Source organism: Clupea harengus, chromosome 22, assembly GCF_900700415.2.
Source record: "Clupea harengus chromosome 22, Ch_v2.0.2, whole genome shotgun sequence".
Taxonomy (NCBI): Eukaryota; Metazoa; Chordata; class Actinopteri; order Clupeiformes; family Clupeidae; genus Clupea; species Clupea harengus.
The window spans coordinates 5,167,717-5,308,555 of NC_045173.1; the positions used below are offsets into that span (position 1 = coordinate 5,167,717).

Below are 140,839 nucleotides of genomic sequence, written 5' to 3' on the forward strand. Positions count from 1 at the left end.
TAAAATACAAAAATATCTACACCATAATCTTTAATACAAACCAGAAAATAATTGTAGGCTACTAATTGATACCACATCGGAACACTTCTCTAGAACCAACAGAAACCTAACAAATACCCAAAGTACATTCATGAAGTTATTCTTCACTCTTCTTCATAAACAGCCTCCAAATTTCTACGCTCCATCTAATTAGCCCTAGATGAAAAGACGAAGACCAAACATGTAAATGAAAATGTACAGTCATGTAAAAATGACAGTCAGTAGTTTCCTCTATAATATTTTATTTTAACATCATATCAATCACTACAAAAAGCTTAAGAACACATGCCAATCATAGAAATAAACCTTTTCAGCAATTGATTAGTTGTAAAAAAACACTGATGAAGCTATCTTGACTTTTAAACTAATACTATACGAACAATGTTTTAAACCTGTTTGGATGAAACGCAATTCGTCTAGACCTAAAACTATTTTGCCTTGCATGGTCTGTTCTGTAAAATAGGTTTAGCAATAGCTTAATAAGCATTACCACACTCAGAAAGGTACAATCAGCATTTTTCTGTGTGATTTTTACTTTAAAAATCGTAGCTGAAAAGCCATTTGCAATCCATACTGGAAAAATGTATGGTAACGCTCCACACATATACAGCACAGCAACAGAGGGTTCCTATGAACCCAGAAAGAAATGTGCAAAAATCTAAAACATCAGGGGAAATATGATTCATACTGGTTGAAAGTTTCATTAGAACTATGAGCATATAGGCGAAAACAGGCTGAACATGATATCTTTAAAAGAACATAAACATAAAGGTTAAAAGAACATTTATCTGTACTCAGAATTTGACGGGGACACCACTAGGGTTTATTGGTAGAGATCCTATCTATGCAAGATAGCTTTCCAGCCCTGCGCAGATAAAGAAGGGGGTGAATCAATGCAGTGATCACATGAAGAAGAAACCAGAGGGACCACAGGAATGAAACAAATGTACGAGGGTATATATGTACGACAACAAGCATTCCTAGCCCAGGGGAATAGGTTATCATGAGATATAACACATTTATCAGAATGATATACAGTGCCTTCTTCTTCGCTATGTTCTCTCCTCCCTCTCGCTGTCCTTCCACTATCCTATGTTTTTTGAGAGTCATGAATACTTTCAAGCAACAAAATGACATGACAAATAACAAGAATAATAACTGGAAAGAACACACTTCGTACAGTGCTTCCCCAATCACTATATTCACTGTACAAGATATGAGTGTCAGCAACCACATCACAGATGCCACTGTTAGCCTGTATCTAAGTGGTCTGAACCTCAGAAAGAGGACTGGGTGAACCACAGCCAAGTAACGCTCCACACATATACAGAACAGAAACAGAGGACGCCCAGTTCCTATGAACCCAAGAAGAAATGTGAAAAAATCAAAAACACCAGGGGAAATATGATTCATACTGGTTGGAGGTTTCATTAGAACTAAGAACATAGGCGAAAACAGGCTGTAGATGATATCATTTAAAGAAACACTGAGATAAAAGATGTCTACGGCAACTCCACTTCCTGCTCCATTTAAAATTAGCCACACAACATAACAATTGACTGGTAAGCTCAAAAGGAAGTTGATGGCATGGGCAGTATTAACAATATAAAGTGTTGCCATCATGTCAGTTTCATTTGTTGCAAATGATGTGTTCATCTCCCCTCTCAACTGTTCTGGTGTCAGTTGGCAGAGTATCTCTATAAGTAAATCAGAATTGACATAACAAATTAGACATTGTGTGAAAATAACAATCTGTACACATCTTCCATGCGATACCACCTTATATTTTTCTGTCAAAAAGATAAATATTGCTCTAATAATTTTTTTCTTTTATCTTAATAGTTTGACTAAAAAAAAACTATTCCTTGATCCGGATTCACACCAGAATTGAACAGGATCTTCATCATGCTTATTTTCATGCTCCACCCCTCTACCAAGTTTCATGAAAACTGGCCTGTTGGTTAATTTGATGATGATATATTGATTTATTAGTCCTTTCGGAAATTCATTGTATGCCAAACTGCAATCATCAGACTTTTGCATAATCTTGCTGACAGATAGAAAAACAAATCAACAAACCAACAATCAGCAATGAAAACATAACCTCCTTAGCAGAGGTAATAATCAGAGACGTTAAAAAGGTTCCCCTGTGCTCAGCAGTGCTGCTGTAAGTCACCTGTCCTGGAAGAAATGTACTTTAGACAGTGAGATGGTTCACAGCCCTGTAACAGCAACAGGTAGCCTACCTCTACAGGTAACAGGTACCACCTGCGCGAAACATTTAGACTATTTTTTAACCTTTCCAAACTGTTATTTGGAGAGGGAGAAATATGACAAGCTACATTAGGTTATCTTAGGTTAAGTGAAGATATCTTAGGTTATCTTGTTTTCTAAACACGACATGATTCTAAGTCAATAATAATGTTAGATATTCTTCTATCTAAGACCTTACAGAAGACACTTAGCATTTTAACATTTGTATTGACATTTTAGTAAAGTATCAGCAGCAGCAACAATAACAAAATCAATTTCTCTCAGACACATTGCACACTTTCAATTTCAAGGATGAATACCAAGCATGCAGTGACAGGTTATTACTGCATACGCAAACGAACAGCATGGTATCACTCACTGAGTTATACAACAGATGGAATACATTTCCAAATTTGCACAGTATATTTGTCCATTGTTGGTTAAAAATAAATTTAGATCTACAAAATCTTTCCAAAATTAGTTTGGAAACAAGTCCCTCTCTGTCTCTCTTATATTCTCCATTTTTCATCTATGAACACCTGCATTCAAGTAACCGGTGTCTTCATCTCAAATGTCAGTGCTTGGCATGTATGCAAAAGGGAGACGATGATTTTCCCTCCATGACTGATGTGTTTTCCATCACCAGTGCTGACAGCTGTTTAGCTGTGGGATACTACACCTACAACAACACAAACACAAGAGATTTGCATTGGATTTTGCATTGGATTTTAAACACTTTTAAAGCAAAAAGGAAATGAATGAAAACCGTCAAATGGGATCTGGTTGATAGATGATGCTGAGAAGACCTCTGGTTATCCAAGTGACATATTCAAACACAGACCCTTTAATTTAGCAAAGAGACAGAGCACTCACACAGTACTTAGCAATAATGAACATTTATGACATGAACAAAAAAACTGTTTGGGTGAATGCATGATGCCATAGTCAATTTCCTGTGTATTGGTTTGTTGTAAATCCCATCGTTATGCTGCCATAGACGTAGGCTGCCACGGACCTCTCATGTGCCATGGCTTACAACTTATCCTTCCTCCTTTCTCTGCCATCACTCTAAAGTGTGGCTACTGTTCTCCACCATTATAACATATATTTACATTTTATTTACGAATATTAGACAATCTATTAGATACCTAATTATGATGGCCACTGCAGCACAGTGCGATCATATAGTGTTTATCAAAAAGAAAACATATTTTTTCACAGATTTTTGGTCAACGATATCATATACTTAGACTTTATCAATCCACATGAAACTTGGCATGCTTGTAGCTCCTCATGCTGATTCGGAGGTTTGTGTCCCTAGGTGGGTGTGTCCCTTTGTGCTAGCGCCCCCTGAAGTGGGCTAGGCTCAAAGCACTTTTTGGGCGACAGCCTATCAACCGTTTCACCAACAATTATGAAATGTTTATTGCAATTTTACGGCAAGTAAAGAGCACGACCCTAGCTCATTACGACTAATTTGTGCAGTAGAACCACCAAGTGAATAAGGTTCAATGCAACATCTAGTGCTTCATTAGCCACTATCTTGTGACATAAAGGTTCAAACTACACAACATTTGACACACTGCATCACTACCCTATTCCTTGGACACACACCATTTAATTTAATTTTGTCCAAGGGAGCGCTGCAACTGACGAATTTCAGTTTCACCAAATATTACAAACTTTTTATGGCAAGTGGGCCTCTTGGAGGCGCATTAACCTAGTTCATTAGAATTCATTTGTGGAGTGTTGCCACCTAGTTTTTTGAAACTTTTGAAATCTTTGAAATTTTGAAATTTGGTATGCTCATACCAACATGGCTACGTTTGCTCACATCTCTTTAAGTTCCATTTGGCTCACTCTACAAAATGGTCACCAACAGCCAATAAAAAATCAGCAGTCAATACATGCCTTAGATGTAAAGATTTAAACTTAATGAAAACTACCTGGACCCCGATGATCGCTGCTTGTGGCTGTATTTAAACGTATTATTATGAGAGTGTATACCCCGGTCCTGTTATAAATGTCGATACTCTACTCTATGTTAATGACACTTTATAAATAAAATTGAATTGAATTAAATAACATTGTGAATACTTTACTTGTACACTTGAGGGCACTAGCTGGAAATCACTGGGATCACAGGTAGGGTGTCACACAGGGTGTAGAAGGAGATTTCAATATGCTTGATTTGTATTGTTCATCATATTTAATTGATAGTGCCTTTTACCCTTTGTGTGCATGTTCATTTATTTACTTATTATCTGTTTTTAATATGTGATGGGAAATTAATCACTGTAGTATTAAGCACGTGCAATAGAGGATTTCACTCTGGTAAACAACTGATATTTGATTTAAACAAAAACTTTTTTATTGTATTGGTTTGGTTTCCACAACACACTTGTAGAAGTGCAATTAATGCAATATCATGACATGCATTGTTCTGAAGTCCATACACATTCTACTGGAAACATTATTGAATAGTTTGTGTTATTCTTCCTGTTGGTTTGCATGTAGAAGAGAGCCTCAAGGTCTGTTGGAACATTTTGTGTTCAAAATGATTTGATTGTTGACCTGGTGTACTTATCACAGACAAAAGATTAGAATCTGTTAGGGACTTCTCCATACAGACACAAGCAAGCAAACTGAACAGAACGTCACCAGAAAGTATAGATACAAAAAATATACAAATGATTGACACAAATGCAAAATAATCAATTAAAGTAATTACAAACATTTATCCATATATTATTAAAGAGAATGAATGATGGTCAAAATAGGGAACGATCAGTAACAAAGTTAAAAAAAATAGCTAGGTAGTAGTTAATCCACTGGGCGTAACACACTGGGCAGTGAACAAATAGAAAAATTCTGATCTGTTCACTTGCAGAGGACATAGTTTCACATAATCCACATCTAATTGGAGTTGGAATAGTTTGTGACCAGGGTGTGAAAAATCACTGCAGACCCCTCACACCCTGGTCACAAACTATTCCAACTCCTCCCCTCTGGTAGGCGCTACAGATCTCTGTTTGCCAAAACCTCCAGACACAAAAACAGTTTCTTCCCCCTCGCCGTCTCACTACTGAGCAGCTAACCCACTGTGGCACCGTGAAATAACCCTGGAACACTATAATAACCACTGTACAATTACTCCCGCAAACATATTTATTTATTTATCTCACCCTTCATACTCATACCGTCAAATATTTGTCCCTGCACTTCTTGGACTCTCCACTTCTTTGCACTATTGTTGTGATAAAATTCAGAGCTCCTGTAGGCATTCCTCCTTGTATATACTTTTTTAGACTTCTTAGACCGTTGCACTGTTTGTATTGTATTGTTTTGTGTTGTGATTTATATTCTGTGTAAGCACACTGAGAGCCACTTTACCAAGTCAAATTCCTTGTTTGTGCAAACTTACTTGGCCAATAAAATCTGATTCTGATTCTGATCTAATGCTGTAAAAGTTCACTTTGTGGACAGGATAGTATTGAGGCTGACAAAAGTGCCTAATGGTTTTACTTGAGATTGAGTTAAATTAAATTACTTTTCCAGATTTACAATAAATGTCTTTGCTCTTCCATTTTAGCTCAATTCACGAGACTCAATGTGATCATTTCTTCCTTTTGCACATGGCAGTTTCCTCATTTTGTGTAAGTACAAGAGAGGCTGTATAAATCCACACAGAGCAAATATAAATGTGTTAATGATATCCACTACGCAAATCCAGTCGTCTTGAGAAAAACTGCCACAGAGACCCATAACAGTTACAAAGATGTGGTCACAAAAAGTGATAGCCAGAATGACAGTGATGGTTTTGAAAGCACTTTTCTTCATGCCGTTCATTCTGTCCCTCTGTCCTTCTCCAGGGCTGGGACGCTTCAGAGCCCATAGAACAGACAGACTACAGAATACATCAAAGGACATCAAAATGACAAAAAGAATAGCAAACTGAAATATGAGGGAGCCAGGTGTAGAAATCCCTGCTGCCAAAGTAAATCCCACTGTAACCATCCCAACCATGGCAGTGCAGGCTTTCTTGTTTCTCGGGGTCTTGTACTTCAGGTAGACTAAAGGATGCACCACTGCCAAATAACGCTCCATGCAGATGAGACTTTGGAAGAGTGGACGGGCAGAAAAAATGAAGGCGTAGGAGGGCAGCACCACATAAAGAAGGCAATGGTTACTCGTAACCAGATAAGCACTATTCCCAACAACGATAGTTAAAGAAAAGGACAGCTCACATAGGGCCAGGTTTAAAGCGTAGAACTTGGAAATGATTGCATGTTGTGTCACGATCAGCCAGATGAAATACATTTGAAGGGGAGAGCCCAGTAAGAAATACATGCTCTCGCCTACAAGGTAGAATCTCAGATGATCTACTTTCGCACAGCGGTACAACTTTTCAATATCTGATTCTGGGGAGCTCATGTTGAGGAAGCACATCTTCTCTGCAGTACCAGGGCAGCACCTGTGAAAAGAAGGCAAAGTATAAAAGATGAAGCCATCTGCCTTAACATGCAAGGCCCCATCATACATGAATAAAACATCCGAATGTTGTTTAGGGTATGCATACAACATGCATGCTCTCTACGTTTAAAGATAACTGTCTAAGAGCCTGTAGTAGTATCTCTTGATCCATGAACACATTAAGTAGACCTACAGCAGAGCTTTGTGTACAAAAGTATTTATAAAATACCACCACACAGTATGCCGTCAGATCACTCATGTTAAATTGTTTTTGACAAATTTAATTTAGCTTTTATTAGATGCCCTTCATAGAAGCTTTCATTGTGTACTTTTTTGAGATTTAACAACTGAAAGTGTTTTGCCATGTTTACTGCTTTCTGTTCTGTGTGAAACACATAATATTTGTTATGAATAATCAAATTAAATTAATCAGCAATAACACCTTTCATGGTGTACAAACATTCCTCTATTATAGCATCAAACTAAAACCTGATCTACTGTAAATATGTTTAGACAACAATATGTTGTGCATAATAAATCATGCCGTACGTACCCTCTTCAGATTCACTTTGTGATCGCCTTGTGAAAGGTTTCATGTGGAGTGATGCACTTGGTCATAGTCTCGGCTTTATAACTCACTGCACTGTGAGTGTATGCGACTACGAAGTAGGTCATCAGTTTGACTGTCCTAATATAAATTTGAAATTCAAATCAAGGACAGAAAATGTATTTTGCAAGCATTGAGGGAGGCTGGGTTGACCATATCCTTCTGACCTAAACACCTGTCTTTGCTGAGTGCTGCTCAGTGGTTATCTTAGTGGTTTATTTAGAGGACAAATGTTGTATGTGTCATTTTTAGAAACAATGTGAGACTATTATGTCACATAATATACTGCTGCTACACAAATAATTAGCACAGTGAAAGAGTTACAAATCAGGATTAAAGATCAAAATTAATAATGACTGACAATAATCATCTTCATGTGTATTTGTTGCTTCTTACTTAGGTTAGAATGTAAGGGTCTCTGGTTAAGTGTCCTAGAGAGGTGTGAGGCCACAGGTGTCTTTTCACCACCCTGCAGTGTGGCAGCATGCAAATTATCAGGTCCTACAGGGCATTCCCGGCACACAGTGCTACTTAAGGCCTTTATATGCTACTCCGACTCCTTTACGGACGGACGGATTCGATGGACTCTTTTTCATTCATGGTTCTGCGAAGGCTGTGGGTGCTGAAAACAATTCACCACCAGAACAGTAGGTGGAGCAATGTTTTTTTGTCAAAGGCGACCTTAGATAGGCCTACCCCATGACGTCTTTATGTGTGGAAGTCGTTGATTGTTTATTTACCTCCTCCCGTAACTGTAAGGGGTGCAGCAGGTTCGGTTGCACCTGGGCCCATGGGTCTTAGAGGCACGTAGCATTACATTACAGAGATTGTCTAATGCTATATGTGCACTTGAAAAGGCAAACTTATCTCCATCATGGTAGGTATTATTTGTGGGAAAAATAGTAGCAATCAATAACAAAATGATATGCTTATCTTACATACACTATAGAAACTATTAAAAAACGATTCAATGAAATGAATAAGTTCTTATTTTCTTTGGTATTTTTGTCATATTCAGATTTACAATGATGATTGCTGGGTAATATGTATGATGTTGTCTAATGTCAAGTCTATATTTGATCATGTGACGATACGATACGATATAGCTAGTTTAGGCGCAACATCTGAACGTCAAGACCGACAAGCTGACTGAACACAGCCAGAGGCACAGAACACCTGCAAGCCGAAACGATGCCTTTCAAACATAAAAGTGGTGATGCATGATTTGCTTTTTCAATGGACAGGATAGCCAGACCATTCAGCCTCTCCTGCTCCTCAGGTAGGTCCTAATGAGTTTCAATTTGGAAAAGGGTCGCTCGGCTGTTGCCACTGTCAGAAACAATAGCAGGGCAGTGCACACGGAGTGATAATCCATAATCAGCATCTTGGCAAATTGAGAGACTGCGGACTGCTGAGCAATCTCTGCTCTAAAGCAGGCCCTGAATGATAGGAGTTGTGCACCAAACGTTATTCCTATGTCCCTGTTGTAGTGGTCAGACAGACGTTTAGTTCATCATTCATTGCCTGCGGGTCGGGTTCGGCCAAACATTTAGAAATTATACTCGGGCTCAGGTCGGGCTGGAACACATCAGCGCGATAATGCATTGAACATTCCATATTTAAAATATCTTAATAAGTAGTGAAGTCAACGTGTCTGCTTAACATGATGCAGAAGTTCGTTTTTTAGAATAAAATAAATCACATTTAGGATAACAGCCTTCTTCCTGTGACGGGAATTTGTTTGTGTCCTAGCTGTGACAACGCGATTACAGGCGGCAAACTGGCATCATGAAGGAAGTTAAAAAGAAACTGTCATCTGGAGAGTTTAAAACGATACTTAACGAGGGGAAATTTACTGTATGGAGATATTTCTGTCGGATGGCATCATAGTCGATGCGTATTCTAATAAGGCTGTTGGATATGTCCAATGAAAGAAGTGTAAAGTTTTAATGAAATATGATTGATGCCATCCTCTTTCTCCACAACAACATGGATTAACCCTCGATGGTTGGACTATGTAGATAGTTTTATAACGAACGTTGCCGTGCACTTAAAGTTTTCAAGAAAAAAGACTTGTTTGTTGTGCCTCTTCTGGTGTAGCATATAACGTGAGTTTTATTTAGGCGTAGCAGATGCGTGGCGTGTGTAGTGTGGATTTCATTCCGTTCTTGCAATGTGAATAATTTAATTTCAATATGCTTATCTCCCTCTTGTGCGCACTTGTTTGTGTGCAGGAGTGCATTTATCTGTTGATGCTCAAGTTTAATAAATGCAAGCTAAAAAAAGTACGTAAATGTGTCAGTAGTATGAACAGTTGAAACACTGGCTCCGTGGGGCTCGGGTCGGGTTCTGACAAAATATTTGAATGGCTGTCGGGCTCGTGCCGGGGTCGGGCACTTCTCTGTCGGACAGAAAAATCCGGGCTCGGTCAGAAAAATTCGGCCCGATCCACACTCTATAACAGAATAGGAACAGATAGGGAATAAAACAGGAAATGTGAGATTCCGGAAATAATCACAACCAAGGGGGATCCGAAGGCTATCCGACATTCCGACGGATAGTCAGAAAAATCAGGAGGTGCACGTCGAGCTCTCCGAGGTGCTCGGAGAGGGCATTCTACGTCGGAGAGGGCGTTCCCTGTGTCCGTCTCCGTGAAAACGGAGTAGCATATAAAAGCCTTTAGATGACATCATTGTGACAGGCCATGATGAAAGCTCTCATCATGCTAATCTGGAAGCAGTCCTAACTAGACTAGCTGAATGTGGACTCAGAGCCAAAAAGGATAAATGTGAGTTTTTTAAAGACTCCATTGAGTACTGTGGACACAGAATAGATAGAGAGGGCCTCCACAAATCACAGGACAAAATTGACGCTGTTCTGAAAGCACCTAAGCCCTGTAACGTCACCAAGCTTTGTTCCTTTTGGGGTTTTATAAATTATAATCATAAATTCCTGCCAAATCTAGCGACAGTACTCCATCCATTGAATAACCCTTTTGCAAACGAAGGCAACCTGGAAATGGACTAAACACTGTGACCTGGCATTCAAGACAGCAAAAGAACTGATAACGTCAGAAAAGGTCTTGACTCACTACAACCCAGACTTACCTCTTCGCTTGATGTGTGATGCATCGCCATATGGCATCGGTGCTGTCCTCTTCCACAAAATGCCAGACGGCTCAGAACGTCCTATAGCCTTCGGCTCTACGTCTTTAAGTGCTGCCGAAAAGAATTATGCACAAATTGATAGAGAGGGATTGTGCCTTTTATGTGGTGTGAAGAAATTCAACCAATATTTGTATGGGAAATGCTTCAACTTGATTACAGATCACCAACCCCTAGTGGCCATTTTTAACCCAAGGAAATCCATTCCGGCTATGACTGCAGCACGCTAACAAAGATGGGCATTGTTCTTAGGTGGACATGACTATGTGATAGAGTACAAGGGAATGACACAGCATGGAAATGCTAATGGTCTCTCACGCTTGCCATGTGAACCAGAGGACAATACATCTTCAGATCCAGCCGAGATGTTTCACTTGACCCATATGGAGAACTTACCTGTTACCAGCGCACAGATCAAACACGAGACAAGCAGAGATCCAATTATAACAAAGGTCCTTGAGCACAGTGGGCTTACCTGAATACTTCAGTTGACGTGAGCAGCTATCAGTGTGTCAAGGGTGCATCATGTGGGGCACCAGATTCAAAGTGCCAGCCAAGCTGCTCTCGAGAGTCCTTGAAGCACTTCATGAAGAACACATGGGTGTTGTAAAGAGGAAGAGCCTTGCCAGGAGCTACATACGGTGGCCAGGCATTGATCACCAAATTGAAGATTTAGCCAAGACATGCTCTGGATGTCAGCTGGCACAAAAGCAGCCTCCACTTGCCCCTGTCCACAGCTGGGAGTGGCCAACCGCTCCATGGCAAAGGATCCATGTAGACTATGCAGGGCCTTTCCTGGACCGCATGTTTCTTGTTGTCGTTGATGCGTATTCAAAGTGGTCAGAAGTCTTCATGGTGAAAAATGCCACATCCACAAAACTAACTATCCTGATACTAATCGGCAGGTCATTGAAAACAATGGGCAATACTCAGATGTCACTGCCAGAGAAGACGGCAAAGTTCCTACATGCGTACAGAAACATTGACCATGCTACAACAGGTCAAGCTCCAGCTGTATTGTTTATGGGAAGGTGGCTGAAGTCACGTCTAGATCGGCTGAAACCTGACCTACGCAGAGATGTGAAGCAGAAACAGTCCATCAAAGCTGGACCACGTCATGTCAGAAACTTTGTAATTGGACAACAAGTGTTGGCAAGGGATTACCGACAGTCCAAGCAGAAATGGCAGCGTGGTGAGATCCTGTCCAAGACAGGGCCTATGACATACACTGTTAAGATCGGACATGGGGTCATCTGGTGACGCCGTGCTGATCAATTGCTGGATGCAACCACTCACCATGCGACCAATTAAAAAAAACAGAGGATGACACTCCTGTTCCTGAGGATTCGGATGAATTCATGTTCCCGGATTCAGAGACTCCTCCTGATGATGGTAACAACACACCTGACACACCTGTCAATGCGAATGGCCCAGAGCTTCCTGTTCAGGACCCTGAGCCTCAAGAGAGACGCTATCCTGAAAGAGCTCACTGTCCTCCTCAAAGGCTGGAATTGTATACAAATTTAAAAAATGTAAAGAGCCATGCATTGTCATTGTCTCATGTTAAATGTTTAATGTGTGTGTGTGTGTGTGTGTGTTAGTTTAGTGTTTTAAGTGTTCGACACTAATGTTAAGATTGTGTAACACTCATGTATTAACTAAGGTTTTATTGTAAGTAATGGATATGAGCTGGACATCAATGCTGCAAAGGAGGAAATGTTATGTTAACATAAATATTTATTATGGGAACTACTTTTAGTTAAAGTTATACAATCTACTTTTCTGTTATGTGTATGATACAATTTATGTAGTACTGAGCGGTGCATTGATACACTGAACTAGAGCAGAAAGTTCATGTTTGTAACGTGTCTAAAGAAAATCCAGTAAAGGCATCGTTAACTTTACTCCGGTGTTTATTTAATGTATGTTGTGAAAGTGCAAATACACAACAAAAAGCTTTCCAAAATTAGTTTGGAAACAAATCCCTGTCTGTCTCTTATATTCTCCATTTTTCATCTATGAACACCTGCATTCAAGTAACCGAGGTCTTCATCTCAAATGTCAGTGCTTGGCATGTATGCACAAGGGAGACAGATGAGTTTCCCTCCATGACTGATGTGTTTTCCATCACCAGTGCTGACAGCTGTTTAGCTGTGGGAAATTACACCTACCACAAGACAAACACAAGAGATTCGCATTCGCATAAGGCTTGCATTGGATTTTAAACACTTTTACAGCAGTAATGAAATTAATGAAAACCATCAAATTGGATCTGGTTGAAAGATGATGCTGAGAAGACCTCTGTGGTTATTAAAGTGACATATTCAAACACAGACCCTTTAATTTAGCAAAGAGACAGAGCACTCACACAGTACTTAGCAATAATGAACATTTATTACATAATTTGCTGCAAACCAGTTTGGGTGAATGCATGGTGTCATAGTCAATTTCCTGTGTATTGGTTTGTTGTAAATCCCATCGTTATGCTGCCATAGGCGTAGGCTGCCACGGACCTCTCATGTGCCATGGCTTACAACTTATCCTTCCTCCTTTCTCTGCCATCACTCAAAAGTGTGGCTACTGTTCTCCACCATTATAACTTACATTTACATTTTATTTACGAATATTAGACAATCTATTAGATACCTGATTATGATGGCCACTGCAGCACAGTGCGATCATATAGTGTTTATCAAAAAGAAAACATATTTGTTTTCACAGTTTTTGGTCGACGATATCGTATACTTAGACTTCACTGATCCATATGAAACTTGGCGTGATTGTAGCCCCTCATGGCTGATGAGGAATATAAGGTTTCTGTTCCTAGGTGGGCGTGTCACTTTGGGGTTTGTGCTTTTCAGTAGGCCTACCTTAAAAACTGTGGACTCAAAAATTACGAACTTTTTATGGCAAGTTGGCCTCTTGGAAGCGCATTAACCTCGTTCATTAGAACCACTTCGTGAATAATGTTCGAAACAAAAACCTAGCACTTCACTAGCTAACATCTTGTGATGTAATGGTTCAAACGAAATTTGGTATGCTCCTACCAACATGGCTACGTCTCTTGAAGTTCCATTTGGCTTACTCTACAACCTGGTCACCAACAGCCAATGAAAATTCAGCAGTCAATACATGACTCAGATGTAAAGGTTCAAACTTAATGAAAACTGCTTGGACACCAATGATCGCTGCTTGCGTCTGTATTTTAAGTTATTATTATGAGCGTGTATATCCCGGTTCTGTTATAAATGTCGATACTCTACTGCAGTGTTTTTCAACCACTGTGCCGCGGCCGCGAGAGGCTGTCAGGTGTGCCGTGAAAAAACATAATTTTTTACATACTGTCACTTCATTGGTGAAAAAAAGCCAACTTGTGTGTTTGTGTCGTCGCGCTGTTGGTGGTATGAAGGCTCAATACTCCCCTCTGCCTGTGGGTGGCGGTACGCAGCGTAATTAATAGGCTGATTTGCTGAGGCGACAATTAAAAAAAGTGAGATTAGACCACATTTACACATAGCCGGGTATTTACAGAAACGAATATTTCTGCCCCTCCGTTTTCAAAAATAACGTCGTACACACACACACACGTTTTCAAAAAAGTTTCTGTTTACATGAGCCCGCATAAATACGCCCTTCTATGGAGGGATGCAGTAACTCCGAAAGAGACAGTAGTGATGAGCGCGACATTCGGAAGTTCTCATGCCATTCGTCCGGGAGGACGACTTCTTTCTCGAAGTTTTCCCACCAGACAGCAGTTCGCCCTGGTCGGATCCAAAACCGTCAGTGGCGACGTTGGCAGGCAATGTAGCCTACGTCTTGGGAGTGAAAGCAGTAGAAAGACTGCTGACCTCCGTGCAGTTCTTCTCCTCTGCTCCTCCATATAGAAAAGCAGTTGTGTTTGTAAATACAAACAGGCGTTTGCATTAACGTATAAATGAGCACTACCTTAACAGCATCCATGATCAGTAAGCAAACTAACTGTAAACAATAGGACGCTCACATGATGTGATGCATTTTTAGTCGCATACTGTGACGTTTGAGAACCTAAAACTCCGTTTGACCTAGTTCACACGCAAACACAAAAACGGAGTTTTCAGAAATCTCCACTTTGGCCGGAGTTTTTAGAAATGATCGTTTTCCGTGATAAAACCTCCGTTTTCGTGTAAATGAAAGGCCAAAACGCATGAAAATATATGCGTTTTCCCATCGTGTAAACGGGGTAGATAGGTACACGCATAAAAGTCTAATGGAGAATTTTTTGAAAAGAAAACTAGGTCCTGATCAAGATCCCCCCCACACCTGATCCAGAAGAGCCCAGTACAAGTGGGTGTCAAAAGAAGGCTAAAACGGTGAGCTCAAGACAGTACAGTGATGAGTATCTGTCATTTGGATTTTCCTTCACTGGGATTCCCGCCGCACCGAGTACGTTGTGCGTTGTGTGTGGGGAAAAGCTAGCTAACAGTGCCATGGTCCCTGTCGGTAGGAAAACTGTATGATCAGGGAAAGTGTATTAAAACCGGATGTCGTCACTTTAAGCCGGTCTCTGGTTGGATAAAGCTTTTCAGCAGAAATGGACAAGGACCTTTGATTTATTCTGTAGGAACCATGCCGATGCCTGACTTTTAATATTGTGTGACGTTGTTGAAGTTCAAGTTCAACATTAATAGCGATTGAATTACCCTTGTGTCGTGTAATCGCTAGCGGTAAATAAACGTTAATAACTTGAATGACTGATTAAGGATATATGTTACACATCACAAACACATGTAATCGATGGGTTTTGGGGGAAATGAGGTAATTGGTTAGCTTAAATTGCAGTATCTTAGGCGAGCTAATTGACCTGGCTAGCTATAGCGGAATTAACATTGCTAGCTTTGTGTTTGGTCATATAGCTTCGTAAAAGTTCGGTTAACAAGTCACTTGTGTGTTTAGTTGTATGACTTCGTAAAAGTTCGGTTAACAAGTCAATTGAGCATTAAGCCACCTGACTATAATCGGTCTATTCATATTAGCATGCTAACGTTAGACTTATTAGCAGCGAGGCTAGCTAGCTACTATGTGTTCCAATGGATTGTTGGTCTAAGCGTTAGCTTCAGTTAAGACCTACGTGTACCACATGAACAACTAAACGAGTCAATGTAGACATATAAAAAGTTGTGTAGATAGCTTTATTCACATAAGCCGTATAACTTCACAAAAATAATAATAATTTAAAGAAAACCGATCGTTTGCATGCCAGGCGATCAACACAACTTCTCAACTAAAAAGTAAAGGTCCTTGTCCATTTCTGCTGAAAAGCTTTATCCAACCAGAGACCGGCTTAAAGTGACGACATCCGGTTTTAATACACTTTCCCTGATCATACAGTTTTCCTACCGACAGTCCCTAGCAAGCTTAAACGCCACTTGCAAACTAAACACCCTGCGCTCCAAGACAAGGATCCAAACTATTTTGTTCGTTTGCGTGACAACACTGTGAAACAGGCTACTATGATGACAAAGGTCACAAAGGTGTCCGAGAGAGCCCTGGAAGCTAGCTATTTAGTAGCGGAACTTGTAGCTAAGTCAAAAAAGCCACACACTGTGGGGGAATCATTGATATTACCTGCCTGCAAAGCCATTGTCAATGTCATGCTAGGCCCAGATGCAGTGAAGGAGATTGCTAAAGTTCCCCTCTCAGATAACAGCATAGCGAGACGTATTGATGACATGTCTGCTGACATCGAGAGCATTGTTTTGGAGAAGGTACGCTGCAGCGGGAAATTTGCTTTGCAACTCGATGAGTCGACAGATATAAGTGGCCATGCCCAACTCCTGGCTAACGTGCGCTTTGTGGATGGAGCTAGCACTTAACGATGTTCATATACCATGACAGTTGTTGTTCTAATTGCATGTCTTTTGTTCTACAGGTGTGTGGCGGTAATGCAGCCTGTCCAAAATGATCTGTACCTGGGCATAAAGCCTGTGCCATCTTGGCATTAGGATGATGTTAAGTTTAATAAAATATAACAAATAGAACACGCGTTTCCCTGATTTCTTAGAGTATATTATGCTCATGCTGAAACTATGTTTGGGTTTGATTTTCATATCATTTCCGGTTGTTGGTGTGCCGCGAGATTTTTTCTGTGTCTTAAGTGTGCCTCGACGCAAAAAAGGTTGAAAAACACTGCTCTACTGTATGTTACTGGCGCTATATAAATAAAATTGAATTGAATTTAATAACATTGTGATTACTTTACTTGTACACTTGAGGGCACTAGCTAGAAATCACAGAGATCACATACAGGGTGTAGAGAGAGATTTCAGTATGCTTTAGTTCTATTGTTTGTCTGTAATTTATCAAATTTAATTGTTAGTGCTTTTTGCCTTTTGTGTGCATGTTCATTTATTTACTTATTATCTTTATATATATATATATATATATGATGAGAAATGAATCACTGTAGTATTAATCACCTTCAATGGAGGATTTCACTGTCTGGTGAACAACTGATCAAAACTTTTTTATTGTATTGGTTTGGTTACCACAACAGAAAAAGCATGACATGCATTGTTCTAAAGTCCATACACATTCTACTGGAAACATTATTGAATAGTTTGTGTTATTCTTCCTGTTGGTTTGCATGTAGAAGAGAGCCTCAAGGTCTGTTGGAACATTTTGTGGTCAAAATGATTTGATTGTTGACCTGGTTTACTTATCACAGACAAAAGATTAGTCAAACAAGAAGCAGAATCTGTTAGAGACTTCTCCATACAGACACAAGCAAGCGAACTTGGATATAGTTTCACATCTTTCACATCTCATGCTGTGAAAGTTCACTTTGTGGACAGGATATTATTGAGGCTGACAAAAGTGCCTAATGGTTTTACTTGAGATTGAGTTCAATTAAATTACTTTTCCAGATTTACAATAAATGTCTTTGCTCTTCCATTTTAGCTCAATTCATGAGACTCAATGCGATCATTTCTTCCTTTTGCACATGGCAGTTTCCTCATTTTGTGTAAGTACAAGAGAGGCTGTATAAATCCACACAGAGCAAATATAAATGTGTTAATGATGTCCACTACGCAAATCCAGTCGTCTTTAGAAAAACTGCCACAGAGACCCATGACAGTCACAAATATGTGGTCACAAAAAGTGATAGCCAGAATGACAGTGATGGTTTTGAAAGCACTTTTCTTCATGCCGTTCATTCTGTCCCTCTGTCCTTCACCTTCTCCAGGGCTGGGACGCTTCAGAGCCCATAGAACAGACAGACTACAGAATACATCAAAGGACAGCAAAATGACAAAAAGAATAGCAAACTCAAATATAAGGAAACCAGGTGTAGAAATCCCTGCTGCCAAAGTAAATCCCACTGTAACCATCCCAACCATGGCAGTGCAGGCTTTCTTGTTTCTCAGGGTCTTGTACTTCAGGTAGACTAAAGGATGCACCACTGCCAGATAACGCTCCATGCAGATGAGACTTTGGAAGAGTGGACGGGCAGAAAAAATGAAGGCGTAGGAAGGCAGCACCACATAAAGAAGGCAATGGTTACTCGTAACCAGATAAGCACTATTCCCAACAACGACAGTTAAAGAAAAGGACAGCTCACACAGGGCCAGGTTTAAAGCGTAGAACCTGGAAATGATTGCATGTTGTGTCACGATCAGCCAGATGAAATACATTTGAAGGGGAGAGCCCAGTAAGAAATACATGCTCTCGCCTACAAGGTAGAATCTCACATGATCTACTTTCGCACAGCGGTACAACTTTTCAATATCTGATTCTGGGGAGCTCGTGTTGAGGAAGCACATCTTCTCTGCAGTACCAGGGCAGCACCTGTGAAAAGAAGGCAAAGGATAAAAGATGGAGCCTTAACATGCCAAGCCCCATCATACATGAATACAAAATCCTAACGTTTTCTAGGCTGTAAATGGAAAAGTAACCTTTTACAACATCACATTTGCTGACTTGACCAAACAGGAATATTTCATAGATGTGACCCATGCCAAACAATACAGACATAGCAAATGTGCAATATATTTGACAAATGTAATTTAGCTTTTATTAGATGCCCTTCATAGAAGCTTTCATTGTGTATTTTCTTCAGATCTAATAACTGAGTGTTTTGCCATATTTACTGCTTTCTGTTCTGTGTTTAGTGAAACACCTCATGGTCATATTTGTTATGAATAATCAAATTAAATAGCAATAACACCTTTCATGGTGTACAAACATTCCTCTATTAGAGCATCAAACTAAAACCTGATTTACTGTAAATATGTTTTGACAATATGTTGTGCATAATAAATCATGCCGTACGTACCCTCTTCAGATTCACTTTGTGATCGCCTTGTGAAAGGTTTCATGTGGAGTGATGCACTTGGTCATAGTCTCGGCTGTATAACTCACTGCACTGAGTGTATGCGACTGTTTGTTTGACTGTCCCAATATATTTGAAATTCAAATCAAGGACAGAAAGTAATGTAGTCGCGTCAAACACGTGCGTCAGGTTGTCATGCACACGTTGTCCGATGCGACAGAAAGACAATTGCAGAAAACATTGTTATTATTGGGTGCACTGAAGGAAATTGGGTTGACCACATCCCTCTGACCTAAGCACCTGTCTCTGCTGAGTGCTGCTCCTTACTGCTGATCACAGTGGTTATTTTAGTGGTTTATTTAGGGGACAAATGATGCACATCCTGTGATGTGCATCATTGCAAGAATAAAGCTTGTTTCCTGATTGATCATTCTCTGACTAAGTCTCCACCAATCTTTGGTACCAGAAAAATGACCAACAACAGTGAGGATGAAATAACAGCTGCAAACCAAATGGGCTGTGCATTGACTCACACAGACAAGACATTTGTAAAACTTCCAAAAACCAATTTTTTATTTTTTTATTTGTTCTTTGTCTTTACAGTTCCTCTGTTGCATGGAACAAAAATACTATATGTACATCACAGCAAGAGTTTGGCGTCAGTGAAATAAAAGACCACGGGTGGAGGAATGAGCAGAACCCCGTTTCTGAAAGTTTCACAATGCTGTCCCATTAGGCCCATTGATGTGCTTCGTTTTCCAGTGCTGCAGTGAGAGCTACATACAGGACAGAAAGTGAAAAGGAGGGATAAGGAGCAAGAACATCAACTTTGTGTTTTTACTCACAATGTCTGTGTGTTGACTATTTTTACTGTCAATTAAAAAATAAAGTTTCCCAGCTGGTAGAGGGAATGCCATGTCTTTTCCATAAGTTTGTAAATCTGTTATGTTTGTAAATCTGTTAGAGCTCTGGAGGCGGTGCATTCCACTTCATTTGTGTGTATGTGTAGTTGGTCATGGCATGGAGGCTAACAATGGTGCCTGTAGCTGGCAGTACCTCTAGATTCTCATAGTGTTTCAGGCTGCTGCAGTGACTCTTCTTGGCTTCCTCGTCTCCACAGGAGAACTTGGCACACACCGGACAGAAGAACCCCGTCCTTGGCTCCAGGAACTCCATACCTGTCATCAAATACACCCTTAAGCAATTCAACAGCCGAGTGCACATATAAATTTGCACCTCACTGGCATCATGTCATTTGTCCGGTGGCTGTCATCTGGAAGATACATTTCACAAAAGTCACAGCACATTTTGTTTGTGCGGGTAAACAGTCATTGGTTTTAGAACCTAATCGTCAATGCCAGTGCTTATTCGGCATACTGGTTTGCCGCCTTTACTTGACAGTGTCATAATGCAGGTAATATCAGGCTGAAATATTTTTTTTGTGGGAAATACAGCATCAAGCAATATATTCAAATTCATTTAATTAATTAACAATACACCTTGTTTAAGAGCACAAAATATGTCATACTCCACACTGCAAGCAAATTGGGGGCATTGTATCACTAGATTTGTCCACCCCTACCTCTTCTCTGAGTAACCACAAAGCTGGGCCCAGATGTCAGAGGCTAAAGCCTACGTGTAGCAGTGGCATCTCCACCACAGACTCACCTACAGGATGAGTGGGGTCAAAAGGGGGCAAGCTGTAGTCTTTAGCAAAGGTTGGCTCTTTACAGATCCTCTTTGTCACCACCTCATCCTCATCCTCATCCTGATCTCTCCTGCGCTTGGGCCCCTCTGAAGTAAGATCATCAGATGGAATGCCATCAGGTTTATAATAAAAAAATACTATTACTATGATGGATCACAGAAATGAATAGAACCTGAAATCTCACCAGTAACGTGTGATGTGGGTGTAGTGGTTATAGCCTCGTCCTGGTTCTTGGAATCTGCCTCCCCCTCCTTTTCCTCCGTTATGCCCACCACATCCGCTGGGACAAAAGTGGCTGTCTGAAGGTCCTTGTCTCCACCAACCTCCTCCAAGGAATCGCTACAATCTACCAAGAGGAGCCAACTTCAACTTGTGGACATTGCCAAGCATTGCCAACAAAAAGAAAATATTTATTAATGAGCTATTTATTTATTTACATTCATTTATAAGATCTGGTTATGTTGACATAGATTTTCCACGCAACCTTGTCTGAAAAAAAAAAAACCCTCAATGAAAACACCACACTCACTGATGGGACCGAGGGTGATGACCTCCTCACCACACTCACTGATGGGACCGAGGGTGATGACCTCCTCCTTTTCCTTCCCGCCTCCCTGGCCAGGCATGTCAACACTACCAGTGCAGCTCTCACACTCCATGTTCTACAATTAATATAGAGGTGAAAGATGCGCCGTAAAGATGAGGTGAAAGAAAATAGGCTTCAAAATAGGCAACAAAGCCGACTATTTGCTTTACCAAAACCAAAAGGAAAAACCTGCTGTGTATCCTCGTCTCCATTTTCGTCCGTGACGTTCCCGTCAACTCCCGCTCCACGTGTTCTGCTCTCCATCTTCTTCTCCACTCTGGTCACCCTGGTGTCCTCTGAGCCTGCTTCTGTGTTGTCTGGGAGGAGGCTTGAGGTGGTGGAGTGGCCATCTGAAGTCACAGCAGTCTCCTCGGGTGGCTGGACGGGCTCCTCTGCAAAGTTCCCCACCTCATCTACCGTCACAAAGTCTTCCATCTCACAGACAGGGTCATTCTCCATGTTGTCTCCCTAATTCAAAAGACAAAGAGAGAGGAGAGGAGTGTGAATAGAAGAGGGTTTCCTTCAATCATAGTGTGACGCAGTGCTATCAATACGGTTGAGTATGTGCTCTGTCTGCTGGACCAACAATGGCTCTTTGGCATTGTGGTCAGGGTTAGGGTGAAGGTTTGGCATGTGGTCAGGGTTAGGGTGAAGGTTTGGCATTGTGGTCAGAGTTAGGGTGAAGGTTTGGCAATGTGGTCAGGGTTAGGGTGAAGGTTTGGCAATGTGGTCAGGGTTAGGGTGAAGGTTTGGCATTGCGGTCAGAGTTAGGGTGAAGGTTTGGCATTGTGGTCAGGGTTAGGGTGAAGGTTTGGCAATGTGGTCAGGGTTAGGGTGAAGGTTTGGCATTGTGGTCAGGGTTAGGGTGAAGGTTTGTTACCCTGTAGACCTGGGTACCTTGAATAGAATGGTGTCAACCCTCCTGTTTTCACATACCATATCTTGATCCTTGTTCTGCGTAATGCCTCCTTCTCGAAGTGTAGGTTTCTCAGATGAACCAGGTGGACGTTTGTCAGGGGGCACTTCCTTATCACCTCCCTTTGGCTCTGTGGCAGCCTTCATAGCCGACCGTGACTTGCACTCTTGCAGCAGGGCTTGCAGGAGCGTGGGGGTGAATTTCGGCAGGTCAAGGGTCGTTCCAGGTGCCATCGCATTCCCCCCACTTCCTTTGGCCTCTGTCTCACCATCGCCGTTCACAACTAGAGCCTGAGATGTTGGGGCATCCTTCCCTGCTGGATGCAAAGCTGGCGATTTCTCTGCTACTGGTCCCATGGTGGAGTTGTCTGTCTGTTCAGTCACTGTGGCCTCACCGGAGGAGGCTCCCTGTTCAGTCACTGTGGCTTCACCGGCGGAAGCTTCCTGGCTCTCAGTGGCAGCCGGGGAGGTATTTGGCAAAGCTGCCATGTCTGGTATATTGGTATCAGATGAGGCGGAAGTGGAAGTTAATAGATCACTGCAAAAAAAAAGTAAATACATAAATCTATATGACAGTGATAGCTGATGATATCTGCCATTAGTGCAATGCACTGGATCTTATTCATGAAAAAAATGTAACATTTGTCAACTAAAACGTGTATGCGTCAGTGATATTCGGGTAAAGTACCTTTTAGCCTCCTGATTTTTCTTGACCTGAAAAGGGTAAAATACACTACTTACCCCTATTCTTAGTACTGTGAAAGTATTTACTATGGATTATCCTAAATAAGGCAGTACTGACTTAACTGAAAGGCACACCTACCCCGGTGGCATCTGGCTTCATGTAGAAGGATAAGGGATTGTTTTGCACAATGCACGAATACTTCTGGAAACGCTTGTAGACGGTCTGGGCAATGGCAGCCGTTTCCATCTCAAAGATTATCTGCCGGGGTTTAAGATAGGTAATGATCATTTTTATGAGGTTTTGATAATCTTGGACTATAGTGTAAACACCAGGACCAACCAAAACTCAATATTCAATAATATGCAATACATTAGAAAATTGCCTGCTGCACAGACGCACAGACGCACACGCACACGCACACACACTGTCCCACCTTGTTGTGGTTGAGCACCAAGCTTCGATTGATGTTGCCAAACCGTTGGATGAGCTGCTGTACCTCTCTGGCTCCATTTGGTGTGACTGGAACATTGTTTACAACCAGCAGCCTGTTCCAAGCCGTTAACGCTCCCTAACCAAGAGGCAGTCACAAGGCTGACAGTCACTTTCAGTTCACCAAGATTCAACCCTATTTAAGAATATTTTACAAGTCCAACACGCCTTTGATACAACAATGATGTGCAACAGGAGAAAGCTATACGTGGACTCACACAAGGTTTGTCAGGTCCCATCATCGCATGGAATAGTGTTACCTGCACAAGAAACATTTTTAATCACAATGACAATGATGAAATTGATCACTGTGTGGAAGGCTTGAGCAAGTGTAGCAGGGCATTCAGCACATATAAGCATTGTTTATCACAGTCTCGCCATCAGTAGGTAGCTCACCGGCCTGCTAAGGTCCACCGACACTGACAGCTGCACCATACTCAGCTGACAATCACTGATGGAGGCAGGCACGTTCACCAGCTCCTGAGCCGAGCTCCCGTCAGGTAGAACCACCACAGCCTAGAGACACACATTCATCTGTGAGAAGGAGGGCTCTGTGCTACAAGTGTAGCTTTCAGGGACTATGACCATTTGTACCTTGCCCTCTGCAGTAGCGATGATGACCTCTGTTGGAACTCCACATGGGGTGGCCAGTTTCACAATGTCATTCTCAGTGTATCCACTTTCAGGAAGCCCAGAAATCAGGACAATGCCCCTCTGCAGCACAAGACAGGCTTTAGAAAAAGGTACTGTTGGGTATCTGTTCTGAATGCTCTACTGGCCCAAACATTGTGGTGTCCTTTACGTTCTACAATATAGATTCTCACCTCATCTGTCGTCCACTTCATTTTCTCTGTAGTTTCTATAAAATGACGCAAATACGGAAAGTGAGGAGTCCTCAAAAGGCAATGGCATTTCCGCATAGAGCTGCACAATGGTTGGTCAAAGCTGTTTTTCTGTTATTCAAGTTCTGTCAATTGTATTCTTACAAGCTGGGCCTTACCTTTGTCCTTGGTGTCTGTCTGTTTGCCCTGCACTGATGCCACGACTGGTTTGGGATCTGCTGCCTCAGCCTTTGGGTCAGACTTAGATGAATGACACATTGGCGAAGGTGAGGGGGGCTGGTCTGTTTTGGTGGAGGTGGAAGCAGGCGACCTGCCGTGGGACGTCCTTCCCTGCGAGGAAGAGGAGGACCCTCGCCTCTCAGACACTTTGGCTTTGTCGCGTCTAGGAGAGGAGGACGGGTGCCTCTTGCTGTTTCTAGAGGATGAAGAGGACAAGGAAGAGCAGGGGGAGGAGGACAGAGGGTGTCCTGCAGCACGCTTGTGGGTCACATCATAGGGGAGCCTGGGGCGGTCATGGGAGACATGCCTTGAGGACACTCCGTCTGTGGAATTTCGTGACACAGTATAGCATCACTTTCATGCAGCTCAATCAACCCAGTTATTGAATCTACATAGTAATCTTATCATTTTATAGAACCTCTGTTGGCAAGCACCAATTGGAAACACTAGGTTATTTCACAAACAGAAAGGCTATCCCCTTTTCTAAACACAGCACCTTGTATCCATGTTAAGTGTCTACCTGTGGGAATGTGGCCGGAACTGTGGTGTGGGTGGCTCTGTCTGCCAGATGAATAGGGTGACCCATGCCGGCCATGGTGAGGGGGTGGATGTTGTGGCTGGTGAGAAGGCAGGGAATGGTAGAGGGAGTGTCTGTATGGTGAGAGACGCTGAGGTGATCTCCAGCGGTGGCTCCTGGACATGGGGCCTCTGCTGTGGCCATGGTGGCTCGGGGAGCGGCCTGGCGAGGAGCAGGAGGACCGGGAGGCGGAGTGACCACTGTGACAGTCAGACCGACAGTCCTGAGAGGGAGAGTGATCTCTGCTTTGATGCAAGAGGGAGAACAGTTTGTTGACCATCTGAATCTAAGACATCAGCAGTATATCTCGTACGCGTCCACTGTAGTACATAACTCACTCACCTGGGCCAATGACTGGAGCCTGGTGGTTTCCAGTCAGGGTACCTAGAAGGGAGAGAGGCGATAAAGTCACAACTGTCAACACCGAGACATATGGCAGTTGAGGCAGTTGCTAAACTCAGGCTAGATTTTAGGCAGCTGCTTGAAGTTCTTCTGTGACGGCATTGAAATGGGAAGTTACATTAAATATGTGATCTTACTGATTCCTGAGATCTTTGCACCCTGCTGTGTGGACCACTGTATTGATGTGGCTTTGCCAGTCCTATGAGACAGAGACAACAAGGAGGCACTCATTTAGGACACAACAAAACATCATGCATCTTGACTGCATGTCCCGTTACAGAGGCTTGGAACAATTTGTGTCCCTGCATCGTGTCCTTACATAAGATAATGAACTTAGCCTCTCACCTTAGCATCTTCACACTGCACCCCACACAGCGAGCACATGTGGGGATAAACTCTGGGCAGGAACGCCATGTAGTCCTTTACAATAGTGGGTGTTGGAACTTTCCCGGAAGGTGGGCTGTGAGAGGTTCGGCCATGTGACCTTAAACAGGGGCTAGGCCTCCTGTGGTCTTCCAGATATTTCCTCACCTCTTTTATGTTGACTGTTGGCTCCGCCTTATGCTTGGTGGGAGAGAGAGGCAAAGGCTCACGCTTAATGCTTTCCTGGCTGGCATGGCCATATTCAATGACCTTTCCTGGGACCTGTGTGACTATGCTCAGGTAGCTGGGTGGCTGAACAGCAGCAGTTGGGGTTGGGTTTGATTTTGGGCCGAGGTGAGGAGGCATGGAGCGCTGTGAGTATTCAGGAGGGGACACTGGAGCATTCCTGCTGGCTTTGTGGCTCCTAATGCTCTGCAGTATAAATGGCAGGGTTTCTGGGGTGAGCTGGCTGTCGGGGTAGTGGCTGAGAAGCTCCAGGTCCTCGCTAGAAAGGCCAAAGCTAGCCAGTACATTGCCCACAGAGTCAGAAATGGACTCATCCCCTGCTGGACCTGATGAGTTCCAGGAGGTCCCTGAATGGGCCATCACTGTTGATGAATGGATGTCAGTTAACTGTGGAGTCGGGGGCAGATTTGCAGCATGCTGTGGGGCAAAATATGAGCATGGGGTCTTGTACTGGGACCAGTCTTCACCACCTGGCTTCTCTAGGTCACGTGTAGATCTAGATGGGATGTGCATACCATGGCCCTGAGAAGCCAAGGCATCTGGTCTTAAGCAAGTATTCACCCTCTGGTACTTGGGAACCTCCAGCTCCTCAGGGATGGCAGGTGGAAAGGCTGACTGTTTGTAGCCCTGTGAGGTGGAGGGATTCTCCTGGTTGATAGCCACCGGCATCAGGTGCCTAGGCCGACAAAAGTCAGCGCCCTGGGGCCTATACATGGGGACAAGTGCGCTGGCCGAGGTGGCTGCTGCCCGCAGCAGACCAAACAGGGCCACCGGGTTACTGCTGTGCTGGTTGCTGATACTCAGGGCACTGAGCTGGTTGAGGGCGAGTTGAGCCTCAATCTGGGCCAGCTGGAGCACAGCAGCTCTGGCAGGAGCGAGGAGAAGAGGGTTGTTCAACAAGCCACTGGCCAGCTGAGGAGAGCCCACCAGCTGAGAGTGTGCGTGCGACTGCACTGAGAGCCTAGACAGGGGCAGAGGAAAATAGAGACATGGAGTAGTGAGCAGAAAAATATGACATCCCTGGATTTACTTTGATATCTTTGAAAGGAACAGCAATGCTATGTTATGCTGATAGTTTATTTTAAGTTTAGCGAAGTGTGGAGTTTACACTGCGCTCCGACTCGGACGCACGTTTGCCAGAAGTCTAAAGTTCCTAAATAGGGTTTACCGAGTTTACGCCACATTAGACGCCCTATCCTGTTTTAAAAAAAATCTTAGCCAGCTTGTTGAGTTATGGCTGACGTGTATGTACACATTCTAAGCAGTCATCCACACAGGCTCAGACATTTAGAAATGATTTTGCTTTCCATTGAATGGCAAGTTGACATTTCCCTGATGGTCATGCTTAGGCCTACTTATCGTCATGTCATAGTATATTCGCCACTGGAGACACGACAAGTTTAGATTCACCTGTCAGTTATCTTAAAATGGGTTAGGCTAAAAACCCAAGTTGTCCTGCGTGAAAGACCTGGGGTCATCACCTTGTGATTTCACATAGTAAGACACAACTTAAGCGAATCGTTAAGCATATACAACAGAGCTGTTCACTTAACTTTAGACTTAAGACTTAACTTTCACTACAACGCAGGAAAGAAATCACGGATACACTGCAAGTTAGCAAGCTATCTATCTAACTTAGCTAACAGTACATGGTAAGGCCATTGTCAATGTTTTGACAGACTAACGTTATTCGAAAACAGAAAAACGGAAAAGTAACGAGTTCTGAGACTCAGGTATATTATTAACGCTCTTACCTTTTATACTATGTTTTATTTCACAGTTTCTGACACATAGCCAAATTTGATAAATGTTAGTATTGGCTACGACGCGCTACTCTCGGCTGCATCACACAATTGTTTCAGCTGCACGCATCGAACAGGCTCAGCTAGTTGAGCGACGAAAACACGATTTGTGGCAACGTCAAGTGTAAGTTGCTTAGTTTAGTAGTTTAGTTATACCTTTATAGCTGCAGCTTATTTGATCTGTTTTAGTAGGTTATTTAAAATCTAGGAAACGCAATATTTGCGGTTACGTATCATATGATGCATTAAGTGATGTACTATGTCACTTCCAAAGACAAGGTAGATGTAGGCCTTTAACATGGGTATCCTATAATGTTATGGTTATGGGTATCCTATAATGTTATGGTTATGGGTATCCTATATTGTTATGGTTATGGGTATCCTATAATGTTATGGTTCTTGCCATTTCTTTTCCCGACAGCATAAGGGAGGCAGCCCCTCACTCTCTCTCTCTCTTTCTCTCTCTCTCGGCCCTTCAATTTCTCCCTTGCTTATGATAATGTTCGCTCAAAAGTTATAGAGAGCTTTCCTTCTGTCAAGGTTCTGTAAAAGTTTTTTTATGAATTAGCATGGTTTAATAGATTCAATAGAGACATCAGTTTGGATTCTCACCTGCAGGAGTAAATGTCCAAAAGGCTAATGTTACACTAAAAGTTTGGTCATAAATTATGTTAATGTTAATCATGTTATGAGAGAGCCTTAAACAGCCAACAACATGTTTCATATCCCTTACAAAATAGTTTTTATTGTAGGCCTATGATACTAAAAGCATTATACCTATGTGTATGAAAATGGACTTTGCATTTAGCTTACACAATAGCTTTCTACATCAGTAGACATTTATAAAAATAAATAATTCAATATTGAATAAAATGATACAACTCTTATGCTCTGTACCTCATGTATTACATTTGCATCGGCGATAGCTATTATGTTACATCCTAATATGTAGGCATACTTCCAATGTTATACATTACCTTATCCATTACATGATGTACATTTAAAGCACATTCATGTAGGCTACATTAGCTATTGTGGACTTCCCCTGAATGTAAAAGCATAAAGGCCAATACTCCAAGATATACTGTATCTAAGACATGGCCAAATCTGCCACTGTCAATTTTCTTCAGAGCATTTGTGTGCAATAACTCTGTATTGGATTATTGGCTTCTCTGTGCCCTTCCCTTCCACGGGCCCAGCCTCATGAGCTGTGTTGATTCCAGTACATGCCATGGGGTTGTCTTTCATCCTCTCACAACCCCCCACTCCCTGACACCTGTTCCCTAACAATTTGGCATCTCTCCTAGTACCATTCAACGAGGTGAAAGACATATTTGTCCAATGTAAATTAAACCTCTTAGGCTCTCTGGCTCATGCTGCCATCTCACCATGGCCCCTGTTATGCTGTGCTCATGATTATTTATTAGGGGAGAAAGACATTATTCAAAGACCTATCTATGAGATCACATCCTGTTGATTTATGTTACAGTATGTGTAACTATTCAACCATAAGCTCAAAACATCATACAGGGTTGTTTGCATTGTATTTCATGTCAGTGGTGTGCATCTGTAGGGTAATTACATTCAGTTTTTGATAAATGTCATTCTGCCTGCATTTGCAAATCATGTCAGCGTTTGGCCTCTCTTGCGGAACCTTTTCATTCAGCCTCTAGGGCTGTCTCTTATGTTATCACATAGAAAAGCAGTAAAAGTGCCCTGAAATACCCCTACAATTCACATACTTATAATAACCACCTGCTTCATGTGGCATTGTTGATTCTGAGATGTTGTGAAAGCCATCGTTCCATATATTGTATTGGTTGATGTGTTCTACAGCAAAGACTCTTAAAAGCACACCTCTAATACCAGTACATGAACAGAAAATTAAAGTATATTGGATAAAAATGGGATTACCCTCACCCATGATTTTCATTAATAAGGACACATCTCCAGGCATTATCCCCTGCATGACACCTGTGATCCTCAAAAATGGGACTGCCCTCTTTGATAGGGCAGCCAAGAGATGGCTGGAATCCTACGTTTGGAGAAATAGCCAAAAGGTACAAAATTGGGAGTTCATTCCATTCCTCACCCTATTATTTTTCTCTGCAAGTATAAAGGTACCTCATGAAAAGATTTAATCGCATTTAATTTGCAGCACATTGTCAATGAAAGCCAAGTGATCTGCTAACGTCAACTGGTGGATCAACTGAGTCAGTCCATGCAAGCAATGTTGGATCAACTTTTCTTTCATATTTAAAAAACAATGTCATAAATAAATTCTCATTGTTCTTTGGAGCAAAATAAGCTTTTTCTTTCTTTCCCAATTAGTGCACAGCACAGAGTCAACTCTATGTCTGACTATTGCAGCATCAGGGAACTGTGTGTCACATGCATACTGCCAACAGTTTGTTATTAGTGTTTCTGTGGACTTGACAGAACGTAAATCCCTCACCTCATTGTCAAGTCTCATAAATTCTCCACTTTGCATTTGATGTCTACTTGTCAGTGCTTTCCTTTAGGAAACAAAAACAAGCCTAATTGATTTCCCATATGGATTATTCTGATACCCTTCGCAACCAAAACATCAGCAAAGAACCAGTTTAAGATCTCTGTGTGCCGTTGTGCCCTGTTTTGAGTTCTGACATAGGCCTATTGTGGCTTACCTATCTGACCTAATGATCCTCAACATACTGAAATTAACAGGAATGAGGTATATAAACACATGATGGGACATTTCAATGTTTTTTCCAGCATTGGTGTCAATATGCTGCCCATGACTCGGATAAGTGAGTTTGGAAGGGTTAGAATGTAAGATCAGGAGACTCTGAAGTGATGTAGTGAAGACAGCTGAAAATCACACCTCAGCCACACTGGGACAAACAGAGCAGCATGGGGTTGAGACGCTTCCACCTGGGGTTGCCAAACAAGTAGCAGCGGTACAAACACAGCCAACCAGGGTTTCATCTGGTATTTCACTGGAAATGATAAGTTAGCATATTCCATGTTTTCAATTGAAAGGGGCTTTGCATCAACAAGTATCAATTTATTTCCCTGACTATAGCAGAGGATTAAGAATTTGTCTTGAATTATTGGTTATACCTCAGATAATCATGAACATGAGAGCTATGATCTGGAAACCTCATCTGCCCCTCACTCTAGTTTTGCCCCTCCTAAAGCTACATTTTAACGACCAACAGCTGTAGCAGCTCAGTGGCACGTGGTGGACAAGGGTGTAAATTAGAGGAATGGACTCACACCATGACTCATTCTGAAATGTTACCACTCACTGACCAATCACCACCTCACCATAGAGCATAGAGCCATTTGTAAAAATTAGCTTTGTAGGTCAAAAAGTCTAAAGGGCATTTAGATCAGAGTAGTAAATGATTCTCTCTCTCTCTCTCTCTCTCTCTCTCTCCTTCTCTCTTTAAACTCCTGCTCATTCCATTTCCTATGCCAGTCTTAAGCTATGCCTGTCTCTCGGGTGTCCATCTGTATAGCTGAGGCTGAAAATCTTTTTTAGGAGACTCTTATTTTTAGCCTATCACACGCTGAAGCAAGCATAAGGTTCACCAAAAGGATGCAATGCTACACATTCTAGATTAGTTCACAGACTGTGGCAGAATAAAGGCCCCAGGCAGGAGAACACTGCTCTCAGAGTTTTCCCCAACAGAGCCAAGAGTTGTCAAACAATTAATTACATCTCTTAATTTGAGCTGGCTAAACCAAAGCATTAAAAACAGATTATAACAGCAGCTAATAGCTGTTCAAGGCATGCTGGTGGGATGCTCTCGCTACAGTACTAAATCAAAGTTCTCTTGGAACGCAGGGGCCATTCCTGGATCATGCAATCTAGTGTGACATCATGTGACATTAGGACGAAGGGCAATCCACCAAATAAAACTGGGCAGGAACGTGATGATGGCACACCTTAGCTAGATATACCCCTCCCCCTCTTCAGGACCTGGTGTTAAGCTCCTGGAATAGATTTGATTTATTTTGATGGATATAACACCATCAGGGCCTGCACCAGTGTCTCGAGTAATATGAAGGTGGTCAGCCTAAAGGCCACGAAGGCTTAGTTTCACAGGCGGATGACTGAGGCTGCGTGTCAAGATTTGATTACTGCCAACAGCCATGATTTGGCGATTCCCATCTCTCTAGGACATGACGTCCTGAGGAAGAAGACCTCGTGATGGTGTTCTGTCTGTGAAAACATATCTGTAGCAAAGGGAAAGGTATGAGCTGAGGGTGTGAGAGGCAATATACGATACCCAAACAAGTTCCGAAAGGTTCTCAGATACTTCTTGCAAGTGAGTCATCACTAGTCTATTAGGCTACTATAAAAATCCTCATGAAATTAAAAAGCCCTTATAAGAATAAAACTCTGTGAGGAAAATGCCACAAGCACATGAATGTCAAAGAAACAGCATTTCTGTGCTGCAAATCCTCAACTGAAACCACTCATACCATACATCAAGAGTAATCCAGTAGACTTCACAACCTGATTAAAAATATCTTTATCACCATTCAGATTACTTCAGTAGGGTTCACCTCAATTAATCTTCATTTTTTATTTTGACCTCAACGTTTTCTCGCAAACATATTCATATTCATCATGATGATTTCATGAGGCACCAAAGCAAAGGTCGTAGTATCTCGATGTACATGCACTCATGTGTATATTCACTCCTCCCCACTTAAAATGGATTGATTTATCTTCCTCCACTGGCATGTGTCAAAAAGATTGATCTGTTCTGTTTTATTACCCCAAGGTTGTGAAAGAACCTGACCTGATGTTAGATGTTTATATAAACCGCACAAATTTACAAGCTGCATCCTGCACTGTTTCTAGTTTTTTTCTTCCCTGCATCAAACACCATTCTCAAAAGCAGTTTATCTGAAATACACCACAGTTTAAATATAAAAAAGACTGCTTCAGATAAACAAACTCAAGGCCACGGGTGACTGTTTGCTGAAGCATGGTATTTAAAACAGGAATTCAACAGGTGACTGTCTGTAACCTCGTACCCAGCCACTGGTATGGCCTACATCATAAAATGATGTGTGATTTGCAACCCACTCTGCCTGACACAACCACCCGCGCACCCCCTCCCCCTCCCAAAGACTTGACACTCAGAGAACCCCGTGACCAAGGCTAAAAATTCAGGCAAAAGAAGTCTCTAAAGGTTTTCTAACATGAAACCTTAAAAGGCAATAAGTCAAACTCTAATATAAATATTTCAATGGATTATGAATGTTGTGTTTCATAGTGTTTGAAGAATATGAACATTCATTTGTAAGAAGAATTTATGTAGTTGTAAGTGTAAGTTTAACTAAACATGACTTATGACTCAACTATCGTGATGATGAAGTGAATGGTGTTGGAATTTTTATATATCATGAGTTAATCCATTTCTGATTGTTATGTCAGTATTGTTTATTTTTTAAGAATAAGAATATATCATGTGTTTATCCATTTCTGATAGTTGTCAGTATTGTTTATATCCAAAGCATATGCTAAATGGCATGCATAATTTGGTAAGGCATGATAACCATTTGGTATACTATGTCATAGTTTCCTGAGAGGTGTATGTGGCAAAACCTTTGTCTTTTTTGCTCATACAAGTACTTATACCAGTGAATAACTTGAAGTTGTTAAACTCTTCTGGCAGTATGTTTACGGACTTCTCTGTCAACTACACGCCAGTTGGTTTTATTTTGTCATATCTGTGATATCTCATTGACAATAACGTGAAAAATAGCTCTTTCACAACTCATAACACGAGGCCACAGTATCTGTAAAATCTTATAAAAGCAAACGGGTCTTTATTTTCTAAATTAATTATCTTATTCATTCAGTTTTTCTCACTATTGATGATTATCACTAACTCACTTTTGTTGTGGTTTTGTAGTGCAAATAGTGTTTTGACATGTTGACACATTGACATCGCTGCACCAAACATGTAAAATAAAATATTATTAACAATGAAATAATAATGTTCCTGCTATAAGAGGCTGGATCCTTTGAACAGCAGTACAATAGAGTAGTTTCCTATTTCTGTCTCTAAAAGTATTTTTCAGCCAAATTCTCAATGCCGAGCCATGTGATTCGATGTAGTCAGTTGTAGCATAAAACTTAGATCATATGACTTTCACTCCCTCCAGAGAGCTACACATTCATGACACATTTCAAAAGTTTTGCATTGCCTCTCAGGAACTGAAAAAAATAACAATTTTCCCTCCAATTATCTGCGATAACCTAGTGTATTGATTTTACTATCAGCAGTTATTTGAAAAAATTAACAATCTTTTTTGGCAATATTTTCTAGTCAAATTTAAGTGAGAAATACATCCGACACTTGACATTTGATGCAACAGGATGAGCTGCAGATAAACGTGTAACTATTACATCTTAACTCCCATCACCATGCTTCTGACCCCACTCACTGGTTTACTGTCTTGGTCACAGCCTTGCAGTAGGTGTTGCCGTCCTGACCCAAAGCTTGGCCTCTGGATTTCTTATGTGTCTTCATGGTGCTCAATCCCAACGGAAACATAAAGAACTATCCCGGTAGTTTACACTATAACGAGGACCAAAAATGAACCAATTAGCGACAAAAAAGAGGAAAAGTTATTTTAAAGCAACTTTTCCAAAACCACAATGAATAAATTATTTAAGCCATCATCCCCAATTGTTCTTCATGTAGTGCTGTTAACTTCTTTTTACCAAGGGTTCGCTTGGAATCTGTCTCTCTTTCCATTGGTCACATACATTATCTTGTCAGCCTATCTACTCATTCAAGTAATCCTATAGTCAGACTTTTTATCTTCTGTACGCCTCCATGTAACTCCCAAGTGCCATCTCGCCCCCTACTGTCCTGACCCTGCTGCCCCTCCCCAACCCCTCAGCTGTAAGAGGCGGGGGCAGCATAAATTATCTCAGACTCTATGTGGGTGTTTCCACCCCCCTTGTCACTCCCCCCCCATAGGCATGTGGTATCAGATTTAGCAGGACCTTCCACAACCCAATATATCATCAAGTAGACAGTGTACACAATTATCAAAGTGCCAGTCATGTCAACAGGCTTCTGGCAGACACGATCAGCTAGTGGTTATGGTACACGAAACACTTCTGGCAGACACGATCAGCTAGTTATTATGGTATACGAAACACTTAGCTGGCTCAGTCATCAGCCATAACATTTTTATTGAGGAGACTCACCTCAAAGACATAAGTGGAAAAGACATAAGTATGAGCGGACAACTTTGCAATCCAGTCCAGTCCAATGCACTCAATGGCACGAGGACAGGGAGCCACTGAGTGGTGTTGCCGTGACATTCCACGCAACGTAAGGACAACAAGAGTGCTTTAAATCACGGGCCCAGCATGCTATAGAATGCTGATGAAGAGGTACAAGCCTCGTAAGTTGGTACAGTGTGACAACCCTGACCATGACCTCAGCCAGCGGAGAATGTGTTTCCTTTTAAAAGATTGGTGGAGTAAGCCATCTGTCCAGAGAGTAGTGGAGATCTTCTCTCCTATGTGTGGAAGGAGGACAGAAGGACCCAGGATCCTCTCTCCATTTAAACTTCCCTCTCATGGGCACATAATAAGGACATCATGCTTATAAACTGTTCACAAATGAATTGGCTGCAATTTAAAATGTTGTTATTGGGTCTAGTGTGTTTAGTTTTCGGGTCATTGTGTGCTCTTACTCAGCCTGCTGGACCTCTACATGTCTACTGCAGTGGCATGTAATGAGTTATGTTACTCACAGAACATTTTCTGTCATCAATAGGCATGGCTATCATTGGTCACAGAATCCATTTTCATACCCTGAAATGTAAGTATAATATCACTTTTAGGACTTAATTCATTATAATTGTGTTTGCAAAAGTTCAAAAAGTAAGTCAACCTCCAAACTGAGTCACTCCACACTAGGTAAGGCTCACTCAAACAAACATGAAAGGGGCAACTTCATTCACACCCTCTTGAGGTAAATGATGACTTTCCAGCTGTTATGCATTTGCAAACGTCTGAGCTGGTGGAAATTTCATCCCCCCCACAGAATTTGTTATGGTATGTGTACTCGACATGTGCATACCTACAGGAAGGCCTGTATCTGGACATGATAGGGCACTCGGCATGTGCATACAGTAAGGCCTGTATTTGGACATGATAGGGCACACATTGGATCTCTGGTCCAAACACCCCTAGAATAGGCCTACTGATGCCACAGAAAACATAATTAGGACATCGTAAAACATTTCAGAATATTACTGCAGACTATAAATAGAGCTGCTCTATTGAAACCATCAAAATCCAAATGAGCTTACTGCTGTATATAAAGGTGGAAGAGGGGCGGAGGGGAGGGGGCAACTTTGACTGTCAAATGCTGCCATGATGAGCTTCATCTGCATCAGATATGATCATCTTCCTGATGACAGGCATGACTCATTGTCCAGCTGTACACTCTGCATTGCAGCATAGATGTTTCTGAACCTGTGGTGGGTTGCTTGCAGTTTGTGGTGTATATAGGTAAACTGATCTGATGAGAGAACTGGGTCTTTGGCTTTAATATGTGAGGCCTGGGAAAATCATCTCCCATTTTTATGGATTCAGTGTTCAAGTCATCCGTAACACCATTTAATGTCATGTCTTGTGTGATTAATGCTATGCAGTTTTACACCACCGAAGAAGGCACAGGGGTGCTTGTACAAAGAGTTGGCTCTTATTCAATCAGCACTCACTCCTGCTCATCCTGAATAGATGAGTTTAATGAGAAACCAGTTGAGTTAGGGTTGCTGAAGTACAGGGTGGGCCTGTCAGCTGTGGTCCGGCTGTTGGTGCTTGGGGTCTGTTTGAGCATCATTTTAACGTTGGCCATTAAAGTTTACAGTTAATCATTTACAGCATTAAAGTTTACAGTGTATGGTACTTCTAAACTTTCTGTTTTAAGTTCTGTTACTTCCTCCACTTACATTATTTTGCTGATGCAGTCTGTCTCACAATCACAGACATTCACACACATAGACACAATCACAGACATTCACACAAACAGACACAATCACAGACATTCACACAAACAGACACAATCACAGACATTCACACAAACAGACACAATCACAGACATTCACACAAACAGACACAATCACAGACATTCACACAAACAGACACAATCACAGACATTCACACACATAGACACAATCACAGACATTCACACAAACAGACACAATCACAGACATTCACACAAACAGACATAATCACAGACTTTCACACAAACAGACACAATCACAGACATTCATCTCAAAACAAATTCAGTTGCATTGACGGTAATTATGATGTGTAATTTAGCACATTACAGTCGTCAAAAACAGTTGCCCTTGCACTTTCTTTGTGACAGTTTCCTTTTATTTTATAATTTAAGAAATCCATTATCAGTTACCTCAGTTATTTCAGTGAAAGATTATCATGTTTCGACAGATTTCCTGTGAAAACACCACTGTTACACTATATTATAACATAACTCTATTTTAGCTCTGTAGTTAGTTGCAGTTGCATGATCAAATTACTCAATTTAATGTCGGCCTGTTGTGAAGGTCTCAGAAAGGAAAGGTCTGGCTGACCATTTGAATGTTAATGAACATGGCACAAATGTCATACTATGTGGGGGAGGGATTCACATGAGTTGAAATTATATGAAAAACATCTATATAGGATTAACTAACATATGCAATATATCTGTTTCAGACTGAAAACACACAATAATACACACAAAAGGCAAGAACACAATATATTTTGAAATATTAAATATTTTGAACCATTTACACAACAATATGACCTGGGTTTTATGGTGAACCCTACCAGGGCTGCATTTCGCAAAAATTAAATTGAACCAAAGTTAAATGATGGAGCTTTTTTTATTTCTACACCAAATGCTGTTACCTGAATTTACCATGCATTCGCTTAGACCACTTTCACTACTGTATTCGGAATAGTCCTACTCGTTTCCTCCCTGACACATCTGACACTGATCTGCTCACTTGATAATAAGGCCTACTTCTATTGGTTAGAAAGTGTAGAGGGATATAACAGCAGAGGGATATAATAGACATACTGTAGAGGTATAATACGGAGACGACATACACAAGCATTTTATTGAACAGAATGTGGGGTCTCTCAAGCTATTGAGATATTATATATAAGTTACATATATATATATACATAATTTTTCATTCTAAAAAAATTACCAACGGTATACAAAACCAAGCTTTGTGAGTGATATTAGTCTTTGCGCTGTGCTTTAAGTTGCACAGTTGGTTTGTCGTCATCCACTCAAATAGTTTTGCATTTTGAAGATTTAGTTTGAGATTTATTACAGAGTTGAGATCAATCTTTTTTCCCTTCCTTTCCTTATGGGAGTTTTGCTGGGACTGTTTGCCTTACTCTTTAGAATATTGTTTTGTGGATAGATGATCATAGATTAAAAAAAGTACTGATAAAAAGTATTACAGTGTCTTACTGTTGACTTTCTTCAGGTGATTTACTGAGCATTACAGCAGGCATATTATTACTGTGAATACTATGCCGATAAAATACTAGCAAAGGAGTGTACTGTATTACTGGCCAATAGCTGTCAGTAACTAAGTGAAGTTATCACAGGAAATGTTTCACAGTTCAGTTTATTATGTTCAAAGTGTAATTATGTTTGGTAACAATCAACATCAACAGGGATTTCTTTTATCTTATTTATAAAGGTGAAGGAAAGGCATGGTCCACCTGCCTGATCACCACAGGGGGGTGCTGATTCACACATTCATACATGAATAAGCACTTTTATATCACAGGAGAAAGATGAGTGTTTTCCTTGTGAAGACAAAATGCCATGCAATGGAATTGAGATACAATGTTTTGATGATGCTATTACATGGAAAATGGATAGTCTTTTATAAACTCATTGTTTTTTCTTAACTGATTGTTTTTTAGAACGTGTTCTCTTAGATGGGTCTTATTTGTTCCTTATTACTTGTTAGATAAAGTCAAGTGAGGAATGAATGCATAAATTATGTACCGGATGTGATCAGAAGGAAACAAAGGTAATTGTACATGTGGTTGGGTAGTGATGGAACCGAACATTGCTGTTTTCCTGTTGTGTCCGATGTGAACTAAGTGCTTAAGTGATTGATATCATCCCATGTCCCTTTAATATTATTACATTATCAGGTTCAGAATTCAGGTTCTCCTGTAGCATTTTAACCCCTTCCCCCCAGATACCCCCCCCCCCCCTACACACACACACACACACACACACACCTTTTGTCCTCTGAATTTAAGCTGTCCTGTGTACCCCTCAAGAAGAGTTTGAAGGAAATGGGTAAATGTAATCTGCCTGTTGAGAGAATAGACAAGGTACTTGAAGCATGCTTGTCAAACAGGTCAGATTAGTTTGTGTGTGTGTGGGTGTGTGTGTGTGTGTGTCTGTGTGTGTGTGTGTGTGTGTGTGTGTGTGTGTGTGTGTGTGTGTGTGTGTGTGTGTGTGTGTGTGTGTTCTGTAATGCAGAACTATGTAGACACGCCTGCCCTCTGAGTTCAGTCTACCCTGGCTGCTCTTCACACCAGTATATAGAACTGAAGCAAGACTAAGAAAAGGAAGTCAATGCGAAAGACGACAGTTGTACAGAAATAAAGAGTCAGGAAAGGCATTCAATTTGGTTTCATCCCTTCAGGCATTCATCTTGTATCTTTTGGAGGCACTTTAAGAACAGGTAAGAAAACATGCCCACATCAACTTTGATGATGAGCTCTTTATTTCCCCTTTGTGAGTATGTGTGTGTGTGCCAGAGAGTTAGAGAAGTACAGAAAGAGTATTACATTGGGGACTTAACACAAGATATATGTGATATTTAACATTGGTGATACTGATATAGGGTTGTCCTAAAATGTCCATCACTCCTCTTTCCCCTCGAACCTGCACCGCATACTGTGTGTGTCCATATGGAACTGAAAGGCTGACTTTGATATCTAGTTGGTTTGACTTCACATGGGCTATTTTTCTTGCCACAAAGAGGTGTGGTTTCCCATGGCCATACTCGCTAGGCAAGCTTACCGGTGGCGTAACTCTGGTTGTCTTTTGAGTGGCTGGTCCTGCCTCATTCCACTGCTCAAGCTCAACAGTTGGTGTGGAAAAATACCCATTATCTTTTCTTCCACACAACACAGATCCTGTGTTACACCCTTCCTAACAAATACATTGCTGTATGTGTGTGTGTGATGATAGGATATTTTCAAATGACAGTATCAGTGTATTCTATTTGTAATCTGACTCTCCAATCAAACTATTCTGAGGATTTGTTAAATCCACTTTAAAGGTGGGTAGGTAGGGTGATCTCGTAGCAAAAATGGAATTCATAATTATATTTTCATAAGTGTACAGATTGTTGTGTTTTCGTTAGCTGAGAATATGCTCGTGGCATCTATATAGGGAGTGGGATCTTGTCACTAGCACTAGAGAGGACCTTTCACGTTTTTTAAGGCTTCTGCCGGCCACTGTAGCTTTTCATACACACATGGAAAGGAAGACGTATTCAGTTGGTTGCAATCTGCAGCCTCACTGCTAGATGCCCCTAAATCCTACATACTGTACCTTTAAGGACAAAATAAATACATTGTTGTTCATTTAGCCTGCCTGTGAGGGACCGGACACTCACCCCACGTTTTGGGATGTTTGCTGACTGGAGTTAGTGGTAAAGATGGAAGAAACCACAGTGCAAGGGACGATAGCTTTGTTAAAAAAATATATTCGTATTTATTTGGCTGGGGAAATCTCTCCAACAAGACCAAACAAATACGCAAAAAACAAACAAACATAGACAAGTACTTAAACAGTACTCAAAAACTAGCCAACTAGCCAACTAGTTTAACAGTATTCCAATAGCACTCCAACAGCATCTACTTCACATCAAGCAAGTACTCCTTCTCTTCACCCTTTCCAAAGGAATGAGGCACCCTTAAATAATGCTGCCTATTGGGCTAAATTGGACCAATCATGCTCAATAGGATCCAACCATGTCAGTGGGGTAACCCTCCCCACATTAGTCCTATAGCTAACATAATATATTGTATTATTGATATATATATAAACCAGTGCACCCATAACCATACATTTACAACATTTACACACACACCACACATATTATTAACATACATACATAACAAACGTCACATCAAACACCCCTCATGCCAATTCCCTTCTCCCTTCCCCGTGGGACGTGGAGAAATACCACTTCACACTTCCTTAAACAAGCAGCAGAATTGGAGTGCTGGGTGAGACTGTGAGTATCTGTATGTATGAGTCAATTAAACGGGGTTGTATGCTGAAACAGAGAGTAAAAGTTGACCTGACATGGTAATGGATGTACTGATAATAAACAGGTGAACGGTGACCATGGTGGATTGAATGTTTTCTATTATACCGCGGGGACACCGCGTTGTAAACACACAATGGCGATCGCGCCTGAACTCGCGTCAAACTCTCACAGCCCACCATGCACACAGCAGCATGGAATGGGTAGCTAGACAGACATGACTAGGCGTGTGTGTGTGTGTGTGTGTGTGTCCGTGAGTTCAATGTCTCTTTCTTCCTTTGCCTGCGGGGCAACGTGAGTACACTCTATTTTACTCCCACACTGCCCTTCCCATTACATTTTACTTTCATTTTTTATTTTAATACACTGAGGGTAACCATTTTACCATTTCATTAGTTTTAAATATTTATCATTCAGTTATTATGATTTAACAAAAGTGCTCGGATAAGAGCAAGAGGGAACCGACTGTTTTAGAGATAAAGTTGGGATCCTCCGACAGCTAACCATTCTGAAATTTGCCCTCAATTTACATCACAGTTCTTGAATAAGTCTAACAATATTAATATTAAAACCCAAGTAGGCTGCTCATTGATTCTATGACCTCTTACCTTCAAAGTGACTAAAAGTGACTATCTCTCCCAAACCTATGGGGAATATCACAGGTATGGCACTGCCCAGCAGCTTCCTGTCCGAGGAGCAGTTCTCCTGCCCCATCTGCCTGGACATGTTCTCCAACCCCGTGTCCACACCGTGTGGCCACACCTACTGCCTGAACTGCATCACCTCCTACTGGGACGGAAAGAGCAACCAGAAGGCCTGGCAGTGTCCACTGTGCAAGGAGAGCTTCCGCCGCCGCCCCGACCTGCACGTCAACCACACGCTCAAGGAGATCACCGAGCAGTTCAAGCGCATGGCAGAGGCCGCTGCCTCGGCCAGCGCCACAGTGGACACCGACAGCACCACCTCCCGCTCAGTCGAGAATAGACCCAAAGAGCTCCCTAGCGAGGTCATCAGCGAGATGAAGAGCCGTTTCCAGAGGCCAATGTCCACGCACAGCGGCCTCCCGCCTCCTCCACCCTATGAGGCCCACTGTCCTCCCCCTGTGGGCCTCTCACGGAGGTTCTCTGTGAGCAGTTCAGGAGGCGATCCTTCCTCCGATGCACCTCCATGCCCCCTGCACCAGCTAGGACTAGAGCTCTTTTGCCGCAATGACCAGGTGTGCATTTGTACGGCCTGCTTGGAGAGGGAGCACTACGGACACTCAGCTGTGCCTGCCAAGAGGGAGTGGGCCATTAAGAAGGTCTGTGACTGATTGTGTGTGTGTGTGTGTGTGTGTGTGTGTGTGTGTGTGTGTGTGTGTGTGTGTGTGTGTGTGCTTGTCTCTCTCTCTCTTCTACTTATGTGTGTGTGTGTGTGTGTGTGTGTGTGTGTGCTGGTCTCTCTCTCTCTTCTACTTCTCTGTGTGTGTGTGTGTGTGTGTGTGTACATGAAAGTTGCATTAACATTACTTGGACCCTGTGTCATAAGACTAACATAACCATATACATGTCATGGAAAATGTCTTACGTTAGGGATAATGTATAGTCTGCGGGTCATTCTTAAACAATAAATCCTGATATGACAAACAGGACGGGGCTTGTATAAAAATTATATATTTTTTAAGAATGACCCACAGACTATACAGCATCCCTCTTATTATACGGTTAGTTATGAAAATGATGAATTACATTTCTCAAAATATTTCTTTTTAATTACTTTATTGCAGTCTCATAGGAAAGTTTCACAAAGAAAAATAGGTGAAAATGGAACGTATTAACCTGCTGTCTTCAAATTACAATGAATTTCTGTTACAATAAGTGAATGGATTACTTACAGAATGATATGACACGACAGGATATATGACATGCCATAACATGTGTATGACATGGTCATGTCAATCTTATGACATTTCTACATTATAAAAGCAATGACTTGTCTCATGTCAGGCTCACATGGGCATTGCAGAGGTGGAGTTACAGGATATGATCAAGCTGAGGGAGAAGAAGGCCGAGGAGATCAAGACTGCTCTGGCTGATATCCAGGTACTTGTTCATTCTTGAGACCACCCACACCCCTGTACACACAACTCTTCAAATAAGCTTTTACTACATTAACCTGTGCTTTACTACATTAACCTGTGCTTTACTACATTAACCTTTGCTTTACTACATTAACCTGTGCTTTACTACATTGACCTGTGCTGGCCAGCATGGCTGCTGTGGGATAGACTCAAGTACTGACTTCTTATTAATTCATGAAATAATTCTGCCCATCAAACAATCAGGGTGGTATACGACCTTCATTATGACCTTCTTCAAAAAAATGTCCTTTGTGACTGTAGTACGCAGGCCTTTTTATGGTCAAAACCAGAATCAGACTTACCACAACTGATGATCACTGTGGGCAATATTAGCAGTTTCTCTTTCTTATTTAGAAAGTAGTTTCTCTTATCCCATCTTTTTTCATTCCATATCTATGTTTGCAAAGTCTTTCTTCTGTATTTAATCCCTTCTTCCTCTCTAAACACACAAATATACTGATCTCTCCAGCACCTTCCAATCTTCTCTGTACGGATTCCCCTGTGAATGTTAAACCTCACACTATTTTATCTCACCCATTTCTTCCTTCCATCTCTCTCTCTTCCTCTCTTCCTCTCTCCCTCTTTCTGATGCTGCCTCATGTCTCAATCCCCCTTCTCTCAAGGTGCGTTGACATTCACCTGTGGCCCTCTCCCCTTCACAGGTCAAAGCCGATCAGGAGAGCCAGGGCAGCGGCAGCATGTTCACGTCTCTGGTGGCAGCCATCGAGGCCAGCCAGGCCGAGCTGCTGGAGGTGGTGGAGAGGGGCCGCCGCGCCGCCGAGCTGCAGGCGCACAAACTCACTCACGACCTGGAGGGGGAGATGGACGAGCTGAGGAGAAGGACCTCCGCTTTAGCGCAGCTCTCCCAGGCCACCGATCACGTCTTCTTCCTCAAGGTCAGGTCTTGCCAAATGGCTATTCTCGAATTTGTATGTCGTCTTACTTTGTTTGTGGAATGGAATCGTAGCTGGTTATGATGGAAATTCATAATATTGTATGTTGTAACGTTTATGTTTTAATGTAATTACATACCTATGACATATCATGAAGTCATACAAGGCCATGTATCCCGACTTCGGTTTTATTCCTTGAGGAATTAAAAAAAAATCAGCTAAAAGCTTGTAGCTATTTGTGTTGAGCCGAACAGCCATGCTTGAGTGCTCTTCATTTCCATCTGAGGGCGTCCTGTGAAAAGGTCGACATAAATGTTTGATCGCTGCCCTGCTGAGTGCACAACATCTCTCCACATGGCGTTGGGTAGTTTCCATTCCATTCCCTTTGCCTCCAAACCCACCCACTCCCTGCTTAACCCTCTCATTCCGGAACATTTCATTCCCTGCAGACCTTCTCATCACTCTCTATGCAACGTCCCCTGATGAGGGAGTGGGAACAGGTATCGTTGACTCCTGACCCCATAGCCGGGGCGGTACTGAGCAACGTCACTCACACGGTGGAGCGCATCCAGGAGGAGCTGAAGAAGCTGCCAGAGATCTGTGAGAGCAGCTTGCCTTCATGAAATATTCATGCACACATGCTCAGTGCCATTTCACTGCCCTGGACAGACATGGTGGCTGAAAGCTGAATGTTGTGGCATTCTGACATATACATAAATACATACATATTTCAGTTAGTACTATAAATTAATATTAATTCATATTAACGAAAACTCATATTTCCGATATCACTTCCCTGTGTTCTTCAGGTTTGCATTCACCAACACCAACAACATCCCTTGCCTCATATCAGCCAAGTAAGATTATTTTGTATGTTCTATCCAGACAACTAAAACAATTGTTACCACAGTTGTTTGTCAACAAGTATTTCTGCTCTTTCTACTCTGACCTGAAACTGTAATAATTGTGTTCCAGGAGTCCAGAGAGTACAAGACTTTGCAGGTAAGCCACTTTGGCTGAATAACACAAAAATACAAATGTTACCGCCTTCCTATCCCTTTAACTTCAGTCTCTCATCACCCCAACTCCACCTTTTCACACCCAGAAAATGTGACCCTTGACCCTGCCACCGCTCACCCACGGCTGGTCCTCTCCGCCGACTACAAGCAGGTTCACTGTAGTGAACATTCCCAGTCTGTGCCCGACTGTCCGCAGCGCTTCAACCGCGTCGTCTGTCTCCTGGCCATGCAGGCTTTCACCTCCGGCCAGCACTACTGGGAGGTGTATGTGGGGGGCAAGACAGACTGGGACTTGGGTATAGCCAGCCACTCCGTCAACCGCAAGGGAAAGATCATGGTCAGCCCCACAAATGGCTACTGGTTCCTCAGCCTGCGCAACCAAGATGAGTATGCCTTCCGCACTGACCAACCCACACCACTGGATCTGCCCAGCAAGCCCCATAGGATTGGCATCTTTGTGGACATAGACAAGGGACAGGTTTCCTTCTACAATACGGGTTCCAGGCAGCTTATCTACACCTACACAGACACCTTCTCGGCTGCCATCCACCCTTTCTTCAGCCCCTGCACCAACAAGTCAGGCAAAAATGAGGCACCGCTGGTCATCTGCCCCGTCTCACAGGAGTGACCCAAGAGGGGAATGGGACACATGTCCGTGTTGAGTTTCTTCTCCTAGTATATCTGTATATAGTTTGGATAGTTTGGACAAAATAAAAGTTTTCAGCTTCAGCTGCACAGTAACAGCCACAAGTTATTCAGATCATGGAGTTTTCTTTGCAAATACACAGGCAAACAAACACTCGAATTCCCATACCCACACACACACACACACACACGCGCGCACACACACACACACACAAACTTTTCCCTTTCATATCACAACAATAAATGTACAATTGTGTGACTTTACTCTGTTCACAGAAAGCACTACACAAATTCATAAACCAATGTGTAGTTATTAGTTGTTACAAATACATGTATGTCTCAAAATCAGACACTTCAGTGTACAGGACCCATTAGTTTTTATAATTGTTTTCAAATCTGCTCATTTTTTTTAAATTATTTTTGTTTTACACAGGAAATCTGTTAAATTCCTTGTGCTTTTGGTTGGGTCACAAGCAAGTACCTAACCAATATAACAACTGCTCAGCCATAAATCCTGAGCAGCAGGATACAACAACAACGCACAACTGGCTGGTGACTGCCACGACACAGACCACATGCTGTACCCAGAATCCATAAAGTCCCTCCTTCCCTCCTCCAATATGTGCTGTCTGTAACCCACAAATGCTGAACACAACAACATGACTACCCAACCGTAAAACCTGGGCAGCAGGATACAACAATAACAACTAACCTGCCTTCATGAGCATTTCACTGGGGTAGCACAACTGAATATACTGAACACATTAACTATAACTTTTTAACTATACTATAACTGTGAAAAGTAGAATACAATATACAGGATATACGGTTATCCTTACATTGTATCACCTTCCTTAATATGACCACATATTTTTATTTAACAATCCCAATTTTTATTATTTGATTACTTACGCAGGCTGAATGGCCGCAGCAATGCCTATGACATTTTAGACGGGGTAAATTGACACGTTTTTTGTTTTATTTGGATAGTATGTGAACTTCCGCGTTGTAATAACAAATACACACAGTAGAGAGCGCTATAATTCGAAAATCAATTCTGCATCAGAGATACGGGAATCCTGTCTCTGTTGGGACCACCAGCAGCCAATGATTGTGGCTTAACACAGTGACCGATGTATCGCGTCAATCCCAGCTCTATGCATCGTACGGTCAGCCTGCAACATTATCTAGCGAATGGGACGGGTGATTGACTAACTATACTTGATCAGATAAGATTTGAATGGTGAGTATATGGCATTATGTATTATTGTATTTGTTAGATTGACCAAAAATTGCATTCCCAAACAGGTGTGCCTCGATGCTCGATCAGGTAGATGGATTTGGGCGTGTGAATCTCTGTGTTTATGTGTGTATGAGTGAGTGTGTGTGTTTGTGTGCATATAGGCTACGCGATTCTGTGCCTGCACCTTTACTTCAAAACAGCTGTTTGCTAAATTATATTAGTTGACAGATAACCGATGACTCCTCGTGTCATACTTACTTGGTTGCATCGGTCATGACAGAACAGCAATAACTTACAATGGCTATGAGATGGGATTTATGAATTTAACATACAAATGTCTCAACCTATCAACTGGGCTTTCATGGTAGAAATTTATAAAACCGGTTTGAATCTAAAATGTGATGCTTTAGTATTCCACTCATAGCCTATTGGAACGAACTGTTCACTTATTATCCCGTTGCTGTCTCTCATCTCTCACCGTTGAAACTGCACCACTGCCATTGCTATAACCTTCATTATAGCAGAATACTATTCGATTAACAAATTTCAAATGCAGTTGCTCAGTGTATAAATATTATTTAACTACATTGACTTAAGCTATCATATGGTCAGATATGGCTTTTCGGCATCCTTCTGTCCAAAAATAGACTCAGTGGTGTTACCCTCGGTCTGTCCCATTGGAACACGCTCTGTCCGACCATCTACCGAGCTACCTATGATTTTTTTTATTTCCATTTGTCAGCTTGATTGGGGTTACATAACGCTCTTAGCATTTTCCATTCCCGCTATTGCGTTAGAAATCTCCACCTTACAATGTTAAAATGACAATTTCTTATAGGTTTCTGCTTCAGCCCTGCAGCAGTTCATTTAAGCCTCTTTAGTTTTGATTGAATCCAGTCATTGTCTGCCTCACTGGGACACTCACACAGCTGGGCAGGGCATAACGACATGGGATAAAACTACAGGGGGATTAAAGTGCGTATTGGGTTTCACTCATAACAACCGCATGACGATTAAAAGTATTACAAATCGAATAGGGATAATTATTGGAATGAAGTCTGACAGAACTTAATTTCAACCGATGAAAAGAGTTCTCTCCATCCTGCATGTACTGCAAGAGAGTTTTCTAGTCAAAGCCCAGGCCATTACCTTACCGTACCCCTGTCCTACTGTGGACATCGTCTATACATGTTTTATTCATATGCTAGTGCTGGAACCAAACTGTAGTATTTGAGAGTAACCCTGGTAACTTGCTTATCCAATCAAGGTCATCCATTTGTAACAATTACCGTATGGTGCCCTCATCTCGCTTTGAGGCAGGGTGGTTTCCAGGGAAGTAAAAAATAAAGTTAATTATAGAAGCTTAAAATCTAGTTGGTCTATCACTAGGGCATGCATGCTATCAATCTAGTTGGTATATCCCTAGGGCATGATGCTTTACTTGTACATCAATGCATTTCCTTTCAGGTCACTTGGGGTTATTGCTATCGGAAATGAAAACACACTGACATGGCTGATCATTCTCAGCCTGATGCTGACATGGCAACAGCAAGAAAAGGTGCGTGCACCTCTAGTGTTGTTTTGTGTTAGGCTACCTGTTTTATTTGGTTTGTTGTTCATGTTTCTTTGTGTCATGTTAGTGTTAGCTTGATTCAATGGAGTACACCAGTTTTAAATCCATAATCCAAACCACTTTTGCAATTTACCAAAAACCCATTTTATTGTGTAACGGCTTAAAATATTCCTGACTGAAGCTACAACTCTTTGACAGTTGTTCTGTAAGTGTTACACTTCACACACACACACACACACACACACACACACACACACACACACACACACACACACACACACACACACACACACACACACACACACACACACACACACACACACACACACACACACACACATTCTCTCTCTATCTCTCTCAACACACCGCTATTTGTCTACTGGTTTCTCACATTTGTCTAAACCTAATCCCGATAGTTTCTGTTTTTTGGGGGAGGGAGGATTAAATTCATTGAAAATATTTGGGGTTAGTAAAAAATAATTTGGGTTTTATCCCAGGAAGCCCTGGCTAGGTGATGCCTTGATGTATACATACTCTGAAGACTTGTGGCCCGACTCTTCTCAAGGTTCCACATCTAAGGGCGGTGGGGTGCATTTCCATGATGAAGAGGAGGCCAACACCTCACCAGAGTGCTCAGATGAGACCCAGCCTGGCCAGGTGATCAGTGCCATCCTGGAACCTGATGGGGCTTACCTGGTGAAGGTGAGCGGGCCTCTGGGCTTGTCGTGAGCGAGGATGGGCACAGACACTACGCCAACAATTTTCAGCTGTTGTGCATAGCCCTACACATGTTAACTATGAGGAAGTGAGCAAAACTACTTAGCATTGTTCACTGCAACAATACCTCCACACAAAGGTATCAGAAAAGTTAAACAAAATGATCAGTAGAAGTTGCTCAGAAGTTGAAAGTGTTTTTTTTTTACTTCTTCAAAAAAAAGTTGTGTACCAAATATGCTTAGTCTAACACTATTTGCATGCCTGTTTACACAAGACTAATGCTTTCTAACACATTGTGCACACTCTGTGAATTACACCCCAGAGAACTGCTTCTCCAGACATCTCCAGCATGCACATCCAGCCCCCTGAGTGTAAAGAAAGAATTGTAGAGGTTACAGAAACAATCCCTCTCCAGACACTAAACACCTCCATATTTACATACATGTGAACTGGTCTCATGCAGTTGATCATTGCATAGACTCAACTTGATGGTCAAATATTCACATACGGCATTTTAAGTGACCTTACTTACCTTAATAATCTCTCTCATGTTGCACCACCACAATGACATAGTGCAAAACTGAAAAGAATAATAACAAATACTGTATAATCCTTTAAGGTAAAGCTGTCATTTTGGCAATAAATAATTTTGCAAACAGAATGGGTTTTCATCAGTGAGCTACTCGGACTCAGTCTCCATCGTCCTCTTTGTCCAGGTGGGATTCTTAAGAAGCCTGCACCGCTATGAGATAGTCTTCAACCTCCCACAAGTCCCATCAATGAGCAAAGATGCCACCCTGTCTCCTGCCCTCAGGACCTCAGCCAAGCCGCGCCTCCGTGCCACCCGCATCACCCCTCGCCAAGAAGGTACATGCCAGCTGGCATCACCACCTCAACGCTATGGCCCAACATATGCCTTCAACAAGATGCGCACAGGGTGAAATGCTTTGGTGTGCATTACCTCCACACTTAAGTTTGTCACATTATTGACTTCATTTTGCAATTATTTGTGCAGCTTTTCTGATTCCTTTTGGAAGTGAATGCTTTCTAGTCCTGCTATATTTGCATATCTTCCTTGATTGGCACCCCATCTTTATTTCAGTGTGAGTCAATCTTAATATGGAAATGCACATCTTTTTTTGCAATTCTTCATGAATGCCAAGACTGATATGTGCAGCTGAAAAACTATGGAGACACATAATATTTGCTATCAGTATTTTTCACTGACAGTGCTTCCACAGAATAACCTCAGACATTTGTAAGACGCACTCATAAGTGAGCTTAAAGGTGGATTTATGGTCGCTGTAACTGTCCTTGCACATGGCAGTATGCCAAAATTGACGTCGTTTCCGCTGGTGCACGCTGCCATATAACACCATGCCATATGTAACATCTCTCCCTGATGGAAAAAAGGAGAAAAAAAGGGAAACAAGTTCTAAAATGCAGTTGAGAGCGTGTTTTGTTACCATAACACCTTATGTTCACCTAGTTAATGTTATGTTATAGTCTTGCCGGTGACTAATAATAAACACAAGCACTAACCAGAAACCTTTAGGACTTGTCCAGTTTAATCCACAACTGAATATTGGTGATACGGTTTAACTGTCATGCTATATGGGATATTTCACTGTGATCTATCTGGCTCTTCTAATAGCTGCTCCCAGCAGTTTATCCACAAATGAATACTGGTGATGCAGTTAAACTGTCATTTCACTCTTAAACGCTGCATACCTCCCAGCAGTTTAGATGGTATTTTTCTTGGCAGTACTACCTATCACTTAGGAGAAGACTGCAGCAAGTCAAGCGCGAGCATACAAGGTCATGGTGCTGTGTTGACGTCACAGTTGGTGTGCACAACAACCATTCCGTCAAGCATACCTGCACCATAATCATTACTCCAGACTTCAGGTTTCCCATTTCAGCACTTCACCAATCCATTTGTGGAGTACTACAAATACTGAGACATTGTCGTCTATTTTTGTTACTGTTTTGAGGTCTTTTATTTTTGTAGTCTGCAGTAATCCAAATGGTACCACTATGAATTGTGCTGTGTAACTAGTGAACCCAGCAACTGGTACCTACCTCAGAGATATTTTGTTGATCAGAGAGATTTAACATTTCACCACCCTTTGTTTTACTGTAGTAGAACAATATGCAGCTAAATATAGCGTTATAAATAATCAATGAATAACACATTTTCAGTGCCAGTCTTTGTGTGACTATATGCATATGGATGTTTGTTTGTTTATATGCATGTTTTTGGGGGGTTTATATGCATTAATTTCATTTTAGATTCACGAGTATGTATGTATATGTGTGTGTGTGTGTGTGTGTGCATGTGTGTGTGTATGTGTTCGTGTGATACAGGTGGGGTAAAAGTAGTATGTGAGTACACCACCCAGCAGGAGGGGGTGCTGCAGGAGGAGTTGCTGCTGGTCAACCGCAGCAGAAGGGATGGTAGCGTGCGGGTCAAACTTCAGGCCAGAGTCATGGGTAAGTCACTTACATACAGATACTTATACACAAACAAAAAAGGCAAAAACATGATCATAGTCTCTCGCTCTCTCTCTCTCTCACACATACACACACACACACACACAGTGATAAAATTGGCACAGAATTTAGGGCTGTAGGGAATTAGGAGAGTTCGGCCTTTAGTCATATGCCACCAGGCCTTTACTTTAATCCCCTGACTTGGAAGACATCCATATCTCTCAGATGAGCGGTATAGCTTCTTTTTAGCACCACACAAGTCATCCTAAATGAGGAAGCGCCAGTCTAGCCAGGAAAGTGATCCACCAGCACCCTCTGGTGGTCCCAGGAGTAGTTTTATCTTCACTTTGAGTAAATGTCGAACTGCTGTGAAATGGTGCCTGTCGTGTTCTACCTTAGACCGCCACCATGGAACTCCAATGTTGATGGAGGGGGTTCGATGCATAGGACCAGAGAAGGAGGCCATCCCCAAACAGACGGACCGAAAGAAGGTTTGATGCCTAAAGCCCATCAACCAGCAATACTAGAAGAGTCACATCTACACAGACTGAACCTGTACTAGTCAAATATACACATCAGCTATTTGAACAACAATATCATATCTCTAGTTGAGGACTTACACTAACAGTACTGGGGCTTAACAGGTATCTACTGGTCAGTGGTTTCATCCACAATGACCAGTAGTTTCCAGTAACCTCAAGAATTATAGTGAATGCTTGCTTTCGTCTCCTCTGCAGTTCTTTACCAGTGTATGTTGACCCTCTGACTTCTCTCCATTGAACATTATGCCAGAGGAACACAATGTTTTCCAGTCCCACGCTTCCCGGGGTATATGAATCAAAAACACATTCTTCCTTCTTCAAAAACAACCCTAATCTATTACTCAAGATACAAAATGTATATCAGTATATTGTCATGACTGTCAGCCGCTACCACTAATCCTCAACTGACATTCAAATTCCACTACAAATATATTCTATTGTCTTTACAGTTTGTATAGACCAAATCACATTTGTGTTCTTTTACCATGAAGACCTGAATAAAATGACCACATTAATGCTCAAAAACGTTTGTTTTGTCTAATGTGTGTTTGTGTGTGTGTGTGTGTGTGTGTGTGTGTGTGTGTGTGTGTGTGTGTGTGTGTGTGTGTGTGTGTGTGAGTGTGCAGGTGGGGAGGGGTTATGTGGTTTCCAGTCTTTAAGTTAGCAATATCTTTCACCTAGTCTTTCATGGAAAGTGAATTGCCAATAAGAAAATGATATCTTCATATTGATATTCGGAACTGTAACTAAATCCCTCCAGATGTCCAAAGACAACTGCCATTGAAGAAATCTCAAAGGAACTGCGCTCAGCTTTTTCTTTCTGTCAGTTTCAAACACATACAGGGTAGGGGTTGCACAGAGTACTCGAGTAATCCATCAGCTACATCAATTCTCGAGTTTATACATTAACATAGCCTACCCGTTTATCACCTGATGCAAATACAAGATCTGAACATGGGTCCGTTTTTAAATATTGTTTGTCGTTAGGCTGGTATTGACTGCATTTCCCATAGGCCTGGGAAGCAATTGCAGCAATTGTGAGTTGTGGACGGGTTTCTCAAGGATGGGTCAAACTTCGAGTTTTTCATTTAATAGACTATAAACCTATTACACTAACGTGACCAAACTAATAAATGTTGTTAAAATAGTTAGGCCTACAAGCTAACAGGCCTATGATTCATTTACATTTTTAATTAGTTGAGCTTACTGATGGCCATCTTTTACCGAATTTACAAAAACGAATAAAAAAATAGCCGCTATATGTAAACATAATAAGAACACTTAGTGGAACACTGATAAAAACTTTATTTGACTGAATTTTCTAGATTGGGCTTGTGAGAAAGTGAAATTTTCTTCCACTTCTCACCGTCACATGAGGAGTTTGGCCCTGGTGTGGACTCCCCCGCCACAATGGTTCGATCCGGGCTCCCCCACCATAGTGGCTGGACCCGGGAGGCTAAATTGGCTCAACTGAACTCAGCTGGCGGCCCTATTTAAAGGGCGCCTCATGTTCACGAGGAGAGACTTTTCTTAACCCTTGAGATGGCCATGGGAGAACTTAACGAACAGGCATGAGAGCCTGAAAGGCGTTTGCGTGGAAAACACTTACCTGCTGTGAGGTGAAGTGTAGTTGTATCTAGCTGTGTGGATACTAACCTGTGCTTGGTCAATGTGTTCCTCCTGAACCTGTGCTTTTTCAATGTGTTCCTCCTGAACCTGTGCTTTATTAATGTGTTCCTCCTGAACCTGTGCTTTATTAATGTGTTCCTCCTGAACCTGTGCTTTATTAATGTGTTCCTCCTGAACCTGTGCTTTATTAATGTGTTCCTCCTGAACCTGTGCTTTATTAATGTGTTCCTCCTGAACAGTGGTGGAGGAAGTACTGAAGTTTAGTACTTAAGTAAAAGTACAAGTACCCAGGAAGATAAAAGTAAAAGTACTACATCAACAATCCTACTTAAGTAAAAGTAAAAAGTACTTACTTTTAAATTTACTTTAAGTATTAAAAGTAAAAGTACTCACGCAATGGGTTGTCTCTCAATGTCTAGGCTGTGCCATTTTGATAAAGAAATAGCTAGTGGTAATAAATGCCTCTACAGATGTCACTACTAGTAATAATTATAAGCAACAACATTTGTTAATTGGAAAGGTTGGTGTACTTATTGTGCCTACCATCTGTAATACTGTTCACACTATATCTTACAATTCTGCGGATGACAAGTTATCTACCAGGGATTATTTGCAAAGTTAATACCATTAAGCCAAACCAATAAAGACACCATGTGATATCTTTAAATCTTTTATTTAATTGTAAACGTGTAAAAAAGGGAAACATGGAACATGAAAAACAAATGTGATTGTAAAACTGGACAGAACAAGGCACGCTAGCTTGACATAGCTAACCTACCAGCTTTATCTTACCACTACGTTAAATATATAATGAAGGTCCAATCATGTTTTTTGATGCTATTGCTGTATGTCAACATGCATTTCGCTAGATAACATTATAATATCATGTCAGTAAACGAATTAAATACATATATCAATATTCAAAAGTCAGGGACATTAACTTAGCATAACAATCACTCTGCTTACCGCGATATGCTACTTTAAATTTGAGGGCGAATTATTGAAGGCTAGCAACTCCTTTTTTTGAGGGAGACAGGAAACGCATTGAAACCTCCAGGAGTCATTCTTGGGGCCTTTGAACTCGAACATATCTTTTAAATAGGGCCAAGGGTGGCTCATATCAGAGGGCTCAGTTCAGGCCGACTCTGGATCCATGTTGAATAGGCAGTAGTCAGGCTGAATGTTCAACTATAACAGGCAAAGCTACCACTAGTGCTGCTGCCAAACGCGCACTCTGATATCATTGGAGTTGATAGAGCCACCTGATTGGTTTAAACTTCCAAAACAGCAACACAATCCATAGTTTTGTGTAGGCAACATTTTGGCGAAACTATGTTCATAAAATGTAACGAGTAACAGCACATATTGTAGAAATGTAGCGGAGTAAAAGTATAGATAATAGCTAAAAAATGTAATGGAGTAAAAGTAAAAAGTATGCACTATTATTTTTACTTAAGTAAAGTACAGATACGTAAAAATTTACTTAAGTAAAGTAACGAAGTAAAAATACTTCGTTACATTCCACCACTGCTCCTGAACCTGTGCTTTATCAATGTGTTCCTCCTGAACCTGTGCTTTATCAATGTGTTCCTCCTGAACCTGTGCTTTATTAATGTGTTCCTCCTGAACCTGTGCTTTATCAATGTGTTCCTCCTGAACCTGTGCTTTCGTCAATGTGTTCCTCCTGAACCTGTGCTTGGTGTATTGACTGTTCCTTCTGAACCTGTCTGTTGAATATGGTCCATGTGACCTGTGAACAGTTAGTCTGTGCCTAGCAGTCTCTGATATGCCTAGTTCTCCTTATGTCTGTAGCACTTTGAGTGCGGCCATCTTTTGTGTTTATAAATGTGTGTTTGTTTATTGTATAGACCTGTTTCGGGGTTGATCTGAAAGAATCCCCAGGGAAATAAATAAGAATATATTTTTGTATACAAGCCACCATCTCCTGCACCCTTCTTCCCAACAACACCACCCAGTCCAGTCGCGACCTCCCAAAATAACGTGGGGTGACTGCCCGGTCCCTCACAGGGCTACTGTAGAATTTAGGTAACTAACGCTGAAATATTGGTATCGGGTATCAGCATTCCATAAGGTTGGACCAAGTTATATTTGAGTTCCTTATCGCAGTTGACTGCGATGTAACAGATGGGTCATGACGTTAGTCATGGGTCCAAATCGAAGCATTTATCCATTCACACCTGAAAGGCTGCGATTCGTCCAAGCTCCCTCCTGAGCCCGCCCCCTCAGGAGCTTATAAATTCAGGAGCGCGGACTGAGGCGGTGGAGCTACCCCCAGGCGAAGACCAGCCCACGCCGGAGCTGGACTTCGGCCTGGATGACGAGAGTCTGCTGGACTTCTCAGACGAGCAGGGCTCGTGCAGTTCAAAAGACCAAACGATTGGTTCATCACGATAGACCTAAAAGATGCTTACTTCCATGTCCCGATCCACCCCAGACATCGGAAATTTCGGAGGTTTGCGTTCGGAGGAATAGCATACCAGTTCCATGCACTCCCGTTCGGCCTGGCTTTGGCACCGAGGGTTTTCACAAAGTGCGTGGAAGCATTACGACAACGCGGTTTGCGTTTATTCAATTATTTGGACGATTGGCTCGTTTGTTCTCATTCAAGAGCAGCAGCGGTGCAATACTGCCATCTAGTGGCGGCACACCTGCACCGACTAGGCTTTGTAATAAACAAGGAAAAAAGCGTTCTGCGCCCAGGCCAGACCACGCATTTCCTAGGCATGGTTCTAGACTCCACCTCCATGGAGGTCAGGCTGTCCCAAGACCGAATAAATGCTCAACTGCGATGAGGAACGTCTCGGTTACTTACGTAACCTCGGTTCCTTAAGCAGGGACCAGATATAACAAGTGTTGCGTGTACAGTGTTGCCCTTGGTTTGATACTTCTACGCTCAGTTTTCTTTCCAAGGAAGTTTCAGTCCGCGCTCCTGAATTTATAAGCTCCTGAGGGGGCGGGCTCAGGAGGGAGCTTGGACGAATCGCAGCCTTTCAGGCGTGACCGTTTTCAACAGTTTTAATTTAGAAAAGCTACTCTTGGCTGAAGCTACTGTTACTGGTAGCGTTGCACTGTTCCACAGAGCAATACACAAGTCGGGATATATTTCTGTGAGCTGCTTTGCATGTATGAACTCAAGAGTTGTCATGCTCTTTGATGGCCAGTAAGGTACATTTCTCCTGGGACAGCTTATTTAGTTATTAAGCATTTTGGTGTATTTGGACAGCCCAACATACTTTTTTCATTCCAAGATAGGCATAGCTGTTGATTAGTTGAATCAGGTCTGATTAAACTGGCTAGCTCGCTACAACGATACTAAGGTTGTTATTATTATTCGAATTTCAATTTCATGACACAACAAAAATGATGCAAATTGCGGTACAGCTGAACTTGCGCTATGTTTTGCTAAAAATAGCCTGATGACAGTTTCGACTGAATGGCAATAACAAATGTCACACCCCTTCACTGGCCAGCTAACGTTAGCTAACTAGCAAGATTACATGACATTAGGGCCGTGTCTACTACCGCGCACTTGCGCACTTCAAACACTGACTTTCAGTGCTTAGGGCGTTCACACTGACAGAACCAGCAGAATTCAGGGTACTGAAAGTACCTGGATGGCACACTGCAAACGGTCAAAAAAAGCAGTGTGAAATGATGGACACTACTCGCCCTAAACCGGGGCCATCTTGGCTACATAGCGGAAGAGGAGGAGCCCTTTCGGCAGCTTTTCAGTTTGGAAAGTTGGCTAACTGACGCCTCGCAAATCACTTCAACCATTATTGCTGGTTACAATAACTGTGTTATCTGATAGTACAGTTTCTATTTCTCGGTAACTTTTGACAAATCTAAGCGAGAAAACGCAAAAAGATGTACATTTACATACAAAACACGGCCGTCAGCAGAGTTTGGTCCGCCATCTTTGTTTAAAATGTCCAGTTGGCCGGAGGAAGCTGGCGCACAGATTTATGGGTAAATGGCTCGCACATTTGCGTCCGTCAGTGTTCCATTTGAGACAACACTAATCTGCGACAGAACGCACTACAGATGTAAGTGCGTATTGTGCACTACGCACTGTATTGCAGTGTACTTCGTAAGGTAAGCAGTATTAGAAACAGCCTTAGATTCATTCGCTAAAGTTGACAATACAATCAAAATTGCATACCTTTCTCCTTGGTGCGTTTCTCTTCTTTCTTTCTCTTCTTCTTCCTTGCCTCTTCATAGTTCTTTCTAGTCTCTTTCCTCAACGCTCGCTTCGACACACACTCGACCCATACCCATCAATGCGCTAGCATGATCTGACAACACAGAGCTCTTTTTTTAGATTTATTTTTTGAATGTCAAAATATTGGTTGGAGATATAGAAGGTTGCGCAAAAAACTGGCTTGAATTTTTTTTTGCTGGGCACAGTTTTTGGCGGCCCCCTCTGGGAGGCGCTCTAGGCAACCGCCTATGTCTCCTGTATGAAGGACCGGCCCTGGCTCCATCAAACGCGGTAACATCATCAAATTGGTAACACCCCTGGTTAGGGGCCGAAAAAAAAGCTGAAATTTAACAAATAGGTGCACCTATAGGTAGAGAAAAAAGTTTTAATCTTTAAAGGTACAGTGTGTAGCTTTTATTGGCATCTATTAGTATAAATGAAATATAGTATTCATAATTAAGTTCTCATTAGTATATAATTACCTCTAACTATGAATCGTTATGTTTTTGTTAGTTTTAGTTTTGTTCCTTAGAATGAGCTGTTCGTATCTACATAGGAAGCAGGTCCTCTTCCACAAAGCAATAGCCCAGGACAAAACAAAACACTGGCTCGAGATGAGGCTTTTCACATTGTTATGGCATTTGATGGCCATTGTAGGGTACTCACACGCTTGTAAAGCGAAGGGTATTCAGCTGGTTGCAATTCACCACTAGATGCCACTAAAATCTACACACTGTACCTTAAAGCAAACATGAACTAGAATATGCATTTCCTGAAGGAAATACCAGTGCATGAAATGCAAAAGTTAAGAAAGCAAGAAGAAATGAAAAAGAAGGGAAAGAAGAGTGAACCAGAGGGGCTATGGATAAAGACAGTAAAGAGAGAGTGAAGAGGGAAAATATTGAAAGAAGGAGAGAAAATGGAGTGAAGCAGAGAGATGGAGTGTGAGGGAGGATAGAGGAATGTAAAGGTAAAGAAGGCTGACTAGAAAGTTGAAAAAAGTGTAGGAATTGATGGGCAGAGTAATTGAAAGAAGAAAGGATAGAAGAGTGAACAGGAGTGGCTATGCAGGGGCGTTTTTTCCTACAGGCGGTATAGGCGGTCGCCTAGGGCGCCACTCAGAGGGGGGCGCAAAAAACTGCGCCCCCTTATATATCTCTATTTTGACATAAAAAAATATATATAACATTAGGGTAAAATGAGCCAAAAATCGAAAACGGAAAGGGGTACGTATGTCCTTGGTGTTGTCAGAACATGCTAGCACAGGGAGGCGTTTGGTTAGAGTGTGTGTGTGTTCAAGAAACTTTGAAGAACAAAATAATGAAGAGGCAAAAGCCATCCGGGGCACAATTTCAGAAGAAAAGAAAGAAAGAAGAAGAGAAACGTGCCAAGGAGAAAGGTAAATCCTTCAATCCTGTTCTAGCCTAGAATGAATTCCAGATAAGAAAACGTTCACGAATGCGTGAATTGCCCCCGGCACTTTAGTGGAGTTAAGAAGAAAAGATGTACCTTATCATTGAAAGTTTTCCTACTCCCTGTCACATAGTTCTTTAAGGATTTTACAGATATAAAATTATATGTCCATTTATTCTACATTATACAAAAAAAGACATGATTAAAATAGGGGCGCACATATAAAGCCAATAGCCAGTGCAACAACACTACACATATCTTACTCGTTGCATAGCACACCCATTAAGGAAGCCAAACACGGCAACTTGTCAACAAGTGAGGAATACTGGTAAAAATCCAAGTGTTGTATGTAATCTTGCTAGTTAGCTAACGCTAGCTAGCCAGTGACTTGTGACGTTCCTTGTTATTGCCATTCAGTCGAAACATCAGTTCAAGTTTAGCTGTACCGCAATTTGCTTCATTTTGCGTCATAAAAATTTGAGTAATCAAATTTGGACAGCTTTAGTTTTGGTGGAGCGAGCTAGCCAGTTTAATTAGACATGATTCAACTAATCAAGAGCTATGCATCTTGGAATAAAAAAATGGCAGGCTGTCCAAATACACCAAAATGCTTAATAACTACATAGCTACATTTAACAAATGATGATATTACATACTTTTGTTATATCATTTTAGATTCACGTTTAGAAGACTAAGAAAACAATATTTGCATTGGGAAGATGACGTGGAGGTGTGTGTGCGTCCACAAACAGTTGAACAGGGGGCGTGGCAGGAGCGTAGTCCAGCACAGGCATGACATTTTCTCAGTGATTTGTTCTTGCATTAATGTTTGTTCATCGTCGCGATCGTTGTTGTGTTTATGTGAAAGAAATGCAGTCTTACAGGGCAAAATAGCATTTGAAAAGTTGCAATTCCGTTTTCGGGGGGGGCGCCAGGAGTGAAGCTCGCCTAGAGCGCCAAATGTGCTAGGGCCGTGGCTATGGATAAAGAGATAAAGAGAGAGTGAAGAGGGAAAATATTGAAAGAAGGAGAGAAAAATGGAGTGAAGCAGAGAGATGGTGTGTGAGAGAAAATAGACTGAGAGAGATAATGAGAAAGATGGAGAGATGGAGAGAAAAAGAAGTAGAGTATGGAAGGTGTCTCTTAATATTCCTAGTTATACAGTTGAATGGAGAGGGACAGAGGGAAGAGGAGCCTTGGAACCTTGGCGCAGGTGTCAGTAAAGCACAGGTGCAAGCCAGTTTAATGACCCTATTATGATCTCATAATGGCCCAATGTAAGTCAATGGGAAAATTTGTATTAGTTTTTCTTTAATATCTTAAAAAGTATAAAGTTTAGAAAAATGGCATAGCATAAGTGTCCTTTACAAGACCTACGCGACAAAGTTCGAACGAAGTTTCTACGTTAAGCGGTTCGAGCTGAATTAAGCGCAGAGGTTTGGTACAAAGAATAACTAGAATATGCATTTCCTGAAGGAAATACCAGTGCATGAAATGCAAAAGTTAAGAAAGGAAGAAGAAAAGAAAGAAGAGTGAAAGAAGGAAAGAAGAAAGGAAAGAAGAGTAAAAGAAGGAAAGAAGAGTGGAAAAAGGAAAGAAGAGTGGAAGAAGAAAAGAAGAAAGGAAAGAAGAGTGGAAGAAGGAAAGAAGAAAAGAAAGAAGAGTGAAAGAAGAAAGGAAAGACGAGTGGAAGAAGGAAAGAAGAGTGGAAGAAGGAAAGAAGAAAAGAAAGAAGAGTGAAAGAAGAAAGGAAAGAAGAGTAGAAGAAGGAAAGAAGAGTGGAAGAAGGAAAGAAAAGAAAGAAGTGAAGAAAGGAAAGAAGAGTGGAAGAAGGACAGAAGAAAAGAAAGAAGAGTGAAGAAAGGAAAGAAGAAAAGAAAGAAGAGTGAAAGAAGGAAAGAAGAGTGAAAGGAGGAAAGAAGAGTGGAAGAAGGAAAGAAGAGTGAAAGAAGAAAGGAAAGAAGAGTGGAAGAAGGAAAGAAGAAAGGAAAGAAGAGTGGAATAAGGAAAGAAGAGTGGAAGAAGGAAAGAAGATCGGAAAGAAGAGTGGAAGAAAGAAAGAAGAAAGGCTCTGGATAAAGACAGTAAAGAGAGAGTGAAGAGGGAAAATATTGAAAGGAGAGAAAATGGAGTGAAGCAGAGAGATGGAGTGTGAGAGAAAGTAGAATGAGAGGGATAGAGAGAAAGATGGAGAGAAACTAGAAAATGCATTTCCTGAAGGAAATACCAGTGCATGAAATGCAAAAGTTAAGAAAGGAAGAAGAAAAAAAAGAAGAGTGAAAGAAGGAAAGAAGAGTGGAAGAAAGAAAGAAGAGTGAAAGAAGGAAAGAAGAGTGGAAGAAGGAAAGAAGAAAGGAAAGAAGAGTGGAAGAAGGAAAGAAGAGTGGAAGAAAGAAAGAAGAAAGGAAAGAAGAGTGAACAAGACTGGCTCTAGATAAAGACAGTAAAGAGAGAGTGAAGAGGGAAAATATTGAAAGAAGGAAAGCAAATGGAGTAAAGCAGAGAGATGGAGTGTGAGAGAAAGTAGAGTGAGAGGGATAGAGAGAAAGATGGAGAGAAAAAAAAGTAGAGTATGGAAGGTGTCTCTTAATATTCCTAGTTATACAGTTGAATGGAGAGGGACAGAGAGAAGAGGAGCCTTGGAACCTTGGCGCAGGTGTCAGTGAAGCACAGGTGCAAGCCAGTTTAATGACTCTATTATGATTAGGGATGGGTATCCTTTGGGTTTTTTCCAATACTGGTGCTAAACCGATACTTTTAAAACGATACCGGTGCCTAAACGGTGCCTGAACCGATACTTAAAAAAATAAAATAAAAATAGCACAAAACTACGATTGACGACATTGATGAAAGGCTTTTTTATTGCCAAGGCAACATTTTTTTCTTCAAATTGAACAATATATTAACTGTTTAAGGTATACTATAAATATAAATTAATACAAAACACTTGGCTTCAAACTACAGCTTCAAACCTTTTAACTTCAAACTATGAACAATATATTAACTGTTAACAACAGTTTACAGTATACTTAAATAAATATAAATAAATACAAAACACATACACACTCTGTACACACACTACAGCTTCAAACCTCAGTAATTCTTTTGCAGAAAAATGAGCATTTTTGCCTTCGGAAATTTCACCATTTTCTGATTTGTTTATATCTATCTTTTCTATCTTGTTTATACTTAATCTTGTTATTTGAACCCACTGGGTACGTGAATTTGTACTACCCCTTTAAGAGAATAGGTTTAGTTTTGCTGGCATCTCCGTTTAGTCTTCAGTCTGCGGTTGCTGATCTGCCTGTGACTCTTGCCTTCTCTCCCCCCTCTACACGCAATTGTTTTGTTGCATTTGCTGCACGTCGCGTTGTTTGAATCTTTTTGTGCGAAATACAGCCACACTTTTGACCATTTACCTTTCGGCATTTTCTCGTTAAATTGTTGGCTAGCTCTGTTTGTGCTTGCTCTGTGAAATGCTGCCTGCTCTTCGCTGTCATACTGTTGCTATGTAATCACCAATGAGGGTGAGCGACACAGGCCAAAGTTTACATTGGGAGATGGGGCAGAAAAGTGCCCCACGAAATCTGCCTAGCAACCCAACAAATTATTCATACAGATCGTACTCAGACAGATCTACACCACTAACGTTACTGCTCGTTAGCTAGTTTTGTACTGTTTTGGAACCAGCCTCCGTGTTTCATGTTGCAGCCTGAAATCATTCCTGTTTATAAGACAACATTTAACGTAAGTTTTGTTCATTTAGCTGCATGATTTGTCGCTGTTATTTATTTCAATCGGCTCAGGCACCGAAAGGAAGCACCGAAATTTGCGTTGCATTTCGGTCCGGGTAGGTACCGGTTGTATTGGAACCGGTGCCATATTGGAACCGGTTCTCGGTACCCAACCCTAATTATGATGTCATAATGGCCCAATGTAAGTCAATAGGAAAAATTGTATTAGTTTTTCTTTAATATCTTAAAAAGTATAAAGTTCAGAAATAAAATAAAAATACATAGCATACGTGTCCTTTACAAGACCTACGCGACAAAGTTCGAACGAAGTTTCTACGTTAAGCGGTTCGAGCTGAATTAAGCGCAGAAGAAGGTAAGAAGAATAAGAAGAAGTATAAGCCTAGGAATAACAATACACGGCATGTCATGCACTGTAATGAAGAAGAATAAGAAGCCACCGAATAACAATACAGGGCATTTCATGCACTGTAATAAGAAGTATAAGAAGCCTAGGAATAACAATACAGGGCATTTCATGCACTGTAATAAGAAAAGTTCGAATAACAATACAGGGCATTTCATGCACTGTAATAAGAAGAAGTATAAGAAGCCTAGGAATAACAATACAGGGCATTTCATGCACTGTAATAAGTAGAAGAAGAAGTATAAGAAGCCTAGGAATAACAATACAGGGCATTTCATACAATAAGAAGCCTATGGAAAAACAATACAGGGCATTTCATGCACTGTAATAAGAAGAAGTGGGAGGAAGAATAAGAATAACAATACAGGGCATTTCATGCACTGTAATAAAAGACATAAGATAGGGTTGGAGTGACAGTTGTATCAGAGGGAAAAATAAATTCCTAGCTTTTGCTAATTCCAGTTAACCAACGGAAATATCACAAACTGATCACAAACTTATACAACTGTTGTCAATGGCCATACAACCGTTTGTAGCTGGCCAAACCGTGACCTACACATAAGTTACACCTTAATTGACCCACGCAGGAATTTACATCCCTTAGAATGTCCATGCAATCGGATTTTTATCAAGTAAGATCAGATAGTTAGCTATGTTACACTGAAGATGTATAGTTAGCTAATTAACAAGTTAACGGTCTTACAGTGTAGCCAAATTTGTCTTCAACATCGGGATATTGGAGACAAATTTAGTTGGTAATGTACATGTTTTCAACATCAGTTGTCCGATACAGTTGTCCCCCCCCGCGGATAACCTGCTGAATGGCTAGTCAGATCAGGCAATTAAAAAAAGTTACAAAATTCCCTCATACACTCGTAACTTGAGCATTGCAAGCTTGTAACCTCAGTGTTGTGCACAAAGGTAGAAAATTGTCAGACCAAACCTTTTTACACATACAAAACTGTCTCACGGATACACAAAATATTTCTATAACTGCAAAACTTTATTGCACATGTGAACATCATTTCACAAGCTCATAATCTGTCTGTCTTTAATTTGATCCAATACAACTTAACAAATCAGAATTCCTCTAACAATTTAAGTTTCCTTTTCCTTCCACCCCTTGCCCTCTCCCCAATCTATAGTGTACAATATCACCAGTCCTGTTATCTGACACAGTTGGCAAGCCACCAGACTTGTCACAGAGGATAGAAGACTGGACCAGAGAGGATGTTCGTCAGTGGTTACTTACAAATCTGAAGGTGCCACAAGAGTATGCGGACATACTCTATGATGAAGATGTTTCAGGAGCCAGTCTCGCCTGCTTTAGAAAACAAGACTTAATTGATTTAGGCATTCGGCATGGACCTGCAGTCTTAATTGTTACAAATGTAGAGAAGGTAAAAAAACTGCCGCACTGTTTAGAAATATGTTCTCATACCAAGGAAACGGCAAAAATGACCGTGGTTAAAAAAGAGCCTTCAGTTAAACATAGGGATATGGTTGCCTTACAATCCGCTAACTGTCCAAACAGAAATCTCATGGTTGAAATAGAAGCTAGGAGTGCTTCAGAGAAGTATATGACAGTTTCAGACAGCTGGACAGAAAACAAACAGAGCAGTGAATCTCCAGCACATGCCAACCTACACCAGCAGAGCAGTGATGCCAAGGCAGATGTAAAACCCAAAATAAAACAAAAGGATGGCCCCTCCACCACAAAACATCCGCCTCTCGAACAACGAATTTCCCAACCACGTCCCTTTGACCAAAACAGTTCACCCTCAATGTACACACAAAATGAACTGTTTCCTGAAGAGACAGGTCAAACCAATCTGATTGACCCCATCCATGAATTCAAAGTAATGGTAAACACAGAGAATGCCACTGAGAAGGAGATTCTTCATAAATTCAGCTTTGAGGTGTTCAGGTTTGCAGCAGCATGCATGAATGTTCGGACAAATGGAACAATCCATTTTGGAGTAGCAGATACAACACAGGTGGTTGGCTTAAAGTTGATTTCACGCAAGGAATACATAAAAGAGTTTGACTTGCAACTAGTGAAGCATTTTGAGAAGAACCAAAGTGTTGCAAGAGCATGCATCAGGCCTCCTAAATTCATTCCAGTCCAGTGTTCAGATGGTACATCTTCAAAACTGTGGGTTATTGAGGTTGATATTGTACCTAATTATTCAGAGACTCAAGAAAAATTGTTCTACACTTCTGTCCTAAAAGAGGTTGAGGGGAAACAATGCAAAACTGAGTGCCTATTTGTCCGACAGGGGGCAAGCAGCACTGATTTACTTGCTGAGAAGAATCCAAGAATCTTGCAGGAGAAGCTTATGGCTGTGTCTGCGGATGTGCAGACCTGGGCATCAACACGGAAGTCTGTGGAACAAATGCGTTTTCAAAAACCATCTCAGAGTCATCAAGGACTAAGGCTACAACAGCTTATCACTCTTGGTAGAGACACACTGGAACATTCCCTACAATTTCTGGTTGTTACAAACAAATGCCCTCAAAGTGAACTTGAACACTTGGGCTTTTTGAAAGAGCTGAAGTTGTTTGCTGTACTTGATTTTGACCCTGAATCAGAATTAATGGGGACGTGCAATTTCTTTCGAAAGGATCGCATTGCTAACCTTCACTTTCCTCGAATGTACAATAACTCGGAGAATATTTCCACAACTGTTGGAAAGTTAAATCTATACAATCAGACAAGCTGGGTCTTCTGCAATGGACGAGCAAATGAGGACAATGAGACCGATTTACCCTTTGACCCAAGCAACTGGCTGATTAAACGAGCAGGGGAAGTTAGTGACATGATTAATTTGATTTGCAATCCTGACATTCTTCCAAAAGACAGACTTGTGGTAGTATTTTTACTGCATTCTGGGAATACCGATGTCTCTGACCCTCTCCTTGAGACCTTTTGTGCAATTTACCAGAAACTTGGAGGGGAAGACAACATGCTCTGCATTTGTAAAGATTCCACAGTGTTCAGCCAATGGAGTGAAGGTGTGAGGAACCGACGCAAGATTGACATCAGCAGTAGATGTATCTACGAGTTGAGCCTGTATGAAGTGAACTGCACCATAAACAAGGTAAAAGAGCCACAGACTCAGTCATCAGAGAGATATCTACCTTCTACTGATTCCAGCTCTGTCCTCCTGACAAAGAGAGATGAGGAACTGATGACCTTCCTTGGCATCCTGAGTGAGAGTCAGTGTGAAAACACTGAGATTGAAGCCATGGAGTCTTTCAGGGATGTCAAGACTAAAATGGAGGAGGACTTCTATAGAGGAGGACAAGTGACCTGGTGGAACTTTTACTTCTCTGAGAAGCCAGGCTGCTTGCCCTTCATCAAACGTGATAAGTATGAAGATCTCTACAATCTGATGACACCTACAGGGGGGTACACTTCGCCATGCATCATCATCAGCTTGTTCCATCATCCAGGTTGTGGGGGGACTACTTTGGCCATGCATGTGCTATGGAACTTGAGAAAGAAATTCAGATGTGTGGTCATTAAAAACAAAACTGCGCAGAACAGTGATATTGCTGCCCAAGTCAAACAGTTGCTGACCTATGGGAAAGAGGAGCAGTCAAGCTACACTCCTGTGCTACTTTTGGTGGACAACTTGGAAGATGTGGAGGAATTGCAAAAAGACATTCTTTCTGCAGCTCATGAGATAAAGAAGCAGGAGAGCGTGCTGGTAATCATACTTAATTGCCAAAGATCCCAGTTTCCTGCTGCAAGTTCCCGAAATAGTAGAATAGACAGTGTGTTCATTACTTATGAGCTCTCACCCAGGGAACAAGGCTTTTTCCAAGAGAAGTTGAAAGAATTGAAAGGCCACCATGAAAAACCAGAGACATTTTATGCTTTCGTGATCATGACTAACAACTTCAGCGAAAGCTACATAGAGAGTTTAGTATGCAACACTCTCAAAGACCTTGATGTCTCCACAAATGTAGGTCAACTCATGTCATTCCTGGCACTTCTGAACACATACATCAATGGCTCCTGCATGTCACTGTCACTGTGTGAAGAGTTTGTTGGGATCAGAAATGCTCTTTGGGGAAAGGAAACATTGTGGGAAAAAATGAATCCTTACTCCACATTGTTCATTGGCTTCAAAGTTGAGGAGTGTGGGACATACCAAGCAGTTCGATTCTTACACCAGATGATCGCGAAACACTGTCTTCAGGTTCTCGCTTGCAAGCACCATCTGAAACTGAGTGAAATCACAACCAACCTTTTGCATTGTGACCTTCTTTACAAATCTGGCATGGGTAAAGACATACTGGTGCAAAACATCTTAAGTATGTTAATCACTCGGCAAAGGAAACAACTTGGAGATGATAAAGACACACTGTTTTCTCCTTTGGTGGAAGAAATGCAAAAGGCTGAGGGAGAGGTTAACACAGTGTTAACACATGCAATAAAGAGATTTGACAGAAATGCAACTGTGCCTCAAGCTCTGGCAAGACATTTCTACCTGAAAGAAAAAGATTTTACATCAGCACGGCGATGGGCTTTGGATGCCCAACAGAAGAACAATAATTCATACATTGCAGACACTCTTGGTCAAGTGTACAAAAGTCATCTAAGGCATGAAATTGAATGCAACAAAGACATCACCCCAGACAACCTGAACATGTATTTGGAGTTAGCTTCGATGGCCACAAAATCTTTTAAAGATTCACAAGAACTAGCAAAGAGAGATGAGTCCATGGATTGTTCTGAGCAAAGATCTGAGACAAGAAGACGACAAGAGGCGTACAATACATCTGGATATGTGGGTGAAATGGATGTGATCATGATCGTCTTTCAGGTTCTTGAGGACATTCCTATTTTCAGCGAAAATGATCTTCACCAGTGGCATAAAATGGTTCAGTTCCTGAGGGGAATCTTACCCATGGATGTCTCCCATGAAACCAGCTGCAAAGCCAATGATGAATTTATAGCTGTGCTGACCATTCATGAGAAATTCCTGGTTTCACTGAAGCCAAGAATGAAGGACATTTTTGTATTCTTCGAGAATTACTTCACATACCTGAAACCCAGATCAATTGAAAGAGAAACAGTTGAAGAGCGAAACAAACAAAAAGTGTCAGAACTCTTCAAGAAATATGTCAAGATTTTCTGCATATCTGGAGAAGAGATATCCAAACAGCCAATTATCAGTTTACAGCAATCTGTTGAAGAAAAAAGGCGTTCTCTCGAGAGGGAACGTGCCGATACGTTTGCTGGGCTGCTCCAATGTTTGAATGAAAAACGTGGATCACAGATGGAGGATATTTTAGACAAATGGCAGTTCATTTTTGAGAACTCATCAAGAAGGTCCTCCACCAACAGGGTCAATTTCATCCTGGTAAACATTATTGTTCACTGTGTCTTGCCCAAGTCCACCAAGATCAGAAGGTACAATGACTTAATCACTCTTCTCAATGAGGTGCTACAAAATGAGGGACTTCATTCAGACTGCACAGAAGTTTACTACCTTGCCATGGTGCTTCTGTGGCCAGGAAACGACTGTGTCTCGGAAAATGCAATATTCAAAAACATCTGTACCTATGTCACATCCACAAAGAGGTCCTTCCATCGCCGATTCCATTACATGTCGCCAGCTAAGAGTTGCATTGCCCACTTCTACTTGGGAAAGTCCAAGGGCCTAAAGAGAATTGTCCACAAAGCAAAGATCGACCAGGCGATTGACCGTGAAAAACGCAAAAAACCCCACCAGCTATGGCAAAGTGGAGCCATATGGAAAGAGCCTTGGGTGCATCAGTTGCTGTTGCGAGTCAAAGGGAAAACTGAAAATGGTGAAATCTATGTGCATTATCCTGGCAATCTCAGAATCCCAGTGCGCCCCGTTTACCTTGGAGATCTGCGCAGGGGAAACAGTATGGAAGAAGTGTCCTTTTATCTTGGGTTTACCATGGCGGGACCAGTTGCATATGATCTTGAGTATATGAGTATATGAAGGACACATGAGATTCTTTTTTGCTGGAACTTGAGGCAAAAATAAACTGACACAGTGAAATGTTATGTTTTTCATCAGATTTTTCTTGAATGGTTTATTTGTTCTACCTAATTTCAAATGGTTTTCGGTGGAAAGTAACGATTTTTTTTATTTTTTATTCATGGGCTTTTTAGCCTTTATTTGGATAGGACAGTGAAGTATTTTGGACAGGAAGTGAGGAGGAGTGAAGAGGATCAGGAAACGACAGCAGGCCGGAATCGAACCTGTGTCCCCGCGGGCATTGTAGCCCGTAAATGGGGGTCTTATTGGCTCGTGCCACAGTGCCCCCACGTAACTAGTTTTTAAAGGAATAATCAATGTACATATATGTTTTATACATCCACTTTTTATTGGAGAGGGAACAATCTGATCATGGCAAATTAGATTATGTAATTACATTTCTCAAGCATGTTTTGAAATGCACTTTAACTAGTAGGCTTATTATGCTGATGATATTTAGCAGACACTTGTACGAAGTGAATTGTAAAATTGTACCAAAAGTAACCGAGATGCTTCTTTGCTGTACATTTGTTTGTTCTGCAAATGTTTGTAATTTTTTTTTAATACTGAATATTTTAAAAGTCAAATATTAGCTTTGCTTACACTTGATTTTACTATTTATCATGTGGCCTTAGACTATTTACATCATATTATACATAAGACATAGCTGTCCTGTTGGATTTGTGCTGTAAATGTACTTTTCTCTGCTTAATTAAACATTCCTGTTCACTGAAGATGGAATACAAATACAGCAACATATTTTTTTATTTTTCTATTTAGTAAGTTTTCTCTTGTCAATCAGATGAACGTAACAAAACCACAGCAAAGAAATAGGGACATACAACTTTCAGAAATGTTTCATTTAATTTAGTCATCCAAAAATTGTTTTAAATAACACAGATAATCAACAATAATTAAAGCTGGTTTTCCCCAATAATGATAATAACAATTATCAGTTACAGTAAGTGCCTTTCATCAGAATGACAGAGAGAAGGAGGTCTTTGTATAAAAAAAAGCCTGATAACATTTTCACATAGTAAACTTGTGCAGAATTTCTTTTTACTTTACATCCCAACATCCCATCAGCCCAATACATTTATGTTGTTCTTTCCATCATTAATTACACTTAAAAAAAAAAAAAGTGGACTAATTTTAGAGCACCAGTGCGATCTGTCTGTGTAGCACCTCCTCATCCTTGAGCTGACTATATCGTAGATTAACTCACTGGCGTTATCAAAGATGTGTTCATTAAAGTAACCAAATTTATCAAAATAAAAAAATCACTTTTGGAAAATTGCACTCTCAGATATCATTAAAATGGGTATGCCACAGCCAAATTAGCAATTAGGAGGAGAAGTGATGGAAATCGTGGGATTTCTTCATCACAGATGGCTTATTACAAACCATGTAGTGCTACTACTTCTCGAGGGAACGTGATTCTTCTGCACGGGCTATCGCACAAGGCAGAAGGCAAACCTTAAGGAATGCAACCTACTAAACATCTTTGAAAAATCAAAGAAACTTAGCTTCCCGCAAAGGTGCTTCGGCATTAATGGTTGGTTCTGGTGATTTAAGTTATGTAGGGGAAGTTAACAAAGACCTCCGTGCTGACATCCGAGAGCAGAGCTGGAGATGTCAAGAGAAAAGGGCAACAGGCTAAGGGGCTGGTGTCATGCACTGGCGATGTCTAACCATCATGGTATTCATAGTCAGCTATTGGCTAATACCCAAGCATGCACCGCCTGCTTCTCTCCAGCTCCTCTGGAGAAATGTCCAGAAGCAGATGCACAAACACAGAGATTCTTTGGACGGAGTTACATACTTTGTAGAAAAGCGTGTCGTTACTGTTACCAAGTGGGTAAACCATGTGCACTTCATCCAGTTCTCTTAGAAAGTCAAATTATTACAGATTACACTGAGGTCACAGAATGAAAGGCCAGCTTCACTCAGAACATTTAACTGATCAATGTAATTAACAAATCAGAACTATTGAATAGAACCAAGAAGCAATACAGCCTCTGGAGGCTTGGGGTTCCCACTTTAGCGATGAAGGACTGAACTCATCCTGACCACTCACTACAGACCAGCAGTAGCAGCCAGGACATGGCCCTGGGTCTTCCCTTCATGAGGGAGGGCAAGAAATACACTAAGCACCGCTCATCCCAACAGGCTAAGCATTTCCTTGATATTTCAGAGTGCAGCAGTTCTCAAAGAGTACAAAAGAACACCTCTGTAAGAGATTATGCACAAAATCACTTTACACAGACTTATTGCACATTTGTTTGTTTTTTGTCTAGATATACATAAATACAACAAAAAGGAGTTCAAAAAAGAGTGTATACACACACACAACCTTGGAGGTTTCAGTCATCTTTGTAAATTGGAGAAGAGAGGCTAAAATTGCTTTTCATGCTATAGTACAGTTTTATCAGTTTCACACACACACACACACACACACACACACACGCTTGTACAGCAGTCAATTTTGGAACAGAGATCAGGAGGTGTGAGGAGCAGTGAAAACACCTGATCACATTCAATATGAATCTAAAGCTCCAAATACAAAAGGAATCTCAAATTTTACACAATTTAAAGAATCTACGTCTCCTGCACAACCCCCCAATTTCTGGATTCCATCCTCGATCACCCTTACTCCACCATTTGTCCACAGTGTCCTGCACTTCTCACACACACACACAACAACATTTCTCCAGACCCACTGAACGTCAAGGGTACATTCGCTCACATGCTAAACATAGCTGTTGATCCACAACAGGTAGCTGGAACTAGGGAGTGGTCCCCTTCAATCACGGCTGCCAACAGTGCCTGCTGTGTAAAAAGAACACAGCGTGAAAACATTTTACAGGTAAGAGTGCTACTGGAGCTTCCACAGTGCCCTCAAGCAGGCGCCTCAGCTTACGTCTGAGCCTCTGGGAGGGGCAAGCCTGGCTCACAGGGTGGGGTGGGCGGGGTCAGACCCTTGGCCCCACGACACAGGAGGCCCTTCGTTGCTGTGGCTGCGGCAGAGGCGGTTGCCGTGGCTGCAACCCCCACCTCACCGCCACCGAAGTTATGGTAGGGCCGTCGGACGCGACCGACCTGGCGGGTCGGGGCGGCACCCCGTAGGCACACGGACGGGAAGGTGAGCCCTGCCAGGCAGCAGCCTGGGCAGGAAATGACCTCGTCCTGTGGCTCACTAGAGAAGCCACATGGTTCGGTGGTGGTGCGGTAGCCGTTGGTGGCTCCCCAGCCGAGCAGGCGGCCCGTGGGCAACGAGATGTTGTTATTGTCCAGACGGGGGAGGGGCGGCAGCGAGAGGGGGGCGTTTGATACGGGCAAACCCAAACCGTTGGGCTGCAGTGATGAGGCGGATGAGAAAGAAGAGGAGGACGAGGATGACGCAGATGAAGAGGTGGCTTTAACCAGAGGCCTGGAGCCAGGAGGAGCGGCCACGTTGGCAGTCCCTGCCGCTGCATCGGGGGAGCTGGTGCAATCCATAGGCTCAGTCAGGCACAGCTCTTTCAGCTCCGCACCTTCCTCATCCTCCTCTTCTTCGTCAAGCCGCTCCAAGGACACCATCTCCAGGGCGATACCAGAGTCCCCCATTTCATGAGCGGAGGATGGCGAATCTGCCTCCCCTTTCCCCTCTTTGGTCACCCTATCCTCCACGTCTCTCTCCAGGCAGCCGTCTTCCTCCGTGTCCTCTCCGTTGTAGCTGCAGGGCTCCAGGTGGCGTGGCTGGGATATGGACAAGGGGCGGCCCATCTCTGGCGTGCAGGGGAGGGACTGGCAGCGTCGGGGCGGCCCGCGGAGCGGGCGGTGGCCCCTGTGCCGGGTCGGCGAGGCGCATGGCTCCAGATGCGGCGGCGGCAATGTGAAGGTGAGTGAGATGACAGACTTGCTCGGTGTGTCGTACAGCTTGATGTTGCCGCCGTTCAGGTCCTGCCGCAGTGAGAAGGGGTTGATGCGGGCGGGTGTGCCTGCCTGAGAGGGCGTGGTGGCCGCCGACGGTGGAAGCATGTCGGACTGGCTCCGGGACAGACGCTTGTCGCCCGGGCAACAGGACGAGTTCCTCCGTCGGTATGGGCTATTGTCGAGGGTGATGGGTTCTGGGGAAAACCACAAGATTGATTTTGTATGATCTCTACCACATACATGTCATGGTGAATACATCACTTCAGGCAGTTTGATGAAGGGGTTTCCTCTGAGGTTTGTACTCACCCAAAACCACTGGCACGTCGTTCCTCTGTTCCTCCCTCTCCATCCGCTCCAGCTCAATGACGAGGTCAGAAAACGAAGGCCGACTCTCTGCATGCATCTGTCAGATGACAGCAGAGACCACAAAACATTCGTCACAAAGGAACACTTGATTTAAAAAGGTCATTTTATATGGTGACAAGGCAGTATTAAGTGGATGGGCAGCTTACATTGCAGCAGCTGACAGCTAGGTTGAAGAGGGTCTGTGGACAGTCCCCTACCATGTGTTCAAAGGCCTCCACATCCAGTCCAAAGTCCTACAGAGACAACAAATGCAACATTTGCCACTGTATCTATGCAATGACAAAATCTCAGAATATTCCATTTTTGTTATAATGTTCTACAGCATCAGTGCTCCTCCAGCCTCAGACTGTGACACTTTTACGGTCTCAAACCTCTTGTATAGTTTCAGTAGTACCAAACACAGGAAGGAAATTGTAATGTTGTATGTGAGAACACCATGTAAGTACAAAAGCAAGTCTTGGCAAGTAAGTCTTCAAAAATCACTAAAAGCCAGTTTTGTTTGGATGAACATAGCAGTCTACAAATGTGCAGCAGTATAGAGTAAATATACTGCAGGCCTCACTACCATACTATACATAACAAGTTTCTGTAGTGGAGCCATCTACTGTCCAGCCAGTGCACACACAGAGCACTGAGATGACTTACAGCCACAAGTTCAATAGTTCAATGGCCTCACCTCTGTTCTGGGAAGGATGTCGGGATCTGCTTCGATCCGACCTATGATCTCACACAGAATGATGCCATACGCGAACACGTCCACCTAAGGGTCAGGCATTCACAGGTTTGTAAGCAAATGCATTTGTAAACAACTAATATCAATAACCATAGAATGAGCCTCAATAACCAGTTTATATGGTAATAGTCAAAACTTGGCTTATAATACGAATACTAACTGCAGGTCTGAACATGCCACATGGCAGAAACTCTAATAGAGAGAAAAAGAGGTTTCTTACCTTCTCATCATACAGCTCTCCTCTCAGTACTTCTGGAGCCATCCAGTAGGGGGAGCCCACTACTGCCAGACGCTGCTTCTCCTCCCCATCACTGTAGGAAGAAAAAGTACTGCTGTTCACAGCTGGCAACATTTTTTGTGGATGAACCCAAGAGGGCTAATTTGCTATGAGCTCCCTGGTGAATTTAGTAAAGTGGTTTTAAAGTGTTTTTTTTTTTTTTTGCTTATACAGAAACATGCAGTCTATGCTTAATGCTACATCCAGTGTTAGGTTAGTGCTCAACAATACAGATTTGCATAAATCACATTTTACACAAATCTTAAGGCATGCAGTAAAATAAAAAAATTAAAAATTAAAAATGTTAATTAATTAACAAAAACAAAAAAAAACATCTTCTATTGAGGCATCCCAAACAGTGGTTAAGGCGCAACATTTTACATTTTGACCCTTGATAGTCCTAAACCACAGCAGAAAGGTCCCACACAATAATTTACCACCCCACCCCTTCACTTGTGGGTATGCCCTGGCTATGGCACGGACTCACCTGTAAGTAGGGATTTTCTCTGCCAGTCCGAAGTCACCAACCACAGCAGTGAGGAGCCCATTCTCACAGCGTACCAGGCAGTTCTGTCAAATGACAAGATTAAGAAGGCATAAATATCTCTGCAGGTGCATGTATGCCTCACCGTGCTGAACACGGCAAAAATAAGAGAACTAAAGAAATCCTACACTTATTCAATTATCAACATGCTTTCATCTTCAATTCACCAACCACACGCAAGTGTCATGCAAGTTTCAACTCCCCTGCTATATCTGAATTGGATGAGCAGAAATAGGACGTCTGGTATGATGAATTATAAAAGACAATTAAATATGTAACGTGGTGGGAAGTATGTGAAAATCAGCATTTGTCTTTTTGTGAATGCATCCTACAATTCATGTGAAGGAGGTAGACCAGGCAAAAAAAATAAACCTTTTATCTCTTGCTCCATCTTAAATCTAAATGTAATACAGTGGCTGGGATCTGGAATATGTGAAGCAACAATAAATGGGAACACAGAAGCAAAAAGGGCATTTCAGCTGTAATTGCAGACCGCTACAGTGGGAAGAAACTCTTCTAATATACGAGGCCTGCAGCATCACATGCAAATCGATCCATTTGTAAGTTAAAGCCTTTTTTGTATCGTGGCAGGAGAGCTATGCTCTCACATAAAATCTATGATCATTTAAGTTTAAGTTGAACAACTGAACCATCAAAGTATTTGTTCAGCCCTATGGAGAACTAAATGCCACTTTTACCAATCATTCCAGTTACACCCTGCAGGTTTCTGGTTCCAATGTTAACTCAGACACATACTGCATATATGACAAATCGCGCATGTGTGGCAGAGTGAGAGTACATGGGGTCCTATGTCTGCCTTCATACCTTGGAGGTGAGGTCACGATGGAAGACGCCTTTGCTGTGGAGGTACTGCAGACCCCGGGCGATGTCCAGAGACAGACCCATCCTCACTGCCCATGACAGGTACATGTCACTGTCCAGCAGCTGCTCCAGATTCCCCCCATTGATGTACTGTAACCATAACAACCACAAGTGTCAGCTCATGACAGCTGTACATCATGATCACACTTGAGGTCACCCAAGCTTCAATTAGGGTTTCTATGGAGACCTCACATCAGTACAGGATGAAGAGAAAGATGAAAAGTGAAATTTACCTCTGTCAAGGCATGAAGCTGTCCTTCATGAACACAGACGCCTAAAAACCTGGGAAGGTGGGAGAGAGAAGGGCTAATCACCTTATTTGCAGACATCTCAGCAGGGCATAGATTAGGATAGGACTACGAAACATTACGTTTCGTGATCAAAATACAATTCAATCTAGGTCAGCACAGAGCTTAATGCACAGCGAGTGCTAAACGAGCCCAGAGCACTGCCCATTGATTCTCCAGGATCTATTAGACTGAGTGAGGGCATATGGGAGAGTGTGAGCGACTAAGGCAGGGAGACGGGGAAGTGAGGAAGAGCAGATGTGAGGTAGAACTAGAGGGTGAAAGGACATGAGAGTGAGAAATCTAAAGAGACTATGAATCAGTGTGTGTGTGTGTGTGTGTGTGTGTGTGTGTGTGTGTGTGTAAGAGAGAGAGCTAGAGTTACTGGCCACACTAACCTGAGGATGTTGGGGTGGCAGAGGCGGTTCATGAGCTGCACCTCCCGCAGCATGTTGGCCTTGTTACTGGCCTGTGTGTTCATCTTCAGAGCCATCACCTGCCCAGTGATCCTGTGCTGAACCTGAGATATACAGACACACACACGGCTAAGTACAACTATTACAAACAGCTATGAAAAATTACTTCAGATTTATCCGATTTTTACAAATCCCATGTATTTGTGGAATGTATTATGGAGGGTATTACATCCATAACCTGATACATTTTATAATCCTGGCATAATCTCTAGGATGAAAAGATATGAAATATTTGGGTCATTACAGAAGCGAGTGAGTGAGTGAATGACATGTAGAGCACCCTCAGATCCCATTACATTTATCCTGGACTGGCTGTGGGTCGAGTGAGAGAATGCGTGTGTTAAATAACGATGGAGAAGGACAGTCTGAGAGGTGGAAATCACACCTTAGTTTATCATCAGATCCATCTGTGAGCAGGGGGGTATTCATTGTACGTTAGTGACAAAACTGGATAAGTTAGGAGATAGGAGATAACTTATCCAGGTTTGTCACTAAACCATAGGGGTGGGGAAAAAAAATCGATTTTTCGATTTCTCTCGATTCTCTCTAGAACGATTCTGTCTCGATTCAGAAAAGTTCATAATCGATTTTTTATAAAAAAAATAAAAAAATTATATATTCATTTTGTGTTGAAATGCAAGCTGCATCGATTATTGCATTGTTCATAGAAAGTCATAATTGTGACAAGGACAAACTTTTTCTCTAATAAAAAAAATAGATCTGTTGATTTTCTTTAATTATCAAACACAAAGTAGGAAGTGATTTGAGACTCTGAGTAGCAAACTCAAATGTTTTAAAAATCGAGATGCATCGATAATCGTTTTATCGGTTTAGAATTGATAATCGGTTTAGAATCGAGAATCGGTTTAGAATCGAATCGTTGACCTCTGAATCGGAATCGAATCGTGAGGTGCCAAGAGATTCCCACCCCTACTAAACCACGTACGACAAATACCCCCCAGGTCTCTGTTGCAGCATGATGTTGAGCATCATGTTGTATATAAACAATTGCAATTGTTTTTGATGAATGCTGATATAACGAAGAGCTGTTCAGGGGCAGCATTATCTCTGATGAGATCATTACTCCATGTATTTGTGCTTTAAAATGTCTCCAGTCATTTGTTGAGAGGCCATAGCTCATTGTGCCACTTCATTTTGAGAATACATGTCCTTGTGGGGAATCATGATGAAATCAGTTGCTAATGAGACTATGACCACACCAATCTTGTCATGTGTTTTTGACATCAAGGGGTACAACAGGGGTATCAATAACTATTTGGTTAATCACTAATATCCGTCTTGACAATTCAACCTCAATTAACATAAAAATAGTCAGGGTTTCAGTTTCAACTTTTGAGCATGAGTTCTAAAAACAAACAAACAACAATTCTAAAGGATTTGGTCTAATTTGGAAACGATTAGCATGTTTCATGCATTTGAAACAATCAAACCCGTCCAGTGGCTCATGATGGTGGAGCTCCAACATTAGCAGCACACATTTAAACAGTGAATAGCAAAGACAAATGGTCCACTTCTCAATTAGTGGGCAGGTTATAAGGAAGGAAGCCAGCCTTTTAAAGATTGCCTCCACTGCAATTCAGCACCAGAATTTGTTTCCAGACATCCTCTTGTCACACAGTGCCCCAGACTTTTTTTAATTAAAAAAAAAAAAAAAATTTAATTCACCATTTCCATCTCTCTGGACTGTTATCTGCATTGCTGTCATACTGTGTCACGTCAGTGTGCCATTTCTTCCTAGTGTTGCTTTTGCCAGCTTCAAAGCACACTGTGTTTGGATGCTTAATATTTGCAGCCAGCTGTACCTCTCCTCCTTCTCCACGTCTTTTTCCACACAAAAATGATTTCAAACTTGGAGAGAACATCTTGACCCAACTAATAATAAGCTTGCAATGTAATAAGAGCAGTGTAACTTTAATGTACTTCTACTTCTAAACCTGAAGAGGTTATGTCTGAGAAAAACATCACCAAAGGTTCTTTGGTGAGGTAACTTCACCTGGAAATTGAACTCATCATGTGACTCTTCCCACTGCCATACTCCGTCTTTCTGAACTATCCACCTCTAGTAGTGGTAAGTGCTCAGCATTAATGAATTGGACTTGTGTGTGTGTGTGTGTGTCTGTCTGTCTGTCTGTCTGTCTGTCTGTCTGTCTGTCTGTCTGTCTGTCTGTCTGTCTGTCTGTCTGTCTGTCTGTCTGTCTGTCTGTCTGTCTGTCTGTCTGTCTGTCTGTCTGTCTGTCTGTCTGTCTGTCTGTCTGTCTGTCTGTCTGTCTGTCTGTGTGTGTCTGCACGCACACCCAGTCCGATGTGTTGGGTATTAATAGCTGCACAGCACTAATAGGCTTTCTGGATTTCCCATCATTCCACCTGATCTGCAGGAACACAGGACACCGTCACTGTGACAAGACAGACAAAATGACCCACGCCCACTTTCTACACGCAATCCCTTCCTCGTGGTAGTTTGCTTTCACCCTTCCTTGTTCCTGTATCACCCCTTCATGAAACTACAGAGCAGAAAGGTGAACAAGTCAAAACATCAAGTTTAGGTCATCCCCACAGAAGTACCCCATGGCTTTGTCAGATATTAACAAAGACACATGGGGAGGGCCTGTAACTAACAACTTAAAAACAAGCTTGGCCAGAGTCAGACTGTCTGTTCAGCCCACTGGATATCTGAACCATCAGTACTCTCTACTCAGCCTCACAGGCCCATGCTTTCTACATGATGTATTACATCGGTCTTACTACTCTACAAATTCAAATGAGATCAATGCACATATTTTTGTATATTACAATTACCTTTAAGCTACACAATTACCTTGTTGTATCCAAGAAAGGCATTTCATTAAACATTTGGACTGTATAATACAATATCTTTGGACATGTTTCTGATCCTGATTCTTTGCTCGGGCAAGTTTGCTTCTGACTGACTCTGCTACAGACTGTGCAACCATCTGTAATGATGGCTACAGACTGCAATATTATCTGTGGGTACAGTCAGCCTATACCAAGGGTGTGGTGTGGGTGTATCAGGTCTAAGAGCACAAAATGGCAAGGTACTCCAAATAAGGCCTCAGAGCTGCAATCAACAGCAAATATGCACAGAGGGGTGTGAAAGCAGACTGTGGAGGCCTCGCCTGACAAAACCATGGGAGAGAAAACAGGCTGACAAAATTTGAAGTGGCTCTTCGGTGGAAGAGTTTTTGGAGTGAATTTAAGATCTGCCTCTGAAATAGTAAAAGTCAAATTACAGCAAAAACATTCCAGCAATCCTTTAGAAGAGTCAGGGATCCATGTGCATCTGATTTTAAACTCATATTACAGCTCATATACTAGGTGTACCTGAACATATGTAAACACATACACACACTTTCTAGGCTGTATAATGTAAAACACAGCCAATTTATGAATGGGTTTCTTAAATTGTAGATTCGGGTGAATTGTAGAATGTGGGTGAAATTAGCCAGAAATAAATATGACTAACAGAATAGTCTAAAATAAAAAGCTGAAAAGAATATACAGTCCTATCAATACCCTGGTTATCCAGCATGAATTGATGCCTTACCACTCCATATGACAATTTTCATTAAATAGTAACCAGCACCCCCAGTCCAAATATCTGTGCAATGTGTCATTTCCAACCCATAAACCGCAAACACACACACACACACACACACACACACACACACTGTATAGGCTAAACTATTAACAGGAGTTATCTGGTGCTGAATGACTTAAAAAGAAGGACAACACATTCTTATACTGTTCAATTATTTGAATGAAGGTGACTCAGTGAACACCATATCTAAAACAAACACAGCAGACAAACAGGCAGGGCACCTCTCCATGTTTGCCCAACAGTGATAAATGACAGCCTTCAACAAAAGGCATGGGAACTGAGAACAGAGGAATGTCTGAAGTTGTATAACAATGTCTGTTTGTTTAATTATTAAGTTTCAAAATCCACGCTGATGAAGTAAGCTATAGCCCATCAATGATCATGTTTAAGATTATTGATAAACCTACGTGTTAATCTGTATCCAAAGTGTTCCCAACATCTCTCTAATTCACACACACACACACACACACACACAGAGCAAACCACTACCACCATCACCCTGTTCATCAACATCATCTAAACACCAACATACTCACACTCTGCGTTGGCCTGCAGTATAGGCCTGATTAGTCTAATGACAAAAAGTAATTCTGATAAATTGCAATAGGTTCGATTCTCATACCCTGATGTGTGGTTTCTGCCTTCACCTCTACACATGTGTGATCGTTCGCGATCAGACAAAATTATAATTGCATTCAAATCAAAGGATGTAGTATGGTTACCTTGAACACCTCCGAAAAGAAACCAGAACCAATCTTCTCACAAAAAAAGTCGTCGATTCTGGCCAAACTGGAGACAGCACTTCTGAGAGCACGGTATGAGGAGGGTCGAATTCGGTTTGGTCCATGAATTCCATGCACAGGGGGCTCTGAGGACTCTGAGCCCGTCTCGTCGTGATCCATCACAGCGGTTCTGAGATGACAGTCGTTTAAGGGGCTGTCCATATAACCATACACCGCATGATCGAAGGATGCAAACAGTCCCTTGAGAGGAATAATCCGTTAATGAAGCACTGTTAGCTTGATGCGGTCAGTCTTGCTCTGCCTGGTGAGCACCCTTCCACGTCCATTCAACTAAGAAAAGTATAAAACGTGCAACGCTACCCTAATATTGCGCGGTTATGTTTTCCTCGGAAAAGTTGTTTCACCTCCTGGTTGTCCCGTTATCCTCTGGTAAATTATAACAAGTGGAGCTGCCGTCCATGGGAGGAGTGGTGTGTAGTCGTAGTCGTAGCCGCCGTCATCCCCCACTCTTCCGCCTGATCTTACTGTGATTAGCTAGGTGTCCTTGCCATCCCGGAATAGAGTAGCAAAGCCCTTGTGAGAGGGCAAATGGGCAAGTGCTGTTTAAAAGAAGAGAAAATAGGATTCCAATTATTTTACAAAGCATGCCGGGTTTATCATTATACAGGTAACAGTAGAGACCAGTAAGTTCACCGCTGCATATTTATGCTAGCTAAGGTAGCTAACACTGTAGGGGCTAACGTTATTTTACAGCTTGTCATAATTCACTCTAAAGATATTTAATTGTAACGACTTCAGAGAAAAATTAAGAGCGTATTAGGTGTGCATCATTACGGCCAAACGAGCCGTTTTTACACTCTTAGGTTACCTAAAGATGTCCGACAAAAATGGGAGCAAAACAATATTAACACTACAGGAGTGTAAAATCTCCGGTAGGAAGGTTTGCTAGCAAGCTAAGATAGTTACCCTGCAACCACTAGAACCCCGGTGTATCGGGACAAGCCATTTGCAACACCATGCAGATGGAGTATTATTTATTTCCCTACTGACACGCTAGAGAAATGCAACGGCCGGAGTCATGTAGCCCCTACAGAACACATCATATGGCAAGCATGAAGTCGCCCATATAGCTAACGTTACAGCCAACCAATTTTCGTATAAATAATTCTAAACCGATGGTTATGGCAAGCTGGATGACAGAGAACTACAAAAAACGACTTACCGGTTCTTGAATATATCGCAGAGGACAGTAACGGCAACATAAGCGTCCTAGCGCTCTTCTTGACGCGCAAAACGTCTGAAGTTGTAATTAGAAGGCTTTTCTGTCATTAATCAATCAACCTTGGCCGCGTTGATTTCCTCAGCATTTAGCGGTACCGCCCGGCCGGTGCCTATTTCTCAGTTGAGACAGCCTTGCAGGCGCTTTCAAGTCCATTATTTCATTGGAGGAGAATCGGGGCGGGTCTTGAAAGAGAACAGCGAGGCGGAACTCCTCCCGTGCAGCTGCGCGTGCGCCAATGCACTGACACACTTGTCTCCTCTGGCCCCTGTACTACTGACACGCTTCTTGGGTACCCACTGGGAACGAGGGACACGCGTGGAATTCAGATGGGTAGTTTACAACAGATGAGAAAAAAGAATCTAAATTAAAAAATGTAGAAAGATGAGATTTTCTCATATCACTTATGTTTAGTGTATTTTGTATAGTATTTGAGAAAATAGGCTATTTCTACCCATAGCCTCCAGGCTGCAGTTAATATTTCACATATGTGCCACATTAATTAAAAAGAGCGAGGTATCTCTTTATTTCTCCAAAACAAAAAATGCTGGCAAATTTTCAATGACAATGAATTCTAAGAGAACCATAATGTAATGTTTTCCTATTCCTAACAGGACTAGGCCCTCCATAATTTTTGTGTAACTTATTTGTCTTAATTTTTCATGATGCATTTCATTACAGTTGCAGCAACTGAATCAAACAGTTTGTACAACTGTTACTACAGTTTATTCCATTTCTGCAACTATCCTCATTCAGCAATGATGTCCACTAAAAGGCCAACATTACAATGAAGGGATATAATATCATACATCAGATAAGACGTCATGTGATATAGGTCAAACATGCAATAGGATGAAAAAGATGTGTAACAAGACATTGATAGCTTCACAGTGGTCTCTGATAAACAATATCATCATGATAGCACCCACATTTTACCATGACATTTCTGGTTTTTGAAGCTAGAATATATAATCAATACCTTTTAATAGAAAATGGATAATCATAACCTTTTCAGTCAAAGACTTCTGTATTTATTTTCACAATATTTGTGTAGTGAATTAGTGTATTTAGATAAAAATACCTGACTGTATGACTGGGTATGTTGAAAATGAATGTAGGCTATGTCAAATAGTAGTCTAGATTGCTAAAGTATAATATAATAATCTTGCGTATCATTAGACGTGGGGGATAAATGATGAATGTCTAATTTATTGTAGACTTGTATTTCGTCATTCAGGGTGAGGTAATTATGTGTCACAAGTCTTGTAAGAATTATACAAAATTTTTGTTTAAAAGTCATGTTAAGCTACAATAAATTACATCATCAGTCAGTTTCATTTTGAGGTGCAATTCTCCAAGAGGATCACCGTTTTACAATGACATCATTCTCACTTGAGGAAAATAACTAACAAATATCAGCTTTCGCCACTAGGAGTGGGACTTCTCATTCATAGCTGACCTGTGCCGGGTTTCACAAAACCGTAGAAGGCAGGGAGCAAGCTTGTTTGTATCTCAGGTTATCTCAGGTATCCACTGGAGCCCTCCTATAGATCCATCCAACTGCTCCCAGTATTTGGAAGATGTCAGTCCACCACTAAAATATGTGAGTTTCAGTGAAATAGGTGCTTTTGGAATTATAAACATTCACTGATATACAAAGCTGCCTGTGGACTGGTGTGCTGCCAATGTCCCAACACAGCACTCGCACAGCACTCATGTATGTCCCAGTAGTAGAAACTGGTGGAGACCCCAGTGCCAGAGCTGTCAGCCTTTTGTTTTAGTCACTGCCCGACCTGAAAGTAAAACATTTCACATGACCTGATATGACCTGACCTGTAACATTCGCCCTTTGACCTGCCATCTAGTGCAGGATGCTGAGTGCTATTCAACGGACGATGGTTCTGATGCTGGGTCGCTGACCCTGTATTAATCCTAGTCTGAATTGGTAACATGTTATGTTATTTTCTTAATATCCACGCCCAGTTAAACTACAGATGATGGTGGCATACCACCAGTCGGTTGTCGACCAAAATCTACCGGTGGACCGATATATCTTTGTTATCTGAGTTATTTTAATCCACATTGCAACGCAACGACACATTTTTCCTATGACCTACTTTTATTTCCGGGAAGTTTTACTTTGGGATGGAAAGAACTCGACTTCTCATCATATTTTATATAATATGATATGCCTTATTTGTCATTAAAAGGTAACGTTTCTGATTAAACTACCCAATATGCACATTTTAAATGTAGTCTGGTTGTCACGGTGACAATTGTACCGCGTTGCATGCTGGGGAAAGTGAAGCAGCAATTCCTGTTATGCCGGGATATTATTCTTTTGGTCTGAGGTAGTTCAAGTCTGTCCTGTGCAGAATGGCGTTAACTCTGTTCGAGCGTTTATTAGTATGGATACTGCGAACAATTGTAAGGATACTCGATTGTTTTTTATCGCTTACTGCGACCCAACGAAAGTCAGACAGGTCTGTGCGACTCCCACCAATCACCAACCCACTTTTGACGGCCACAGCGATGCAACTCGCTCGCAGGATTCGCCGCAAGGAGGTAGGAAATGCTATCCTGACCTGCATTGATAGCCTTTTAGTTACTTCCTGTTTACTTGGAAGTGCGAAACCCTCATTTGGTGCTTTCACTTCACCGTTTAATGTTAGGGAAGAGAAACAGCCAAATGAACATGTGTTGAATTATGGGCACCGTAGTTTGTAATGTCAGGGCATATACATTTTTATTGTGCAACAATAGCCCTTCAATCTATTTCCTTTCTTCAGCTGCCTGTGTTTCGGCGGACTTTGTAGCCTTTGTCTTACCACACTCTCAACAGTGAAACAGGAGAAGCTTATACAATACTGGCCCTTCGCCACATCTTGCTTTAACTTGTTCAAAGGTCAAAACCAACATTTACTCAGGCTGCCCCATTTATTCGATCAAAGCTCCCTGTGATGTTTTAATTACAGATCTTTTCTGAACGTTCCAGTATCTAAACCAGAGGTACAGGTTATTGAGTGATAACGGTACCTTTACATATGTTTGATATAGGGTGTTGTGAGTATGCTGTCACTGTTTGGCCCTAGGTCACAAGCGTGGAGGTGGTGCAAGCCTACATTGACCGCATTCAGGAAGTCAACCCTATCATAAATGCTGTGGTCAAGGATCGGTTAGTTTGTGTGTGTGTGTGTGTGTGTGTGTGTGTGTGTGTGTGTGTGTGTGTGTGTGTTTGTTTGTGTTGGGGAATGTGGTACAAGTGTGGACTTGTTTGGAATACTTGTCAAAACATTACCACATATTACTTAATAGAACTCTGTGCTTTACAGTTTAAGAAAGGGAAGCCTAACCTGGCTGTTTTTTACCCCCTAAGGTTTTCTGCTGCATTACAGGAGGCGTCTCAGGTAGACAAGCTTATTGAGGAGGAGACTGGAGGAGAGGATGTGCTGGAGGACAGACTCCCCCTGCTGGGAGTGCCTTTTACTGTCAAAGAGGCTTTTGCTTTACAGGGTACACATCATCTGACACAATATTCCTATAAGCCTATATAACTCTCTTTGCCGTTTGCCTTAATTCAGTTTGTGCTTTTCCCATGTATTAACAATGAATTTACATACAGTACATATTACATTGTCTCTCTCTATAGCTACATTGTCTCTCCCCCTCTGCAGGTATGCCAAATTCCACTGGGCTGATGTCTAGAAAATTTGTGATTTCGCCCAATGATGCTCCCACTGTGGCCTTGCTGAAGAGAGCAGGAGCTATCCCCCTCGGGGTGACCAACTGCAGTGAGCTGTGCATGTGGCTGGAGTCTCACAATCACCTGTATGGTATCACCCGAAACCCCTATGACCTAGGGAGGATAGCTGGAGGTAGCTCCGGTCAGTCACCATTTCTCTGTTTACACTTAATACAGTGTGATTGTTTAATACATGTCTGAAAGAAGTGCATACTGAACTAGTATGAAAAGACACTGCTGATACACATTTCCTGTCATTTGTTTGTATGTTATGATACTTTGATTTATGATACTCGTTCCCATTCTTAACATGGGGGTACACTTCGTTCTAGATGTTGTGACGTTAGACAAATGGTGTTTTTCCCTGGGTGTTTACTGTGCAGGAGGAGAAGGAAGTATTTTGGGTGCAGGAGGCTCTGTAATCGGTGTCGGTTCAGATATTGGAGGAAGTATACGCATGCCCTGTTTTTTCAACGGCATCTTTGGGCACAAACCAACTCCAGGTACATGAGAGAATGTGTGTGGTATTGAAATGAAAAACAGGCAAACCTAATACTGTACCATGATGCAACTCTTTTATGCCTCAGTGTGATTGACACTAATGGATGACACCAATCGATTCCTCTTTTCTGTCCTAATCACATTCGCTGGCCCTTTCAATGTAGGAATAGTTCCCAATGAGGGGCAGTACCCCCCCGCCTCAGGGCAGCAGCTGGGCTTCCTCTGCACAGGCCCCATGTGCCGCTATGCTGAGGATCTAATGCCCATGCTGAAGATCATGGGAGGCTCCAACACAGAGAGGTTGCTAGCTAGCCACAGAACAGCACCATCATCAGATGACCACTCAGCAACACAAATTATGTTCTAGCTGATGAGGTCCTAGTGAATAAATAAGTCTCTCTCTCTCACACCTATAGGTTGTGTTTGTCATCTGAGGTTGATCTGAAGACCTTACGATTCTTTTCAGTCCCACATGATGGTGGCTCTCCCTTGGTCTCTCCTGTGGATCAACAACTTGTTCAAGCACAAAAGAGAGTACGTGTCTGTCTGTGTGTGTGCGTGTGTGTGCGTGTGTGTGTGTGTGTGTGTGTGTGTGTGTGTGTGCTTGTGTGCATATAATAATAAAAATGGGCAAGAGCCCAAAGTTCTGTACAGAATGCATATAGAATCGACAAAAGTCAAAAGGAAAAAATAGTTATAATGAAATCAAATCAAAATACATAATACGCTCCTTTTCTGCTGGATGGTATTAGGGAGCTGAGAGCCGACTATTCAGGGAAGCTGTGCTATCAGCACAGGGACAGGAAGCCAGGAAGTTGTTGGTTTGTAGTTGGTGCTGTGGCAGTTAGCATAACAAACTATAACCTAGCTCTTTAACCTAACTTCTTGAGGAAAAATAATGCACAGGCAGAGTGCTTGCAGGTTGGTAGGCAGGTAAGCCATCCAATCATTTTGTTAGAGCCAAATTAAATGATTGGATGGGATTTCTACAGCCCTGCGACTGCCACAGATTTTGTCTTTTTATTATCAGAACATTTGATTTATTCATTGCTATCAGAAGATAAAGAGAATTTAAAGACATACAACAAAAAGGCTTCTGAAATAAACCACCTTACTCCACCTTTAACCATTCCTATAACTCCTCGTGTGCCATGCATTACATTGTGCCACTAGCTTATATACTGATTGGTAATATTGAATTATGTATGTGTGTATGCAAGTCTATTAAGGTGGATAAGTAGTCACTTACTAATATTACAGCATTGTTTTCTCAGGTAGTAGAGCACCTTGAGGCTGAGTTGGGGGTCAGAGTTCAAAAACTCAATATCCCTCAGCTGAAATACTCATTTCAGATCTGGGGAGCTATGATGGCATCTCCTGGGAAGGATGGAAAGGTCTGTGTACAGTATGTGTGTGGCTGTGTGTGTGATGTCTGCTCATATGAAGGGTTCAACCACTGGGTGGAGTGAAGAGGTAGTTGCAATGTTATCACACCCTGCCTTTATTAGTTTAAATGTGTGTGTGTTGTATTTGTTTTGGGTGCATGTCACATTAAATATTTATTTAATGTCTGTACTGTGTCTTGGGAGGCTTACCTAAAGATCATCTTGTAACAATCTGTTTCACATAGCCACCCACTACCTTTTCTGAGCTGATGGCGGATAGGGGTAGGAGGGTGTGGCCTCTGTGGGAGCTGTTCAAGTGGATGTTTGGACTCTCCGATCACACCATGGCTGCCATAGGTAACACTATTCACCTCTGTAAAGGAGGTTATGTTTTCGGTTTGTCTATTTGTCTGTTTGTCAGCAGGATTACGGAAAAAAACACCTGCCCAATTTTCCTGAAACTTGGTGGAGGGGCATAGCATGGGCCAAGAAAAAACCCATTCAATTTTGTAGCGGATCTGATTCACCAAATGAGTTGATACACTAATTATTTTTCACTTACACATTGCGAGATAGGGCATTTGGCCTTGGTGGAAGTCTGTAGCCTCTGAGTACCCTTCTAGTTTTGTGTGTGTGTGTGATCCACCAAGGTGTGGTAAAGTATGTCTGGCAACAATGGAAAGGCTCAAATATCTCAGAAACTGATAATGTTGTTATTTTGTCTTAACTGTGAGGTCCTGTGGCCCTGTAAGAACAAAAAACTATGACTTCGCAAAGTTGAAGGAAAAATCTGTCTTTCATTGGAATTGAATACATTGGAATCATCAACAATATATTCGTGAATATGGACTATGCTTCTGCAGAAAGGGGTTGGCTAAAAATGAAGTTTTTACATCTATAATTTAGACTTAATAATAGGTTTATTTTTTATTTTAAGTGTAAGTTTATTACAGTGCATGAAATGCCCTGTATTGTTATTCCTTAGTTTCTTCTTCTTCTTCTTCTTCTTCTTCTTCTTCTTTGTACCGACTTCTGCACTAAATTCAGCTCGAACTGCTTAACTTAGAAACTCCGTTCAAACTTTGGCGCGTAGGTCTTGTAAAGGACACTTATGCTATGTATTTTTCACTTTTCTAAACTTTATACTTTTTAAAATATTAAAGAAAAACTAATACAAATTTTCCAATTGACTTACATTGGGCCATTATGCATCATAATAGGGTAATTCAACTGGCTTGCACCTGTGCTTCACTGACACCTGCGCCAAGGTTTCCGAGGCTCCTCTTCTCTCTGTCCCTCTCCATTCAACTGTATAACTAGGAATATTAAGAGACACCTTCCATACTCTACTTTTTTTTCTCTCCATCTTTCTCTCTATCCCTCTCACTCTACTTTCTCTCACACTCCATCTCTCTGCTTCACTCCATTTTCTCTCCTTTCAATATTTTCCCTCTTCACTCTCTCTTTACTGTCTTTATCCAGAGCCTTTCTTCTTTCTTTCTTCCACTCTTCTTTCCTTCTTCCACTGTTCTTTCCTTTCTTCTTTCCTTCTTCCACTTCTTTCCTTTCTTCTTTCACTCTTCTTTCCTTCTTCCACTCTTCTTTCCTCTTTTCACTCTTCTTTCCTTCTTTCACTCTTCTTTCTTTTCTTCTTTCCTTTCTTCACTCTTCTTTCCTTCTTCCCTTCTTTTACTCTTTTTTTCCTTTCTTCTTTCCTTCTTTCTTTTCTTCTTCCTTTCTTAACTTTTGCATTTCATGCACTGGTATTTCCTTCAGGAAATGCATTTTCTAGTTGTAACTCCTTTCGTGTTAATTTGGCTCCAATGGCCTTCTGTCAGTGTATGATCAACCAACGTCTTTCATCATCGGGTGTGCTAATTAGGTTTCAAGGATGGTTTCTCACAGACCTCCTCACACATTATTAATGGCTGTCGCACGGTTTTCCTGACCTTGGGTGTGTGGACCTATTTTTTTGGCAAAAGTGGTTATTATGATTAGGTGTCTCTAACCAGAGTTCAGAGTTTAGAGTCATTTCAGCACCTCTTCAACATACATACACAACAAAAATAAATGTGTCAGTGAATTACCAGTGAATAGGTTCCTGCCACCCTCACACCCATCTCTGTTCAGGCTTGACATTGGTAGAGATGTTCCAGAGTGCACGGCCGTCGTCCTTCATTCTGAAGCAGAGGGAGACGCTGCAGAAGGATCTGGAAGAGCTGCTGGGCACAGATGGTGTGCTGTTGTACCCTTCCCACCCCCATTTAGCCCCCCATCACCACCACCCACTCCTCACACCTTTCAATTTCTCTTACACAGGTGAGCCTTAATAGGTGCTAAAAACATGATTCTTTACTTTTTTTTTTTCTTCTGTGTGTTTTTATGGGGGGTTTTTTTTGGTCCTGGGGATTCTCATGTTTGATTTGCACTTCATCAAATTAAATAAACCAAACATGACATTGTAATGATATTTTATTGTAATTATATTGTCTTCAATTGTGCGTGGCTAAGGAATACAATTTCACAATTTCCTCCAGGCATCTTCAACATACTAGGCCTCCCAGTGACCCAGTGTCCACTCGGGCTCAGCAAGGAGGGCTTGCCCCTTGGAGTGCAGTTGGTGGCGGGGAAGATGCAGGACCGAATCTGCTTAGCCACTGCAGTGTACCTAGAGAAAGCCTTTGGAGGCTGGAGAGACCCAGGCAAAGGTTCAACAGCATCCAGGTCCACAGCACCTTAGTACAGAAGTGCCTTGATGGCACTACTAAACACATTGGTAATTTACTGTACAATAAACATGGTCATAAAGTACTGGAATTTTTTATGAATGCCATTTTGTGAAGGAATGGAACAGTATGTTTGGTCATAACAATAATGTATAATAATATATTGTGCAGCCATATCAATAAAAAGACTTATGACAACATAATTGCTTTGTTGAAAATACTTAAACTTACAAACCCTCATGTAGATTCCTGTCAACATGTTAAGATACAGTGCTTTTCATAATCATAAAGAAACTATGAATATAGTGGATGAACTATAGGAAAAAGCAACAGGATGTACAAAACCTTAAATCCTGTTCTGAAGTGTAGTTTCCTGTAATCTCTGTACAATGGCCAGTCAATGGACCATTATGTGGATTGGATTTTCCGACTCAAATCAGGTTATGTAAGCTGCATGATGACCCCTATATTAGTGACTAGCTGAATGTATCAAAGAGCCAAACTTTTCATAGGTTAGTATGAAGGACTGTTACAGAAGTGTGGTATTTACACAGAATGCATCAAAACTGGGATTGAAAGTGCTACGAAGGTTAAAAGAGTGTGAGAACGTTTCTTGTGGTTGATGCATCAGTCAGTCTTTTTTACAGTAAAGAGCAGTAACAAAGCAGGTGTAACATACTCCAGATTTAGCAGTGTAGGTCTGAACAACAAGCTTCTCCATCTCTAGTCCTATATACTGCTTAAGATACCTTGTTAAGATCCTACCATAAGATCCTTGGGGAATTGGAATCTAACTTTCTTTTGGCTATTACATTTTTGCTTTGTTTTAGGCTACTCTTCTCAAATGAATGCTCTGAAGGTAGAGTGCTGGCTGTTCCTCATGTGTGCTCTGAAGGTAGAGTGCTGTTCCTCATGTGTGCTCTGAAGGTAGAGTGCTGTTCCTCATGTGTTGCTGAAGGTAGAGTGCTGTTCCTCATGTGTGCTCTGAAGGTAGAGTGCTGTTCCTCATGTGTGCTGAAGGTAGAGTGCTGTTCCTCATGTGTGCTCTGAAGGTAGAGTGCTGGCTGTTCCTCTGTGGAGACGCACACAGGGCTGCACCAAGCTGTTTGAAATCTTATGCCCATGTGTCAGTGACTGTTTGACAGACAACTGAGAATATGTGCTATATGTACAAAACTCATCAAAACTTAGAGACAAAAAGTCAGGGCTGTAATGTTAACTAATGTTAAATCTGGAGCTAGCGAGTAGTGAAGATAACTTTATGTTTGAACCGACTAAGTTAGCAGTAGTTTTAGCAGTATAAATGCCAACACCTTATTTCTGTCAGGTAAGGCCATTTTCTAAGCAACACGCTTAGAGAGTGTCTCCATGCTGAAATAAACTCCAAAAACCCTACGTCTTCCGGGTCCATTCTCCAAGTTTGGCGTGCTCATTGGATTCTAACAACCCATTAATTTCTGCATCAGAGGCCTCCTACAACTGAACAGGTATCATCTGAAATATAAAAAAACTCAGTTTGGTCTCATTGCATGATCATTATTTTGTCTCTGTCAGAAAGTAAATATGGTGACAAGTAGTTTGTTTCAAGTAGAGGGTGTGACTCCAAAGGTTTTATCATATAGCAGCAGCGGCATCCCAGCAAAAGTGGCATATTTTTTTCCGTTGAGGTAGGTCGACCAGCCCACCAGACAAGCCTCAGCCCACACAGTAGTCTACAACCTTCATGACAGAAAGGTTGAGCAGTATGGAAAAGGGAAGTTATGCTGTCGTTTTAGGCTCACCTTGGCTCATATCCTGTTATATCATTGCTGCCTGGCTACAGATCAATCTGCCGATAGGTAATTTTGTCTGCTGTATAGCCTAACAAGTAAAACAAATTTCACTGCCTTACAGCCTTGGATAAGAAAACCATGCAAGCACACAAAGCTAATGGAAACTTGACAGAAGATAGAACAGTGGTGATGCGCAGGTATACTCCTTCGGATAATAGAGAGGTCCTGCGTATCTTCCAAGAAGGTATGATGGAAATGGTGGCCGACACTGCTTTTCGTGGCTTACTGTATCACCCAGAAAGTCAATTACTGTACGCTGCTGTAACAGGTAAGTCATTTAGCTTTAAGTCAGTTTTGTTTGTAGAAAGGTGAAAGTAGGCATATAGTATTGTTATTATTTATTCATATTTCACTCCCTATTCGTTGTCTTATTTGTAATTTTACATCTGCTGATTGCCATTCGCAGTTTCAATCTATGTGCTCACTGGATCGATATGGTTGGCCTGCTGCATACTGCCACTTGTATTAGGCGCACGGTACCACTACAGTAGGAAAGTGGTGAATAGATACTTGGAAAGGGCGCAGGACATGCATGACATTGACCAGTACTACATGGAATCCTCTGGTGAACTAACTTTGTCAATTAATCTGTCTCTCTATTTCAGTAGATAGAAATATATTAAATCTGTACACATTTATGTATTGTATATAGTAACCTATAAATATGTACCGGTATGTACATAGTTCAGACATGCATTCCTGATATGAGCAGAAAAATGTATTTAAGATGTGCAAGCACTGATGATCTCTGCTTTGATCTGTTATTCTCCCAAATCTTAGTTCACTGCCTCTGGGTTGCGGAAATTGGAGGTTCAGTGGTTGGGATGGTTGCAGCCCACTGTCTTCAGGATGGCAGCATAGAGCTGCTACGCATGTCTGTGGACCAGCGCTTTCGATGCCAGCGGGTTGGGGTAGCACTTGGCCAGCAGGTTCTCAAGTTTGCCCGTCTATGTGCCCGCTCCTCTTCCTCTACTACCACCTCAGTGGTCCTGGGTACCACAGCGTACATGGCAGCACCCCACCGCCTTTACCTGGCTCTAGGCTTCCGCTGCGTAGGCATCACTGAAGGATTCTCCACACCTGGCATTGAGCGATCCCTCCTGGAAAGAGCATTCTACAGAGTCCGCCACCACCACTACAAAGTGGACTTAAAATAGTCATGGATTGCATTATTGTGAATTTATATGAAACAAACCACAGCTTTATGTGATGGGATGGATGTTTTTGATATGGTGATGAAAAAGAAGGAGAGGAGAAAATGCTCTCCCAGAGGGCACTCTCAGGGCATTGAATAAGGATCCATTTTCCAAGTACCAAAGCTCTATAGACACAACCTTGAAATACCAGATATATACAAAACCTGGAACTGGGTTTCTGTCATTAGCTATGCATGCCTATACAGCTGTGAAAACTAGATATGTCTCTCTTTGTCTCCTGAAGCACCCCACCCTTTTCCCTACTGATTGGATCATAACTGACTCAGAAAGTCTGAGTGAGCACAGCTGTTCTAGTCTGATAAGCCTGCCGCCCCTTTCTCCATCTCAGGTGCAACACATAGACCCTAAACACAGTCAGTTCAGAAAGGGTGCTGGCCCAAATGTGTTTTTATACTGATAATGGCATTTGGGTTTAACAGACATAACTTTGTAATGGGTTTACAAAATATGTGTGAAATTTACAAGGAGTTATTAGTGTCAATAGACTAGAAATAAAAATGAATAGACATATTTCCTTGGATGTGTTACAGCTGTATGCAAAGGTTTAGGCACCCCTGTGAAAATAACATGACATATTTGTATGTGGACTAAATACAATCTCTGCAGTAAAAGACATTTAAAAAAAAAAAATTGTCAACACAAGGTTTTTTTCATTAACTTCAAAAATAATAGCAGCATGTGACCACTGGTCAGGGGTGCTCAAACCTTTGCACACATCTGTATACTATAATTAGTAATTAGTATACTAAAGTTCCATTTAGCTTGCTCAACAAAATGGTTACTTATGGCCAATCAAAATTCAGCAGCTAATACATGCTTGTGTAAATTGCCAAACTTAATAGAACTTTGTAGGCTTATTAATAATGGCATACAGAAGCCATTTCCCCCAATTGTTGTAGACAATTTCAAACAAATAATACATAAGATGTTGCACCCACTAATTACACCATGTTTGACTCTGTTCCTCTGACATGGTTTGGTCTATCTTAAAAAATAATTTTGACTTTATCCTTACGGAACATTTACAAAATCATTCAATTTTGTTTACGGCTACTATCTATTTATGATAATATATATCCTGCCCTGCACGCACACACCCTGCTTCACACCCTTTTAGTTTACAGCCAGCCAGCAAGATCATAAAGCATAGTTCCTTAGATTTTTGGAAACCTAAGGGTTTTTCCTATTTAGTGCTGTTTCAGGAAGGTTTATCGATTTAAAAGATGGTAGGCTTTGTAATATACTTTGAGTTAAATGTGGGAAAGGTAAATAACTGCACATTCCTTTAAAATTACTATTCACTGTGTCTTCACAGAACGATGAAATATGGCATAACCATTAAATCCGTCACGGACGTCAGGCCAGACACATGAAACAGAAAACTGAACAGACGAGTAAACTACACTAAGTATCAAAATACACAATGCTTAAGATGGAGTTTATTCAGAGTCAGATAACAGGCCAACCAGCCAGATACCAGGCAAATGGAAAACTGAACAGACGAGTAAACTAAACTAAGTATCAGAATACACTGTTGAATTCTGTTCTCCTAGATCCATGTTGATATGGAATATGTTACCGTCATTCATTAATAATTAATGAAAGGTCACTCAAAGTAGAAACGTACAGTTTTGTTTATTAGCTTACTAAACTTCTCACAGTACTGTCAGGACATCGGTAACTGTGGCATGGCTCAAAGCCGTATAAGCTACACAGGAAACTAACAGTGGTTTATATAGATTTATCAGGGAACAAATTAAGAGTCCCATTAGTGCATTTCCCCTTAACTTACATAACACATAACAGTATAAAAGTATATAACACATAACAGTATAATCGACACAATAAGAATACAAATCAGCAATATAAAGTAATACTAATTACAATTGATGAGAACACATAACTCAACACCCCCACTTGTTCTCATTATCTCAAGCCATGTACAGTGTGACATATATACAATTAATTTCCAAACAGAAAACTTTTAAACTTGACAATTTTAACTTTTGATACAGGCTTTGTTAGTATGTCTGCAACCATGTCTTCTGTTGGACAGTACTCAACATGTATTCTTCCCTCACTGAGTGCATCACGAATGAAGTGGTATTTAATATCAATGTGTTTGGACCTCGATCTATTCACTGGGTTTTTACTCAGTGCAATAGCCCCCTGATTGTCACCATAGATCTTGGTACAAGTGTAAGCACTGTTGTCCATACCATTTAGCAGTTGAGTGAGGTACATGCTTTCTTGAGTAGTGTTTGCTAGACCAATATATTCAGCCTCACAGGTAGATAGTGCCACTGTTGGCTGTTTCCTAGACTTCCAGGAAATTGCAGGGCCTTGTGGTGTCAGGCTGAAACAGTACCCTGTTGTGCTGCGTCTATCCTCTACAGAGGATGCCCAGTCAGAATCACTGAATGCTATTAGACTCAAAACCTCATCTGTTTTCCTAAAACACAACTCGTAATCAACTGTGCCCTTAAGGTATCTCAGGACATGTTTAGCAGCCACTAAGTCCTGTGTTTTAGGTTTTGCCAGGCTTTGTGACAGTTTACTCACTATCCAGCTGATGTCTGGTCTGGTACAGGTCATTGCATAGATCAGGCTACCAACAATTTCACGATAATCTTTGGGGTTTTCAATCTTATTGTTGTTTTCTTCTTCATATCTGTTCGACTCCACTTTTAGTTCACTTGGGGTAGCCCTTGGTTTACAGTTAGACATTCCAAACTTTTCAAGCATTTTGAGGATGTACTTTTTCTGATTCATTTTAATTTCTCCCTCCTTCTGCTCAAACTGAATTCCCAAGAAGTATGATATTTTGCCGAGATCTTTCATGCTAAATTGGGACTTCATTGTGTCTTTAAATCTGATGAGGCAATCCTCACTGCTGGCTGCGATTATCAAATCATCTACCCAGATGATTACTATAATTGTGTCATTTTCAATCTGCTTCCTATACACACAGTGATCAGACTGATTTTTCTCAAATCCATTTTGTTCCAGGTGGTCATTTAAGAGTTTGTACCAGTTCCTCCCAGACTGCTTTAGACCATACAAAGATTTTTTCAATTTGCATACCCACTTAACCCCTGTCTCTGATGTCTGTTCAAAACCCTCTGGTTGTTCTAAGTATATGTCTTCCTCAATCGGAGCATGTAAATAAGCTGTTTTCACATCCATCTGATGAACAAGGAAGTTGTCCTGGGCAGCTATCTGAATTAATGCACGCACTGAGGTAAGATTTGCCGTGGGAGCAAAAGTTTCATGGTAATCTATGCCTTCAGTCTGGTTGTATCCCTTAGCAACATACCTAGCCTTGAAGATCTTTCCTGTTTCTGCATTTTCTTTTAAGGCATATACCCATCTTCCCCCCACTGTCTTTCTGCCCTCTGGTAAAATTGTCAGTTCGAATGTGTCATTTTCTTTAAGTGAGTGGATCTCTTCCTTCATAGCACGTTCCCATCCAGGAGCCTCTGGTGAAATAAGGGCCTCTCTATAGGTTTGGGGAACTCCACATACTGCCCTGTAACAATAATCAACACTCACATTAGTTACATCCTCTTTGGAGCACGTCACATAGTCTTCTAAATATCTCGGGGCTTTCCTTTCCCTTTTTGAGTAGTCATGTTTTTGACTAATTGTTGTCAATGGCCCTGCATTGTTTTTCTCATCTTCTATGGCTACTTTTTCCATAGTTTCATCAGATCCGGACACCTCTGTGTTCTCAGCATTAACACTCTCCTTGTTTGCGTCTAGGACCTGGTCCTCTGTGTTTCCCTCACTGTTCTTGCTATCAGGTTTTCTGTTACTGTTGCTCTGGACTTCGAACTCATCTTCATCAGTTTGTGTCAGTTTTTCAGTACTGTTCTTCCTAACAAACTTCACTAATCTGTGTTTTGAAATCTTTCCTGTCTGTGCATTGTACACCAGATAAGCTGGGCTATTCTTACTATAGCCCACAAACATCCCTTTTTCACACCTAGGATCCAATTTCTTATGGTCGTGTTTGTATGCATAGCAGTCTGATCCAAAAATCCACATTTTGGAAAGGTTTGGCTTCCTTCCTGTCATCATGAAGTATGGTGTACTCTTAATTCTGTCATTATAGCATCTGTTTCGAATGTGAGCTGCAGCCTGGACAGCCAGCGGCCACAGAACCTTTGGCAATCCCTTCTCTATTAACAGGCACCTTCCCATTTCAAAGATGGTTCGCCATTGTCTCTCAGCAGTACCATTTTGATGAGGAGAGTAAGGGGATGATGTCTCATGTCTTATCACCTTTTCTCGTAAAAGTGACTGAAATGCATTGCCTGTGTATTCTGTGCCATTGTCTGATCTTATGCATTTGACTCTACCGTATGGGGCACTGTCTGCCAAGAACTTTTCTGTCGCTAATGTTGTGTCACTCTTGTTCTTAAGGAAGTAAACAGCTATTGCTCCTGAATAATCATCTGTAAATGAGATTGCATATTTATATCCTTCTTGAGAAGGTGGTTCAATGGGGCCTGCTAAGTCAGTATGTACTAACTCTAGAGTCTCACCAGCCTTTGTGTCAGTTTTCCTATTTCTGCTGTTGATGAACTTTCCCTCAGTACATACATTGCAGTCTAGTTTGGTATTACCGGTGATCTCCATACCCTCTACCAGTTTAGGCAATTTCAACACATCACCAACATTACAGTGCCCCATGATCTCATGCCATGTTTTGATGTCACAAGCTAAGCTCACTTTGTCTCGGGACATTATGTCATTAACTAATGCATCAACACATTGATTATGGTTAATTACCGTTTTCAAATAGTACAGTCTCTCGTGCTCCTCTATGCGAAACACAGTCCCATCCTTGTATATCAGTTCATTCTGTCCCTCTTGGAAGATGAACTTGACCCCGTTGCTTGTGGCTGCTTTCACGGATATGATGCTCTGTGGGTATGATGGAATGAACAAAGCCTTCTTCAGTATCACCTTGGCGCTTCTCCCCTCCACATCCTGCAGTAGCACCTCTGCGTCGCCTCGCTTTAATGCTACGTTGTTCATCCTGGTTCCGTCCGCCAGTTCCATGTAGTGTGACTTTGGGTTGAAGCTCTCGTCGAATTTTGTGAAGCTGTTTCGCTCAGTTATGATGTGGGATGTAGCTCCACAGTCTACCATTAATCCATTTCTTTTAATGTTGTCTGTGAGGAACGTTTGACTGACCTTGAACACAAAAGTTTCATCATTTTTATGTTCTTCTTGTCGTTCTGCTGTTTGTTTCGCCTCATCTTTGTGGTTGTCCTTTCTCCGGCATGTCTCGTCACTGTGCGTTGAACTCCTATGGTAGCTGCACCACTTGGTCACCCCATTTTTGGCGGCAATTTCGCGCAATATGGCCGCGGTTTCCACAAACATAGCATGTCACAGATGATATGTCCACTTTCATCACATTGTCTGATTTCGTTTTACTGTCGAATTTTTCAGTCTCTTCATAGCTTCGTAGTCTGCCTTTAAAATTGGTAAACGTCAAATCTTCACTGCTTTGTGTCGTATGAATTTTAAACGGTTTGTAGGATTCTGGCAAGCCCTTTAGAATCATGGCTATAATCAGTCCATCACTTATCACTTCTTTTGCATTTCTTAAAGAGGTCACTGCCTTCTCAGCTCGAATAATGTAGTCTGTTACGATCTCGTCAGATTCTTTCTGTAGTGATGTTACTTCGGTATACAGCGCGATAATTCTGGGCTTACCCTGACTCGTGTAGTGACTTCGAAGTATTTGTAAAGCTTTCCTGCCGTCATCCGTTGCCTCTCGCATCACCAGCGAAAGGCTTTTGTCATCGAGAAACTGGATAAGTTCTGCGTAGCACTCCTCATTCTTTTCTTCGTCGACATTCTCCTCAGTTGACACTATAGCCTCTTTTAATCCCATTAGCCTCAGATGTCCGAGAAATTTTACTTCCCAAAGTTCGAAGTTATTTTCGTCTCCATCGAAAACTAGCCGTTGCCATCTCCCGCCAGAGACGTTAGCGCGCCTGGGCCCATAACCTGTTGAATTCTGTTCTCCTAGATCCATGTTGATATGGAATATGTTACCGTCATTCATTAATAATTAATGAAAGGTCACTCAAAGTAGAAACGTACAGTTTTGTTTATTAGCTTACTAAACTTCTCACAGTACTGTCAGGACATCGGTAACTGTGGCATGGCTCAAAGCCGTATAAGCTACACAGGAAACTAACAGTGGTTTATATAGATTTATCAGGGAACAAATTAAGAGTCCCATTAGTGCATTTCCCCTTAACTTACATAACACATAACAGTATAAAAGTATATAACACATAACAGTATAATCGACACAATAAGAATACAAATCAGCAATATAAAGTAATACTAATTACAATTGATGAGAACACATAACTCAACATACACAATGCTCAGAAAAAAAAAACTGAAACAAGTCCATGGTAGGATTTAAACTAAGGAAAACTAACGAAACCGTGGAGGGGTACGAAGGAGCAGGAGAGAACCCGGGGAGATGATAGTCCAGAGATTGACTAAGGAACAGGAAACAAACACGGGGAGCTAAAAGTCCGGCCCTTGACGAAGGAGCTGGCAGATACGTCCATACACGACGAGACCAGACAATAAGTGAGGGGAGTGAGGAGTTAACCTGTTAACAGGTTAAGTAGACTGGTGGAGGGAGTGACAGGTGCTCGTGATTAGGCAGTCAGGGGACTGGGAAATTGGGAATGTGACTGAGGCAGGTGATTTGAATCAGGAGGGGGAGTGGCAGGAGTAGAACTCAGCGCTGGCTTGACAACATTTTACGGCTGGATTTTTTCAATTTGACCTATTGCTAAGCCCCTTCCCCCCTTAGTTACTGTTGCTAACTCGGACAAGCTATCGGAGCTGACTAGAGTTTACAATGGCAGCTATCTATCAGTGTCAAAACGATATCCCAAGAGGGTCTAGACAACATGGTATGGTATGGTGGATGACAAGCTTAAATTGGAGGCGAGAATTTACAGATCACAATGCAAGAGGGAGAAGCCTCATCTCACGGTCCTCACGATTGCAGATAACAACATCCAAGACCAGCATTGTTCATGCACCGCAGGGAAAGATTACATTTAGCTAGTTTTAACCAAAGATAACTTGCCTAAGCCTAGCATAACATCAGTGGTGAAAGTAAGACGGTACTGTCAATTACAATAATGAGTATGCCTATGATCATGTAGGCTTAGTTGATTGCTTTAGCAGAGGAAAATTCCAACCTAACCAGAGTATGGCAGATAGCTAATGAACGTAGAGTTGACTGTGTGGTCTGCCACACAGCTTACTCCACCGGAGACATTTGGCCCTGTCTTGTTTTGGTTTGGGAAATGGGATAAAATATACCCCATTGCCTATCCTCTCATGATACCTCGTATCAGTGTTGCATCTACCCCATGCACATCGTTTGACCATTTTTGTTCAACTTACATTACAACGAACCCCATAAAACAAGAGAAGAATCACGGTTTCTAATGCTACTCTATGGAGTTGTAAACTCAAGATGTCCGAGTGCAGATGTTACTAAACTGCAATTGGCTCGTGTGCGTTCGAGGGGCGGGACTTAGCGATAGGTCAAATGGGACTAGAGGACGTGTGTTGTATCCATAGATATATATAAAGACGTCTCGTCCGCGTTGCCGGCCAACGGAGTCGAATGTCCGCACATGGCGGCCATCTTGCCCCGGTCAGTTCTCTCACCGATTGTGTTGGTATTGGTATGTACTTTTTAAATAACCATAACTTGCTCAATTTTCAACCGATTTTTAAACGGGTTGGTTTGTTATAAACGTCAGAGATGTAGTTATGACATTGCATACTTATGAATAATTATGTTATTTTCTTAAAAATATCCAAAAAGCATCCCGAATTATAACCACGTTAATAACGTTTGTAAGAAACCAAACCATTTGTAAATCCGTTGAAAATTGAGCAAGTTATGGTTATTTAAAAAGTACATACCAATACCAACACAATGTTATGGGTGAGCGAACTGACCGGGGCAAGATGGCCGCCATGTGCGGACGTTCGACTCCGTTGGACGAGATATCTAGTCTTTATATATATCTATGGTTGTATCGGTGTTGCTGTCACGCCAAAAAGTGTCCGGGTGACGTAATATTGGCTTTCGAACGACTCTTGAGTGACAGTTGCTATAAGAACGCTAGCATTACGTCACCCGGACACTTTTTGGAAGTCACAGACTTGCGCTGCATTAACTACCTCAATAACGCGATTTACCCCAGAGCATCTCGCATTATACTTCGCTACCTGAGACCAGCTTGCCTTTATTTTACCTGCAATAAACCAAGCAAAACAACCATGTGCTTGATGTTTGACTGTGTTAGGAAAGTTGTTGACTCACTAGTTTGTTATAGTGTCAAAGTAAGCAAATTTCAACAGGTTTCGCTAGGTTTAGCCGCTAGCATCTCGTTAGCGATTAGCAATTCCTCCGTTATGCTGCTTTAAGAAAGTCCTTAATGTGTTGTGATTTTTAGACATATCTGACGGCACCCACAATTACATTTTCACAAAACAGGGAATTGTTTTCACCACCTTTAACTATAGAGCACAACTGGTAGGACACCAGAACAAATTAAAAGACATGAGGGTGGATCTGACAAAAAAGGGTAGGATGTAGCTAAGGACTTTCTTAAAGCAGCACAACGGAGGAATTGTTTATGCTTGTTTATGCGTTTATTTGAAAAGGGACAGTGTACATTGATAAGCATTTCCAAAAAAATGTAAATGCGCCGGAATTAGCTCGTTTTCATCCGTTGTCCCTTGGCAGGGCATGACAATTGCTAATCGCTAACGAGATGCTAGCGGCTAAACCTAGGGAAACCTGCTGAAATTAGCTTACTTCATAGTTTAGGGCGGCACAATATTAAGCTACTAAAAAGTAGCTGATTGCTTTCGAACAACTCTTGAGACTCTCAGACTGATAGCCAAAAAGTGTCCGGGTTTACGTAGTGTCCGGGTTACGCAATGCTAGCGTTGGTATAGCAACTGTCACTGAAAAGTCGTTCGAAAACCAATATTACGTCACCCGGACACTTTTTGGCACCCGGTCACTTTTTGCCATGACACAACCTCTGCCACAATCAGAATGACCCTAGCCAATTACGCCCGGAAACAAATAAACATTCCCCCATCTCCTGGCGCCACCCTTTTACAGTCGGACCGATGCATGCAGATATGGAAATCAACATCAACCAGTTGCTGGTAACCTTTTATGCTACATAAAACCTAATTTTACGCTACCTTTGTGGACCAACGCAGGTGCAAAATAAATGTTTACACAGCATACCAAACTAGTCTCGTCGTAAAGTATTTGTATGTATGTAGCCATTTAGCGTCAGTGTGTGTGTGTGTGTGTGTAACAGTTCGCAATGGGAGCAAATTTGTGCCGGCAGGGCACCGATCCTTTGAAGTCACACCCAGACCATCACAGGACCTAACAACGCCGCTGGATCAGACTAGCTCTACACCACTTGCATTTAGGCTGGGGGCCCATGTATCTCTTTGTGTATTGTTAGGGGCCTTTTAGGGTCTCTCTGGGATTTTGGCGTCCCTGTGACCTCTGGGCCTGTGTCCAATAGGTCCATGAGGTAGTCCAGAATGAGCCAGAATGGCAAGAAAGAAGAGCTACATGGCAGTCAACATCCTTTCATTTCAATAGGCTGAATATGACCTCTGTCACCTTGCTGATGAAACCTGAATAAGGAAGTCATGTTTTTAATTACTATACGTCACTGACTGTTAATTTGCTGTCTCACTGGTACGTCAATGGGCACCTATACAAATGCCTAGTTTGTCAGGATTAAATGATTCAATTATGCAGGATTGAGCATTGAGCATTGCATGAAATTGATCTTACTTGCAGATTAGTAGATCTGATAGCATGCAATACTTGATGGCATCGAGTCCATAGACATAGTATACTATGTCTATGATCCAGTCACTTCACATACCTTTTCCCCACATAGTGGCGCCATCTTGTGGTAATTAAAGGCATTGTTTCCACTCTCTCCATACCATGCAGGTTCATGCTGTTATGTAACTGTCCTCTGCCTAACCCTGTAAAAAGAGGCAAGCCTTTGATCCCTCTCTCTCTCCAGCAAACACAGACACACACACACACCATATATCTAATTAGGAATTTAACATTATAGCTACTGTACAACTTTTAGGGGCTGAACAGAATACATTTGAATTGGACAGATACTGAAAAGCGCCTTTAATTAAATCAGATGCTCCATATGTATTTTCTGCTTTAATTCTGTAGGTAAAAGATGATCTCCAAGGATAATTTGATCACAAATAATCTCTTTGGGTATAGGTATTCCTATACCTATTCATATTCCTATACCTAGACTAGTAGGCAACATAATTACAACCTATAGCATGATACATTCAGACTAGCAGCTGTGGTTGTTATTATGTCTAGAATCGCAAAAAATTAAAGAAATTGTCCAGTTGTCTGTAAGTTTTATGCGTTAAGACAAGCCCCATATGTTGACGTTTAAACCGTTTACAACATTATTAAATATTACGTTAAATAAACCTACATTATACGTTAAGACAAGCCAGATATGTCGATGTTGATGTTGAGCCTTATGCTGTAAACCGTTTTGTTGTCTGAGCATGCACGATTATGTTGAGCCTTATGCCATAAACCATTTGTGTCTGAGCATGCGCAATGTGAGGGACTACTATCCCCCAAAGGACTACCATCGTGTAGCGACAACAGGGCGCGAGACCAATCATGAGAATACGTAATGCTTTATGGCAGCCACTCACCCAACAACAACTAGACCAATGCGCTACCTTAAGAGGAAGCTAGCGCTTTATGCACAGGCGACGTAGAAACCAAGGAAGATGTTGTCGGAGGATAGGAAAAAAAGAAAAAAGAATAACACAGCAAGTTAGATGCCGAGCTGGCCTACTTTCTGTTGGACTAGTCAGTAATAACGTATTAGCTGTCTTGCTATGTCTTATGTTGCGCTTCTTGATGTTAGGCTGTTGTTGCGCTTGCTTGCTGTTTGGCTGTGTTAGTCTAGGAAAGTTGTCGACTTTTTCTTGTTTTCATCATAAACATCCCTGCCAATGTTATTAATGAAAGAATTTGATGTAGGCTGTAACCTTATTTGTGTCGTATCTGTCTCACTGAAATGTGTAGTTTTTCCAGATGCCCAGTCATCAACCTCTCGTGTCTCAGGCTAGCATCCAAATAAATGTATCTCACGTCAAAAAGTTTGATCAGTCTTCATCAATCTCACCCCAAAAAGCCTTGGAAGTTTGCAATCTTGAAAACCTAATTCAGCTATCTTGTAATAAATTACACTGTATATTAAGCATGTTTCCAACATTTTATTAGATTATACATACTCCACATTCAAACGATGATTTATTGATGAGGAAGATGAATGCCCCAGTGCTTCAAGCTAAACGGCCAGTATATTTAGATGGACACCTGCGCCATAGCTAGCATCAGACCCACAACAATCAGCCATTTCCTAAAACATTTGTGAAAATGTATCTAAAATTCTCAGTGAGGCACTCATTGTTTTATGTACATTGTCCGCCACTGACAATGACCATGTCCACAGTGGTATATTTAATACCTAAACTGTACACTAACTACTTATATGTAGCATGTTGTGTTTGCTCCACATAGGTAAATCCATGGCAGAAAGCACATATCTGAGGGGTTTATTAACATACCTTCTGCTTTCATGGGCATGCTACGTGGGGACAACATTGGAATGGCTGTTATGAAGATGCGACCAATATCATCCAAAATGTAGTTCAATATCACCATTGATGCATAAAGTACTGTATGACAGCATTAGTGCAGAGAGAAGGGTGGCCTGTAGTTAGCATATCCATTGTGGAACTAATGGGAAATCAGTCTTTGTCAAATAAGTCATTGTCCACAGTTTGCTAAATACATATACATATTGGGCTTTGCACTTTTTTGTAATTCATTTTACAGCTTCAGCAGTGACTTAATATTATTCAGTAGAGTGTCTTTCCACATCCTGATTTAGATGCATGCACTGAGACAGAACTGTGTGTCTAAATTGTGGATTCATGCTTTGAAGTGCGATTGGTCCATGTGTGTTCTCTTTTTAACGGGGAACTGACTTGTTCTAATTTTGAGCTTTTGTTTCTGATATAAGGCGGTATCTTCACACCTTGATTAGAATCTCATTAAGCTCTGATGTGGCCCTTGTCTCCATGGCAACCCCTCGATGTGAGCCACTTCTGAACAAGGGAGGATAATGAAAGGCAGTTTACATCATGTCATCAGAGTTACACCTGCCTGCGCCAGTTTCCATTATTATCATACGTTTGTTCTTTCTTCACATCGATTGATGCAGTTGGAGATTTTATATGAGTATGAGTATATATGCTAGCTCAGACTAACTGTCAAATATCGACTAATTGTAGCCTGGTCTACATGGTCTAAATGTTGAAGTCGGAAAGAGTAAGTGTGTAGCCTATGAATATAGCGTGGCTTCCATCCAACTTTTGAATGCGAATGTTTACTATTCGACTAGGATATCCTGGGTGGAAACGCTTGAAATTAGCAAAAATCCTCTAATAAGAAATAGATGCACTAGAGGGGGTTGGACTAACTCCAGATTCGCATAGGGTATAATGCGACTTTACACAGACTCCCTTGTCTTTTTTCCCAAATTTTCATAAATGTGCTTGATAGCCTGTAAGCCTATGCGAATGAGTTGGAGGGAAACCATGAAAACAACTTGAGGATTCGCATTTAAGCGATTCCCCCAACCATCACTTTAGGCCGCCCATTAATTATACCCCAAAACGATTCGCCTAAACCTAGATTATGGTGAACCGAATTGGCCGATGTTAAATCAAAGGTTTCACCGATAGCACGCCAACAAGCGCCACGAGGGGCAGGGCTTTCTATTGCATTTCAGACCACTGCATGACATCAGAGACAGCCCAGGGTTCCCTCCTTTCCCCAGCGTCAACCAGAGACACACTACCCATTTCGGAAGTTTCGGCCCGTGCTCCGTGTGCATCTCCAGACCACTACAATGATCACCATAATTGAAGATCAGGTACGCCCTAGCCAGGAATTTGTTTTATTGAGTGGTTCTCCAATAATTTGATAATTTAGAAGCTTAGTGTCCAGCAAAGTCTACAGGGTCTATGCTACCTCCCTTGCTTCACCCTACACGCTGTTACCAGCTAGCAAGGAGGCTAGCTTTTGTCGGCGTTTTAGCTGTGGTTGGTTCACCAATTCTATTTAGCCTTTTTGGTGATTTGAAGCCTTCAGCTAACAGCAACATTAAGATATACGAATGCAGCAGTATCATGATTTCAACAATATCACAGAGACAGTTTTTTATTAACGTTAGCTGGCCAATGTTAGCTAATTGCACACATGAGTATGTACCGTGCCTGTCCCAGTCACAGTGGCGCGGGCATTTCGGTCTAGTTTGATGGAGCAAACTCGCCGTTTTGGTCCAGGCCCGTTTGTTAATAGGCGTAACGTTAGTTGAATGTTACTTAAACATTAACCAACCGCAGAGACATCTGTGGTATGGTGATCATTTTAACACTATGTGCCATGTGAGTGCGTTAAAGTTACCATATTTCAAGTAGCCAATACTGCATCGATTATGGTAAATATTACACGCAGGGTAACGCTAATGTAAATTATTAACATCCGTTAACATCATCCAGTCAAGTAGCTCAGTTATGTATACCATATGGGAATAATGTTAGCAATTACCTTTGTGCACAGCGTAACTTGCTGTGCTTGGGAGGCCTATCGATGGCTCAATGGTTTACCAACATTAGCTAGCTAGTGAGAACATTAACTTGCATGTAGAACGTTTTGCTGTAAGTTGCACCTTATTCAGTCTGGACTGCTTTTTCTGAAAGCGTTGTTGACCAACCACCGTGGAGCGACAGGCTTCAAAATAATGGTCTATCATTTAACTGTGGTAGGGGTTCAACGACACTTTCGCAAAACGCACCCCGGTTCGATTATCTAACGCCCTTTTGTTTTTGACGCCGTGAAATATTTTGTGTTGGCGAACACGTGACCTGTTCATGGCTTGTCATGCGAGAGGGATTATTGAAGTTTAGAGCTATTTCAATTGTTTGCGTGCGACGCTGACTACGAGATGCCAGTATTGCCATTGTGAGTTGTCGCTTTTCGTCTAGAGGTAGTCAATTTAGCGTTAATTTAGCTATAAAATCACCCGGTGAGTGCAGTTTGCCCCGATGCTCAATGAGACATTATCCCTGCGTTCATAATATATTGTCCTTGTGTTTTTGGTGTCTGTCTGGTGTTTAGTTCCTTGCCAGAGTTTTGTTGACCACTCGTTTTCCCTTATTTTGTATACGTCCCAATCAATCAGTCTGGTGGGTTATAGAAACAAATGCAGAACTAGTACAAAGTCTGCTCTACGAGTCCTGGACTTTGGCCTGTTATCGCAGGGAATCTTTTTCAATGTTTTCCAGAGCTTTTTAAACATCCCAAGCTAATGATATGTATATTTGCAGGATGGCTTTGACAAGGCATTGGCTGATGCAGGAGAAAAACTTGTTGTTGTTGATTTCACAGCAACGTGGTGCGGGCCCTGTCAGAGCATTGCACCTTTTTTCAAAGTAGGTGAACCTTTTGTCCTCTTGCTCAGATTTGTTTCAAGTTTCAAAGTCCGTTTAGTTTCCATATTGCTGTACATGCCTTGACACACATTCCATATCCAGTCTCATATCTGTTAGTTGCTCTGTTTAATGGATGGTGTTGCACAATGATTACCTGTTAATATTAAAACCTGCTCCGCTCTCTCTCTCTCTCTCTCTCTCTCTATCTATCTATCTATCTATCTATCTATCTATCTATCTATCTATCTATCTATCTATCTATCTATCTATCTATCTATCTCTCTCTCTCTCTCTCTCTCTCTCTCTCTCTCTCTCTCTCTCTCTCTCTCTCTCTCATATTTCCAGTCTCTGTCTGAACAGTACACAAATGTGGTCTTCTTGAAAGTCGATGTGGATGATGCAGCGGTGAGTTGTTTGGGCTCCTCGTAATGGTTGTCAGCCTTGTCTCAAAAGATGTTGTCTGGAGAAAAACAGTGGTCATCTTTTAGTGTAGAGTAAAATGAAAAAAAAAATTGATCAGGGCAAGTTGTGGATTATTTGTGTGTGTGTGTGATTTTATTTGATGGAGACAACACATTAATAGGAAGCCTTGACTGAATACAAACTGGTCGGGTCTGCCTTGTGGAATACAAACTGGTCAGGTCTCTGTGTTAAGATAGGATGAAGAATTGTGTTGTGTACCCAAAAAAGGTAGCTTTCGATCACTTAGTATAACACACAGTAGCAGGTGATGTAGTGCCTCTGCTACCAAAGTCAGACTAGGATTCTGGTTTGACACTTCAGAGATTTTGGATTCCAACACACAGTTACAAATCACATAGCGTCCAAACTTGTTGACATGAGGTGATATCATATCTCTAGCAGCACCTTCATGTGGGTTCCTTTCATTCTTAAAAATACATAATAAATAATCTGATGAGAATTCTGCTATTTTGGTTTTGAGTCCAATTGTCACCCTCGATTTATGTATACGTTTATTTGCTGTCTTAATGAATCTGAAAATGAAATCATTTTGAGCTTATCAAGTATAAAGTTTAGTACTACATGCTACCAATCCCAGTTGTTGATACATTGATAGAGTTGTCTCTTTGTAGGACACTGATTTATATTCTTTCTTAAACCATGATTTCTAATTGTGCTTTTGTATGTAATCTGTATGTTGTGTATGCCATTTTGTATGTAATTTATTCAGTGTGATGTTTTATCTGGTCCATAAATCTGTAATTAAGGTTTGATTTATTTCACCATATTATTGCTTATACATGCAAACAGCTTTTTAAGTTTCTATTCCCACTGTCATAGTCATACATTTGGAAACAAAGAAGCATACATCATTTTAGGCGTTGTACGGCACCTTCTACTATGGGTAGAATGTAATTAAGGTATTTCGTCTGAGTAATTCCATTTCAACCTGACCAAATTATCTTGGCAAACCCCGGCTTTAGATAAACCTGTTTTGATTTATAAAGTGGTTCATATGAAGCACAGATTTTAAGTCCAGGAGCGGGATGTAGAAACTTTAGGAGGTGTTTGTGTGTATGTGTATCCACACGTCACGCACATTTAGGTATTTAAGGTCCTGACTGACCTTGACTGAGATTCATTTTTGATCTTCTGACAGGATGTGGCGTCGTCCTGTGAGATTAAGTGTATGCCAACATTCCACTTCTATAAGAGTGGGAAGAAGGTAAGATGCTCTTCTTTGCTCCGATCTGTTGTTCATTGCACACGCATAAAGAAAATGAACCATTCCGTTTTGTTTGGTTCTTCACTGTATTTACTGTTGTTTTTTTTTTTTTTTTTTGTATGTTTGTTTGTTTTTCCTCAGGTTGAAGAATTCTCCGGAAGCAACCAGGCCAAACTGGAGGAGCTGGTCAATACTCACAAATGAGCATTCATGATATGATGTCTTGTACACAAATATATACCGCCATCAATAATGAGAAACATCTCCTGTCCTCTTTTACATTGTCATTTGTACATTGATCCTTGTTTGTGTGGATTAATGAGCAATTCACTTTTTATCAACACGCTGCAGTAACTGGTTTGGTTTTAAGTGACCACCTTCTCTTTAGGCAGATGCTATTCAAATTCTGCATACAGTTTGCGAATTTCAATTTTTCATTTTTGTCTCCATATTATTGCTAAACTTTGACCCTAAAAAGCTGGGTGGCTCACAAGACACAGGCAGATATCTGCCGGCTGTTTCAATAAATGAAAATAATTCTATTCCAAGTCTATTTGTTTTTGGTTATGTGTTGTGTGGGGCCAGACACAAATTTGTTACATTCTCTCCTTACAAGTAATTCATGTTGTAAAATCATGAGATGGCACTTCACATTGGTACAGACTGCAATATCTGCTGGGTGGTCATGTGATTGGTGGGTAAGATGGCACCTGAACTTGGAGGATCACGTAACAATTGTTTTGAGCAAATTTGTGTCTTTAAAGCAACAGTATGCAGGTTACAAAACTCACTACTGCTGCTCTGAGTGCATTACGGAACCATGAAGCGCTGACGAAGTAGGATGTCTTGAAGTTGAGTGTTTTGTGTACACCTTGTGAAAGTGATGTGAGTGTGTCTAAGATACACACATCTCCCTATGTGCTGAACAATACTGGATGGACAGCTATGTGCATGTCTGACAGCCAGATCTGATTGTTGTCTACGGTTTTGTCTTTGGAGTAAGACGGTTTGTTGAATTTCATCCCTGCTGGATATTCCACTGTCAACTGTAAGTGATATTATTAGAAAATGAAAGTGTTTAGGAACAACAGCAACTCAGCCAAAAAGCGTAAGACCACATTAAATCACAGAGCGGGGTCAATGACTGCTAAGTCGCATGGTGCGTAAAAGTCGTCAACATAGGTTCCGGGTTCCGAGCTTCAACTGGCATTAATGTAAGCACAAAAACTGCGCCGGGAGCTTCATGGAATGGATTTCCATGGCCGAGCAGCTGCATGCAAGCCTCATGCCACCAAGTCCAAAGCCAAGTGTCGGATGGAGTGGTGTAAAGCACACAGACACTGGACTGTGGAGCAGTGGAAACGTGTGCTGTGGAGAGAGTTACCTGCCTGACTGCATTGTGCCAACTGTGAAGTTTGGTGGAGGAGGGATAATGGTATGGGGCTGTTTTTCAGGGTTTGGGCTAGGCCCCTTATTTCCAGTAAAGGGCAATCTTAATGCTTCAGCATACTAAGACATTTTGGACAATGCTATGCTTCCAATTCCCTCAGAAACACTCCAAAATCTTGTGGAAAGCCTTCCAAGAAGAGTGGAAGCTGTTATAGCTGCAAAAGGGTGATCAACTCCATATTAAAGTATATGTATTTGAATACAATGTCATCAGTGCCTGTTGGTGTAATGGTCCGGTGTCCGTATACTTTTGTCCATATAGTGTATGTTCTACAGTTACAGTTCATGGCATTGTGATAAAGGTCAAAATGAGGACAAAAATTGGCAACATCTATATGAAAATAGGCAAAATGATTTCTGCCAGTTCACAATGTGGTGTATGTTTTTAATGAAGGAGGAGCCCAAAATTCTGGCTTCACTTCAAGCATTGTTTCAGGAAAGACGACCCCTGCTGCATTCTCACAAAATGTCATGATATAAGCACAATTGCCATCCAAGAGAATGTCATGGGATCTGTTGACCAACCATCCAACCCATTTCCTGAAATCAGACTTGTCATCTCAGCATTCTATTGAATTGTATCATATTGCATGGGACATGAGGCTAAGTAGTTAGTGTTATTCTTGTGGAAACATCTGGAGATCACAGTTTGTGTGCAGTGGCAATGCATACTCTGCATTTTTAATTGTCCTGTCAGGATTTCCTGAGCACAGGAGAGCCACTCCACAGGTCCCGAGCATTGTCATAGGGGAATGTCCATGGATACTTTAAGTGGGAATTCTACTATACTGGATGACACCTTTTTAGATAATAAGGATGCAGAGGAGGAGGTATCTATCTATAAGAATACAAGTAATTCTACCTGGTGAAGAATAAGGATGCAAATCCTTGGGATCCGTCACTCTGGTAATCAAACGTTATTTACTTTGTCTCGTACACATACACACATAAATCAATTTGGTCTTTTGTGTTGAGAAACATCAGCAAATCTGTATTTTCTGTACAGGAGATTTCTATTACAGGGTGGTCACAAGAACTCTAGGGCTGCTGTGTGTGCTCTTGCTGACTGTCATTTTAGTTATGTCAGTGGAGAGATCGCATTTAAATTCCACCTTCAGTAACTTGACCTCTGAGAGAGACCTGCTGAAGACTAATCTCAAGACTTTGCAGGAGGAGAACAATAAAGTGAAAAGCCGAAATGCTTATCTCGGTGAGTTTACAATTGGTTATATTTAAGCTGAAATGCCTGACATTTCAATTATTTCCTCCACAGCCCTAATGCATGTTGTGGTCACTGATAATTGATAAATCATGTTTATTTAAGTGAATTACAAAAGGAACACTATATGTGGACAATTTGTTTACAGAAGCTGTCTTGACAGTTTAGAGTATATAAATCGATGTCACAGAATTGGGAATAAAATGAAAAGCAGTATTAATTCTGCTCTTCTATTTCCATTTGACTTAGAGAAACATCTACAGGAGGGATGGACCTATTTCCAATCTTCTTTATACTACGTGTCTACTGAGCAGAAATAATGGAATGAGTCTAGAGAGGACTGCCGAAAGAGGGGAGCAGACTTGGTGATCGTAAACAACAGAAATGAACAGGTGAATTGTCATTTAAATGATGCAACAGCTAACCAAACCGATAAGCTCCTTCCCTGCTTTGGTGTATATATATTTTTTTTAATCGGAAGGCAAGTGTTGGCCTTTGTCTTGCAAAGTGTCTCTACCTCTTTCTACCTTGCCGTGCCAAAATTAAGGTGCAGCTCACTGATCTCCCAAATAAAGTGTATACCCACTTTATAAAGGAAGATATTTGAAGCAAAGTATTTTGTACTGACAAGACATCTTTGACTGGAGATCACATTCTAGTTCCTGTTTAGCAACTCACATTGCAGAGCTTTTTCTTTACACAATCTCTCTAGTTGATTCTAGTCCAAAACCAGCCTGCATCCTTGTCAAACAGCTTGTGTAATTTAGGACACATTTATTTGTCATGTAGGAATTCCTCAACGACCTTCAAAAGAATTATGGATAGGGCTCATGGACCATGATGGGAAGTGGAAGTGGAAGTGGGTAGACAGCAGGCCCCTGATTTACGGGTGAGGCTAACCGATTTGATTAAAGAACAATATCCAGTAGAATAATAATTTCTCTTCAGCTGATGTTGTAGATTATCTGCTGATACTCTGTGGTGTGTTCATATTGTTTTGGGATAATCATTAGCCAAAATTGTATGGTGGAAATGAAGACTGTGCTAAAATCGTGTCTCACGGGAGACTCACCAACTGGAGTGCTGTTTTGTGCGATATGACAGAACTTTGGTCATGTGAGAAAAAGATTCAGTAGCCTTTTGCTATTGCCCTTTCACAAATAAGCTCATGTTTTTTTAAACAATAATTTGGTTAAAGTGAATTTTGAAATACCAGATGCTGTAAAACTTAATGTATATTACCCCTGTCAGCCATTGCTGTATAGTGAGTTCTTAGACTTAGAGGCATCCGTGGTTTAGTCTAATTCAGCAACAAGTATAAGTTAAAGTTGTGTTAGAAAAAAAGAGTTCCAAATCAACCCAAACCATGCTGGAGTTTCAAATGATTATGTGAAATTTCTTTTTTATAGCCCCACTTTGTGGGGAATATGTGAAGTTACTTTTCATAGCCTCACCTAGTGGTGAATATGTGAAGTTGCTTTTCATATTATTTTGAGAGAGAAAGTTTGTATCATGCCTTCACAAGCCATACCTTGAATTGCATATCATAGTAACATAAAAATGTTTGGGCGCAAGATAATACACATTTCATATACACAAGACAGTAACTTCTGGGCACAAGATAAACACATTTGTATGTTTTGTTTTTGTTTAAGGCTTTGACATTCAACAATTGACATCCCATGTACATCTTTACACCAAAATACTTTTTAAATTACAAAAGTGTGTGAATCACCCAAGAGGGAAGCTGGTACTGGACTGAAGTTTAAGAGACATGCGTCACAAAGTAGCTCATAGGAACATGTTTAGCAAGGGAAAGGCCTGGTTTGTTTCTGTCTCTTTGTGGTGATGTTAAAGCTAATGTTGATGCGTTTGATTCTGTGGATGGATTAAATTGCTTAAAATGTGCTCTAAATGCGCAGGTATATACTGTATATGTCCTATGTGAGACATGTTCAATTACTAAACACTAAAAAGTTCACACTGGGTCTAATCACTCTGGAGCGTTGGTTTAAGAACATTTGGCAACAGTGTTGTGCAAAGTGTTACTTCTGTAAATGTCTTGATTGTGAAATCATGAAGTTTTCTCTCTCTGAAATGGAGTGTGTCACAGTCATGAACGCAAATGTTCGCATGGGGTCTCTGGAGAACCTTGCTGCCAGCGCTTTCTTATTAAATGGATTCCCATTAGCCTTTGCATGAACACCTGAAATAATCAAGCTTAGCTACTAGTGTTGCTAACAGTTTTTCTATGTGTGTTGTTAAAGTTGCAGTCCTTGATTATAATCAATTACACTTTTTGTTGAATTCAAAGATATTCTCCTCGTGTCTGTCTGTCCAGTGACTTAGAAACACTTAGAAACACTCTGGTGTTCGTGTACAGTTCTAGCTCTGTAAAAAGAAAATAAACACAGTGGCTCAGACCAAGCCTTGCACTATTCCATCTAATCAGCACCTTGTTTCAGGAGAACGGAAAGAGGGGTGTCATTTGATTGGTGGTCTCAAATATCAAATATTCGCCAAATTGAGGACTGTACCTATAATGTTGCTGTTCTCAGATACCAATGGAAAGCGTAAATTCAATACAGTATTTCTTCAGTGTTTTAGGGGAAGTAGGACATCACTCAAGGAATGGTTTCGAACTGACTTCTGCTTCTTCCCACTGCTCTAATTTCCTGTTTTTGGCAATAGTGTCAAACCTAGGACTAGTCAATAAGAGAAACCAAAGCAAACACACAGTAGACAGGCAGCATGGAGGTTACTGTGGACATGAACATCTATCAGAACTCCAATCAGGGCCAGCATACTCAGACTCAGACCCCAGTGCGGACGGATGACAGACGTTACAAAGGTAAAACTGAAGAGACTTTAAAGGAGAGATCAGCGTTGGTCCAGGGCTAGTTTGGCCGTAAAGTTAATTGTTGTTGCTTTTAAGTCGCAATAGCATAAACTCCTCTCCTCTTCCAGTTCTGACCAGATTATATATAGTTTCCTATAAAAAAAGACTCGTATCCTAGGATGAAATGTACACTACTGAATAGTTTTCAATAAAACAAAACATGTAAAGATACGATGTGTAATCATGCCTCATACAATATTAAAAACTCTAGACCAGAAACCTATCAGCTATCACCACTGCCATTTAACAACAAAGTATAACTTATTCAAATTGACAGTTTCTTACAGTTTTTTAATATTACATGGGCTGGCACCTCCACCATTAAATTAGTTTATAAAGCTAAAGGATGGCAATGGCTTGGCAACTAGGGCAGTCACCAGGGGAGACTGTGTTATACAGTATAGACACAGTACGCTTGGACAGACAGTCTTCTCAGTACGCGCCTCTAATTACTGGAATACCCTCCCTACTGATGTGAGGGAGTGCGGCAGTATTTCAGTGTTCAAAAACAAACTTAAGAAATGGATAAAAAATAACCAAACCTGCAAACATAATTAGGCCACTGCATTACTCACACCGTAACTTCTTTTTATGTCAAACACCTTGTCTGTCTGGTTTTTACAATTTGTTATCTTAACTGCACTGTTTTGTCACACTGTTGTTTACCTTGTAAGTCTGTCTGGTTTTTACAATTTGTTTTCTTAACTTCACTGTTTTGTCAAACTGTTGCTTATCTTTATTTATTATTATTATTTCTTTTAATTATATATTTTTTTATTATTATTTCTTTCTTTTATTTCCATATCTCTCTGTCATGCCCTGCCAAGGGACAACGGATGAAAACTAGCTAACCTAGCTAATTCCGGTGCATTTACATTTTTCTGGGAAATGCTATCAATGTATGTCCCTTTTCAAATAAACGCATAAATAAAAATAAATATTTACATGTAATTCTCAGAGTACAGATTGTACAGTCTGGTTGCAGTGAGTTTTGGGCTACTCTGTGTTCTGCAAGTGACTCTCAACATCTACCTGCGTCTTGTCGGTGAGTTTTGAAACTTGTCTCAAAAAGCTTCTGAGTAAATTACTTTTAAATGTAAGTGACCGCATCGAAATGTACATCTAATGACGTGTAGATGTGTTCATCTACATTTACATAAACATATCAATCTATAAATACCTGTTTTATTGTAGGGGGATCTTGTCCAGAAGGGTGGCTGTCTTTTGGTTCCAGCTGTTACCATATTTCAGCCTCACACAGAAACTGGACTGACAGCAAGGAGGACTGCCACCAGAGGGAGGCAGAACTGATTGTTATAAACAGCCAAGAGGAGCAGGTGGCTGGCATCATACACTAAACTCTTGACATTACATTTTTTATTTTGAATTGGATTTCAACCCATATCACAATCTTCTTTTGAAGGAATTTGTGAAAGCACTCTCTGTGGAAGCTTGGATTGGTCTCAGCTGCAGCGAAGAAGAGAGGGTCTGGAAATGGGTAGATGGTAGGCCACTGACCACTGGGTGAGTTATGAACAGGATTTAGAACGGAGAGATCATATTTACAAACACATTTGCAATGAATTCATGAGATGACCTCCGTCTGCTCCGCTGCTGTCCAAAGGTTCTGGTACCCTGGAGAGCCCAACAACAATGGGAACAACGAGAACTGTGCTGTGAGTTGGCCCCGTTCTCCATCTCTGGAATCCTGGAATGATCTGAACTGTGACTCTGAATCTCACTGGATATGCAAGACAACACCCTAGTCCAATATGTGATGCCAGACGCAGACTGCTTTTGCGCTCTACTCTTTCTATTTACAATTATCATTTAATATTTTAAATCTCAGAATAAATGTTTCCACATTTTAAGCAGACAAAAAAATAAATAAAAATAATGTTTCATGATTTTGACTTTTTTTATTTTGTTTTGGCAATGAGTATGAATGCAATAGCACTTTGAGTGAAACATTCCAGTTCCTGTTCACTGTTACCTCTCACATGCTATTATATGCCATACAACTGTAGAATATTCCAAGATCTCTTGTATATTTTCTGCAGTTACTTACTACTGAAGGGCAGTGGTGGAGGAAGTACTGAAGTTTAGTACTTAAGTAAAAGTACAAGTACCCAGGAAGATAAAAGTAAAAGTAAAAGTACTACATCAACAATCCTACTTAAGTAAAAGTAAAAAGTACTTACTTTTAAATTTACTTTAAGTATTAAAAGTAAAAGTACTCACGCAATGGGTTGTCTCTCAATATCTAGGCTGTGCCATTTTGATAAAGAAATAGCTACTGGTAATAAATGCCTCTACAGATGTCACTACTAGTAATAATTATAAGCAACAACATTTGTTAATTGGAAAGGTTGGTGTACTTATTGTGCCTACCATCTGTAATACTGTTCACACTATATCTTACAATTCTGCGGATGACAAGTTATCTACCAGGGATTATTTGCAAAGTTAATACCATTAAGCCAAACCAATAAAGACACCATGTGTACATTATCCCTTACATATATATAGGATTCACTTGAAAAATCAGGTTAACAAAACAGTTGTTAATAGCTCAAGTGTAATCCAGACATAATTCTTTCCTGGAGGTCTGTAGTCTATAATGGTGTTATTGATGTTTCAATATATATTATATATATTTTTCCTTTACGTTTTGGGTGTGATTGAGTTGGCTGGTGGTCAAAGCCGTCAGCTGATTTACCTGGGATGAACCGGAACGGAGATTGCAAGCCAGGCCTTCTCATCCAACATCAGTGCCAGACCTCGTAAATGCTCTACAGAATGAATGGGCACCAATTCCCACAGAAACACTCCAAAATCTTGTGGAAAGCCTTCCAAGAAGAGTGGAAGCTGTTATAGCTGCAAAAGGGTGACTAACTCCATTTTAAAGTATATGTATTTGAATACAATGTCATCAGTCCCTGTTGGTGTAATGGTCCGATGTCCGTATACATTTGTCCATATAGTGTATGTTCTACAGTTACAGTTCATGGTATTGTGATAAAGGTCAAAATGAGGACAAAAAATTGCAACATCTTTATGAAAATAGGCAAAATGATTTCTGCCAGTTCACAATGTGGTGTATGTTTTAAATGAAGGAGGAGCCCAAAATTCTGGCTTCACCTCAAGCATTGTTTCGGCAAAGACGACCCCTGCTGCATTCTCACAAAATGTCATGATATAAGCACAATTGCCATCCAAGAGAATGTCATGGGATCTGTTGACCAACCATCCAACCCATTTCCTGAAATCAGACTTGTCATCTCAGCATTCTATTGAATTGTATCATATTGCGTGGGACATGAGGCTTAGTACATAGTAGTGTTATTCTTGTGGAAACATCTGGAGATCACAGTTTGTGTGCAGTGGCAATGCATACTCTGCATTTTTAATTGTCCTGTCAGGATTTCCTGAGCACAGGAGAGCCACTCCACAGGTCCCGAGCATTGTCATAAGGGAATGTCCATGGATACTTTAAGTGGGAATTCTACTATACTGGATGACACCTTTTTAGATAATAAGGATGCAGAGGAGGATGTATCTATCTATAAGAATACAAGTAATTCTACCTGGTCAAGAATAAGGATGCAAATCCTTGGGATCCGTCACTCTGGTAATCAAACGTTATTTACTTTGTCTCGTACACATACACACATAAATCAATTTGTCTTTTGTGTTGAGAAACATCAGCAAATCTGTATTTTCTGTACAGGAGATTTCTATTACAGGGTGGTCACAAGAACTCTAGGGCTGCTGTGTGTGCTCTTGCTGACTGTCATTTTAGTTATGTCAGTGGAGAGATCGCATTTAAATTCCACCTTCAGTAACTTGACCTCTGAGAGAGACCTGCTGAAGACTAATCTCAAGACTTTGCAGGAGGAGAACAATAAAGTGAAAAGCCGAAATGCTTATCTCGGTGAGTTTACAATTGGTTATATTTAAGCTGAAATGCCTGACATTTCAATTATTTCCTCCACAGCCATAATGCATGTTGTGGTCAATGATAATTGATAAATCATGTTTATTTGAGTGAATTACAAAAGGAACACTATATGTGGACAATTTGTTTACAGAAGCTGTCTTGACAGTTTAGAGTATATAAATCGATGTCACAGAATTGGGAATAAAACTAGAAAATGCATTTCCTGAAGGAAATACCAGTGCATGAAATGCAAAAGTTAAGAAAGGAAGAAGAAAAGAAAGAAGAGTGAAAGAAGGAAAGAAGAGTGGAAGAAGGAAAGAAAAAAGAAAGAAGGAAAGAAGAGTGGAAGAAAGAAATAACAAAGAAAGAGGAGTGAAATAAGGAAATAAGAGTGGAAGAAGGAAAGAAGAAAAGAAAGAAGAGTGGAAAAAGGAAAGAAGAAAGGAAAGAAGAGTGAAGAAAGGAAAGAAGAGTTGAAGAAGGAAAGAAGAGTGGAAGAAGGAAAGAAGAAAGGAAAGAAGAGTGGAAGAAGGGAAGAAGAGTGGAAGAAGGAAAGAAGAGAGAGTGAAGAGGACAAATATTGAAAGAAGGAGAGAAAATGGAGTGAAGCAGAGAGATGGATTGTGAGAGAAAGTAGAGTGAGAGGGATAGAGAGAAAGATAGAGAGAAAAAAAAGTAAAGTAGAGTATGGAAGGTGTCTCTTAATATTCCTAGTTATACAGTTGAATGGAGAGGGACAGAGAGAAGAGGAGCCTTGGAACCTTGGCGCAAGTGTCAGTGAAGCACAGGTGCAAGCCAGTTTAATGACCTTATTATGATGTCATAATGGCCCAATGTAAGTCAATGGGAAGATTTGTATTAGTTTTTATTTAATATCTTAAAAAGTATAAAGTTTAGAAAAATGAAAAATACATAGCATAAGTGTCCTTTACAAGACCTACGCGACAAAGTTCGAACGAAGTTTCTACGTTAAGCGGTTCGAGCTGAATTAAACGCAGAAGTCGGTAAGAAGAAGAAGAAGAAGAAGAAGAAGAAGAAGAAGAAGAAGAAGAAGAAGAAGAAGAAGTATAAGAAGCCTAGGAATAACAATACAGGGCATTTCATGCACTGTAATGAAAAGCAGTATTAATTCTGCCCTTCTATTTCCATTTGACTTAGAGAAACATCTACAGGAGGGATGGACCTATTTCCAATCTTCTTTATACTACGTGTCTACTGAGCAGAAATCATGGAATGAGGCTAGAGAGGACTGCCGAAAGAAGGGAGCAGACTTGGTGATCGTAAACAACAGAAATGAACAGGTGAATTGTCATTTTAATGACCAGCTAACCAAACTGATAAGCTCTTTCCCTGTAACTGCTTCGGTATATATATTCGTATGGGATGGCAAGTGTTGGCCTTTGTCTTGCAAAGTGTCTCTTTTTTTTTTTTTTACCATGTTTTTACTGTAGCACTCTGAGATTCAGACGAATATAGAGTGCGCTATAAATTAAACGAATTATTATTATTATTATTATTATTTACCTTGCCGTGCCAAAATTAAGGTGCAGCTGACTGATCTGCCAAATAAAGTGTATACCCACTTTATAATGGAAGATATTTGCAGCAAAGTATTTTGTACTGATAAGACATCTTTGACTGGTTCCTGTTTAGCTACTCACATTGCAGAGCTTTTTCTTTACATAATCTCTCTGGTTGATTCTAGTCCAAAACCAGCCTTGCATCCTCGTCAAACAGCTTGTGCAGTTTAGGACACATTTGTTTGTCATGTAGGAATTCCTCTCCGACCTTCAAAAGGAATTCTGGATAGGGCTGACGGACCATGATGGGAAGTGGAAGTGGGTAGACGGCAGGCCCCTGACTGACGGGTGAGGCTAGCCGATTTGATTAAAGAACAATATCCAGTAGAATAATAATTTCTCTTCAGCTGATGTTGTAGATTATCTGCTGAGACTCTGTGGTGTGTTCATATTGTTTTAGGTTTTGGGATAGTGGTCAGCCAAATAGCTATGGTGGAAATGAAGACTGTGTTGAGATCAGGCCTCGCAAGATTCTCACCAACTGGAATGATGATTTGTGCTCTAGGTCACAACTTTGGTCATGTGAGAAAAAGATTCCGTAGCCTTTTGCTATTGCCCTTTCAGAAATGAGCTCATGTTTTTTAAACAATTATTTGGTTAAAGTGAATTTTTCTACATACATTTGAAATACCTTAATGTATATTTCCCTTGTCAGCCATTGTGGTATAGTGAGTATGTGTCTTAGAGGCATCTGTGGTTTAGTCGAATTCAGCAACCAGTATAAATTAATCTTGTGTAATCTTGTGTTGATTTCCAAATCAACCCAAACCATGCTGGAGTTTCAAATGAATATGTGAAGTTGCTTTTCATAGCCCCACCTTCTGGTGAATATGTGAAGTTTCTTTTCATAGCCCCACCTTGTGGTGAATATGTGAAGTTACTTTTCATAGCCCCACCTTGTGGTGAATATGTGAAGCTGCTTTTCATAGCCCCACCTTGTGGTGAATATGTGAAGTTGCTTTTCATAGCCTCACCTTTTGTTGAATATAATTTTCATTTGCTTCATTTCATGTTCATAATTCAATTTATGACCATTGATGATGAGTCTTAGCTCATGTAAAGATGTCAGAGGTGTAAATGTCGCCAGGAGAGTAGAACTTGACCCCTTTCCTGAGCGGAATACCTAGGGTGATGAATGATGTCCTGATGAATTATATTTATTATTTTGAGGGAGAACGTTCGTATCATGCCTTCACAAGCCATACCTTGAATTGTATATCATAGTAACATAAAAATTCACTTTTTTGGGCGCAAGATAATACACATTTCATTTACACGAGACAGTAACTTCTGGGCACAAGATAAACACATTTGTATGTTTTGTTTTTGTTTAAGGCTTTGACATTCAACAATTGACATCCCATGTACATCTTTACACCAAAATACTTTTTAAAATTACAAAAGTGTGTGAATCACCCAAGAGGGAAGCTGGTACTGGACTGAAGTTTAAGAGACATGCGTCACAAAGTAGCTCATAGGAACATGTTTAGCAAGGGAAAGGCCTGGTTTGTTTCTGTCTCTTTGTGGTGATGTTAAAGCTAATTTTGATGCTTTTGATGCTGTGGATGCATTAAATTGCTTAAAATGTGCTCTAAATATGCAGGTATATACTGTATATGTCCTATGTGAAACATGTTCAATTACTAAACACGAAAAAGTTCACACTGGGTCTAATCACTCTGGAGCTTTGGTATAAGAACATTTGGCAACAGTGTTGTGTCAGTGTGACTTTGCAAAGTGTTACTTCTGTAAATGTCTTGATTGTGAAATCATGAAGTTCTCTCTCTGAAATGGAGTGTGTCACAGTCATGAACGCAAATGTTTGCATGGGATCTCTGGAGAACCTTGCTGCCAGCGCTTTCTTATTAAATGGATTCCCATTAGCCTTTGCATGAACCCCTGAAATAATCAAGCTTAGCTACTAGTGTTGCTAACAGTTTCTCTATGTGTGTTGTTAAAGTTGCAGTCCTTGATTATAATCAATTACACTTTTTGTTGAATTCAAAGATATTCTCCTCGTGTCTGTCTGTCCAGTGACTTGGAAACACTTAGAAACACTCTGGTGTTCGTGTACAGTTCTAGCTCTGTAAAAAGGAAATAAACACAGTGGCTCAGACCAAGCCTTGCACTATTCCATCTAATCAGCACCTTGTTTCAGGAGAACGGAAAGAGGGGTGTCATTTGATTGGTGATCTCAAATATCAAATTCTCGCCAAATTGAGGACTGTTCCTCTATTGTTGCAGTTCTCAGATACCAATGCAATATGGGACATGGGTTTGATTTCAGATACCAATGGAAAACGTCAGTGTTGTAGGGGAGGTGGGACCTCTCAAGGAATGGTTTCGAACTGACTTCTTCCCACTGCTCTCATTTCCTGTTTTTGGCAATAGTGTCAAACCTAGGACTAGTCGATAAGAGAAACCAGAGCAAACACACAGTAGACAGGCAGCATGGAGGTTACTGTGGACATGAACATCTATCAGAACTCCCATCAGGGCCAACATACTCAGAGTCAGACCCCAGTGCGGACGGATGACAGACGTTACAAAGGTAAAACTGAAGAGACTAAAGGAGGGATCAGCATTGGTCCAGGGCTAGTTTGGCCGTAAAGTTAATTGTTTTTGCTTTTAAGTTGCAATAGCATATACTCATCTCATCTTCCAGTTCTGACCAGACTATATATAGTTTCCTATAAAAAAAACTGGTATCCTAGGATGAAATGTACACTACTGAATAGTTTTCAATAAAACAAAACATGGAAAGATATGATGTGTAATCATGCCTCATACAATATTACATATAATATTTACATGTAATTCTCAGAGTACAGATTGTACAGTCTGGTTGCAGTGAGTTTTGGGCTACTCTGTGTTCTGCAAGTGACTCTCAACATCTACCTGCGTCTTGTCGGTGAGTTTTGAAACTTGTCTCAAAAAGCTTCTGAGTAAATTACTTTTAAATGTAAGTGACCGCATCGAAATGTACATCTAATGACGTGTAGATGTGGTAATACATTTACATAAACATATCAATCAATGAATACCTGTTTTATTGTAGGGGGATCTTGTCCAGAAGGGTGGCTGTCTTTTGGTTCCAGCTGTTACCATATTTCAGCCTCACACAGAAACTGGACTGACAGCAAGGAGGACTGCCACCAGAGGGAGGCAGAACTGATTGTTATAAACAGCCAAGAGGAGCAGGTGGCTGGCATCATACACTAAACTCTTGACATTACATTTTTTATTTTGAATTGGATTTCAACCCATATCACAATCTTCTTTTGAAGGAATTTGTGAAAGCACTCTCTGTGACAGCTTGGATTGGTCTCAGCTGCAGCGAAGAAGGGAGAGTCTGGAAATGGGTAGATGGTAGGCCACTGACCACTGGGTGAGTTATGAACAGGATTTAGAACGGAGAGATCATATTCACAAACACATTTGCAATGAATTCATGAGATGACCTCCGTCTGCTCCGCTGCTGTCCAAAGGTTCTGGTCGACTGGAGAGCCCAACAACAATGGGAACAACGAGAACTGTGCTGAGAGTTGGCCCCGTTCTCCATCTCTGGAATCCTGGAATGATGCGAGTTGTGACTCTGAATCTCACTGGATATGCAAGAGAACACCCTAGTCCAATATGTGATGCCAGACGCATACATCATGAGTGCTTTTGCGCTCTACATCAAAAAACATACAAATAAATAAAAAGAATGATTCATAATTTTGACTCTTTTTTTGTTTTGGCAATGAGTATGAATGGAATAGCACTTTGAGTGAAAAATTCTGTTTTTCCGGTTCACTGTTACCTCTCACATGCTATTATATGCCATACAACTGTAGAATATTCCAAGATCTCTTGTATCTTTTCTGCAGTTACTTACTACTGAAGGGCATAATCAAACTTCCAAACTCATTCTCACCAAGTGGACTGGTAATACAGTGAAATTCATCACCATTTTCACAATTACAAAAGATACTTACACATATTTTTACAATCAGTACTTTTATTGTGCTCTAGCATATTTAACCAAGGCGATATATTTTATTTCTGTAACGTTAAACATACATTAATTTAAAACTGAAATGTACTACTAAGTATGTAAGTAGCCTATTTAACCCCCTGTGCTTTTGAGTCCAGTTGAAGGCAAATGACAAATTCTTCGCAAATGATACAGAGGTACCAGTAATTTGATAAACCAATCATAATTAGGTTTTAGTTATCAGTGATTATTCTGGATATAAAAATCACTCTGTTTAGGCCCATCAAACAGGATGAAGACTAAAGAGATAAAGTGATTCAAATGATTCCTCCGCTGCGCGTCGCCGTCTTGTTCGTCCCGTCGGGATTTATCTTTTTTACATAGGATTATTTGAAAATTCAGGTTAACAAAACAGTTGTTAATTGCTCAAGTGTAATCCAGATATTATAATTCTTTCCTGGAGGTCTATAGTCTATAATGGTGTTGCTGTTTCAATATATATTATTCTTTTACGTTTTGGGTGTGATTGAGTTGGCTGGTGGTCAAAGCCGTCAGCTGACTTACCTGTCGGCTGACGCGGTAAGGTTTTGAACTGTCGGGAGAAGAGAGACGCGCGTGAGACCTCAGGGAGTCTACGAGAGATATGAGCAAAGGTGTGAATGAAATAACTAGAAGACGTCAATAACTAGGACACGCTGATGGAAATACGGGACGAACACGGGAGTATCTTCTGACAAAGATTCCATCTTTAAACCGTTCCATCTTTATCTCTGTTGCTGGTGTTTTTTCACTCGTCACTTTCAGCACTTCGTCACGCTGCCCTCCCCTCAATGCGTCTTGAGTGCATTTACACCTGTACTTCATGTGGTCAAACACTTTCCGATTGCAATCCGATCACCCAAAACGCATTTTGATGCCAGGTCAAAATTGTTGTATCTTTTGTAAACCAAAAAATGGAGATGCCTTTTAGGGGGGTTGAATACTTTTGCAAGCCACTGTATCTTCCTCTTTTTTTGAGACATTGTAATGTTTCAAATGTATTTGATGTTGCATGTCCTTTCATTTCCATACATCTGCCCTAGACAACTACTCTTTTGTAAGATGGTGATGTGCTGACCTGGTGCAGAAGAGAGGAATCGATGAAGGAAAAGATTTAACTTTATAAGTAACACGTCATTACAGTTAATCAGCATTCAACATGGGGTTTAGTTTAAGTAAGGCTTAGGCATGGACATCAAAATGGATGTGATCATTTACATCAATTTAGTTTCAAGATTTGCTGATATTTTTCAAAGGATGCAGATTTCCACATAACCAGGTTTTGATAACTGGCTTTGCTCACTGAGGTTTCTTAACGTAACAGAAATATTTCTGTCATTAGTTTTAAATCCCATATTTAGTGGAGGTTGACACTAATGCTGTTAGGTATGTTAACTGCTAATGCAGTTAGAGGCTATAACCAATCATATCTAAACTTTCTTTTTGAGAAACCAAAGCTACTCCCTGCCCCACCCATCAGTGCTACTGCAAAGAACAGAAGGGGCTGCAGAATTATTTGGGGAAGTAGTCACAATGTAGCAGGGCCCACTTCCATTCAAGACGGGGCAGGATATTATGGAGATGGCAATGGAACTGGACAGCACTGGAGTGACCACTCATGCTCATGACTCAGATGTAGAGGACCAGAGCAGAGGAAGAGGACCACTTGGGCTCTCTAAGAAAGGTCAGCAGTGTCATCTACAGAGTATGACTGCCACACATGAACATTAATAGTCACAATTAGGATGTGCTTCTTCAAATCATGATTAAGGTATCAAATTGGTCTCACATTGGCCGCAATTATAAAGCCGCTGTGCTGTCAGATTGTAACCGGGAAGGGACTTTTGTTTTGAAAATACAACTTTTATTGTGAAGCAGGAAGTGGTCCTCATGACAGGAAATACAGGAAGTCAAGTCACTTAAGCACAGGTAGTGTGAGTGTTTGTAAAGCATATGGTGACTGCTAATGGGGGACTTAACCTGCTGGCCACTACCAGGGATGCTACTGGTTTTCAACTGATAACTTGACAGTTGCTTCATATGGCCCAAATAGGTCCACGGCAGTGAACTGAAATGGAGCTGCTGGCGCAGTTCGCTCAGGTGGTAGGTCGCTCATTATTTGTTGACACCATTTTGCTTTCACTTTCCTGCAGATTACGCAATTGTCCACTACTTTTTTGACAATCCTTCTTCCCTTAACCACCCAGGCTTGTCTTCTCATCCTCAAACAGTGTTCCTGCTATAACCCTCCATGATTGACATTGTGGGCTTCTCGTGCGAGCAATGTAGAAATCCACGCATCTTGAAGGAGAATAGGCACTAAAGATTTGTCTTCTCTGAAGACCTGAATTCTGCCGCCGCCAGAGAAGGAGTCCATCTTTGTGCCTAACCACTACTAACGGTTTGAGGGTAGTGTCAGGAAATGTTGTGCCTTCTTGAGCTGCCAAGCAGAGAGTTCTGAAGGCATACTCACAGTCTTCAACATTGAGCACAAGAGCTTTAGATTAACTGTCAAGTTATCAGTTGAAAACCAACGCTGATTGATAACCAAAGAGCTGCATCAAGACTAGAAGATTAACGGCTTCAGTGAGTCCAGAGTGTGGATGCAGAGGAGAGTTGCTAGACAGCAAGGCTATTCAAGAGGCATTGGGAACCCAATCAGTTAACCTAAATAAATAAGTTGGAAGTTAAAGAGAAATCACATTCAAGATGGCAGCCGAAGCTCTCGGCAAAACACTGGATCAGCTTAAGAAATACAGGATGGTTGCAAAGACCTCCTTAACCAAGCAAGCTAACTATCTCAGTCGGAAAGCAGGCTATTTAACTGAGTTAGAACTCAGACAAGAATTTGCAAAGCTCTCTGCCGATTCAAGGAAAGTTATTGAGGCCAACGATGACTACAGGACTGGGTTAGAAGCAGAGCTAGCAGCCAAAGAAGATGGTAAAAATGATGTGCTAAGTCTGGAGCAAGATGCAGACCTAAGTAAATATGGCAGTGAATGTGAGCAAAAGTTCAATGACGTAAAGCAGATTGTTCAAACCAACCTCTGGAGCAGATATGGATCAGAGATGCTAGAGGCTGCTTTTGAAGAAGCAGAAAAAGCCTGTAGGCATACATATGGACTACCTGTGGAAAGCAGTTACTGTGAAGGATTTGAAATCCAACATAATGTAGTGGGAAGTTGATTAAAGAAACATCTGACGCATTCGCAGCCTGGGAGTCATGGATTCCTGCAGCAGAGGAAAGAGACTTTCGAAAGCGAAGCAGGGAGCTGAGAGTAGCTTACAATGAGCTAGACATGAGAAAAGGTGAATTTGCCAGAGCCCGGAGAATATCTGTGGAGAAGCAAGGCACTGGCGTGAAACAAGAACACACTGGACGACAATACCAGTAGTGAGAATTAAACCAACCAAACTGCCCACGTTTAGCGGCTGCAAAAGAGACTTCCACCGCTGGAGGACAGACTGGGAAAGCCTTCAGAAGCAGGAGAGCCAACCGGTTCGCCAGAGGTAAAAAAGATTCAGCTTCTTGATAGTGTGGAAGAAAAGATTGTGAAAGATCTCCGCTTGTCGACTTACAGCACAGCTGATGATGTCTTCAGAGTGCTGGCAAATAGGTTATGGTAACAAATGTGCCATTGCTCTAGAAATTGTTGATGAGCTCGAGAAGATTCAGCCAGTCAGAGGAAATCAACCGAGAAAAGTAGTAGACCTTATTCAGACTATTGGAAAAGCTCTCGCTGACCTCACAGACCTAGGAAGTACCGGCGCCATCAAAAACCCACTGGTGGTGAGGTCTTTAGAGAGCAAGCTTCCTGAGGGTTTGAAGAAGGACTGGCTGATGTTCATGGTGGATCCTAGCAATGATGTCACTGAAGATAAGCACTTTGACATGCTATTAGCTTTTCTGAAGAAGCAAGAGGAGATCTTCGAGAGGCTAGAGCACCTACAAATCACAGACAAGCCAGAGAGTTCAGATAAAGCAGAAAGGACATTTAACAAGAAATATGCCTCAACTCAAGCCACAAAGGGTGGAGATGCTGAGGATGGATGCATTATCCGTGGGGATGAGAAACATAAGGACAGGATTTTCTTCTGCAAAAAGTTTCAGGGCTCTGAAGTTATCAGAAAAGGAAGCTGCTGTGGAAAGGATTGGTGCATGCAGGGAGTGCTTAGGGTGTCATGAGTATGATGACGGCTGTAGAGACACTTACCTGTGCAGGAATGTAGACTGCAAAAAGAGAGGCTCCTCAGATCACCACTTCTTTCTCTGTCCAAGAGGGAACAGCAAGAGGCGTGAACTTGAGAAACCTCAAACAGATGACAGAGACAAAAAGAACTTAACTGAGGAACAGAAGAGATTCTTGGGTGAACTTACCCCCGAGTTAGCTGAGAGGTGCAGGAAGGCCTTCACCAATAATTCGTCGAACGTCAGCTGTCCAGCTAAGAACCAGGTGAGCCTCCTCAAAGAAAGTGGATTGAGAGAACTTCCCGTCATTATGATGTTAATGGAAGTGACCGCTAATGCAGGTCAAAAAATCGGAGCCCTGGTGGATCTGGCTTCAGACACCAACTACATTACTCATAAAGCAGCCAAAAGATTGAATCTTAGGAGTGAGAAGATCACACTAATTGTGCATGGAGTGGGTGGAATGGCTACCAAAGTAGCCACAAGAAGATACCTCCTCAGAGTTCGAATCAAAACCTCCAAGGGAACTGAGAGGGCCCATGAACTAATCTGTTATGGGCTGAAGGAGATCGCCAAAGTTCACCGAGCTGTCAAGCCTGAAGAGCTGATGAGATTCTTCCCAGAAGTTGAACCTGAGGAGCTGAGGAGACCTGAGCAGATTGAGGTGCTCATAAGTCACAGAGAAGGGAGACTTGCCCCACAAAGGGTGAAAGTTGTTGGAGATCTCGTCTTGTGGAGAGCCCTCTTGGAAAGACAGTGGGCGGAGCGCACCCTGATCTGTTTGAGCAAGTAAACATGACGGCACATGAGTCAAAGACACACTTTGCTCGTTCTATGAGAACAGCTGCCATCAATATGAGGAGATCCCTGCTGAGGTCCCCTTCATGACCAAGACAGTTCACATGCAAGACACCATCGGTGAAGCTAGGCATACAGCTGCAACTCACCGTGACGTCCTTGAGTGCAAGGAGGCGCGAAGGGTACTGGAGGAAGACAGCTACACGGATGATGTCCTAACATCCCACAATAATGCAAACAGACTGAGCGAAGTGACCAAGGAGATTGAGGAAATTCTGCAAGCAGGTGGATTTTCTCTGAAGCCATGGGTCCAGTCTACGCAAAGTGGGAGGCAGGAAAGGGGAGTAGCAGACACCACAACGAGGACACCCTCTGAGACGCACAAAACATTTGTCCTGCCAAGTCAGTCAGCTGAGGAAGTGGTAACTGACGCCAGGGACAGCATCAGTAAGCTGCAGAGGAAGGCCTTTTCAGCAGTAATGACAAGAGGTCAAGTGAAGAGATGCCGAGGGGTCACCACCCAGGACCACACCAAAGCTGAAGACTCTGTTGAAAAAAATGATACTGACCCAACCCACCTGATTGTCTGCCCTGATGCATCGGGAACTGATCCAGAAATGAGACAGGGTGAAGTTGTGCTGAGAGTAGCACTTTCAAACTCAGCCTTCAAAAATCTTTTTGGAGGTCAATAGATTTAGCTGCTTGTCCAGGCTGGTGAATGTCGTTGCTTGGGTAAGACGGGCTGCTGATAGCTGGCTAGGCCTTAAAAACCAGACTCCAAAGAAATCAAAGTGGGAGGCATCACCCTCAAAAGAAGAGGGGTCATATGAAGTGAAAGATGAGGTGAAGAAGAGAGTGAGGCTGAAGGTGTGGGGTATCGTGTTCAGTTGCATGGCATCCAGAGCCATTCATACTGACATTGTCAGTGACATGTCCGCAGAAGGATTTCACTCCAAACTCTCTCCTGCTGGGGCGAGCTTGAGAGGAGACCCAGGAGACTTCCAGTTTGAGGGTTACCCCTACAAAAGGCTGAGAGTGATCCAGTCGGAGGTGAATAAGTTCTGGAAGAAGTGGTGTCAATTGGCAGGCCCGAATCTCTTTGTAAGGAGCAAGTGGCACGCTCCAGAGAAGAGTGACGTGACCTCCTTGGGTTCTGGCACCAGGAGCTCAAGTGGGAGGTGTGCTGTCAGATTGTAACCGGGAAGGGACTTTTGTTTTGAAAATACAACTTTTATTGTGAAGCAGGAAGTGGTCCTCATGACAGGAAATACAGGAAGTCAAGTCACTTAAGCACAGGTAGTGTGAGTGTTTGTAAAGCATATGGTGACTGCTAATGGGGGACTTAACCTGCTGGCCACTACCAGGATGCTACTGGTTTTCAACTGATAACTTGACAGCCGCAAATAGCCATTTGTTGCAGCATTTGCCAGAGAATATTCAGAAATGCAATAAACAGGAGAATCATTGGGAAGGCAGACAGTGAGAATTAGATTAAGATTAGGATTAATTCTATAATGACAATTACTACAGAGGATCTGAATGCTTTTCTTAACGTGTCAGTCATTTGACAAGTATGCAGGTCATGCAAAACATAATTTACTAGTGCTACTAACTCTTTGATTTTTGTTCAGAAGTATCCAGTATCATGTTCAATTTGCAAAAAGATAGAAAGATTCATGGTGATAGTTTGCATTCTTAAACAGTTCCTGTTTCTGTCAGTCAAATGAGGAACAACAAAAATACATTTCTTTATCACATTCTATTCCCCTTTTCACAACGTGTCACACTTATGCATCTTCCAAATTCCAATCACTTTCAAAACACAACTGTTATTCAATTCCATTTTAACCATTCATCTAATCTTGACTTTGTTGAATTTAATTCCCAGAGTTCCGAGCCTACAGGCTGATTGCCATGGCCTTTGGTCTACTATGTGTCCTGCAAGTGGCTCTCAATGTGTATCTACGGATTAACTGTGAGTTGAAGTTTTTTCATGAAAAAAGTAAGACTATAAGTCATCTCATGGAATAGAATGGAATATCAGTCATCCTTTATGCACCATTCAATACCATTAGAGACGTTTCATATAATTTATGATATGGCATATGGCTATGAAGAGCATTTTAAAAGAATCAGTTCTTAAAATTATTCTTGTTGGTTGTGCACTTTCTTATTATGCATCTTTAAAAGTGAATTTTATCTTTGTTGATAATGGAGAGACTTTCAAATCCAAAATCCAAGACAGAGTGTCATAGTGAAACTCACTGTATTAAACATCTATTGACTGGAAATATTGCAGGTATGGAGGACAACATACAGCACAATGTCACAGGACACAAACAGCTGTTGCAAACCAACGACAGCATCCTTGAGAAAGAGATAGAACTGCTGAAGGCCAGCAACAACATCCTCACCAAAGAAAGAGACCAGTTACTCAGAGCTAAAGGTGAGATCTTTAAAGCATTCTATAATAGACTGCCGTGGTGTTGGTTTCTTAAATCTCTCCCAAAGAGGCTATGGAGGTGCTTAATGCACACACCACACACACACACACACACACACCACACACACACACACACACACACACACACACACACACAGAGAGAGAGAGAGAGAGACACACACACACACACACACACACACACACACACACACACACCTCTGTAAAGTCTCTTATTTGCAACTGAAGCCACCACTGGTACCATCACCTCTACGCCCATGTCTGCATGGTGGGCTGATTGGGATGCTCACTGCTGGGAAACTCTGTGAATATGGAAGAATACTCAGAACACGATGTCAGAGGAAATTAACAGCTGTTGCAAGCCAACTCTCTTATAAAGTGCACCACACTTCACCTGTCTGAAGTGCAGTTTCAGGTGTAATACATTGGGTGGGGTATCTTTCACATTTGGAATTTCATACTAAATTTAGCTGCCAAGTCAGTATTTTTTTCAGTACCATCAAATTAACCGACCAAACTAATTTTTCCGCAGGAAATAGCTGCCCAGAGAAATGGATGTCCTTTGGTTCTAGCTGCTACTACAAATCCTCAATTAAGGCAACCTGGAGCGACTCTCGACAGGACTGTAGAGAAAGAGGAGCTGACCTGATAATTATAAACACAAAAGAGGAACAAGTGAGTGCTTTTTGTTTTTCCATTTACTTCCTCCTCCTTTCAGCTGCACTGATGATTAGTATTACTGCATTACATTCTGACTGTATTGCTGCATATATTACAATATTACTTGTATAAACCAAGAAGACTGCATAGGCTACACTATAGCTGGCTATGATGAAAGCTATTTCTGTCATATTAGTAGGCTAACTAAGGTTTTACATAATTCCACTGATAAAAGAACAGCTTAGGTATGTGATCAATAATATTTTTTTCAATTTTACTTATATGCATTGCCAATGAATATTAGGTTAGAAGATACATTTGTCTGATTTAACCCAACTTCCTGTGTAAACTAATCCCACTTCCAGTCTGCTGTCCGAAAACAGATACAAAGACAGAACAGGCCGAACAGATATAGATACAGATAATGACGTCACTTTGCACCTCTAAGACTTACTGGCCACTAGTATTTACCTTATTTATGTTGGCTATTTTAACAGGACTTTGTAAGAAATCTTCACACCAGAGCTTGGATTGGCTTGGATTGGAAATGGGTGGACGAAACCCCACTGATCAATGGGTAAGAAATGTCTAAAATGGGCCTGATAAGGCTTTTTTGTGCTCCAGCGACAGAACCATACTCACACACTCCTCTTTCAATAGGTTTTGGAAGTACGGTGAACCAAATGAAAACAATGATGCAGAAAACTGTGTTGAAGTTGATGGCCATGCATCAAATTCAGAGTGGAATGATATTCCATGTGATTTCCTGTGGTATTGGATCTGTGAGAAGCCTATTAACCCCGAACTCTTAAAACATCAAGCTTGAATTTGTACTTCTACTTGAATTTGTTAACTACATTTGTTAGACCAATGTAATGATGCATGCAACACATACACATACACATGCACACACATGCATGACCACACACACGCACGCACACACACACACACACACACACACACACACACACACACACACACACACACACACACACACACACACACACACACACACACACACACACACACACACACACACACACACACACACACACACTCTCACACACACACACACACAATAGATTGAAATAAACGGCTGAAACTTCAGAGTGATTCCTTAACCACATCAGTTTCATGCATCTAATTTCTATTATTTTTTAAAGTGTAAAGGAGCACTGTTTTCCACCATTGTTGGGAGTTTATTTCAATCTTTCAACCATTTAACAAAACATTAATAATCAATATTTCCAGTATGACCAAATATTCTTAATACATTTAATTTGCAATAAAATACAAAAGTGCAATCTAAAGCCCGCTAAAACACAGGACAACTTGGTTTTGACCCATACAGGCAAACAATAAAAGTGACATAAGTCCATAGGAACATAAATACTTAAATATAAATAGCAATTAACCTTCATAAATACATTTAAATATTAAGATTTGAAAATCTGGTATCTTGTTGTGGTCTGCATCCAAACACTTGTAATAGCCGCATGCTGACTCCACTTGTGGTGCTCTAGTGGTTTTGGTTTCATGGTTTTCTGCTGTAAAGGTAAAAGATTTTGGTTTGCATGTGTGTAGTTGATTCATTACATAATTAATACAAACTATTCAAAGCAATGCCTTATCAGCCAGACGTGTAACATAAAAAATGTTCAGTCATATTTCTGTAGGTAAGTGCATGTTTAAATACAGTCTGACTGAACTACTACAATTCAAACAAGCAATTGTATCAGTCAAGTAAATACAAAGTAATCCTCAATACAATCCGCTATCAAACGTCCAACATCCAGCTTTTGACTTACTTGGAAAGGATCTTTTCAATGACCTTCTTAACCCAAGGGGCGGTGGTGTCCAGACAGATCTCCTGACCGGTGCGTTTAAGGGTTGCACTGCAGGTGGTAGAAGACAGGTGAGACAGTCAGAGATGACACCAACCAATCTGAGACAAAAACATTGTAGCTCTTCTCTACAGGACTGGGATATGCCTCCATTACTCTGGTTCTGTTACCTTCAAGCTGCTCTGAGCTATTGGCTAAGGCACTGGATGCCAAAAACTCACATGATCTCTGTGTCCTCACAGTGAGGAGTGGGAGGAAAGAGCTCCACACTCTCAATCAGTCTTCCGATCCGTTGGCGCTCCGTCTCGATGCAGCGACAGCGAGGCTCCACTCCAAGGCCTCTCAAACTCATGCCTGCAGAGAAGGAATAGGTCAAAGTCACAAAAACACAAAGGCAAACAGACTGAGCTACCAGGTGAGATGAATGCTGTGAGGTATGTTATCCAAGTTAATTATAAACTCACCTTCTGACATGGTGAGGATGGCAAGGAAGACCACAAAAACCACCACTGAGATTTGAGACATTTTTTCAAAGGCTTTTAGGAGGCTATTTCTCAGGCTAAAAAACACTGTCAAGGTTTAACAGTTGCAGTTGTTGCAGTTGTAATCTTTTATGCTGGTAGAGGCGAGCAGCACTTCTTCTTCTTCCTCCTCTGTTGCCTTGAGCTTTGAATGTGGCTCTGAGATGACAGAAGTGTCCCTTTAAAGGCTGGGTCTTGGAAGTGAGTCAAGTAGGAGTTTCTCAATCGTGAAATGCGGGAAAGTCTACACTGACATCACCTTCAAGTCAGCTAAGAATCATTTCATTGCAGCCTTAGTTGTCCATTAGTCAAGACATTGGTAATATTAATGCTTGTGATATTGTGTATGGAAATTTTTCTTGACATGTATTTTTTATCCTTTGTATGCATTTTCATACCATTCATGTATCAGTTCTATAAACATCTGGTGGCTGGAGACATGTAAACACTGCAGCATTTCTTTGAGTAATGTTTGCACATGTACCATGGGTCAACTAGTTTTGATTCAATGAAAGTAAATTATTTCGCTGTAAAACAAGAGCCTACGCCGAGACCAGTGCCGTAACACAAAGGTTTGGGTGTGTTTGAGTTGGCTGGTGGTCAAAGCCGTCGGCTGACTTACCTCGGCTGACGCGGTAAGGTTTTGAACTGTCGGGATAAGGGAGACGCGCGTGTAAGACCTCACGGAGTTTACGAGAGATATGAGCAAAGGTGTGAATGAAATAACTAGAAGACGTCAATAACTAGGACACACTGACTGGAAATACGGGACGAACACGGGAGTATCTTCTGACAAAGATTCCATCTTTAAACCGTTCCATCTTTATCTCTGTTGCTGGTGGAGGAATCGATGAAGGAAAATATTTAACTTCATAAGTAACACGTCATTACAGTTAATTAGCATTCAACATGGGTTTAGTTTAAGTAAGGCTTAAGGCATGGACATCATAATGGATGTGATCATTTACGTAAATTTGGTTTCAAGATTTGCTGGTATTTTTCAAGGATGCAGATTTCCACATAACCAGGTTTTGATAACTGGTTTTGCTCACTGAGGTTTCTTAACGTAACAGAAGTATTTCTGTCATTGGTTATAAATTCCATATTTAGTTGACACTAATGCTGTTAGGTATGTTAACTGCTAATGCAGTTAGAGGCTATAACCAATCATATCTAAACTTTCTTTCTGAGAAACCAAACTTTCTCTCTGGTACCATCACCTCTACGCCCATGTCTGCATGGTGGGCTGATTGGGATGCTCACTGCTGGGAAACTCTGCGAATATGGAAGACAACTCAGAAGACAATGTCAGAGGAAATGAACAGCTGTTGCAAGCCAACTACAGCATCCTTATCATGCCATTCATCTCTGTAGAGTCTCATCTTTTATAAAGTGCACCAAACTCTACCTGTCTGAGGTGCAGTTTCAGGTGTAATACATTGGTGGGGTATAGTTGGAATTAAATACTAAATATAGTATTTCAGTACCATCAAATTAACCGACCAAACTAATGTTTCCGCAGGAAATTCTTGTGCGCTCGCAAAACATTACTTAAATGTACTAAACTAAACTAAATTCTCCTGTACCTCAACAGGATTTAGAGCGCACATTCACATTTTCTAAAACAGCGAAGGTACACTTAATTAATAGCCTGACGTTGTCATACTCATTATTCTAGTCAGAATATGAGTCTGATACTGCTCCATTGGGATGTGATTATGGGGCGTGTTTCAACCGAACCAGGAAAAAAAATGCCTCTTTGCTCAATTGGATAGACCTACAACCAATCAGAGCAACGTTGTATAACTCATCGGGGCCAGCTAATAAATTAAACTTTTACCGAATCCCATAGGAAGGACGGCAAAAACATATTTTCATTCGACAAATGCCTTGATCGCGTTTCTCTGTTCCTCTTTCAAAATGAATGCGCTGTCGATGTCTTCTAAAACAGACTCAATGGTAGTATCCACACATCTCAGCTCTCCAGTGGCATCCATGTTTGTTGAAAACGAATTCAACCCAAGCGCTCTTTGGTGACGTGGTTGATTACGTTACTGTTGATCATCTGTCCATCATTGTATAAAGCCCTCCCTAACAATTTGATTGGTACGAACAGCTTTTTGTTCGGGCATAGTTTCTCCCCAACGGAGCAATGCCAGACCGAACTTCCCGACCTCAAATGTTGTGGGCGGGGCTAAGTTCGGCTGGCATCCAGGCTACTTAATTAAAGTAGGGCTGCAACTATCGAATATTTTTGGAATCGAGTATTCTGTCGATTATTTCAGCGATTACTCAAGTAATCGGATAAAAACTACTTTGTACTACTTTTTTTAAAACAACAATATCAATAGTGCGTTATGCAACATGACAGGCCTGTTAAAATGACCAAGCAATTGGCTGTTATTCCTGACAAATACTGTTTTTTATTCCAACTCCAGCACTAGGGCTGAAACGATTACTTGAGTAACTCGAATAATTAAATTACAAAAACATTTCGAGGCAAATTCTTGAACTGGTCGAGGATTAACGTTAGCAGTGGATGAGTGTTTGAGAAAGCTTTGCCAGGCAAGTTAACGTCTGTCAATAATAACAGTCCGTGTGAAACAATGATACCGGAGCTGAGCAGGCCACATAACGCGAGTGATATGATAGCAGAGACTTTTTAATAGAGGGACTTTAGTGATATGAATTAAACGAAGCCTTGAGGCAAATCATTTGCCAGTAAAGTCAGCAAGCCATTGTGTCACAAATAGCAAACACAGGAAAACTTTATGAGCCTAAACGAATCATAAAATAGTCTTACCTTAAAGGGGACATATTATGAAAATTCCACTTTTATAGTGCTTCTACACGTTAATTTGGGTATCAGGCATGTCTACCAAACCAAAAACGCTGAAAAAACCAACCCGGGCAGTTTGTTATGATTTATCTATGTCAGAAAGGATACGCTTGAGTGAGCGCTAATGATCTTCCTAGGTAGCCTCTCGTCACTAGTAAGGAAAAAATGGAAGAAGTCCAAGCTGTTGAAACTATTGTAATTGCTGAGCAGTTACACACAAAAATGCATGGTCTCAGACAGGAAGATGAATTCCACTGAAATACAAGGAAATTACAGGATCAGACTTGTTCATGTTTCACAATAGAATGTCATGAAGCATGAAACATGCCCTGGGTCCGCGTCATCTGTCATCTGAAGCGCCTCTGAAGATAATACTTGTGAATTTCATCAACTAAATATTTGCGATCTGGCTCAGGGGTGTAAAGTATACCCCCGCAGCCCCCTTGAAGCAGGCGGGCCATGCAGTCCAAACAGGCCTTGCCTGTCACACACAAACAGTTGTGAAAATCAAAGAAAGTACAGGTTCAGACTTGTTCATGATTTACATTAGAATGTCATTAAGCATGTCCTGTGTCATCGTCAGTGATGTGAAGCTCCTCTGACGATAGTGTCTGTGTATTTCATCAGCTAGATATTTGTGGTCTGGCTCAGGGCCGTAATTCGAGATTAGATTAGATTTGATTATATAGAAATGAGATTAAATTATCAAAATATGCACAGGTGATTTTCAATGTGTTGGTCCCTATGCGATTTAAAATGAATGGCAGGAAAACAACGCAATAGACCAGTGACAGGTAGGATCATGTACAATCCCATCTATGTCCCCAGCACTTTTCAAACCAACTCAGGGTTAACTGTGGGGTGTAACGGACTGTTTTTGAACAGGACTGAAGAGCAGACGCAGAGACAGGGGTAAAGAGTAATCCAAAATGGAAAAATCGCTGGGACGCTAACAACACGGAGGAAACTTGCCACGAACTGGTAACGAGACAACAGGAACACACAGGGCCGTCTGGCACAGGAAGTACATCCTCTGCTGGGCCTTTTTGAGGACTGTATTGATGTTTGGCTCCCACTTCAGGTTCTGGGAGATTGTGGAACCCAGAAACCTGAAGGATTCCACAGCAGACACAGTGCTGTTCAGTATGGTGAGGGGGGGCAGTGATGGGGGGCTCCTCCTGAAGTCCACTATCATCTCCACAGTTTTGAGCGAGTTCAACTCCAGGTTGTAGCGACTGCACCACAGGGCCAGATGTTCAACTTCCCTCCTGTATGCAGACTCATCTCCATCTCGGATGAGGCCGATGATTGTTGTGTCGTCTGCAAATTTCAGGAGCTGAACAGACGGGTCTCCTGAGGTGCAGTCATTTGTGTACAGAGAAAAGAGCAGTGGGGAGAGCACACATCCCTGGGGGGCACCAGTGCTGACTGTCCGGGTGCTGGATGTAATTTCACCCAGCCTCACCTGCTGCTTCCTATCTGTCAGGAAGTTCGTAATCCACTGACAGGTGGTGGCGGGCACAGTGAGCTGGGTGAGTTTGGTGAGGAGGACTTCTGGCATGATGGTGTTGAACGCCGAGCTGAAGTCCACAAACAGCATCCTTGCATACGTCCCTGGGGAGTCGAGGTGTTGCAGGATGTAGTGCAGTCCCATGTTTACTGCATCTTCCACTGACCTATTAGCCCGGTAGGCAAACTGCAGAGGGTCCAGCAGGGGGCCAGTGATGACCTTCAGGTGGGACAACACCAGTCTCTCGA

At 41.4% G+C, this 140,839-nt stretch overlaps 13 protein-coding genes across 19 annotated transcripts; 10 read left to right on the plus strand and 3 right to left on the minus strand.

Annotated features, from left to right (window-relative positions):
* Positions 1-19,389: 19,389 nt before the first annotated feature.
* On the minus strand, positions 19,390-34,665 carry LOC105903994 (flocculation protein FLO11-like). 4 transcript variants are annotated; one of them, XM_012831810.3, is made up of 21 exons: positions 34,412-34,663; positions 34,132-34,265; positions 25,613-26,837; positions 25,405-25,466; positions 25,208-25,249; positions 24,809-25,110; positions 24,228-24,611; positions 24,052-24,086; positions 23,822-23,941; positions 23,624-23,743; positions 23,446-23,487; positions 23,172-23,306; positions 22,877-22,996; positions 22,742-22,767; positions 22,075-22,591; positions 21,328-21,606; positions 21,082-21,214; positions 20,737-20,898; positions 20,513-20,638; positions 19,901-20,022; positions 19,390-19,620 (listed from the first exon to the last, which is right to left on the minus strand). In XM_012831810.3, the coding sequence occupies exons 2-21, from the start codon at positions 34,239-34,241 to the stop codon at positions 19,561-19,563; spliced, it is 4,122 nt and encodes a 1,373-aa protein (XP_012687264.2). In that variant the 5' UTR covers positions 34,242-34,265; positions 34,412-34,663; the 3' UTR covers positions 19,390-19,560. The 4 variants fall into 4 exon arrangements, with proteins under 4 accessions (XP_012687264.2, XP_031415983.1, XP_012687265.2 ...); XM_031560123.2 differs by having other exon boundaries at positions 21,121-21,214; positions 34,132-34,665; XM_012831811.3 differs by having other exon boundaries at positions 24,809-25,107; positions 34,132-34,664.
* A 7,009-nt stretch (positions 34,666-41,674) lies between these two features.
* On the plus strand, positions 41,675-45,908 carry btr01 (bloodthirsty-related gene family, member 1). The gene is made up of 7 exons (XM_042703094.1): positions 41,675-42,349; positions 43,035-43,130; positions 43,831-44,064; positions 44,511-44,661; positions 44,871-44,918; positions 45,037-45,063; positions 45,125-45,908. Exons 1-7 carry the CDS (start codon positions 41,696-41,698, stop codon positions 45,706-45,708), a joined length of 1,794 nt encoding a protein of 597 aa, XP_042559028.1. The 5' UTR covers positions 41,675-41,695; the 3' UTR covers positions 45,709-45,908.
* A 930-nt stretch (positions 45,909-46,838) lies between these two features.
* On the plus strand, positions 46,839-52,687 carry si:ch211-151p13.8 (uncharacterized protein LOC562078 homolog). Of its 2 annotated transcripts, XM_012831722.3 has the most exons (6): positions 46,839-46,968; positions 48,436-48,526; positions 49,107-49,243; positions 49,975-50,125; positions 51,626-51,751; positions 52,151-52,687. In XM_012831722.3, exons 2-6 carry the CDS (start codon positions 48,478-48,480, stop codon positions 52,246-52,248), a joined length of 561 nt encoding a protein of 186 aa, XP_012687176.2. In that variant the 5' UTR covers positions 46,839-46,968; positions 48,436-48,477; the 3' UTR covers positions 52,249-52,687. The 2 variants fall into 2 exon arrangements, with proteins under 2 accessions (XP_012687176.2, XP_031416287.1); XM_031560427.1 differs by lacking the exon at positions 46,839-46,968 and having other exon boundaries at positions 48,455-48,526; positions 49,039-49,243.
* An 11,633-nt stretch (positions 52,688-64,320) lies between these two features.
* Positions 64,321-70,217, plus strand: LOC105903924 (sterile alpha motif domain-containing protein 9). Its single transcript, XM_031560323.2, has 2 exons — positions 64,321-64,347; positions 64,861-70,217. Exons 1-2 carry the CDS (start codon positions 64,321-64,323, stop codon positions 69,700-69,702), a joined length of 4,869 nt encoding a protein of 1,622 aa, XP_031416183.1. The 3' UTR covers positions 69,703-70,217.
* A 369-nt stretch (positions 70,218-70,586) lies between these two features.
* LOC105903925 (dual specificity testis-specific protein kinase 2-like) lies at positions 70,587-83,034 on the minus strand. Its single transcript, XM_012831724.3, has 11 exons — positions 82,824-83,034; positions 81,581-82,200; positions 77,144-77,265; positions 76,692-76,740; positions 76,402-76,548; positions 75,520-75,602; positions 74,976-75,066; positions 74,699-74,782; positions 74,169-74,255; positions 73,963-74,059; positions 70,587-73,850 (listed from the first exon to the last, which is right to left on the minus strand). Exons 2-11 carry the CDS (start codon positions 81,800-81,802, stop codon positions 72,658-72,660), a joined length of 2,175 nt encoding a protein of 724 aa, XP_012687178.2. The 5' UTR covers positions 81,803-82,200; positions 82,824-83,034; the 3' UTR covers positions 70,587-72,657.
* A 1,781-nt stretch (positions 83,035-84,815) lies between these two features.
* On the plus strand, positions 84,816-94,913 carry faah2a (fatty acid amide hydrolase 2a). Of its 2 annotated transcripts, XM_042702972.1 has the most exons (14): positions 84,816-85,445; positions 85,973-86,055; positions 86,257-86,393; positions 86,555-86,764; positions 87,006-87,125; positions 87,288-87,423; positions 87,540-87,657; positions 88,398-88,517; positions 88,754-88,865; positions 90,639-90,827; positions 91,046-92,721; positions 92,906-93,334; positions 93,473-93,631; positions 93,847-94,913. In XM_042702972.1, exons 1-11 carry the CDS (start codon positions 85,257-85,259, stop codon positions 91,246-91,248), a joined length of 1,617 nt encoding a protein of 538 aa, XP_042558906.1. In that variant the 5' UTR covers positions 84,816-85,256; the 3' UTR covers positions 91,249-92,721; positions 92,906-93,334; positions 93,473-93,631; positions 93,847-94,913. The 2 variants fall into 2 exon arrangements, with proteins under 2 accessions (XP_042558906.1, XP_012687197.1); XM_012831743.3 differs by having other exon boundaries at positions 91,046-93,334.
* LOC116218338 (N-acetylaspartate synthetase-like) lies at positions 93,145-94,223 on the plus strand. Its single transcript, XM_031559417.2, has 3 exons — positions 93,145-93,334; positions 93,473-93,631; positions 93,847-94,223. Exons 1-3 carry the CDS (start codon positions 93,145-93,147, stop codon positions 94,221-94,223), a joined length of 726 nt encoding a protein of 241 aa, XP_031415277.1.
* Positions 94,914-107,233: 12,320 nt separating the features above from the next.
* On the plus strand, positions 107,234-111,206 carry LOC105903933 (thioredoxin-like). Its single transcript, XM_012831734.3, has 5 exons — positions 107,234-107,416; positions 108,873-108,977; positions 109,323-109,382; positions 110,599-110,664; positions 110,806-111,206. The coding sequence occupies exons 1-5, from the start codon at positions 107,393-107,395 to the stop codon at positions 110,866-110,868; spliced, it is 318 nt and encodes a 105-aa protein (XP_012687188.1). The 5' UTR covers positions 107,234-107,392; the 3' UTR covers positions 110,869-111,206.
* Positions 111,207-114,238: 3,032 nt separating this feature from the next.
* Positions 114,239-118,138, plus strand: LOC116218476 (C-type lectin domain family 4 member M-like). The gene is made up of 5 exons (XM_031560324.2): positions 114,239-116,183; positions 117,190-117,276; positions 117,426-117,568; positions 117,655-117,755; positions 117,856-118,138. Exons 1-5 carry the CDS (start codon positions 116,084-116,086, stop codon positions 117,995-117,997), a joined length of 573 nt encoding a protein of 190 aa, XP_031416184.2. The 5' UTR covers positions 114,239-116,083; the 3' UTR covers positions 117,998-118,138.
* Positions 118,139-119,465: 1,327 nt separating this feature from the next.
* On the plus strand, positions 119,466-123,757 carry LOC116218464 (CD209 antigen-like protein E). Its single transcript, XM_031560282.2, has 5 exons — positions 119,466-119,862; positions 119,962-120,165; positions 121,330-121,472; positions 121,945-122,039; positions 122,152-123,757. The coding sequence occupies exons 1-5, from the start codon at positions 119,709-119,711 to the stop codon at positions 122,291-122,293; spliced, it is 738 nt and encodes a 245-aa protein (XP_031416142.1). The 5' UTR covers positions 119,466-119,708; the 3' UTR covers positions 122,294-123,757.
* Positions 123,758-124,038: 281 nt separating this feature from the next.
* LOC116218465 (C-type lectin domain family 4 member M-like) lies at positions 124,039-125,471 on the plus strand. The gene is made up of 5 exons (XM_031560283.2): positions 124,039-124,302; positions 124,576-124,662; positions 124,810-124,952; positions 125,039-125,139; positions 125,240-125,471. The coding sequence occupies exons 1-5, from the start codon at positions 124,203-124,205 to the stop codon at positions 125,379-125,381; spliced, it is 573 nt and encodes a 190-aa protein (XP_031416143.1). The 5' UTR covers positions 124,039-124,202; the 3' UTR covers positions 125,382-125,471.
* A 2,122-nt stretch (positions 125,472-127,593) lies between these two features.
* On the plus strand, positions 127,594-134,822 carry LOC116218484 (C-type lectin domain family 4 member E-like). Of its 2 annotated transcripts, none has more exons than XM_031560338.2 (6): positions 127,594-127,872; positions 132,645-132,731; positions 133,056-133,202; positions 133,750-133,892; positions 134,375-134,454; positions 134,538-134,822. In XM_031560338.2, the coding sequence occupies exons 2-6, from the start codon at positions 132,671-132,673 to the stop codon at positions 134,701-134,703; spliced, it is 597 nt and encodes a 198-aa protein (XP_031416198.1). In that variant the 5' UTR covers positions 127,594-127,872; positions 132,645-132,670; the 3' UTR covers positions 134,704-134,822. The 2 variants fall into 2 exon arrangements, with proteins under 2 accessions (XP_031416198.1, XP_031416199.1); XM_031560339.2 differs by having other exon boundaries at positions 127,594-127,869.
* A 316-nt stretch (positions 134,823-135,138) lies between these two features.
* On the minus strand, positions 135,139-136,394 carry LOC105903953 (permeability factor 2-like). The gene is made up of 4 exons (XM_012831764.3): positions 136,186-136,394; positions 135,943-136,075; positions 135,686-135,772; positions 135,139-135,424 (listed from the first exon to the last, which is right to left on the minus strand). The coding sequence occupies exons 1-4, from the start codon at positions 136,244-136,246 to the stop codon at positions 135,412-135,414; spliced, it is 294 nt and encodes a 97-aa protein (XP_012687218.2). The 5' UTR covers positions 136,247-136,394; the 3' UTR covers positions 135,139-135,411.
* Positions 136,395-140,839: the final 4,445 nt, after the last annotated feature.

Bases quoted from the DNA above. Each gene is read 5' to 3' on its own strand.
- faah2a (XM_012831743.3), top strand. From the start codon at position 85,257: ATGGCGTTAACTCTGTTCGAGCGTTTATTAGTATGGATACTGCGAACA. The intron at 86,394-86,554 runs GTACACATCATC...CCCCCTCTGCAG, and splicing joins AGAGGCTTTTGCTTTACAGG to GTATGCCAAATTCCACTGGG. The intron at 86,765-87,005 runs GTCAGTCACCAT...TTTACTGTGCAG, and splicing joins GATAGCTGGAGGTAGCTCCG to GAGGAGAAGGAAGTATTTTG.
- btr01 (XM_042703094.1), top strand. From the start codon at position 41,696: ATGGGGAATATCACAGGTATGGCACTGCCCAGCAGCTTCCTGTCCGAG. The intron at 43,131-43,830 runs GTACTTGTTCAT...TCCCCTTCACAG, and splicing joins CTGCTCTGGCTGATATCCAG to GTCAAAGCCGATCAGGAGAG. The intron at 45,064-45,124 runs GTAAGCCACTTT...CTATCCCTTTAA, and splicing joins GAGAGTACAAGACTTTGCAG to CTTCAGTCTCTCATCACCCC.
- LOC116218484 (XM_031560338.2), top strand. From the start codon at position 132,671: ATGGCCTTTGGTCTACTATGTGTCCTGCAAGTGGCTCTCAATGTGTAT. The intron at 133,893-134,374 runs GTGAGTGCTTTT...CTATTTTAACAG, and splicing joins TAAACACAAAAGAGGAACAA to GACTTTGTAAGAAATCTTCA. The intron at 134,455-134,537 runs GTAAGAAATGTC...CTCTTTCAATAG, and splicing joins GAAACCCCACTGATCAATGG to GTTTTGGAAGTACGGTGAAC.
- si:ch211-151p13.8 (XM_012831722.3), top strand. From the start codon at position 48,478: ATGGCTGATCATTCTCAGCCTGATGCTGACATGGCAACAGCAAGAAAA. The intron at 49,244-49,974 runs GTGAGCGGGCCT...CTCTTTGTCCAG, and splicing joins ATGGGGCTTACCTGGTGAAG to GTGGGATTCTTAAGAAGCCT. The intron at 50,126-51,625 runs GTACATGCCAGC...CGTGTGATACAG, and splicing joins CATCACCCCTCGCCAAGAAG to GTGGGGTAAAAGTAGTATGT.
- LOC105903953 (XM_012831764.3), bottom strand. From the start codon at position 136,246: ATGTCTCAAATCTCAGTGGTGGTTTTTGTGGTCTTCCTTGCCATCCTC. The intron at 136,076-136,185 runs GTGAGTTTATAA...CCTTCTCTGCAG, and splicing joins CATCCTCACCATGTCAGAAG to GCATGAGTTTGAGAGGCCTT. The intron at 135,773-135,942 runs GTGAGTTTTTGG...TACCACCTGCAG, and splicing joins TGTGAGGACACAGAGATCAT to TGCAACCCTTAAACGCACCG.
- LOC116218476 (XM_031560324.2), top strand. From the start codon at position 116,084: ATGGAGGTTACTGTGGACATGAACATCTATCAGAACTCCAATCAGGGC. The intron at 117,277-117,425 runs GTGAGTTTTGAA...GTTTTATTGTAG, and splicing joins CATCTACCTGCGTCTTGTCG to GGGGATCTTGTCCAGAAGGG. The intron at 117,756-117,855 runs GTGAGTTATGAA...TGCTGTCCAAAG, and splicing joins GGTAGGCCACTGACCACTGG to GTTCTGGTACCCTGGAGAGC.
- LOC105903925 (XM_012831724.3), bottom strand. From the start codon at position 81,802: ATGGACAGCCCCTTAAACGACTGTCATCTCAGAACCGCTGTGATGGAT. The intron at 75,603-76,401 runs GTATGAAGGCAG...GTCATTTGACAG, and splicing joins ATCGTGACCTCACCTCCAAG to AACTGCCTGGTACGCTGTGA. The intron at 74,783-74,975 runs GTAAGAAACCTC...CCTGACCCTTAG, and splicing joins GAGAGCTGTATGATGAGAAG to GTGGACGTGTTCGCGTATGG.
- LOC105903924 (XM_031560323.2), top strand. From the start codon at position 64,321: ATGTCCATGCAATCGGATTTTTATCAA. The intron at 64,348-64,860 runs GTAAGATCAGAT...CCCAATCTATAG, and splicing joins TGCAATCGGATTTTTATCAA to TGTACAATATCACCAGTCCT.
- LOC105903994 (XM_012831810.3), bottom strand. From the start codon at position 34,241: ATGTTTCCGTTGGGATTGAGCACCATGAAGACACATAAGAAATCCAGA. The intron at 26,838-34,131 runs GTGAGTGGGGTC...GCCCCTGTCTAG, and splicing joins GTGACCAAGACAGTAAACCA to GCTCTCAGTGCAGTCGCACG. The intron at 23,744-23,821 runs GTACAAATGGTC...GTGTGTCTCTAG, and splicing joins TCGCTACTGCAGAGGGCAAG to GCTGTGGTGGTTCTACCTGA.
- LOC116218465 (XM_031560283.2), top strand. From the start codon at position 124,203: ATGGAGGTTACTGTGGACATGAACATCTATCAGAACTCCCATCAGGGC. The intron at 124,303-124,575 runs GTAAAACTGAAG...TGTAATTCTCAG, and splicing joins GGATGACAGACGTTACAAAG to AGTACAGATTGTACAGTCTG. The intron at 124,663-124,809 runs GTGAGTTTTGAA...GTTTTATTGTAG, and splicing joins CATCTACCTGCGTCTTGTCG to GGGGATCTTGTCCAGAAGGG.
- LOC116218464 (XM_031560282.2), top strand. From the start codon at position 119,709: ATGTCCATGGATACTTTAAGTGGGAATTCTACTATACTGGATGACACC. The intron at 119,863-119,961 runs GTAATCAAACGT...TTTTCTGTACAG, and splicing joins CCTTGGGATCCGTCACTCTG to GAGATTTCTATTACAGGGTG. The intron at 122,040-122,151 runs GTGAGGCTAGCC...ATATTGTTTTAG, and splicing joins GGCAGGCCCCTGACTGACGG to GTTTTGGGATAGTGGTCAGC.
- LOC116218338 (XM_031559417.2), top strand. From the start codon at position 93,145: ATGCAAGCACACAAAGCTAATGGAAACTTGACAGAAGATAGAACAGTG. The intron at 93,335-93,472 runs GTAAGTCATTTA...TGCCATTCGCAG, and splicing joins ACTGTACGCTGCTGTAACAG to TTTCAATCTATGTGCTCACT. The intron at 93,632-93,846 runs GTGAACTAACTT...CCCAAATCTTAG, and splicing joins GTACTACATGGAATCCTCTG to TTCACTGCCTCTGGGTTGCG.
- LOC105903933 (XM_012831734.3), top strand. From the start codon at position 107,393: ATGATCACCATAATTGAAGATCAG. The intron at 107,417-108,872 runs GTACGCCCTAGC...GTATATTTGCAG, and splicing joins TCACCATAATTGAAGATCAG to GATGGCTTTGACAAGGCATT. The intron at 109,383-110,598 runs GTGAGTTGTTTG...ATCTTCTGACAG, and splicing joins TCGATGTGGATGATGCAGCG to GATGTGGCGTCGTCCTGTGA.